This window comes from Rattus rattus, chromosome 8 (assembly GCF_011064425.1).
Source record: "Rattus rattus isolate New Zealand chromosome 8, Rrattus_CSIRO_v1, whole genome shotgun sequence".
In the NCBI taxonomy this organism is placed as follows: domain Eukaryota; kingdom Metazoa; phylum Chordata; class Mammalia; order Rodentia; family Muridae; genus Rattus; species Rattus rattus.
The window spans coordinates 98964875-99105066 of record NC_046161.1 but is presented as its reverse complement, the minus strand read 5'-3'; the positions used below and the strand labels follow the sequence as shown (position 1 = coordinate 99105066).

General features: G+C 49.5%; 5 protein-coding genes across 9 annotated transcripts in view; all 5 read left to right on the top strand.

Moving 5' to 3' along the window:
* The window catches only part of Rbm6 (RNA binding motif protein 6), a 97533-nt gene extending 87747 nt beyond the window's left edge, over positions 1-9786 (top strand). For both annotated transcript variants that reach the window (XM_032910572.1, XM_032910570.1), the window contains 4 exons: positions 2681-2755; positions 4587-4684; positions 8365-8494; positions 9546-9786. In XM_032910572.1, coding sequence (XP_032766463.1) covers positions 2681-2755; positions 4587-4684; positions 8365-8494; positions 9546-9668 — 426 coding nt within the window. In that variant the 3' untranslated portion in view covers positions 9669-9786. The remainder of the gene's footprint in view (positions 1-2680; positions 2756-4586; positions 4685-8364; positions 8495-9545) is intronic.
* A 3137-nt stretch (positions 9787-12923) lies between these two features.
* Positions 12924-41771, top strand: Rbm5 (RNA binding motif protein 5). Of its 4 annotated transcripts, none has more exons than XM_032910564.1 (25): positions 12924-13381; positions 14331-14401; positions 15781-15946; positions 17416-17571; positions 21220-21289; positions 21774-21847; positions 24540-24623; positions 25396-25456; positions 26837-26902; positions 27260-27420; positions 29050-29147; positions 29886-29973; positions 30129-30206; positions 30289-30361; positions 31598-31683; positions 32031-32115; positions 32318-32409; positions 35558-35719; positions 36790-36939; positions 37019-37090; positions 37658-37837; positions 38108-38182; positions 39343-39440; positions 39519-39648; positions 41166-41771. In XM_032910564.1, the coding sequence occupies exons 2-25, from the start codon at positions 14385-14387 to the stop codon at positions 41289-41291; spliced, it is 2448 nt and encodes an 815-aa protein (XP_032766455.1). In that variant the 5' UTR covers positions 12924-13381; positions 14331-14384; the 3' UTR covers positions 41292-41771. The 4 variants fall into 4 exon arrangements, with proteins under 4 accessions (XP_032766455.1, XP_032766456.1, XP_032766457.1 ...); XM_032910565.1 differs by having other exon boundaries at positions 12940-13518; XM_032910566.1 differs by having other exon boundaries at positions 12943-13019.
* A 33705-nt stretch (positions 41772-75476) lies between these two features.
* Sema3f (semaphorin 3F) lies at positions 75477-102984 on the top strand. Its single transcript, XM_032910563.1, has 20 exons — positions 75477-75680; positions 77908-78074; positions 78719-78879; positions 91407-91567; positions 91672-91734; positions 91836-91955; positions 92695-92787; positions 94358-94451; positions 95769-95888; positions 96091-96230; positions 96331-96445; positions 96616-96685; positions 96829-96973; positions 98483-98705; positions 99258-99346; positions 99743-99784; positions 99953-100110; positions 100298-100365; positions 100653-100786; positions 101652-102984. Coding segments are annotated over exons 2-20 (2409 nt in total). The 5' UTR covers positions 75477-75680; positions 77908-78072; the 3' UTR covers positions 102063-102984.
* A 1914-nt stretch (positions 102985-104898) lies between these two features.
* Gnat1 (G protein subunit alpha transducin 1) lies at positions 104899-109561 on the top strand. The gene is made up of 9 exons (XM_032909575.1): positions 104899-105058; positions 106275-106317; positions 106432-106573; positions 106666-106823; positions 106928-107056; positions 107421-107550; positions 107715-107868; positions 107986-108177; positions 108497-109561. The coding sequence occupies exons 1-8, from the start codon at positions 104953-104955 to the stop codon at positions 108174-108176; spliced, it is 1053 nt and encodes a 350-aa protein (XP_032765466.1). The 5' UTR covers positions 104899-104952; the 3' UTR covers position 108177; positions 108497-109561.
* A 10296-nt stretch (positions 109562-119857) lies between these two features.
* On the top strand, positions 119858-136214 carry Slc38a3 (solute carrier family 38 member 3). The gene is made up of 16 exons (XM_032910558.1): positions 119858-119941; positions 127431-127582; positions 127683-127761; positions 127932-128047; positions 128596-128669; positions 128756-128848; positions 128947-129028; positions 131147-131229; positions 131311-131369; positions 131558-131725; positions 131810-131889; positions 132142-132242; positions 132445-132569; positions 132655-132799; positions 135155-135258; positions 135349-136214. Exons 2-16 carry the CDS (start codon positions 127482-127484, stop codon positions 135451-135453), a joined length of 1515 nt encoding a protein of 504 aa, XP_032766449.1. The 5' UTR covers positions 119858-119941; positions 127431-127481; the 3' UTR covers positions 135454-136214.
* The last annotated feature ends 3978 nt before the right edge of the window (positions 136215-140192 follow it).

Sequence of the window (140192 nt, the reverse complement as noted above, 5' to 3'; positions counted from 1 at the left end):
GCCGTCTTGCTGGTTCACATTTTTTCTTGTTTGTTTGTTTTGTTTTATCTTGTTTTTCATTTATTCTCTCATATATTGCATCCCAACTTCAGTTTCCCCTCTCTCTGCTCCTCCCATTATCTCCCACCATATACCTCCTCTTTCTTCCAGATCTACCCTCCACCTTTTCACCTCCCCTCAGAAAAGAGCAGGCCTTCCAGGGACATCAACCCAGTACAGCATAACGAACTAGGCATATGTTCTCATAATGCTGTAAGAGGCAACCGAGTAGGAGGAAAAGGGTCAGAGACAGCCTCCAGTCCTCCCACTCTTCTGATTTTTAGTTCATAAATTGCTGTGAATTAAGAGGTTTTGCCTACCTTAGAGAACAGAGCAGTTAAGAGTACTTTCTCGGGGTTGGGGATTTAGCTCAGTGGTAGAGCACTTGCCTAGCAAGCGCAAGGCCCTGGGTTCGGTCCCCAGCTCCGAAAAAAAGAAAAAAAAAAAAAGTACTTTCTCCTCTTTCAGAGGACCTGAGTTCAATTACCAGTACCTACATGGTGACCACACAAGACTATTAAGTCTAGTTCCAATGCCCTCTTCTAGCCTCCTCTCTCTTTTGGACTCTCTAAGTACTATATGCACATGGTGTACATATATACATATAGGCAAAACATTCATACGTATCATTAATTTTTAAAAAACTTTACCTGTTCCCATTTTAGAACTTCAGTATTCAGACCCAACTGAAGCAACATGGCTATCAAACCAGATACACAAGATGTGTAGGGAGAAAAGGATAGATAACTTGCCATTAACTAACAGCTGAGACTCAGATAAGCTCCCAGTCTTCTAAAATACTTGTTAGTGTCACCTGGTTCTGTCCAGCTATAACGTGTTGTCACTCTATAAGTATGCCAGGATTCTGTCTCTTCTCGCAGTGGTTGTTGCTTTAAGTTATGAACACAGCTATTTGGGGGCATTATTTGACATATGTTGATTCTCCCCTGTAGTCTTACCAGCAAGCCGAATTATAAAGAAATAAGTAAACCCAGGCTGGAGAGATGGCTCAGCGGTTAAGAGCTCCTACTGCTCTTCCAGAGGTCCTGAGTTCAATTCCCAACAACCACATGGTGCCTCACAACCATCTGTAATGAGATCTGATGCCCTTTTCTGGTGTGTCTGAAGACAGCTAGCTACACTGTTCTTGTATACATAAAATAAATAAATATTTTTTTAAAAAAAGAAATAAGTAAACCTCTAGATGGGCTCATGTTCTTAGTATAATTTCTTTCATATTTCTTAGCAGATGTTACAACATAAGGTTTAAAGAGACTAGTTTGAATTTCTCAATACAGAACTAAAAATCTTTCTTTGCCAAAACTTGAGAAACCCCATTTTTTTTCGTGAATACATTGTTTGTCCGGCTACCACTTTGGAGGTTTTGTGAAACTTCTAGGAATCTGGGAAATTCCTGCTAATGATCCTTGGAATAGACTCATACGTGTCTATGATCTGTTGGAATTGCCGGGCTATACAGGAACTATTTTGGACTCCTGGTGTTTCATATTTCTTTGGGACTGTGAAAGAGTGTCTAGGGATTGGGGATGATGGATGGGTAAGTGGTAGGCAGAGTGCAGCTTGTGAATTTTTCTTCTTTGGCTTGCCCAGACCCCTTTCCTATTATTTTTACCTTAAATCAGAAGATAAACTGTGGGCTGGACAGATTGTGGTTGTCTTAGTGTTCTGTTGCGGTAAAGAGACACCATAACCAAAGCAACTCTTTTATTTATTTATTTATTTATTTTGGTTAGCTAGACATCGTGTGACACAATTTTCTTTTAAATAATACTTTATGTATATGAATACACTGTCAATGTCTTCAGACACACCAAAAGAGGGCATTGGGTCCCATTACAGATGGTTATGAGCCACCATGTGGTTGCTGGTATTGAACTCAGGACCTCTGGAAGAGTAGCCAGTTCTCTTAGGTGCTGAACCATCTCTCCAGCCCAATGGCAACTCTTAAAAAGGAAAATATTTATTGGAGCTGGCTTACAATTTCAGAGGTTTAGTTCATAATCATCATGGACGGAAGCATGGCAGCATTCAGGCAGACATGCTGCTAGAGAGGTAGCTAGAGTTCTGCATCTGGATTGTAGGCAGCAGGAAGAGAGTGAAAATACCAGGCTTAAGCTATTGAAACCCCAAAACCCAACCCAAGTGACATATTTCCTCCAACAAGGCCACACCTCCTAATCGTTGTCAAGTAACACCACTTCCTAATGACCATACATTTAAATATATAAGCTATGGGGGAGTCATAAGAGTACTAGAGCCTCTTGTAGATGTCCCCACGTTTCCTACCAGCACCCACATGGAGGATCAAAAACATCTGGAACTTCAATCCTGGATGGTTCATACTCATACAATTAAAAAGAGAGAAATTAGAGTGAAATTCTCTTATATGATTTACCATGTAATTAATTTTTGTGTCAATTATTATTTAGCTTCCTTATTGATGAAACTAAGGCAGAGCTAGTTAGGGGTTGCTTGTTGTAGGGTATGTTAATCATTTAAGAGACTCGGTCAGAACAAAAGTTACAGCCCTACGTGTTTGGGGAAGGCCTAGAAGCATTTCTAGGCAGGTTTTGTTGTTGTTTTCCTAGACCTATACTCACAAATTTTCTTGTATTCTCAGCAAAACCTGGAAATTCATCGGAAAATAAAACAATCAGAGCAAGAGCTAGCCTATCTGGAGAGGAGAGAACGGGAGGTAAGCTGGGTGAACAGTTACTCACTTTGCTCCAGATCTTTCTGCTCCATGGTATATACTTTGTACATTGTGCTGATTCCCATTTACAGAAACACAGAGAAGAAAAGGGGTCCCTAACCATGATATATGGTGGGGAGGGACTGAGTAAAGAGTAGGAAGGTGAAACTTCAGTCCAAGTATAATGTGTGAGAGGATAATTAATTATCTAAAAGTAAATAAGGTAAAACCACAATGTAAACTAAAAAAACGTATGATATATATGTTCGTCAGAACTCTGATTCTGTATTTAAAATGAAATGTTTATGGTTTATAAATTATACCTTAGTAGATTATTGAGTTTTTTTAAAGATTGTTCTCTGTTTAGTTTCTTTTTTTTAAATATAGTTCTAAAGAATTATTTATTTATTATATGTATATGAGTTCTCTAACTACATGTATACTTGCATGCCACAAGAGGGCATCAGATCCCAGTGTGGGTGATTGTGATCTGCCATGTGGGTGCTGGGAATTGTACTCAGGACCTGGAAAAGCAGACAGTGCTCTTCACCTGAGTCATCTTTCCAGCCCCCTATTTAGTTTTTAAATACTTGAGAAAGTGAAGGATTGTTAGGTAGGGCTACTGAAAATAACATCTTTCACTATTTTAAAAGCTAAGTTGGAAGTAGCTTAGTGTAAAACCAAATGGACTAGCCATCCAACCTGCACCTAGGCAGATTCACCGCTCCAGTTGCAGAGTTCACTACTAGCCCACTGCTAACCTCAGGCATGTCTCTGTCTGTCTGTCTGTCTGTCTGTCTCTCTCTCTCGTGTGTGTGTTATTTTGGTCTTACCTTTTTTTGGGGGGTGGGGTGTCTTTTGAGGCAGGATTTCTCTGTGCAACAATCTTGGCTGTCCTAGAACTAGCTTTATAAACCAGGCTGTGCTATAATTCACAGAGATCCTCCTGCCCATGCCTCCCAAATGCTGGGGTTAAAGTCTTGCTTCACCACATCCAGCACCTTAGACAAATCCTATGTGATAAGAATATATTTACAGGGCTAGAGAGATAACTCCATGGGTAAGAGAACTCAGTGCTATTACAGAGGTCCTAAGTTCAGTCCCCAGGATCTGTAACTCCAACCTCAGGGGGACCTAAACCTCTGCCTTCCCCAGGCACTTTTACTCACAAACATATACCCAAACACAAACACACATGTAATTAAAAATAAATAAATTACTGTGGGTGAGTCATACCTTTAATCTGAGCAGTAGGGAGAACAGAGGCAGGACTTCTCTGAGTTCAAAGCCTGGTCTACATAGAGTTGGTTCTAGGCTAACCAGGGCTACAGTGAGACCCTGTCTCAGTTTTTCTTTTTCTTTTTCTCTTCTCAAGACAGGGTCTTATTATGTAGCCTGGGGTGTCCTGGAACATACTATGTAGACCAGGCTGGCCTTGAACCCAGAGAAATTAGTCTTCTCTGCCTCTGCAGTGCTGAGATTAAAGGTGTGCATCACTAGCATTCAATTTTTTAATTTAACTTTAAAAAAAATACCTGGGAATGGTGGCCTTCACCTCTACGTCCAGTGCTTTGAGGCTAAGGCAAGAAAAATTCCATAAGATCAAGGTCAACCTAAGCTACAAGGCAAGATTCTGGCTCAGGCAAAACAAAATAATAATAAAGCCTGTGCATAGGTAGCTTTTGGAAGGCTGAAATGCAAGGATCACATGATCTCTGCCTGTGAACACAACAAGATTCTATCTTCCTAACCTCAACCCCTCCCCCCAAGTTAGCACTTCCCCTCCCAATGCTCATAAGTAGAAGTCTCAGATCTGCTCTTCTGTTCCCCACAGGGAAGGTTTAAAGAAAAAGGAAATGACCGAAGGGAAAAACTACAGTCTTTTGATTCTCCAGAAAGGAAACGGATTAAATACTCCAGGGAAACAGACAGGTAAGGACATTCTTCATCCAGCCACTTCCTACAGACCTAATAATAGAACTGTCTTGTGCAAATGATTTGCTACTTTGTCTGAGAGGGATGAAGTTACTAGAAGCTAGTTTTGTCTGAACTCCCGTAAGACCACCATGGCTATTTGACCACTTTTTTTTTTATTTATTTATTTATATGTGAGTACAGTGTAGCTGTCTTCAGACACACCAGAAGAGGGAAGGCATCAGATCTCATTGCAGATGGTTGTGAGCCACCATGTGGTTGCTGAGATTTGAACTCAGGACCTCTGGAAGAGCAGTCAGTGCTCTTAACCACTGAGCCATCTCTCCAGCCCTATTTGACCACTTTTTTTTTTTTTTTTTCCTGGAGCTGAGGACCGAACCCAGGGCCATGTGCTTGCTAGGCAAGCACTCTACCGCTGAGCTAAATCCCCAACCCCTTTGACCACTTTTTTACATGAATATATGCATGTTTTCTAGGAAGACTGGCTGGCTGCATTGCTTCTGCTACTGAAACCAGGGCTGCAGTGGCTATCTATATCAATAATACTATTTCTCTATGGAATCTCCATTCTCCAATTGCATACTAACTGATTGATTGGCTGCTGCTGGAGATATGACTTTTTATCTTCCTCTACTTGTTTCCAGTCAAGCACTTTCCAATCTCAGAACAAGTCTGAGATCCATCAAGTCTGCTGGTAATCAGTGACGTATTGCCTCTGTACTAAGTACAAGGAACATTCAAGTAGACAAGGCATACATTATCCTTGGTTCTGTGTACACAGACTAGAGAAGGCTTAAGTGATAGTGTGGCTCACAGGAAAATCAGAAAGGAAGGGAACAGCAGAAGGTTTCAATTAGAAGAAACTATGTACAACAGGATTTATTTGGGTTTTTTTTGTTGTTTTTTTTTTTCAAGACAGGTTTCTTTGTATAACTTTGGCTGTCCTAGGACTCACTCTGTAGTCCAGGCTGGCCTCAAAATCTGCTTGTTTCAAGATCTGCTTGTCTCTGCTGATCAAGCACTGATATTAAAGGCACATGCCACCACCATGCTTTTTTTTTTTTTTTTAAAGAATATGGTGCATTTGACAAGTGATCTGACAGAGCTAAACAGTTGGAGTGTGTTGTTGAGTGGCAGAAAATTCAGCTGCCCAACAGATTAGAGGCCATTTCACTTTAAACACATTTTTAAAGTGGCAGGAAATCAGTTAAAGTGGGATATTAATCTATTTTAAGAATTACTATGCATACAGAAGATAGACTTAAACAGAGACTAATGATGATGCTTACATTGTGGGTCTATTGAGAGATGATTGCTAAAGGCAGGCTATGATTGGATTAAAGAAAAATGTCAAGTCCACCTTGCTTTGTGAGTAGTGGGATTGAAGAGTCACTGATAATTGTTGAGATCCTATTGGCTGTTTATAACAAGAAAGGGTATTTGAGGCCTTGAAAGGAAAGTAGGAAAAATACTGACAAAAAAGGTTCCTAAGCAGAAGGGAAGGAGGCAGACAGGACGGCTTCAAACCAGAAGAAAACAGCCTGCCCCCCCACCCACCCCTTTCCCAAGTATCTGAGTTAAAGGCAAATGTTACCATGCCTGCTTCCGCTTCCTCTTCAGGAATATTCCAGATATTTTCTAAGGTCTTGCTCATTGTACTCTTTGATTCTAACTCCTCTGCTTTTTGTTTGGTGTCTCTAGGGTACTCAGGGCCTTAGCCAACCCAATAACCTCAACTATTTCTTCTCTGGTTCCTCATGCCTTTAATCTCGGCACTGTAAATGCACAAGTAAAAGGATCTTTGAGTTTAAGATTAGCCTGGTCTACATAGTAAATTCCAGGCCAGCCAAGTCTTAGTAAGACCCTATGCCAGAAAATAAAACAAAACTGTTTCCAGTTATATCTTGGTTATTTCTTTTTGTGCTCATCTGAGGCTCCACATTGCACCCAGTTTAATAAACCTTCAGATTCACTTCCTTCATAGCCTTCTGTTTACCCTGTCTTACTGAGTCTGTCTTCTTTATACTATAAAGTATATAAGTAGAATGGAAGTTTATTAAGATAATTTTTAAGACATGTATTTGAGAGTTAAAAAGATGGCTTAATGGTTGCCAGTACTTATTGCTTTTGTAGAGGATTCAGATTAATTTTCCAGTACCCACTTGTCCTCGCAACTGTCCATAACCCCACTTCAGGGAATCTGCCGCCTCCTCCTCACCTGCAGGGCATCAGGCACACACAGGTACATAAACATGCAGCTAACACATTCACACACATATGATAAATCTACAGAGATATGTATTCATTTATACATATTATAAAATGTGTGGTAAGGAGGTTGTCTGTGTGTACACCATGCAGAAGCCCATGGATGCCAGAAGACCGAGTGTTGAATTCCCTGAAACAGAGAGTTAAAAGGACTTGTGAGCCAAACACTTGTGGGTGCTGGAAACTGAATCTGGGTCAAGTGTTCTTATGTGCTGGGTATCTCTCCTGACCCTATTGAAGATTTTTAATATATTTTTTTAGCAAAGGGTTTAAGAGACAGAGGGGTGTTCAGATAAGAGGCAGCTTTAAAAGGGGATGGTTGTTTCTCCTGTTCTTCAATCCGTTTTCTATTACCAGAAATGTTTTGGTTTTTTTTTTTTTTTTTTTTTTTTTTTTTTGGTTCTTTTTTTTTTGAGCTGGGGATCGAACCCAGGGCCTTGCGCCTTCCCTAGGCAAGCGCCTACCACTGAGCTAAATCCCCAACCCCAGAAATGTTTTGAATACAGAAACTTGACCTTTGTAATCTTGGGGATAGACTAACACAGAGTACTTGCCTAGCATGCCTGAGCCCCTAGATTCGATCTCTAGTACCACAACAAGCAAACAGTTTCTTATTATTTTATGTACATTGATGTTTTGCCTACATGTATGTCTGTACCACACACATGGAGTGCCCATGAAGGCCAGAAGAAGATGAAAAGATCTGTCCTTTTTGTGAACTGAGAGTATAGAGGGCTTACCTAACATACCCTTGGTTTGAATCCCAGGATAGCAAAGAAACAAAACACTACTACCTATTTTGTACATATACATGTTACCTAGAAGGGGTGCCTAAAGTATCAAGTGTGATGTGATGTTCAAGGCCTCTCTCTCCTTTTTTTTTTTTTTTAAGCAATCTGACCTCAAAAAGGCATATCTTTATCAGTTTCTGCTACTCCTCTACTCGACAAATCACCCTACTTGGCTGCTACACATTTCCTAGTTCATAAGCCCCTCATTTGCCCAGATCCAGTTCAGTTGTGTCTTCTTGCTTAAAACCTTTCACTCTTGAAACTGTTCAAATTTGTGTTCCCTTCATTGTATTTCCATGGTACACATCCATGATTGATGTCCTTGGTGTCCTATCAGCATCTACTGACAAAATCTTCATGTTCTTCATGTTCTTTCCCATGATCAAGGCCCAATCTTAGTCACCTCTACACCCTCAGGACAAGCCTAGCTACATGGATATCGGGTTGTGCTTAATACAGTTATTAGGAAACAGATCTCAGAAAGAGATTAGCAGCTCACCTTGAAAATGGTGTTAGAGGGGGTTGGGGATTTAGCTCAGTGGTAGAACGCTTGGGTTCGGTCCCAGCTCCGGGAAAAAAAAAAAAATGGTGTTAGAAGTGTATCTGTTTCTCTTACAGTGATCGAAACCCTGTTGATAAAGAAGACACTGACACTAGTAGCAAAGGAGGCTGCGCCCAGCAGGCCACTGGCTGGAGGAAAGGGGCAGGCCTGGGATATAGCCATCCTGGATTGGGTTCATCAGAGGAGGTAAGATGAATTCTGTCTTCCTAGGAGTTATATGAACCTTGAATATACTTAACTTTTTCTGTCTTGCCTCAGAGCACATACCCAAAATAGAAATCAGAGGACAGTTTCTTGAACTCAGTACTCTTTCTACCTTGTAAGAATCAAACTCAGGTCATCCAGTTTAATGGCAAGTACCCTTATCCACTAAGCCAACTCACCAGTCCCTCCCGCCCAGATCCTGTGTTATAACATGTTGTGCTGGGCCCGTGATGATTTCCCTAACAGAAGAAGGCAGGGAAGTTAAATAGAGTTCTTCATACTCTTATATAAGGAACAAGCAGTGAGGGCAGTGTAGGAGCCAAGTCCTTGGAGACTAAAGGTTCATTTTGATTAAAAAACCAGTCAGGAAAGCTGGACTGTGACTTGGAGGAGGTAGGACACTCACTTCTCAGTCTGAGGCTCTAGTACTGATACCAAAAAAGGGGGTGCGGGGTCGGGGCTTTGAGGGAATACAGGGACTAAAAGAGCCAGGGAACCAGTAATCAAAGATTAGAGACCCTGTCTATGAGAGGGATTGTCAGCACAGATCTTTGATAGATAAGATATAGGGACCATGGGGGCTGGAGAGATAGCTCAGCGGTTAAGAGCACCGACTGCTCTTCCAGAGGTCATGAGTTCAATTCCCAGCAACCACATGGTGGCTCACAACCATCTGTAAAGAGATTTGATGCCCTCTTCTGGTGTATCTGAAGACAGCTACAGTGTACTTATAAATAATAAATAAATAAATCTTTAAAAAAAAAAAAAAAAAGATACAGGGACCATGAAATTAGTCTTGGTTCCCTGGAAGGATATAGCTCCTCTTATTTTCAGGGAGAACCCATAGAAAAGGTGATCAAAGGAAATATTGCCCTTTCGGGTAGAGTTGGGCCTCTGCAATTGCTGACCTTCAAAGGCTTACCCATTTCATTTCTGTTAAAACTCATGCGTCTAATATTGAAACCTTTATTTTGAAATCACAGCATTGTGATCTTCCTTATTCAAAGCTCTCACTTGACTCTTTGTTCTGCAGATTGAAGGGCGGATGAGAGGGTCTGGGGGTGCCCCAGGAAGAACCAGCAAGAGACAGTCTAATGAGACTTACAGAGATGCTGTTCGAAGAGTTATGTTTGCTCGATACAAAGAACTCGATTAAGAGTGGAAACACCCCACAGGATACAATTTCCTCTTTGTTTTGTTTGTCCATCTCTCCTTTTGTTTTGTTACTGTTCTTGCTGCTAGAACTTTTTTAAATAAACTTTTTTCAATGTGAATAAATTTTGTTAACATTTTTTTTTTCCCACAATGGATAGAGAATAGAGCTTGATGTTATGAAGAAAAAAATGGTTTGGCATTTAAGAGCACTGACTGCTCTTCCAAAGGTCCTGAGTTCAAATTCCATCTACCATATGGTGGCTCACAACCATCTGTAATGGGATCTGATGCCCTTTTCTGGTGTGTCTGGAGAAAGCAAAAGTGTACTCATATATAAATAAATCCTTAAAATCAAAACAAAACAAAAGAAAAAATGCTGCCATAGAAAATGTGGGCATATCTGATTAATGCTGAAATGGTCAACTAGTGCTACAGTAAGCAGGGAACAGTGCTGATCTGTTAGAGTACGGGAGTAACATACTTAATGATCCTGATCTCATCAGTGAGAAAAGCCTCTGTAGTTTTAGTAACTGCTGAGGTATAACACATTTCCATATGTAGGTTTACCAATTAAACATTTAGAAGCTCTTTGACCACCCCAAGGCTGTAGGGCAAAACAGTGTCCTACAACTGTCTTCAAAGGAAAAACATCTTTCACTTCATTTTTTGGAGCAGTAGTTCCAATACTGGGACAAAGCAGTTTCATTTTTTATTTTTTGCCAGGTAATCAGAGAAGTCATTGGTTTGTTGGTTGCTTGGTTGCGTGCTTGGTTTTAACAGACACATGAAGGTTATTTCACTGGATCAGGGGATCTTTTGAAAGAATTTTACTCTGTAACTCAGCCTAGCCCCAAGTTCTTCATCTTCCTTCTATCTCCTCTTTTCTGGGAGCTGAGATTACAGGCATTTACCAAATTCCCTGACTACTTTTATTTTGTTTTAATATTCATCTTATGTATATTTGTGTTGTGGGGGAACCATACTTGAACCAGTGTATGTAGAAGTCAGAGGACAACTTGTAGTCAGATTAGAAACCCAGATTATCAAACCAGATGGTCATGGCACATGGTTTTAACCCAGTACTCAGGAAGCAGAAGCAGGCAGATCTCTGAGTTTGAGGCCAGTCAACAGAATGAGTTCTGGGATAGCCATGAATATATAGAAATCCTCTTTTGGGGAAAAATAAAAAGGAAGAAAAGTCTCAGATTATCAAGATTGGTGACAAGTACTTTTTAACCAAATGAACCATTTCACTGGTCCAAACTTTTTTCTTTCTGATTAGTAAGATTTACTACTTTTATTTGTCTCTGTGTGTAGGTGGATGCATTTAGGGCCAGAAGAAGATGTGGGATCCTTGGAGCTGGTGTTAAAGGCTTGTGCTCCCTGATAATGAGTGCTGGAAACCAAATTAGGATTCTCTGCTAGAACAGCAAGCACTCTAAACTGCTAAGCCATCTCTAGCTCTCTGAACCAACTTTTAAATTTTTTAAAATGGAAGACAAAAAGACTATTTTATTAAAACTTTGTTCAACAATACATTTGCTTATTTTATTTGTGTTGCTTAATTTAAAACAAAACAATTTCCATTGTCTTTGGTACATCAACTACCAGATAGCCTGGGGGATATAATTGTTCTGCTCATCACAATGACTCAAACCAGAGACACAGACTATTGAGAGGATGGCATTCATCCCTGGATGGAATCTGTCTCCGGTTAGGAGAGTAGCTTTTGAGTTTAAATTGAATTGGCAGCTGAGCATGGTGGCTTACTTTTAATCCCAGCAACCAGTGAGCTCTGAATGTCACCCTGGCTTTCCTGGAACTCACTTTGTAGACCAGGCTGGTCTTGAACTCAGAGATCCATCTGCCTTGGGATTAAAGGCATGGGTCATCACACCCAGCTACAAGAGCTTTCTACGATCTGCAGACAAATGTATGTTTTTGGAAGTTAAATGTGTTACATATATACTTGACCAGAATTGGGCATATATCTTTACATGTATACAATACATAAAGTAAGAATACAAAGATATGAGAGAAAGATGTTGGGTATGTGTTCTTGAAAGAAACAGTCATGTTTTCAGGCATTTCCAGCCAGTTTCAGTCACCCTAATTCCAGCACACCTTTAATCCCATGACACATTCCTTCCTAATCCCAGCTTGCCTGAGGTGAAGGCTAGAGGATAAGCAACAGTCCCACATTAAGATGTTGGTCTGGTCTACATTGTGAGCTCCAGGCTAGCCAGTACTATAGAGACCCCTTTTAAAGAAAATAAAAGGGAGGGGAGGGAAGGAAAATAAAAACAAAATGTGAAAAGAACAGCTCCCTAATTATTACATATGCAGAGGGCAAGTTATGGTAACTGGATAAGAATATCTCCACAAAGAAAACAGTGAAAAAATAAACCCCTAGGATTTTTTATGTTTTGCTGGATTTTTTTTTAATGGATGAAGGGCTGGTGATTTGGCTTGAATTTGGGTTTTACATTTAATTTTTGGTATATGTGAAAACACACGTCCATGTTTCCCACATCAGACTACTCTCATGAGTGGTTCTCTCCATCATCTGGACTGCAGGGATGGAATTCAGGTTCTTAGGCTTGACAGTAAGCCTTACCTGATGAGCCATCTCAGGGACTCGCGGCTTGGTTTTTGTTGTTTTGTTCTGCTTGTGGCAGGGTCTCACAACAAAATATCCCTATTGTTCTGGAGTTCACATTCTAGCTGCTGTCATGGCTTCTGAAAACAACCTAGTTCAGTTTCCAGTTTACCAAATTATTAGCTCTGTATGTTTGTAAAACTAGACATTAATGACTTGCCCTAGGAGAGAGAATAAAGTTGTCCAAAATGGCTTCAAAACCATGGCAATCCTTCTGCTTCGTTATCTGGAATGCAGGTGTACATCCCCATGGTGATTTAAAGGATATTTGTGAAGACCCCCTACACGAAGTCTAACCTAGCCTCTGGGAAGGTAATCAGTAGTATGCCTTCTCTACAAACTGGATTATACACTTTACACTGTCAAGCGCTAGTAGAGTTCACATCCGGGTTCTCAGAGGCTGAATGGCAGCTTTGTCATGGAGCAGATGAAACACGCAAAAAAATTAACGCAGGGTCCAGTGACAGGCTGCCTGGGCGACCACATTTCCCGGCAGCCCTCGCGCAGACGGGCACTTTCGCTGATTGGATGCCTCTGGAGAGGCGGGTGGGGTGGGGGTGGGGAGAGTCGACGCGCGAGGTACTGTGGGTAGGAGAAGACGGTCGGTGGAGACGCCATTTTGTGGAGCGGCCGAACCTTGTTCGAGGTTCTGAGACGCAGAGCCGCTACTCCTGCTTTGTTCCCTCTGTGGGGGTGAGTGCGGCGGCCGTCCATTACGCCCAAGTGATTTTGCCATTGGTGCTGTCCCTTGAGTCTGCCTGTCAGCCGCCAGAGGTGACTGCTCAGCCGCGTCTTTGAAGGGACTAAAACTAAGCTAGCGTTTGAGGGCCGCGCCCCTCCTCGCCTCTGGTTCTGCCGGCTTTCATAGGTCGCCCTCTAACCCAGTCCTCGGCCCGCCTCTTTCGAGTTGTTTGTCTCTTGCTGGGACGTTGTCCCGAATCCCCTGTCCTGCGGAGCTGTGGCGATCCAGTCCTTCGGACACCCCTCGGAAGCGCCTGGCAATCTCTTAAGCCATCATCGCCCAGCGTCTGCAACTGAATCTCGCTCTGCGAAAGGTGGTTAGGAATAGTAGCTTGAGGACTGGGAACCTCCTCAGAGGTTGGGAGGGATGTATGTAATATAGGAAAGATGGACTGAATGCTGGAATGCACTGGTCTTAGCGCCGCCATCTCGGCTGCGATACCCCGCAGAGGTGGGCACGGGCACCTCCCGCGGAGGTGGGTATGGGCATCTCTGGCGAAACAAGGGAGAGCAGTAGCGGTTCGACCCCGGAGCTTGAATCACTAGATATCTCTTATTTTTTAAATCAACGAATTGTTTGTTGAGTGCGTGCTTTAAAGACCAGATTTTAGAAATGGCAGCAACTATAGTTTCTGGGCCATCACAGGCATCTAAAAGTATAGCTGTGTGATGTTTTATTACGGCCCATCGACTGGGGAAAAGCTGTTGGCCACTCGGTAGCCTGTGTCGATCAGAGCTGGTCCAAGATATAGGTGTTATTGATACACAGTTATTAAGCCGAGTTAAGGTTTGGTCTTGTCTTACTGAAATAGATTGAGATCAGGCGTTGCGTTATATATGTAAATTTCAGTCAGATCAGCATTTCAGCTTCTAAGTTCTTGTCAAAAATTTGAAATTGTTTTACGACTTCAGTGTTGAATTTTATGTTAATGAAGATACTTGGATGAATGAATGTTTTAACCATCCTCCATCTCAGTAGAGTTGATTTGGTTATGAAATTAAGGAGCTTTTTGCTTTGTAATCATAATAGAAGTATCCAAAGTGTCTAAAGCCTTCACCCTTCTTGAGTTTCTTATTGAATATATAATCTTAGTATGTTAAAGTGTCCTTCATCTTCCTGGTTCTTATCAAAATTATAGCACAACTTAGTGTTGACAGGCCTCCTTTTCCTTCCTCATTTTAGTCATTGTTAAGAATTAGTCAGTTTCTATCCCAGTTTGTAGTGATATCTGAAATTTGCAATTTTTCTCTCCCCACCCCCAGGGGGAAAAAAAAATTAAACCTTTTGAAGCAGTGTGCTAGATCTTCGGTGAGACAATGGGTTCAGACAAAAGGTGAGTTTTAATACATTCCATGTCTTTGATCTCAGCAACTTAGTAGGGACTGAAATATTTGCTTAAAATTGTTTATTCAGCTCTGTGTGGTGGTGACAGCTTACAATTTTAATCCCAGCAGAGGCAGGCAAATCTCTTGAGTTCAAGGCCAGCCAGGACTACATAGTGAAGGCCTGTCTCAAAAAAGAAAAAAAAAGGACAATAACAATAATAAATTGTTTATTTAGCAAGCAAATATTTAAATGTATATTGTGTTTCAAGTGTTCCAAACGACCACTTTCATGATTCTGTTCTCACAAACTTCAGTCCAGTAAGAGAGTTAAAAGTTATGATAAAAATTTAAAGTACTGTCTTGGACACACGAGAAGCATAGGAAAGCTTCTGGAGAAAGCATTCTCTGAGGTGAAATCCGAAGGCCAAGAATTAGGTTAAGGGAAGCAGTGTGGAGTAGGCCGTGGAAAGTTCCACCTGTGGGCAGGAGCTATTCAAAGCCTGCCTGACAAGCGGTGAGTGAGTGCCAGGCCTTGTTATTCCCTTGTGATAGATACAGTGGCTGAGAGCTGAGCAGCCTGGGCTCTGTGTTACATCAAGACAAAGGGAAAGCTAGAGAATTAGGATGGAACATATTAGGACTAGGGATATAGCTAGCTCCGCGGTCTGTGAGGCGTGAGTATCAGTCTCCAGTGGAACCAGATAAACTAAACAGAGATGAGAACTATTGGCTGTTTCAGCCACTGTGGATATGGAGATCTCTCTCTAATCATTTGACTTAGCATAGCCTCCCACATTACTACTGAGAGGCCAGTTGTTGAGTGATGAAACTCACATCCTAAAAAGACTTGTTTATGTCAGGTGATATCATGTAATCCTGTGACAGCAATCTATTGTTCAAATAACATGTGTAATTAAAATGTACCCTTTTGCTACCCATAGTAAAATATGAAATGTTTTCTGAGCCTGCTTAGGGAAATGATCCACATGTGTGTGTGTTGATGATTACTTGGTTAGAAGGTTGATTGCTCGGGGTTGGAGAGAAGACCAATATAATTTCCAACTTTGTGTCGATTGTGAGTGTGTGTGTATGTGTGTTTTCTTTTTCTTGAGACAGTTCACCACATAGACCTGGCTGGTCTAGAACTCTATATAGAGATACCCTCCTGCCTCTGCCCCCTGTAATTAAAGGCATGGATCACCACAGCTTGGCTATGTATGTTCTCTCACTAGATACCTTTGTAAACCAAACACTGGTGGTTTTAAGGAATGCATTAAACTATTTGGGTATACCTTATAAACTGATATGTGGGGTGATTTTTTTTCCTGAATGTATGAAATGATATAATTAATTGATATACTTAAATGAACATTATTTTTCCTTGCAGAGTGAGTAGAACAGAGCGTAGTGGAAGATATGGTTCCATCATAGACAGGGATGACCGTGACGAGCGTGAATCTAGAAGCAGGCGGAGGGACTCAGATTACAAAAGATCAAGTGATGATCGGAGAGGCGATAGATATGATGACTATCGAGACTATGATAGTCCGGAGGTGAGTGATAGCAATTGTCAATTATAATTAATTAAAGTTATATGGATAATATTCTTGTAAAGTAAGGAAATATGGCAACTTGAAAATCACACTGATCACTGAAGCATATTCAAGTTGAATGTAAAGTGAGCCTTTAAAAGTACCCATAGCCAAAGTAAGGCTTACCATGGATTCCTTGAGTACATGGACTTCATGAACTTCTTTGCATAGCAACCTTATAAAATAGGTTATAAGGAGGGCTGGCCCCCATTCCACCACAGTCTCACTATGTAACTGCTGTCCTGGAACTTAGTATGTAGAGCTGGACTGACTTCAGACTCTCAGATCCTCCTGTCTCTGCCTGCCCAGTTCTCCGATTAAAGGTGTGGGCCACTGTGTCATGTGATGTGTTGTTCACATTTTAGAGATGAGGTGGTAGAAGGTGGGACGTAGCTTAGGCATAGAACATTCGCGTAGCATGTGCAAGGCCATAGGTTTGGTCCTCAGTATTTGTAGGGTTTTAGCTTTGATTTAGTTTGATTTTGGTTTTTTTGTTTTGTTTTGTTTTGTTTGGGTTTTTTTGTTTGTTTGTTTTTTTGTTTTTTTGTTTTGGTTTGGTTTGGGTTTTTTGGGGTTTTTTTTTTGAGACATTTTCTCTGTGTGGCCTTGGCTGTCCTAAAAGTCCCTGTACAGACCAGGCTGACCTCAAACTCAGAGATTTGCCTGCCTCTGCCTCTTGAGTGCTAAGATTAAAGGCATGGGGTTGGGGATTTAGCTCAGCGTTATAGTACTTGCCTAGCAAGCGTAAGGCCCTGGGTTTGGTCCCCAGCTCAAAAAAAAAAAAAGATTAAAGGCATGGACCACCATCACCCAGCACTTTTTTTTTTAAATATTACAAACTCGTTCGTATCTGTGTTTGGAAATATACAGCCTATATAACTTTATACCTTTCCCCCTTTTTCTATATATATAATGTTTCTAAGATTTATTTATATTTATCAGTATTTATGTTGATGATCTGACTACATGGATGTCTGTATGAGGGTACAGATCCTCTGGAACTGGAGTTACAGCGAGTTGTGAGCTGTTTATGCAGTTGCTGGGAATTGAACCTAGGTCCCCTGGAGTAGCACTTAACTGTCGTTGAGCCATTTCTCCAGCCCTCTAATAATTGTATAACAGAACACTATTTTTGTGTTACTATTTTATAGTGAATTATTAAATCATTCTTTGCAACTAAGAGAATTCATTTTAAGACATTGCATTGAGAACGAGAGAGGCTCAGCAGCTAATATTAGCTGTTCTTGCAGAGGCTCCAGGTTTGGTTCTAGTACCCACATGTGGTTTATAACTATCTTTAATTCTAGTTCCAAGCTGTCTGGCATCCTCTTCTGGACTCTGCGGGTACCAGGCTTGCATATAGTATACATAGGATCTAGATTGATGGGTAAAGGGTGACTTTAATTATAATTTTGTTTTCTTTGGGCCAGAGAGAGCGTGAAAGAAGGAACAGTGACCGGTCTGAGGATGGCTACCATTCAGATGGTGACTATGGAGAACATGACTATAGACATGACATCAGTGACGAGAGAGAGAGCAAGACCATCATGCTCCGTGGCCTTCCTATCACCATCACCGAGAGCGATGTAAGAGAAGCCACAGGTCTAACATTCTAATAGGGACAGCAAACTTCTCATTGTCTCATGGTGTTATCTGATGTCGTTTAGTGGAATAGATTTCTTTCTTTGGTGGTGGACTGAGGGAAAGTACTATTTATGTCTAACCTTTGAATGTAATATGGAATTTCCTAAAGTTTCTGACTGTAATAAGCCTGGTTTGTTCATTAGCTATTAGATGGTATAGCTGATTCGTGTTTTTAAAGGTTTTAAAGCTGAGCATGATACATCATACCTGTAATCTTAGCACTTAAGAGGTAGAAACAAGAGATCTCCCTGAGAATCCATTGTGATCTTTATAGTAAGTTCTAGACTGGCTAGCACTACATAGTCATATCCTGCCTCAAAAAAAAAAAAAAAAAAATGTTTTTGAGGATTAGTCTTTCCCAAGCTCAGTAGTCCACTGCCACCTTCAAGTACCTCCCCGTACCCCCATTAATATACTGCCTCTAAGGGGCTAGAAAGGTGATTCAGCAGCTGAGAACAGTGACTGCTCTTCCAGAGGACCCAGGTTCAGTTCCCAATATTCAGATGATAGCTCACAACTCTTTGTAACTCCGGTTCCAGGTGCCTTTTTCTGACCTCCAGGAGCATGAGGCCCAAATATGGTATATAGCCATATGTATGGCAAAATACCTATGTGTAAGATTTTTGAAAACTTTTGAAGAAAAACTAATTTTTAGTGCCCAGCCTGATGCTGTATTCTTGTAAGTATTCAGAAGGCTGAGGCAGAAAGATTGGTAATTTCAGGCCAGTCCAGGATATATAACAAGACCCTTAAAGAACCCAAAGACTGGGCTCTAACACCACCAAAAAGAAAACCAGAAAGTTACAGGCTGTCTTTTTATTCTGAACAAAATTACATTTTCTATTTGAAATCTCAGGACAACATGTTCAAAATGATACTTTATTCCTTGGCGTTTCTTAACTTTTTTTCTTTTTAAGACTTACTTACTTTTTTTAATGTGCATTGGTGTTCTGCGTGCATGTGTGTCCAAAGGTGCCAACTGGAACTGGAGTTAGAGATGGTTGTGAGCTGCCATGTGGGTGCTGAGAATTGAACCTGGGTCCTCTAGAAGAGCAGTCAGTGCTCTTAACCGCTGAAGCATCTCTCCAGCCTGACATTTCTCAATTTCTAATAGTATTTCAAGTCTTAACTCTTTTTTTCTAGCCACATGTACTTGCTTTTTTATTTATTATTCCTCTTTGGACAAATTCATTCCCCCTCAGAGTCCCTTATATATCATGATTCATGATCTAAACAGGTGGAATAGAACTCTTTCTTTCCCCTACGTTCTTAGTATTTTCAGTGTGCGTTTCTTTACATAGTATTGCGTTTCTAAAAATAAGATTCTGTCTAAAACAGTTGTCCATTGTTCTAATCCTGGAGGCAGTATGCTGAAAGGAATGTGGGGTTAAACATATTTTTTGTTCTGTTGGGAGTGTTGGGGGACAGGAGGACAAGTCAGATGCATTCAAGACAGGGTTTCCAGGCTGTCCTGGAAGTCCCTCTGTAGACCAGGCTCAAAGATCTGCCTGTGTCTGTCTCCTGAGTGCTGGGATTAAAAGCTTATGTTTTTACCACTACTGCCACGAAATTTGTTTTGTTTTGTTTTGTTTTGTTTTTTAAGATCTATTTACTTATGTATATATATCAACACTCTACTTACATGTATGCCTATATGACAAGAGGGCATCAGATCCCATTACAAATCTTTGTGATGATCCTCCGTGTGGTTGCTGGAAAGTGAACTCAGGACCTTTGGAATAGCAGTTAGTGCTCTTAACCGCTGAGCTATCTCTCCAACTCCCCAAAATATGTTTTTAAAAGATATAAATGCCAGAGTCTGTTGTCTAGGAGCAAAGTAATAAATGTATAATACTTAGTAAAAACTTGAACAAATCTAACGATACAGATTTTTAAAGTGGAAGTAACTATTATAGGAAACGTGAGATAGGCTGTTTACAGTTAATAATATGTTGTTATTTCATTGTTACCATGGTGCAAAGCCACCTACTGTTCCTTGAAAAAAACAAGGATAAATAGCCAAGTCAGCATATAATAGTTGTAGCCTACAGTGACAAGTTGGCATTGCTAGATGTGATAGCCTATAATCCCAGCTGCTCGGGGGGCTGTGGTGTCTTGTAAGACAGTCTTACTAAAAAGCACAGGAACTTTCTTCAGGGGAATTTTTTACTAGTAAAAGATGAGGAAAGAACTCCATGGAGGTCAATATTAGTTGACCTCATTTTTGAGAGATAGAAATGCTTTGGTTGGGTAGAAAACTGGGGAAAGGGTATAGTGGATGGAATTATGAGCTGATATAAAGTATAGAAACATACCGAACCTAGATAAGACCTTACACAGACAGCTTGATTTGGTGATGGTCAGATGCTACTGGCAGGAGAAAGGTAAGAATAATAGAGGCTTTGAAAACCCAGCCAGCTATAGTTCTGCCATTCCCAATTGGTTGAGTATCCCTAGATAATGTGCTTGTAAGGATCCCAACAGTCTCTGACATATATGGTATCAGTCAGTTTTATTTTTGGCTATACATTTATTGTTTAGGGGAACACACATGTGAAGGTCAGAAATAGCTGCAGGAGTCAGTCCCTTGGTTTCAGTGTGAGTCTTGGAGATAGACCTTTGTCCACTAAACCATCTTTTTTTTTTTTTAAGATTTATTTATTTTATTATATATGAGTGCACTGCCACTGTCTTCAGACACTCTAGAAGAGGGCATTGGATTCCATTACAGATGGTTGCGAAACACTGTATGGTTGCTGAGAATTGAACTCAGGACCTCTGGAAGAGCAGTCAGTGCTCTTAACCACTGAGCCATCTCTCCAGCCCCCACTGAACCATCTTAACCACAATTTTTTTTCTCCCCCCCCCCCAATAAATGATAGAGAAAATCTCAGTTTCATTTGTTTTTTAACAAGCTAATATCAACCACACCAAACTTAACAACCAAGTCTAGGTTAAAAAGTGAATCTGTATGTTACCTTATTGGCCAACCCAACAGTCCAGGAAAGGATGAAATTAGAAGCATTAGAGGTGTGAGAGTAGGCATAGAACACAGGAATTTTGATTTACAGTGTTTCATTATCTATCTTATCCGTCCCTCCTCTCCTCTTTTGTTGCTCTGCTATGTACCTCTGGGTATCCTGGAACTCCTTGTCTTCTGGCTGGCTTCAAACTCAGAGCTCTACTTGCCTCTGCCTCCCAAGTATGCCTTAAGCTTTTGATCCTCTGTTTCAGTCTCCTGATTGGGATTTCAGGCCTGAACTTGGCTGACTCTTTTATTCTTGGTCAGATATGGTTTTGAGGACAGTGACATATTCTGTGTTCTTTAGAATAAAAGGCCATGAGATTAAGGATTTAATCATGTCATAATCAGGACTGTAGAATAATGTAATAACTGGACTAGAGGAAAGTATCTAGGTAGCACATAGCAAGAGCGTTAGCTTTATTTTCATGAAAAATAGTCTCTGACCTTTAAGATAAATGTATTTTGGTGGTATAAGTGAAAAACTTGATTAACTAAACAGCTGATAAATCCACTTCTTAACCTTTTTAATGGTTGTAACTTAAACTAACTGTAAAACCCTATACAGATTCGAGAAATGATGGAGTCCTTTGAAGGCCCTCAGCCTGCAGATGTGAGGCTGATGAAGAGGAAAACAGGTGAGAGCTTGCTTGGTTCCTGCCTGTTATAGTTCTCTTCCCCATTCCCACCTCAGTCCCTAAAAAACATCCTGATAAACCCCAGCCTTCAAACACATGAATTCAGAATGAAAGGTTTGCCATGGCTAAGGAATATGAATGACTTTGAAAACGATACTAGCATCTGAGGAACTTTTTAAAAACTTTGCTTTTAGGGGTTTTCTTTTCCTTCGGTAAGTAGTGATTTATAAACTCCTTGTTTGACTGTTCATAGTCGGTTGCATGGTTACTTTAAGTGTGGAATCAAATCAAGTGGCATTTAATTCAGGTGGCTGTTCCTTGCCATGGCAAAGTATCAAGAAGATCCCCAAGTCAAGTCACATTTGTAAAGCTGCTTCCCAATTGGCTTTGTCACGCAGTGTTGAAGCAGTGGGAGAGAGATTCACCTGTTATAAAGGAACTGACTAACACGAGTATCCCGTCTATATCTGAATGCTGTCTCTAGGTGTAAGCCGTGGTTTCGCCTTCGTGGAGTTTTATCACTTGCAAGATGCTACCAGCTGGATGGAAGCCAATCAGGTTGCTTCACTCACCAAGTCTAGATATTCATGAAAATGGAACAAGTCTGTACAATTTAAAAAAAAAAAAAAAAGGTTGAAGGAGTGGTTTGTTCCAAAGGAGTGACTTGACTTTAATATTTTTAACAACAAAAAAGCTTTGTGTATATTAAAATTGACATTACTAAAGTAAATATAGTTCCATGAACACTGTTTCAGAATTTGTTCTGATTTTTAAACATGGCCACCTAACAGAACTTTACCTTCTGAAAATCTGTGTGGTAGTCAACAATATAACTTCTTCCCAACTGATTACATTCCTGCTCGTTGTATCCATTGAGAGCATCTAAACTAAACTCTATTCAACAATGAAGAAAACGTAATGGAAGTCTGTAGCAGGCACTTTTACGCATAATTCCTTCTTTTTGCATGAAGACCATATGCCAGCTAGAGGCATAACTTCTCAGATGAATCTTCTGAGACTGTTAAGGACCAAGTAGAGTTTTCAAACAGTAAGGCTTGACAAGATTGGTATGGAATCCGTGTGTTCTTGCTGTCTAATCTAGGCATCATGGCATTAAGTCTCTAACCTCCCTAAGAATGCCTCTTAAAGTCTTCTCAATAAGTCATCGGTTGAAGCCTTATCTGGAGTCTTCTGTACTATGTCAAGATAACATTAAATGTTTGTCACTTAAAGATTTTTTTTAACAACATTTTATGATTTGAGTCACCCAAGAGGTTATATAATTGGCCAATATAATCATTTATAGCAAGACTTAATGTAAGATAAGGGAATTTCTTTGACCAATTTGTATCGAAGATTCTTAATTTCTTCTCAGGCCTTGTAGCATAAGACTATAATCTTAATGCATTATCTCAAAAAAATTAATAAATAAAACATATGCTTAGTTTCTTAACCCAGAAATTAGAACCTGTCAAATATGGTGACTCACTCTTGTAATCTCAGACACAGGAGAGTGAATTAGGAAGACAGTCATGATTTCAAGGCCAGCCTGGGCTACAGAGTAAGACTTATCTTTAAAATAAAAACATCAAGCCAGGCAATGGTGATATACACCTTTAATCGCATCACTCAAGGCTCTTGAGTTTGAGGACAGTCTGGTCTACAGTGTGAATTCCAGGACAGTGAGCACTAACAATGAGACCCTGTCTCTTGTAAAGTAGAACTTCATTTGTTTCTTACCATGGAAACCATTCTAGTAAATCTAGAATGTGCACAATAAAGCTTCCTGTGTAAACCCATTTTTGATACAGTAGATGTGTCAGAATGAATAACCTAAAAATTAAAACATTTTAAAGTTTTTGCAATTTTAATGTATACAAAGCTTTATTAATATATAAATTTTTTATAATTCAAATTCACTCCAGAAATAAAAGGCTAATAAGATTAGGAACCCAGTGATAGATTGGAGTCTCTCCCAACACACATCCCTCCTAGTGGGATATGTAGACATCTTATATCTGCTTCTGTTTATCATAGTGCATAGATGGCCTCTCTATTCTTTCCAACTGGGCCAGACATGCAATTTTGCCTTTAGATGCTACAAAGACAAAATTCATAGCATGAGTTCTGAGAACCAAATTGCCCAATGGTATTTATTTGTAAAGGGGTTAGACTCCTTTTAAAAATCTGAGCTGGGTATGTTGGCTCATGCCTTAAATCCCAGAACTCCAGAGGCAGAGACAGGCAGATTTCAGAAACACATAGTGAGACCCTGTCTCAAAAAATGTAAAATAAAATCTGGATATCCTATTTAAGTCTGTTCAATAGTGTTAGACAGCTATTACATCCACCATTCCCCTTCCTGAGAAAAGAACAGAGAAGACACTCCTATTAATGAAGGCTCTTTGGGGGCAGGTGTCAGGGATGCTCTTGGCTTGATTGATTCAGCTCAGAGTTTTGACCTTTCAAAGTCAAGTCCCTTTTACTTACTTGGTTTGCTTAGTGATAAGGTATTATATACTTTATGAACTTTCCTAACCCCTGAAGAAACTTCATTGGCCTCCTGGTTACTCATCCTGCAGAGAGTACAACCCATTTCAGAGAAAAAGCACACCAATCACCTAGGACATGACATGATCACATTTGCCAAGAAAACCTTTTAGCTGTTTTAGAGTTGGTAGCATTGAGAGTAGTCCTTACTCAGGAGATATGATCACGTTCCCTTTTAAAATGAGTTCCCCCTCCCTGTATCCCTCCAAAGAACACATCCTGAAGCAAGAATTTGGGGGAAGAGAAAATACAAAGGCTTTTACATTATATAAGGATGGGGGACTGGGAAAAGGTGACGCCAAGCCCAAGGACACCATGCTAAGGGCTAATAAAGGAGACAGTCTCAGAACTGGAAGAGGCCTGTCTTCTGTTTGAAATACACTGTCACTCTCAGGCATCCTGTCAATGCTAAATAGTAGGACTTCTGTCTCTGCGGGAGACAGCCTGGTGCATGTCAGCGTTTAGTGTTTGGCAGCTTTCTCAGCACTCCCTGACTCCGATTACCTTTACTCCGCATCCCATTCTCTTACTGCCTATCTGAAGCACTGGATGGGCAGAGTATAGGTGGCGGTGGTTGGTCTTCCCCGTATGTTGTCCATTTAATTCCAGAGCACTGATTTTTCCGAAGTGTGCTCTGCCCTGGGAAAATGGACACATATTTCTCACAATAGGAATAACTAATTGCTTCTTTTTTTTACAGAAAAAATTGGTGATTCAAGGAAAGCACATTGCAATGCATTATAGCAATCCCAGACCTAAGTTTGAAGATTGGCTTTGTAACAAGGTAAGCATATATTCTTCCCAAATTAAATATACTAAGTTTTCTCTTTGTCCATTTGTTTGATATTGTAACAAGGAAATCAGAGCGATGACTGGCTTATATCAGAAGTCAATTTTTATGTGCTTCCTGACTTTTCTTTGGTCTTCCTATGCTAACATTAGAGGGCAGGATCCTTGGACTCCCACAGAGTTTTTGTTTTATGGAGATCCAAGATTCTAGCCTAGAGTTTCAAATAAGTTTTTTAGATGTGTTTCACTTTGTTGCTTATGGAATTTTCAAGGTCTCAGCTTTTGACATACCCTCTTGTATTAACAAACATCCCTTAGGACTTTAATGTACAGTAGTATTGCTCCTGTCACCAGTGCCGAATTTTGAACTTGGTTATAAGTCTTACTATTTTGAGAGTACTAAGATTACTCACTGAGCATAAGTCTGATATGGGAAAGCCCCTGTTCACATTATACTATGTATATATGACAGTCCATGTAATGCTCTCAATAGAAGAAAGCTTTTGTCAGTGGCTGCTTCCAAAAACCTCATCTCGATGAAAGTGGAGTCCTACTTCAAAAGACAGTATTTTTCTTGGAAGAATTCACAGGGTGTAACATGCTAAAATTTTAGGTGCATGCCCTTTGTCTAGGATACATAATAGCAGTTTTTGCTTTTATATTTAGTTATTGAGTTACCCATGGCCTCACTGCTCTAACCCACATGATGACTAGAAAGCCTGGACTAATGTAAGAAATAATTACAGATAAAACTTTTTTTTTTCCAGTGCTGCCTTAACAATTTCAGGAAAAGACTAAAATGCTTCCGATGTGGAGCAGACAAGTTTGGTAAGCGTGGATTCAGCTGTTTGGAAAATGCAATTAAACCTGACTTACTGCCCGTAAACCTGAGGAAAATAGACTTCTAGGATATGTGACCTAGGAACTTACATAATAATGTAACTCTTTTACCTTGGGCTAAGTAGACGCTGATGCCGATTAGGAAAGAACAGAAAATTCTTTTCCAAAATTAAGGTGCTGTTCGCCTGGTTTGCATGCTACATCTGTTTTGTTTATTATGTAGTGGTGCTATCTCCCACTGGTGCAGTATTTGCATTCCGTATTAGCTGTCAGAAGTATGAGGTTAAAGTATAGCAACAGATTTCTTAACAGGCTGGAAAGGTGGATCAGAGGGTAAGAGCACTGACTGCTCTTCAGAGGTCCTGAGTTCAGATCCCAGCAACCACAACCATCTGTAGATCTGATGCCCTTTCTGGTGTGTCTGAAGAGAGCAAAAAGACTTTTTAAAAAAGAGAGAAGAAAATAGCGTGGTGTCTGACACTTCTGCTGAATTAAAATAAAAATTTCAAAGCCAGCATGCATGGGCTATAGAGTAGGTTTCAAGGAGACCTAAATTACACAGGAAGATTATCAAAAAATGGTAGCAGGCAGAGAGTGGAAGATGGTTTAGTAGCTAAAGTATTTTCTACACAAGCTTGAGGACCTGCGTTCACATCCTAGACACCCATATAATTAAAAAAATAAAAAAAAGTAGGCAGGGCATGGTGGCATAATTATAATTGTAGTGCTAGAGAGGCATGGCAGGGCAATCCCTGGTACTCTGGGCAACTTGCAATGAGTCAGCGCATGAAAAACCTTGTCAAAAATAAGATAAGCAGCAGAGTCCCCAGACATGGACTTCTCCGTGCAACTTACACACGTGAATGAGACCATACAGAGACCACCACCAACAACTTAAAAAAATATATATCTGCTAGATATGCTCAAAATAAAAATGGTTGGCCCTCGGGAGATGAAAGCAGGATGATCTAGAGTCCAGGTTATCCTCAACTGTATAGCAAGTTTGTTGCCAGCCTTGGCTACATGAAACTGTCTCATACATAAGTACTTTAGAAGTTATAATGTATTTTTTGGTTAAAAATATTTTGAGGTGGGAATGGTGGTTCAGTCTCTAATCATCACGATTCTCAGGAAACTGAGATTACCAAGGATAGGATTACCAAGAGTTGAAGACTTGTCTGGCACATATACTAAGACCAGGTTAAGATATTGGAAACAAAAAGGAAATGCTTTGGGGAGGTGAAGAAGAATATTTCTCTGGTAGAGCTTTTGCCAAGCTTGCACACCATTGCCCCAAGGCCATGCAGAGAAAGCAGTGGGCTTGTTGGGTTGGTTGCTGGTCGTCACCTGCCTCTCCTTTACTCCTAGACTCTGAACAGGAAGTGCCCCCTGGAACCACAGAGTCTGTGCAGTCTGTGGACTACTACTGTGACAGTGAGTTCAAACATGATCCTTTGACCTTTATGTTAAAAGTTGACCTCTCGGGTTGGGGATTTAGCTCAGTGGTAGAGCGCTTGCCTAGGAAGCGCAAGGCCCTGGGTTCGGTCCCCAGCTCCGAAAAAAAGAACCAAAAAAAAAAAAAAGTTGACCTCTCAGCAAGCTCAGGTCCCTCACATTTTTAAAACGAGCATCCACAGCTTTAGTTTGCCCTGTGAAAGATTGATCTTTGAAATTCTTGTAGCCTATCAGGGTGAAAAACCAGAACCTACAAAAAAGTATATTTTTGCCTAAACCTGCCTTTAAAACGGATGGTAAGGAAGCTTAATTGTTATTTTTCTCATTTACCCACAGCAATCATCCTTCGGAACATAGCTCCGCATACTGTGGTGGACTCCATCATGACAGCACTGTCTCCCTATGCTTCCTTAGCTGTCAATAACATTCGCCTCATAAAAGACAAACAGACACAACAGAACAGAGGCTTTGCCTTTGTGCAGCTATCTTCTGCGATGGTGAGGTTCTCCATTGGTCTTTCAGAGTCTGTCCCCTTTACCCTCTTTTTCTTTTTTGAAAAAATATCCTATTTAGTGTGTGTTAAGAAGGCAGTAATAGTCTGGGCAGTTAAATATAGCCCGTAGCCAAATCTCTGCTTTTTAAACAAAAATCTGCAGGCTGGAATAATAGCTCAGTCACTGAGTGTTATTTGCTCTTCCCAGGACCTAAGCTCAGTGGCTTACAACCACCTTTAACTCCATCTAGCCTCTTCTAGCCTTCGTAGACACCCATGTGCACACATACATATTAAGTGAAAATCTTTTCTATGTTCTTTTTGATGCTGACTTGTTTAGTGGCAAAGTGTACAAGGCTCAGGGTTTAATACAAAAAACTGGAGGGTTGGGGATTTTGGCTCAGTGGTAGAGCGCTTGCATAGGAAGCGCAAGGCCCTGGGTTCGGTCCCCAGCTCCGAAAAAAAGAACCAAAAAAAAAAAAACAAAAACTGGAGAGATGGCTCAGAGGTTGAGAGCACCAACTGTGCTTCCAGAGGTCCTGAGTTCAATTCCCAATAACCACATGGTTGCTTTCAACCATCTGTAATGAGATCTCATACCTTCTTCTGGTGTGTCCGAAGACAGTGACATCATACTAAAATAAATATTTTTTTTTTTTTAAGATTTATTTATTTATTATATATAAGCACACTGTAGCTGTCTTCAGACACACCAGAAGAAGGCATCAGATCTCATTACAGATGGTTGTGAGCCACCATGTGGTTGCTGGGAATTGAACTCAGGGCCCGTGGAAGAGCAGTCGGTGCTCTTAACCACTGAGCCATCTCTCCAGCCCCAAATAAATATTTTTTAAGATTTATTTATTATGTATGGTATTATTCTTGCATGTATGCGTACACACTAGTAGAGGACACTATGAACTATGTATGGTTTTTAGGCCACAGTGACTTCTTAGTAGTCGTGAGGTAGACAGTGACAAAGAACTTGAGCAAAGTAGGCAACTTTCCCTGTCTGAGGGGAAAGTTAATTTCATTTCCTGGGCAACATGTGCGTATTTGGGTCTCCTGCAGCTGAAGTTGTGGATGGTTGTGAGCTGCCGTAGGTGGTGGGAATAGAACCCAGGTACTCTGGAAGAGCAGCCAGTTCTTTTAGCTGCTATGACATCTCTCAAACCTTAAAAGACAGGTAACAGCCTGGCTCAGTGGCACATGCTTCTCTGGAGGCAGAGACAGGTGGATCTCTGGATGTTGGAGGCCAGCCTGGTCTACATATTAAGTTCTAGGCCATAATTCATAGCTATAAAGAATCGACAGAGCTTAAGTTTGTACCCTTAGATTGATTTAGTATTTGTTTCTATAACAAATAATTTCATGATAATTTCATGTCTAATTTCTCAATTTTTTTATGTCCAGAAGCAGGTTACGAAATTACTGCCAGGGTTGGGTGGGGGACTAATTCCTCTAAAAGAACAAAGGAAAAGAAAGGGGGAGGGTGGGGGGGAATTACTGCCTCTTTCCTGTTTTATTTTTTTCTTCTTCTTCTTAATGGAAAGCTTTATTTTCTTACAAGGAGTGGGTGGTAGGGCGATATTTAAAATATATCTTTAATTCTTCTTCTCACTTTCTCCTTCAGGATGCCTCTCAGCTGCTTCAGATATTGCAGAGTCTCCATCCGCCATTGAAAATTGATGGGAAAACTATTGGAGTTGACTTTGCAAAAAGTGCCAGAAAGTGAGTGGTGTGATTGTCCTTATTTCAAACTCTTTAATAGCTACATATTACATATATAAGGATGTTTGCCAATGTACCTCAGCTCCATGCTGTCAACACGATTTTCCTGGGTAGACCAAGAGGAAGGAGATTCTCTTTTCCAGTTCTCTATCACCAGTTAATATTGGTTACCAGAAGTGGTTTCAGCATATGGATTGAAAACACATTCTATTCAAACTCAAGCAGAATAATGCAAACCTGTCTGGAAATAAACCTTAGCTTGCAGGACAGCATGCTAATGGAGCACATTTGTCTAATGCTGTAAATATCCCTTACAGTACCTGCCATTACTGTAACCTTGTTGCTAAGGTGGAGACAAGGAGATCCTGGTAGGCTCTGTCTCAAAAATAAGGTAGAGAAGAAGAGGAGGAAACCACATGTCAGCCTCTAGTCTCCACACCCAGTGAACACACCGTCACACCTTCACATGTACAGTACACGTGTACAGTACAGTACAGTACAAGAAAATCTTCCTTTTCTAGTATCATAAATCATCTAACACACACCTATTGGATCACTTATAAAGTAGATCAGTGACATTCACTGAGGTTTGCAAAGTCCGCTCTCCTTAGGAAATTCAACCTTACTAGCATTTGAGACACATGCCTTTTCCCCAACCCCAAAGGCTGGAATGAAGTTGCCACAGTGGAAACACAAACTTTTGACAAATCACATGATACTACATCTTTGTAATTTCAGAGATTTGGTCCTTCCAGATGGTAACCGTGTCAGTGCCTTCTCTGTAGCTAGTACAGCCATCGCTGCTGCTCAGTGGTCATCCACTCAGGTAAGAGTAATAAGGGTCTTTTTCCTTAAGATGGCTTTTCTTGTCATGTTTAACATAAGCTCGTTTGCTGAAATGTTTTTAGGGATTGCTTTCTGACTTCTTTATTTATTGTCTACTAATTTTATCTTTGGTCTCTTTCTTTTGATATTCTGTAGTCTCAAAGTGGTGAAGGAGGCAATGTTGACTACAGTTACATGCAGCCAGGCCAGGATGGCTATACACAGTACACTCAAGTAGGTGAACTTCGCTAGCATTCCATTTCCAATCTGCAGACTGCGTCCAAAATAGCAGCTCTAATGGTGGACTTTCCTTCAGTACTCACAGGATTACCAGCAGTTTTATCAACAACAGACTGGAGGACTGGAGTCTGATGCATCAGCTACATCAGGTAATAAGCATCATCTCTTACTGCTTTTGTTTAAATAACTGTGGTAAAGGAAATATAAACTAGACCCAAAGCTACAAGTCCATATTCTTGCAAGAATTGAGAGGGCATGCTGAAGACTGTCATTATTAGCCAAAAAGCCTAGTAAAATGTTACTGTGTACACTGACTCAATATAACTTCTTAGAGACAATGCCCTGATGGACTCTGTTCTTGGAATTTAGCCGTATTCCCCACCCCCATGTTCAGTCTTGAGTAACTCAGAAATTTAGCTGAACAGAGAGTGTGTAGCCCAGAGAGTGTTGGTAGTTGGGGTGGTGATTCAGCACTCTGAGGTCTGGCAGAGGCCAGCCTGACCTAAAGAGAGAGTTCTAGGACTACACAGATGGATGTTGTCTCCAAAATGGGGTTGGGATAGGGGGGCTTTGGCAGTTAGATGTGGTAGTTGTGTGACTGGGCGTGGTGGACCACAAATTCTAGAGTCAGAGACTAGTGGTTCTCTATTTGACCTTCATAGTCAAACTTGGAGAGAGGGAGTGGTCACTTTGTAAAGTGTTGTGGGCATACATGAAGCCTGGACTAAATCCCCAGCACTGCATAAGCCTGGGAATTGCTGTTCATGCCTTTAATGTCCGTACACAGAGGGTAGAGATGGGACGACCAAAAGTTCAAGGTCATCCTTAGAGTCATAGCAAGTTCCAAATTAGCCTGTGCTACATGAGGCTGTCATAGAAAAAAAAGAGTTTGCTTTTGCTTTTCTTCCACGGCTATAAAATATAAAGTCTTAAGAGTCAAATCTTTTCTTAGCCCAGATTTTTGCTTCTCTTCCTTTCTTAGCCATAATACGGAATGTAAAAGTTTTAGTTTTTTTTTTTTTTGGTTCTTTTTTTCAGAGCTGGGGACCGAACCCAGGGCCTTGTGCTTCCTAGGCAAGCGCTCTACCACTGAGCTAAATCCCCAACCCCAAGTTTTAGGTTTTTGAGACAAGGTTTCTCTGTGTAGCCCTGGCTGTCCTGGAACTCACTCTAGAGACCAGGCTGGCTTCAAGCTTACATCCCAGGCAGAATATTCATGAGTTTGAGGCCACTATTTAATAAAACTCTACCTCCTCCTCCCTTCCTCCCCCCACCCCCAAAAAAAGGAGAGAGAGACAGAAACAGCTTACAAAGTGAAGGCTAAGATCAGCATTTGTACTGGAGTTGATGTTATAGCTCTACCTAACCCTTATGTTTATCACCAGGTACCACGGTGACTACCACCTCAGCAGCTGTAGTATCCCAGAGTCCTCAACTCTATAATCAGACCTCCAATCCACCTGGCTCTCCGGTAATCTTTAGCTCTTAAATACAGAATTAATAGCTTTGTTGCTGTGTTGCTGTTACCCTTTCCTGATATATGAGCCAGGACTGACTAATTACATTCATTTTACCTAATTTCTTTATTAGGATTTTTAAAACTCTTACATGTATGTGCATGTGTTTTAAATATAAAGTACCAAGCAGGTCATATTTATACGTTGTAAATGCTTCCACTTGACCTATAGAAAGTTGTCAGCATGTCTCTTGCTGCAGAGTATCTGTCAGGGGAGTCCTTCCTCCTACATGACTGCAGTGACTTAGTTCTCTTAAGAGGCTTTACAGTTGAAATTACATTGAAGCTAATGTTCTTTCCAGACTGAGGAAGCACAGCCTAGCACTAGCACAAGTACACAGGCCCCAGCTGCTTCCCCTACTGGTGTAGTTCCTGGTACCAAGTATGGTAAGCCAACCTCCTGGGACTCTTGACAGTTGGAAGGTCATAATTCTTGCCTTTGTTGTTAAGTCCCTCTCCCTTTGAAACGGGTGTCAGAGGGACAACTGGGAATGTGAAGAAGAGTATTGAGGCCTGCTGTAGCTCACTGGCTTAGAGAGTAACATCAAGTTTGTTACCTAGAATGACTGGCTGGGTTTTGTTTCTGCAGCGGTACCTGACACGTCTACTTATCAATATGATGAATCTTCAGGATATTATTATGATCCTACAACAGGGCTCTACTATGACCCTAACTCACAGGTAAGTGCTATTTTAGGGAAAAAACTTGTTTCATTTAATACTTTTACAGGGCATGAGATGAAGTATTCCCTAAAGAGATTGTGTGACCCAGATAAATTGTAAGATTTTTCTTTCATTAATTTCATTCATGGCTACCAATGAATAATTTTCATTTCAGGATTTAGGGTTAAAAAATGTTTACATACCCAATGAGATGCCTCAGTGGGCAAAAGTGTTCGCCATGCAAGCCTAACAACCTGAATTTGATCCCTAGAACCAAGAGTGGCAGACGAACGCCAACTCCCCCAGTTGCCCTTTGACCGGCATATACATCATGCCTCACTCACGTTTTATGTGTGCACAATTCACACAGTACTGATGAAATGATGCACAGTTCACACAGTACTGATGAAATGATTTGAGGTGAGCAAGGGAATAGCTCAGTGGTTTACATTACCTGCTACCCTTGCACAAACCTTTTCAAATCCCAGCACCAACATGGCAGCTGACACTGCCCATCCTTCTAGTTCTGGGGTATTTGATGCCCTCTTGTGGCATCCATGGGCACCACACACAAACATGGAGCATGTGTATAATTCAGGCAAAACACTCGTACATATATAATAGGGGTTTCTGGGTTTTTTCCAATGTTTTGAGGTATATTGTATATGCATAAAAGTGTGTGAGTTGTGAATGTGAGTTCTTGTATTTTTTTTTCATGTGTTTGTTTATGTTTATATCTGTTCACTCTGTGTGTACAGTGTCCATTGAGGCGATGGATCCCCTGGGACTGGAGTTATAATAGATGGTTGTTAACCACCGTATGGGTGCTGGGAATTGCATCTTAATGTTTACATAGATGCATGTAATACACACACACACACACACACACACACACACACACACACACACACACACACAACTAAGAACATTCCCAACATGTTTGCACAGTCCTCATGCCTGGCTGTCCTAGAACTCACTGTAGACCAGGATGCAGGACGGCTTTCCTGGCTCTTCTTTTTTTTTTTTTTTTTTAATGTTTTTTTATATTATTATATATTAGTTTACTGTAGCTTTCTTCAGATATTACCAGAAGAGGGCATCGGATCTCTTTACAGGTGGTTGTGAGCCACCAAGTGGTTGCTGGGAATTGAACTCAGGACCTCTGGAAGAGCAATCTGTGCTCTTTTTTTTTTTTTTTTTTTTTTGTCTTTTTTCGGAGCTGGGAACCGAACCCAGGGCCTTGCGCTTGCGCTTCCTAGGCAAGCGCTCTACCACTGAGCTAAATCCCCAACCCCGCAGTCAGTGCTCTTAACTGTGCCCACAAATAGACATTTTTGTCTTTGAATTTACCTGTTATAAATGTACTCAGAACTGTGCTCTTCTGTGTTTAGCTTCTTTCCTTAGCATGCCTGTGTGTTCTTGAGAATGGGGTGTAGCTTGTCAGGGAGTATTTTATTTTTGTTAGTGTCTATAACTTAGGGATGGGAAGCAATTTTAACACTCCATAAATAAGAATCTATTTATAACTAGGAACTGTGTCTATAGCATAGCAAACAAGTACATTTAGCAGGAAGTTGATGTTGAGTACCTGTGGTTTCTGAGTGAGAAGTGTGAAGAAACAATATGCTGCCTGCCTGTGTGCCTAGCTTCTTCCTTATTAGTTCACTTCCGTCATTTGTTCCATCTGATATCTCCATGGCAGTTCTCCCTCATGCAGCCATATATGTGACAATCTCACAGTTCCTTTCTCTGTAAGAGACATCATAGAAGACCCAGCTAGTAGAATGGGAAAAGGCTCTTGCTGCCAAACCTGATAACCCAGAAACTAGATGTTAGAAGAAACCAGCTCCAAGTTGTCTGTGACCTCTGAGCCCAGTATAAGCAATCAAACAGACATGACTAACCATGATTTTATAAGGAAGAAAAGGGGGTATGTGTGATAGCACATATCCTAGACAGAAGTTGGTGGGTCTCATAGTGAGTTCTAGGACAGCCAAGACCTGTCTCAGAAACAACTACATATATTAGGTGTGGTACACGCCTGTCATCCCAGGTTTCTGAGGTCAAAGCAGGAGGATGAGGAGTTCAAGGTAGCCTCTTCTACACATTAAATATGAGCACAGCTACATGAGATCCTGTTTTAACTTTTAAATTTATATTTTATTATGGGTATTTTGCCTGCATGTGTACCATTTGAGTGCCTAGTTGTCAGTGCCTAAAGAAGCTAGAAAAGAGATTGGATCTCCTGGAACTGGAGTTAAAGATGGTTGTAAGCTACCATGTTGTTGCTGTGAATCAAAACCCAGATCCCCTGGAAAATTAGCTCCTGTTTCTAACCACTGAACTACCTCTCCAGCCTCAAGATCCTGTTGTTTTGTTTTTAAATAAGACAAACCAAAAAAACCCCTCTATTCTTGAGAAGAAATAATCTACTTTTTCTAGAAGTTTCATGGTTTACTAGCTAGTGCATCCTCATGCATACCAAGGTGTTCTATATCACTAGTCCTAGGTATATTTTGTTTTTGTTTTGGGGATTGGTTTGTTTTGGTTTTGTTTTCGCCAGTTGTGTTGAAATGCATCTGGCTTAAGACTCGCTTTGTAGGGCTGGAGAGATGGCTTAGCGGTTAAGAGCACCCGACTGCTCTTCCAGAGGTCCTGAGTTCAATTCCCAGCAACCACATGGTGGCTCACAACCATCTGTAAAAGAGATCTGATGCCCTCTTCTGGTGTATCTGAAGACAGCTACAGTGTACTCATATATAATAAATGAATAAATCTTTTAAAAAAAAAAAAAAGACTCCCTTTGTAACTGAGAATGAAATCCTGATCCTTCTGCTTCCACCTCCCAAATGCTAGGTTTACAGACGGGTGTCCAGACCAGACTTACTTGGATTTCTGTTTGGTTTTTCAGATAAGTTTTCAACTCTATAGCCTAAACTGACTTTACAATTGCAGTCATCCTGCCCAAGGCTCCGGAGTGCTAGGGTTTACAGAGGTGCATTACTATTGACCTAATATTTAAGTTAACATAACAGGACTTGAGGTATAGCCAGTGATAGAGCAGCTGCTTATATGGCATATTATGGCCTTTGGACCAATCTCCTCCACACAAAACCTTCATCAACAAATCTGCAGTCACTGCATATTCTTTTTTTCCCTCTTACAGTACTACTATAATTCCTTAACACAGCAGTACTTGTACTGGGATGGAGAGAAGGAGACCTACGTGCCAGCTGCAGAGTCTAGCTCTAACCAACAAACTGGCCTACCTTCCACAAAAGAGGGAAAGGAGAAGAAAGAAAAGCCCAAGAGCAAAACTGCTCAACAGGTATGACCTGTCCAAGGACACCATGGTTCCTCAGAGACTTAAATCCACTTAATTCTTCATTTTTTGGCTTGTAACACTTAATTAAGTCAGCTTTATTTGGATTCTTAAAAACTGGGCTACTGGTCCTGTTGGTCCAAGCCTATAGTGAAGCAACCTAAGATGCTACGGCAGAAACACACTTTCCCTTATTTCCTTCCTTCCTCCCTTCCTCCCTTCCTTCTTTCCTTCCTTTCTACCTTTTCTCTCATCAGCACCTTAATAAAACCCTGTTTCAAAGTAAATATGCCACTGGTAAGATAGAGTACTTGCCTAGCATTTTCAGTTGCCTGACATCTAATCCATAAAAATAAAAAACTGGGTTGGACAAGGAATGTAGCCCAAGGTAGAGTGCTTGTCTAGCATTTCAAGTGCTGGGCCTGATCTCCTGAAAGAAAACAAGAAAACTCTGCAAGGCTGTAGTGAGTTAGAACTACATGAATCCCTGTCTAAAAAATGATGAGACAGGAGGCTAGGAAGACAGTTCTGTCAGTAAAGAGCTCTGTGCACAAGCATGAGCACGGTCCTCACCCCACATTTAGAAATCCAGGGTCAGGGAGACAGTTAAGCTGCATATAGGGCACACAGACAGCCTGAGTTGGAATCCCGGCACTTATGTTTGGCATCTTCCATCTGTAACTCTGGCTCCAGGGAATATGACAGGCTTTCCTGGCCTCACAGATCCATACACATATGTATAATTTAACATATTACATAAATCTTTATGTATTTGTCTGCTTGTGTGTGGAGTAGAGGTCAGAGACAAAGGAGGTTGGTTCTCTCCTCTTGTACCATGGTTTCCAGGAACCAAACTCAGATTACTACTGAGTTATCTTGTGAGTTTCACAATGTAAGATTCTTTTTTTTTTTTTTTCGGAGCTGGGGACTTAACCCAGGGCCTTGCGTTTGCTAGGCAAGCGCTCTCCCACTGAGCTAAATCCCCAACCCCACAATGTAAGATTCTTGTTGGCTTATTTATTGTTAGATCACAGAGAGGTAAATGCTTTTTGATGGTGTTTGTTGTTTGATAATAGATTGCCAAAGACATGGAACGCTGGGCTAAGAGTTTAAATAAGCAGAAAGAAAATTTTAAAAACAGCTTTCAACCTGTCAATTCATTGAGAGAAGAAGAAAGGAGAGAATCTGCTGCAGCAGATGCTGGCTTTGCCCTTTTTGAGAAGAAGGTATGGTAACGGGAGGAGCCATCCTTCGTAATGGCTGTTTCTGTAACCGTTGTGGCTTATGGCATGTTCTGTTTTCCAGGGAGCCTTAGCTGAAAGGCAGCAACTCATCCCTGAATTGGTGCGAAATGGAGATGAGGAAAATCCCCTCAAAGTAAGGAAGTACCACCTGTGGTCTAACCAGCTGTGTGGTTTATGTCCCACTTTGAATTTCTGCTACATCTTGGCTAATGCAATTCCCTCTTAAAATGGGATGCTTTTCTCTGTCAGTGGGTATTTGGAACAGCTTTGGCATATAGAATCCACATTGAGGGCTTTGTTTTCGTGCCTGAGAACAGGTGAGATGGACCGATGAATGAAGCCTGAATCCCTAAGCTAAGTAAATTGGCTTCTGAGGCATTTGTAAATAGAATTTTTAATGGTCTGGAAAGGAAATTAGGACAAAGTGAAAACTTACTTTCTTGATAGATACTGGGCTAGCTGGGCGGTTGCTCTGATCTGTTGTTGTGTTTGGAGTTTTTATGCATGGTCAGTGGTTTGAAAACAGTCATCTAAGAAACCATTTCTTGGGCTTCATGGGATTGCTTCCAGAAGGCTGTTCCATGCAGTTGATGAAGAAGTGTTGTTTACTGAAAGACAACACAGAGCAGTAGAGATTCTCTCACCTTTTGGCTGTTTTATCTGTGGAATTTCCAGTGACCCATTGTCATTTTGTCTCCAGAGAGGTCTGGTTGCAGCTTACAGTGGTGACAGTGACAATGAGGAGGAGCTGGTAGAGAGACTTGAAAGTGAGGAAGAGAAACTAGCTGACTGGAAGAAGATGGCCTGCCTGCTGTGCCGACGGCAGTTCCCAAACAGAGATGCCCTGGTCAGACACCAGCAGCTCTCTGATTTACACAAGGTGGCCTTACTTCTCTTGCTATTGGGGAAGGGAGGGAATTCAGTGGTGGAAGTGATGGCCCTGGTGAAGGTTCAGTAAATAACCATCTGTTGCATAGGTACCTGGTGTTATAGGAGGTAAGAGAATCATTTTCACACACTCCAGGATTTGGTTTGGATGCTAATCATGTATTGAGATTTGGCCAGAATATAATACAAAGTACTAATGTTAGGACATTTCATATTAAAGTGGTCTGAATTCTAAATGTGTCTGTAAACTCTCTTGTAACAGCAAAATATGGACATCTACCGAAGATCCAGGCTGAGCGAGCAGGAGTTGGAAGCCCTGGAGCTGAGAGAGAGAGAGGTGAGTACTTGGACACTGTGTTTGGATGAGAATCTTAGCATACCTGCCTTGTTTTTGTTTTTTGTTTCAGTACTTTGTGTTTTGTTTCTGTAGATGGAGTCTTGCTATGTTCACAGGTTGGCCCTGACCTCTTAGGCTCACACTTTCCAAGTAGTTGCCACTATAGGCCTATATGACCACACCATTTTGCTTTTATGGGTAGCATTTAATTCCAAGTTCCTAAGCAAAATGGAAGGGTATATCAAAAACACTTTGTCATCCAGCCATTGTACCTCATGTAACTGGACTAGCGTGTGTTTTGTGAGCCCAGCAGTGGATTTAATTAAGGAAAACATGTGTTTCCTTGTTTGTCCTGCTAACATAAGCGTTCCTGAATGGTGAGGAAGGCTTCAAATCAGGCACTGAAGACAGGAAAGCATGTGATGGTTTCCCAGTCATGTAGAAGGGAGGAGTGGGCTGTACATGGTAAATGGGGCGGAGAACAAAGATTTATTAGTCTGTAATGCCTGTGGGATTACTGGTTGATGAGATAGGGCCAGATAGAATTGTAAATGCACATAGAGACCTATACATTAAAAATCATTTAGAAGTTTCCCGCCCCGGGATCAATCTGAGGTGTCTGATCCCCATTGAGTATAGTGCCAGCTCTCCGAGTTTTTTGGTTTTTTTGGGTTTTTTTTTTGTTTTGTTTTGTTTTTTTAAAGATGTATTCATTTATTATATATAAGTACACTGTAGCTGTCTTCAGACACACCAGAAGAGGGCACCGGATCTCTTTACAGATGGTTGTGAGCCACCGTGTGGTTGCTGGGAATTGAACGCAGGACCTCTGGAAGAGCAGTCAGTACTCTTAACCGCTGAGCCATCTCTCCGGCCCTCTCTGGGGTTTTCCGGGTGGGTTTCAGGAGCCTGTGTTTCTGGAAGTAGACCTGTCCAAATGCTACCTGGAAGTGGGAAGTTCTGGCTGCCTCATCTTTGGGGCAGTAACAAGCAATGAGACCAAAAATGGTAAAGGAGACAAAGGAATTTTGTATTTAAGTACACACTAATAGTTAGGCTCCAGGTTAAAGGCTACTACAGGTTAACATCTGAATATACAATGCTATTGAAAGTTGAAATGAGGATCCTCCTCCCTTTTCCTTTTGTTATTCTCTATATAGATGAAATACCGAGATCGAGCAGCAGAAAGACGAGAGAAATATGGAATTCCAGAGCCCCCAGAGCCCAAGCGCAAGAAACAGTTCGATGCTGGCACTGTGTATGTGATGTGCACCATTTTCCAGTTCACTAGCTAGGGCTCTGGCTGTTTAAGTAACTGTGTGTTTGCCACTGGCAGGAATTACGAGCAGCCCACCAAAGATGGCATTGACCACAGTAACATTGGCAACAAGATGCTGCAGGCTATGGGCTGGCGGGAAGGCTCAGGCTTAGGAAGAAAGTGTCAAGGCATCACGGCTCCCATTGAGGTAAGTATGGGCTCTGATATTCATAGGTGCTGGGTGTTAAGTAGGCAGAGGCACACTTCCCCTGAAACCCCTTCTTCATCTCCTTCATTGTGTCCTTTTGTTTTTAAGAGGGAGTTGTTTTGTTTTGAGATCAAGTGCCCCGTGTAGCCATGATTTTCCTGGAACTCACTATGTAGACAAGACTGGAATCGGACTCAGAGGTGTATATGGCCCTGCCTAGAGAGTGCTAAAACTAAAGACATGTGCCATAGGCCTAGTGCCCTTGCTTGAAAATGAACATTTAGAAAGATAGTTTGTCATTTGAGAGTGCTTTCTGCTCTTGCGGCCTCCACAGGCACTGCATACATGTGGTGCACAGACACACATGCAGGCAAAATAATCATAGACATAGAAATGAGTGAGTAATTAAAATATTCCAGGACCTGGGCTGGAGAGATGGCTCAGTGGTTAAGAGCACCCGACTGCTCTTCCAGAGGTCCTGAGTTCAATTCCCAGCAACCACATGGTGGCTCACAACCATCTGTAAAGAGATCCGGTGCCCTCTTCTTGTGTGTCTGAAGACAGCTACAGTGTACTTATATATAATAAATGAATAAATCTTTAAAAAAAAAAAAATCCAGGACCAACAGGATGGCTCAACAGGGAAGCCTAGCAACTTAAGTTAGGTCCCCAGAACATACATAAAACTAGAAGAGAACCATCTTTACAAAGCTGTCCTCTGACATTTGTGCACCATGCCATACATCCCCACTCCCCCACCCCACCCCCCTGGACAATTTTTTTTTTTAATTTTTAAAGAAAATTTAAGGCAGATACAGTGGTACAGGCCTGTTTTTGGTAAACTGAGACAAGAGGCCTAACTGGCCAACTCAGTGAGACCCTGTCTTGAACTTCCCACCCCAACTTGCCCATCTAAAATTTAAATTTAGAAGAAGAAATTACTCAATTTGTCAGAGCCTAAATTGAGGCAGTCCTGGGCTCAGAGGCTCAGAGCCATTGGCCAAGGCAAGAACTGTAGCAGAGTAGCAGAGACTGCCCTGGGGCACAACCATTGTCCACCTTTTTTTTTTTTTTTTTTTTTTTTTTTTTTTTTTCTTTCTTCAGAGCTGGGGACCGAACCCAGGGCCTTGTGCTTGCTAGGCAAGCGCTCTACCACTGAGCTAAATCCCCAACCCCCATTGTCAACCTTTCTTGTTTTTTTTTTATGCAAGCATGTTTCCTGGTGCATGGGAGTTTTATTGGCATTATCCATCCTGTTTGAATTTGTGCCTATAATTACCTTACCCAGGCCTCAGCTTTAGAGGCCTTACCAGCCACCAATGTTCACTGAGTAGGCATTCAAGAGTATGAGTGGGTTCATTTCCTTAACCACTTCTATTGCCTCAGTCCTTAAAATTGTCTCCAGGTCCAGTGTTAGCCCTTGCCTTCTTTTTATGTGTAGTTTTGTTCAGTGGTATGGGTGGGACAGAAGTGGGTGCCTTGCTTATCAGCCACTAACAGTCTCTTTGTTTCCCCAGGCTCAAGTCCGGCTAAAAGGAGCTGGCTTAGGAGCCAAAGGCAGTGCATATGGGTTGTCAGGTGCCGATTCCTACAAAGATGCTGTTCGGAAAGCCATGTTTGCCCGGTTCACTGAGATGGAGTGAGACTGGCGAAGCAATGCTGAGCACAGGGAGCAAGCCATCTCCTCAGTTGCTCTTACTGCCTGTCTCTAAGGGCATGCCTTGTGCTATTAATAGTTTTAGGATGAACCACTTCATTCTGAGGGGTTCTCCTACCTTAAATGAGCTCCCTTATGTGGGTTACCTGGTAAACAACCTTTCTTCCCACCTAAGGATTTGTGAACAGAGGGGACAATGGGCTTTTTATACTAAGGTGTATATAGTGTAAATATAATGTGTTTTACATGTTGTCGCCTGTGTTGTGTCCCTGCTTCTTGGGGGCTTGAGAAGCTCGGAGTGGTTGTCAACACCAAAGCCACCACTGTCATTTATTGTTGTTATGTCCTTTCCTGGCAATAGCCTTGTGAATATTTGTATATTATACATTTGTACAGAATTTTGGAAGATTTTCAGTCTAGCTGCCATGTCTGGCTCCTTTACAAAAGAAATACCTTCAAAAATGGGTTTCCTGTGTCTTTATTGAGAGAATGGGTGGTAAAGGCTGTTGAGACAGTTGGATCTGTGATGGTTTTTCTTTGCATTTGGTTTTTTTTGAGATGAATTATAAAACCTAGGCTAGCCCAGGCTGGTTTGGTACTTGTAATCTTTTGGCTCTCTCTACTTCCAGTTCCTAAGCATGGATAGGACTGCTTTTATCTCAGTATTCAGGTTCTAGACCTGCCAGGGCAGAGATTACATGACTAGATTACTGCTCATCCAAATAGAACCTCCCTTTGGTTTTGTTCTTTAATTTTTTTTTTTTTTGGATCTTTTTTTTTTCGGAGCTGGGGACCGAACCCAGGGCCTTGCGCTTCCTAGGCAAGCGCTCTACCACTGAGCTAAATCCCCAACCCCTCTTGTTCTTTAATTTTTAAAAAACAATTTTAGATCTATGTGTATTCAAGTAATGTCTGTGCATATGTGCATGCTGGCACCCACAGAAGCCACAAGAGGGTGTTGAAACTGAAGTTATGAACTGCCTTGTGGGTGTTGGGAGTCAAGTGTGGGTCCTCTGAGGAGAACAAGTGCTCTAAACCACTGAGCCTTCTCCAGTCCCTGTTTTTTCTGTCTCACTGTATAACCCAGGCTAGCCTTGAACTTGGGATCTTCCTGCCTCAGCCTCCAGAGTGCTGCAGTTATGGGCGTGATCCTCCCTGCCTTGACAGGGGTTCAGATAAAACTACTTTTTTTCTCCTCCTGGAATGGAGGTGCCAACACTCACCTGTAGGGAAGGGTGCTGTGGTGCATTTATGGGGTTTCTATCCTTAACACTAGGGCAAGAAGCATTTTGTCCAAAAAAGACTTAAATGTGATGGTAATGATCTTAGGGCCCAGAGCATAAGAAATGCCATTCTTATGTCTACGTATCTGTACCTATGTATCAGAAGTAATGGCAGATCTCCTGGGAGCCCTCATGTGGGTATTGGGAATCAAATTCAGGTTTTCCTAAGAGCAACCAGTACTTAACTGTAGATCTGTCCCTCCAGGTTGTTACTTGATTTGATTTGACTAGGGAGGAGGGGGGCAGTTTATATTGCCCTGGCTTTCCTGGAAATCCTTATGTAGAATAGGCAGGACTTGAACTCACAAAGATCCTCTTGCCTTTGTCTTCAAGTGCAGGAACTATGATTGTACCACTACAGCTGAGCAGAAAGTGTGAGGGTGTCAGGCTCAGATGGGTGTTCCAACAGCCAATGTGGATTTGTCAGGGAAGGTAGTCTGTGTTCAGGCAGACATGGTCCTTATACAGTTGGGATGTCAATAGGAAGGACTTTAGATGGGCCGGTCCCAGCCAGCTTAGTAGCTCCCTGGAGAGGTATGTTGCAGCTTTGCTAGGCAAAGTGAGACCAAATGCAAAACTCCCAAGTGTGGGCATACATGGCAACCACTCAGAGATGAGGCCACACATTCCCTATGCTTGGGCACTGGATGTGTCAGCTGGACAAGTGTCTGCCCTGGGGACGATTAGCCAGTCTTCCTACCTACAGAAGCCTCTAGGGAGAGGGTAGTGACTTTACCACCTGAGCAGCAGTCATAAGCAGTCTAATTAGCTGCGACAGCATGGATGGCTCTCAGGCGAGTACAGGTGGCATGGCTCTGGAAGCTCCTAATTACCTTCAGTGGAGTCGCAAAAGCTTGGATGGCAGTGTCTGCCCTGTAGAAGAGAGGAGATCCCTCCCTCAACCATCTCACGCCTTAAGTTGACTCTCTGCATGCTAACGGGAACACTTGAACCCTTCTTACACTACTTGTCAGACTTTTCATATTGTTCTTCAGCCACTCCTGCTACCATGCATCTGAGCCCAGTCCTTTTTTAATTTTACAACCAGTTTCAAAATTTCCTCTAACCTGCCTATGGGGTGCCTTCCCTCCTGACCATCTTTGATTGGGTTTGAGGGGGTGTGTGCTGCTGAGGTAATGCAAATTCCCCATCAGCCTAGGCTGACCTGCAGAAAGCCTCCAGGGTTTCTGAGTCCAGACTGCCCTTGGCTGGGACAGCTGCTACAATGTACAGGGCTTTGAGGACCATCCAGGAGCAGCTGTCATGGCTGTGCATCAAACAAGTTTCAAAGCCCAGATGAGTGGCCAGGCCTGAGCTAAGCTCTCCAGGCATGCAAAGTCTGGCTGGGGGATCTCAAGGGTGCCGAAGTCTAGCTACCCCTATCCGGAGGGGTGAATGCCCTTAGGGACAGGTGGAGTGGTTAAGGGGGAGACTGCTCTCAGGAGACCCAGATCCTGAGAACACAGTGCTATATGTGGCCACGAGGTGGCAGCACTCCATCATCTTTGCCCAGGCCAGTAAGCCAGAGGCCTGAGACAGGAAACGAACAAGCTTTCTTCCTAAACTGAAGATCTGGAAATACTGCTAAACTCAGACCACAAAGAACATTGTTGCCAAGACTGTAAGCTCCTCAGGGGTCCTCTCCTCCAAGCTCCACTAGCTGAGAAGATGCTTTCAGTATAGTGTATAATCCTAGCACTCGGGAGCCAGAAACGGTAGGATTGTTACAGAGCTTAGGTCAGCCTAAGCTCTGTAGTGAGGCCTTGGGCCTTGATTTAAAAAGGGAGAGGGTGCTGGAGAGATGGCCCAGCAGATAGAGTGCGCTGCTCCTGTGCGGCACCTACTTTGGGCTGTTGTTGACAGCATCCTCTTAACTCCAGGGATCTGACCCCTCTGATCTCCATGGACATCTTCGGTCACCCACACAGATTCAAACACAAACACATAATTAAAAACCTTTTTATAAAATTGTCACCTGGCAAGGCGCCAGGCGGCTTTAATCCCAGCATTTAGGAGGCAGAGGTTGGTGGATTTCTATAAGTTCCAGATCAGCCCAAGGCCAAGCCAAGGCTATATAATGAGGCCCTTTCTCTAAAAACTAGAAGAAAAGTTCCACAACACCTAACTGTGGAGCTGTAGAGCAAGAACCAGGCTGGCCCTGTGTAGTGTGAGGGCTCCAGTCTCCGAGCAATCCTTTCCTCTCCTGGTAAAGAGGTTCTGTTGATAAGATGCATTTCTACCTCATGCTCCCTTCCGCCATCTACATAATGCTACATAGTAGTTCACGTCAGACCTGAAGCTTGTAGTTCCACCTTCCATGGGGAATCACCTAGAGCTCTCAAATAGAAGCTAAAGATGCCCACAGGCCTTTACCCTTTGTGTTCTGTAAAGTGGCAGGAAGGGTAGCTCTATAAGCCTCTGGAAGGGTTAGAACAAACCGGAGAGTTAGCCACACCTAGACAGAAAGCCAGTTCCAGCAGAAAGTACAGGGCCCTCAGATCTGGCTCAGTCCAGGCTCCGTTTTCATTCAGTTTAGAGAGAATACTGCTGTTCAAATAATTGGAGCTTACTGCTGGGGAATGCTGAAGCCGCATTCCAACCTGGGTACCTTGTCAAACCTCAAGATCTGAGGCCATCAACTCGGGTTCAAGGTTACCTGCTGGGTAAGATGGTGACAGGATCGGCTGAAGAACAAACTGAAAGCTAGAGACTCCCAAGACCCCTTGTGTTCACGGTCTGTTGAAACTGTCAGGCCCCAGCACCATACTCTACGATTCTGGAGTGATCTGAGCCTTCAGATGTACCCCCAATGCCCCAGGGAGAGAGAGAAGAAAGACAAAAGACAAAGAGCAAGACCTAGAGGATGCTGGGAAGAGAAGCTGGAAAGATCTGCAGCTGCTGCAAGGGGGTGGGAGGCTGAGGGGGCAAGATAAGGGGAGGAGCAGCCAGCCAGAGGGTCTGGGGGAGTCTTCCATTCTGTTCTGAGGCTGCCGAGATAAGGCAACAGTGCAGTGGGTGAATTTAGCATGCTAACGAGACTGAGCTGTGGGAAGGGGGGAGCTAGGACTCCTCCTCCTCCTCAGAGGCCAGGAAGACCCCTGAGCCCAGGGGTGGTTCCCAGGCTCCCAAGTCCCAGGTAAGCATCAACACCCAGTGTGAGGCTGGACAGATGCGATTTGAGAATGGTTCATGAGTGCAATTAAAGCCTTCCTCCACCCTTTCTTGACGTGACGCCAGAGCCAGACTGGGTGCAGGTGCAGAAGCCCACCGTCGCCTGCCCTGCAGATGGTGCCCTACCTACTGGGCCTGGAACATGGCAAAGCTGAGTCCATTCTTGAGGGGAACCACAACTGGGGCTTCCTTCCCTTCCACCTCCCCACCATTGGCTACATTCAGGTGGTGTGTGCACAGAAGTCGTCATCCAGCAGTAGAAGCCAGTATGGATATTTTCCCAGAAGCCTAGAAATATGCAAGGCCACTACATCAAACACCTGCACTCTAATGTGTAAAACACGTACATCATGTATACCTCTGTCCTAACCACCAGCATGTAGGGCAGGCAGTCATCAAAGTCCCCCTTGTGTGTCAAGTACAGTCTGGAAGGAATCAGATATGCTCACCCCCGAAGGAAGGAGACCTCCTCTGGCAGCTGGTTGGGAACCAAGATAAAAATGTTGACTCCCAGGGTCATAGCACCAGATGACAGCAGTGCAAATCACTGCCCAGTATATGCTCTCGAGCACATACTCATTCTGCAGGTCCCCCTAGTTTGATGACTTTTTTGGTTTTTGGCGGGGAGCAGGCAGGGGGAGTTCAAGACAGGGTGGTTCTGTGTAATCCTGGGTGTCCTGGGACTCGATCTGTAGACCAGGCTGGCCTAAAGTCAGATACCCACCTCCTTCTGCCTTCCAAGTGCTGGAATTAAAGGCATGTGCCACTGTGCCTTGCAAGATTCATGCATGCCCAGTGCCACTGGGAACCAAAAGGGGGCAGCAGATCCCCTGCAACCGGAGTTATAGATGGTTGCTAGCTACCAGATGAGTGCTAGGATTGGAATCTGGGTCTCCGGTAAAAGCAGCAATGCTCTTAGCTGCTGAGCTGTCTCTTCCAGCATCCGCCCCCCTTTTCCAGGGAGTGGTTCTTGACAACCCCTGAGCTCCTGAATGGATCAAAAGGGGTCAACCACTGCTCAGCTTCAGAGCTGACTCAAAACTGCAGGAAGCCTGGACTGAGGGATGGGCTCAATGTCTCTAGGTCTAAGAATACAGCAGCCGCACCACCCCCAGAAGAGAAGGAGAGAGAGAGCCCACAGACTGGGTAAAATTAGGCCTCAGCACACCCAGGCTCAGCAGCTCATACATATGCAGGGCTCTTACCCCTGACTCTGGGCTGCAGAGGTTGTCTGACCTCAAAGACTAGACTCTGCCATCCCTTGACAATGATCCTCACAGCCAGGTTTCACACACACACACACACACACACACACACACACACAATTCCCCAGGAAAGACTCTCCACAGTAAGCTGCGCTCTTCTCCCCACAAGAATCTCTTTTTAAACATTTTTAAATTTTATTTCTTTTATATAAGTACACTGTAGCTGTCTTCAGACACACCAGAAGAGGGCATCAGATCTCATTACAGATGGCTGTGAGCCCACCATGTGGTTGCTGGGATTTGAACTCGGGACCTCTGGAAGAGCAGTCAGTGCTCTTAACCGCTGAGCCATCTCTCCAGCCCTCCCCACAAGAATCTCAGGTTGGATGTTCTCTACCTTTCCCTGGCATCTAAACCCTGGCACGGAGCTCACTTCTGAGCCCCGCAATGCTGCCCTCTACCAGACTCACACTGTGAACGCGGTAACCACACACCCTGAGCATCACACGCCCCACCCCTCCCCACACACACGGATTTTTCTGGTTCTTATTAATGTAAATGAAATCTGCTCGGAGCTAGCGTCCTTAATGGAAAGCGGTCCTGGAATTTGTGCACACATGGGGCAGGGGGCGGGGATGGGGACTGAGATTAACTCTTGTGCAGCCAGACTCAATCGAATCAGGTTGCAGTGACCCTGGAGCAGCCATGGAACTTGGTGAAGACCAGGAAAATTGCTCAGCTCCTCTCCGAATTATGGCTTTGATGGCAAGCATGTCAGATTTTCACGTGAGACCTATCCCTTGTCCTGGAACCAGCCCGACAGGTGCAGAGATTTCTTACTCAAAGAAGGTGGCCTGAATGGAAAAGGGAAATCCTTGATCAAGATATAGCCCAAACCTGGCTGAGACCTGGAAGAAAGGGTGACTAGCTAACAGGCTGCGTGTCTTGTCCTCCCTCAACTATATACCGATATTCGGAACCCAGACATCCTGCACAAAGACCCACCTTTGAAATTCTCTCCCTCTCTCCTCCATTCCATAGATCTTCTGGGACCATCCGTGTGACTAGAGTGGGGACAGTGGAGAGAGGGAGTTTGGAACCCCAGATTGGACGCCCAAGGCCAGTTGGCATGAGGGGACCAGGACAGAAAAGCTTTGGCTAGGAGCCTGCAACATGCCCTGCTTGGCTTCCTTCCTCTAATCTGAATGCTGGTTCTGGCACGGCCCACAGCCTGGCCCCAGCGGAGCAGTTTTACTGCTTTTCGTGGCCGGACAGGGATGTCTGCTCCTTTAGCGGGGGTAGGGGAAGAGTCTAAGATTTCAATTTCTCCCAGGTGTGGCTCAGTCTGGAGGATGCCTTAGGGAGGCTGGCTGAGCCACCCCACCCCGCCCCCCACATCTATGGTTGGTGTGTTAGAGTACCCGAGAAGCTCCGACCAGTGGGGGCAGGAAGTGGGGGGGGGGAGCTCAGGAGGACTCCCTGGGAGGAGGTAGTGGCCCTTTGAAGGACAGTGTCAGGAGATGGAGGTAGAGGGACAGGCGGCTTAAATGGAGTTGGGGGACAGGAGCAAAAAAGATGAGGAAGGAAAAACTGGGAGGGGGTTGGGGAGCTGGTGAACAACGGCTGAAGACTTGGTGGGCAGGGGCTAAGGAAAAGGGGGGGAGTCGAAGGGCAGGGGCTCAGAACAGAACCGACTTCCAAGAGGGACAATAGGCTGAGACGCCTCCTCCCCACCCACACCTGTCAGGCAGCTGGGGGAGGAGGACTGACCCACTTAGCTGCCTCTCCCCGTAGGCTTCCACTAATGAGCGCTCTGGGCTTTGGGAGGGAGCCTTCCCCCCCAGGCTGTGCCTGAGGCTATCCCTTCCCCCTGTCCCCTCATTATCTACTGGGGTGTTCATTGGCTCTGGCTGTCCTCCTTATCTTTAGGAGCGTTTGAGAAGGAAACCCTGGGCCCCAAAATATGCCCACTCTACCCTTAGTCCCCCTCTTCCCCAGGCTGGGGAGTCTTTGTCTCCCCGATTCCGGCTGTGCGGCTCAGCTCTGTGCTGCGGAGAGCTTTGATTCCACCTGTGGGTCTCACCAGCATGCCAATGAGGAAGAGGCCGCGGCAGGGTGCCGGGGACTCGAAGGAGAGCTAGGCTGAGGATCTGACAAGACCCCCTCCCCCAGGTGGCCAGCCTGCGCGTGGTTCACCTAGGTTTGCAATGCCTGTGGCTAAAGAGAAAAGAAGAGAAAGGAGGAGCACGGATCCGGGAGATGGGGAGCAGGGTGCTCAAGAAGGGGGAAAGGCCTGGAGCGCTCTGGGAGGTGGGTGGGGGGCAGGAGAGAAGGTGGGGAAAGGTAAGAGGCTTGCACCAGGCACAGTTCCTTCCACAGTAGGGGCAGTAAGCTCTGTAGAGGCTTGGATCTAGAAAAAGCATTGCTCAGGAGGAGCACCACGGCTGAGAGTCTGTGGTGCGGAAGTACCACTCTCAGGACATTTGAGCACCTAGGACTGTGTGGGGAATGAGGTCACACCGGGAGGGCAATGAAAAGAGCCAACTGTGTGTGAGGAGCACAGCTCTCAAACGCTCCACTCCTGATGGGAAGACGGTCTAAGACCACTGCAATGTCTCAAGTAGCCTTGCTTCTTTGGCCTCCTCCCCCATTTTCCTGGGGACACGAGGTCGGCCTGCTGGATTATAACCAGGCTCTCCCTTACTGTGTCCCGCTGTCCATCTGTCTTCTCCCTCCAGAGGATCCCAGGGTGACATTCTCCCCTCCCAGCACCCTCATTAGGAAGGGCTTTGAGAACCCTCCTCCTACAGCCTCTGCCCCCCTGCTCCCCACCCCTCTCCCAGCCAGCTGCAGGCTCTAGGCCCTGGAGCCTGATAAATATTTATGCAGAGATAAGCAGAATCCGCCAGGTCCTGGCCCAAACCTTTGTCCTGAAAGCAAATCAGGAGAGCGAAGCAGCCTCAAAACCGCAAGCCTTTAGCTTCTGGGGGCAGCCTCATCTAAGTAGTCGTAGGACTTCTTACTAGGGACGGGTGAGTCAGGCTCAGAGAAGGCCCATTGGCATAGGACACGACTCAGGAGCAGAGGGTGGTAAAAGAGCCACTTCTAAGACGCCACACTAGCCAGAGCCCATCGCCCCTCATCCTGACCCCCTAGGCCACACAATTTGTCTCCACTTCCAGACTGAGTCTGCCTAGGGGGAAGACACGCTCACCACCATCCACCGAGATGCTACCTACCACTCCGGCCTAAGTAACCCTCTAAGCCAAGTCACCCACTGGGGGCTGGAGGGATGTCAGTAACAGAGCGAGCGCGTGCTGAGTAGCGGTCGGCTGTGGGCACTGCCCCTGCTTCATGAGCATGTCTCAGGACACAGCTAAGCTCCGTGCTCAGGGAGCCGTCCACATGCTGCCAGGAAACAAAACAACTGGAGTTTGGGGTAAACACTGTTCCGAGCTCATGAGCAAATACTGCGTTGGAGAGAAGTAGACTTCTCCCAGGCAGGGGGGTGGGGGGGCCCATAAAATGTGGGTAAATATTGGTGATTTCCAGACATAAATATTGTCTTGTGTTCGTGGGCGTACATATGGCACACGCTGAGCTGAAAGAAAATGTTACAGGCACAGGGCGGGGGCAGCACGCTGGAGGTGGTAAATCGGACCTCGTGTGGAGTGAGGGCTGGGGGCAGGGTGGGAAATGTACTTTAGCTCCTGTGTGGACAACACGGGGTGACAGTTCTTAGCTAAGGAATTCAAAGCCGTCCTTACTTAGCTGGACACGGAGCCCATCCCTGTAATCCCGGCACCCTGGGGCGGATGCGGGAGCTCGAGGCTAGCCTGGACAATATCATAAGTTAAACTACAGCTTGAGTCTTGAAACTGAGTCGTTAGTAGTAGAAATGTTCCATAGAAAGCCAGGCACTGCTGTGCTAGGGCCTGAGGCCCAGGTGACCTATGGGGTCATCCATGGTTTCCTGATCTGTTGTCACATACACTTCCTATAAGGCTTTCAGGCCAGGCCTGCCCAAGTTAGGTTCATGCATTTGGGGAGGTGAGGGCAGACCAAGTGAACCCAGGGTGAACCCACACACACACCCCTAGGAGCCTTCCATTCCCTGGCTCCTGCTCTCTCTCTGGCCCCAGACCCTCTTCCTCCTGTTCATGGAGAGCTTGGAAACCGCACAGCAGAAGAACCAAGGTGCATTCTGTGCAGCCTGGTGCCTGGCATCTCCAATGGTTATATCTGCAGGGCACAGGCAGAGCAGAAAGGAATACCGTCCGTGGGACAATGACTGAGGCCCACAAGGCCCGGCCCACTCCAGGTTGAGTAGAGATGAAGATGGGCCGAGAACAGCTAAAAAGTGTCTCTCTGGAGAGGGGTCTCCACCATCTTAGGACAAATATGTCTATGCAGTCAGTCTCTATGTGTGTCCACACATGCCCAGTCCTATCAGGGGTCCAGATCGGGGTCTCCTCCCTGCCGGCCATGATGTTTTTATGACAAGGGACTCGGATGGTGAAGGTTCCGGCATACTCTTATTGGTCTCTGCCTCCTCCTTTCTGGTAAAAACAGAACAAAGCCATGCAGGGCGTTCTCTGTGCTTCACAGAAGAGCCGCTGGGGCCTTTTAAGACGGCTGAAGCAGGTAGAGGATTTGCTGTCAAGCTCCATGCTAAATTCAGTCTCCAAGACTCACACCACGATAGGATAGGAGAGAAGAAACTCCTGCAAGCTGTCCTAAGCGTGCACACACGAATATACAAATAAACACACAAACACACACACGAACAAATGCAATCAAAAATGTAAAAAGCATGGGCTGGAGAGATAGCTCAGTGGTTAAGAGCACTGGCTGCTCTTCCAGAGGTCCTGAGTTCAAATCCCAGCAACCACGTGGTGGCTCACAACCATCTGTAATGAGATCTGATGCCCTCTTCTGGGGTATCTGAACACAGCTACAGTGTACTTATAATAAATAAATAAATCTGTTTTAAAAAAAATGTAAAAAGCAAAACAAGGAAACAGAGCAAGTGCTGCCACCGTTGGTTAGTGCCTCCAAAGTGACTAATCTAGGGTGACTGGAACCGGAGGGTAGGATCCCGAAGGGGTATCCCTGAGCCCCCACCTTTGGTCCCGTCCCCATACCTGTGACAAATGCTCTGGGCCTAAGAGCTGAGACACTGACTAGTCACTGGACTCGGGGAACGGAACCTTCGCCTCCCTCTTCCCCAGGAGCACCAGCTTCCTGGAACGGCAGCCACACAGAGTCTGGAAGCAGAGCTAGCAGCTTTAGCTGCCAGGGGCTTCTTCATCTTTCCAAACCCCCACCGAGATTCATTCCTCTCACTGCACCAGGTTTACACAGCTTTCTTAGGCCTGCCAGGTACCCCTGTGTCTTCTCAGAATCCCGGTGACCAGGCCAAGCCCTCAATTCAAGGGAACTCTGGGCACAAATCCAAGAATCTAGACTGGAACAAGCCCACTTAAAACTGGCCTGGTGAGCAGTCTGGGAAGGTCAGCACCTCGAGTCCCCACCTCCTTTTCTGACTTGGTCATGAGACTTCCACTCTCCCCCCCACCCCCCCAGAGCCAGGTCTCCAAGGCCACAGGCAGCCCATAGAGTCTCTGAAGCTCGGCTTCGCTAATGCATTACTGGAAAAGCCTGAGACCCCGGGAGCCACGGTGCTCCCAGGTGTGTCTACCAAGAACCGTGTGGTGTCACTGGGTAACCCAGGGGACTCACTCTGTAGCAGACTGTCAGACTATGGGACCAGCTGGCCTGAATGTCCAGTCCTTAGCACAGAGCCTGTGTGTGAAAGGGCAGAAGTACAGTAATGGCGACGAGTCAGGGCTGAGCCTGCACCAGCCCCTCCTCAGTTCACCTGTGGCTCTAGCTGCCAGGTTGGTCCCAAAGTCTCTGAGAGTTGTCTTCAGGGATAACAAAGGACCCTTTCCACTTCAGTCTGGACCATTACACCGAATTAGAGTCTGGTGTCTCTGAAGAGCAAGTCTGTAGATAAGATAACTGTTTCCTGTAGAGCCATCCTCTGGACAGGTGACAGCCGTCGTGCAGTTATGTGCAGAAGCCCTCCAGGTGTGCGGCACAGCTCCAGCACACCGCAAAGCTGTCTTCTAGGTCCCTGCCACCATGTGCCACTTTCTCAGTACCTGAGACCAGACATGACGACTCTCCAGAGTGTACCTTTCTGAAATCTGCCAAGCCGGACAGTTTCTAAGACCTCGGTTCTGCCCAGCTAGGAACCCAACGTTCCATCCACTTCAGTCTCCCAGGCTGGAGATGATATGAGATGAGGGTGGGTGGTGGGAGCCAGGGGATTACTCCTCAAAATTCCTTTCCTTCTGACCCGTGCAGCCAGGAAGAAAAGATTCAGCCTGGCCTTCTGGTCCCCTGAAAAGATAGGGGTGAATAATTCTAGGCCCTATAGTCCTCCCACCCCCAACTGCTCTAGCCCAAGCCCGCCTCCTCTGCCCACCCCCTCCGGCCATATCCCAAATCCCCAATCCCAGCAGCAGACCTCGGTGTTTGCCTGTTGCCATGGTGATGGGATGCACCTTTCTGTTACTATGGCAACCAGCCAGGGGTTTTTAAAATTCAGTTGAGGTAATTTCCACCCCTCAATCCTCATCCTCAGATACCTTGTTTCTTCTCCTTTCTTCTCTGACTGTTAGAATGTTGGGGGTGGGTGCCCATAGCCACCAGCTAGGAGTGGAAGGCTAAAGGACCCGAGGCAAGGCTCGTCCAGTGAGGATCCAGGCTAGATCCTGGAGAAAAGGATGGCTCTCTCCCCACTCCTCCTCAGGCCCAGGTCGGGATAAGGGTCTCACATGGCTTGGCAGGTAAAGGGGGCCAGCATACCTGGGGCCTGAGTGAGGAAGCAGCCCATGTGGATATGTGGCGATAGAGAGGGACAGGAACATGGAAAGTCCACTGGGACCCTTGTCAGGCCTCCCACCCTGTCCCCAGGGATCATCCTAGGATCTCAAGATATCAGGGCTCAGACCCCGGGCCAAGGGACAGATGTTGTTTGTGCTCTGTCCTAGTGCTAAGGAGCTTAGCATAGCAGAACCCTAGGCTGACCCGATTTGGGCAAAGGGTATCTCAGGAGGGAGGGCACTGACAATATCGTCCAGCAACTTCCTGTCCCCCCCCCCCATCCTGAGACATCATTAAGTGTACTCATTGCAAATTCATGACGGCCAACATCCCCTCCCTTTTCTTGGGTGAAGAAGAGATACTGGTAGCCCGGGACAGACAGACAGATGTCCTCGACTCCAGCCAAGCAGAGTAGTCTGGGTCCGGGAGATAATGGGGTCACTGGCAGCACACACACAGTAGCCGAGGCTGCCTTATGTGCTTGTCTTTCACACCTTGGCCTGTCTCTGGAGCAGGCAGACAGAAGAGGTTTGAAGGGGAGGAAGTTCCTGCTAGTCTTGCAGCAGACATGTGAGGGCCCCTCCCCCAGCTTTGCTCTGAGCCTATTCCTCACCCTTCAGTCCCTTGGGCTAGGGGCTGGTGGCTTTTTCCTCAGATTGCCTGTGGCTTATCAAAGTAACTCCAGCCCCCCACCCCGGGAGGTGGGGGGGAGGTTTCCAAATCTAGGGACTGCAATGAGTCAGATGGGTGTCAGAAACAAAGGGAAACTACCCGCAGCTTCCCTGTCCCCTAGGCATTGCCTTCCTCCGGAGCGACCAGATGGCTGAGCCAACTTTGGGATGTTACAGGTAAATCGAGGGCCCTGCCTGAGGCCAGGCCCCCTTTCCCAATCAAGGAAGCCCTAGAGACCAGAGTGTTTAGGGGTAAGCTTTGCCCTCCCTTGGCTCCAACCCCAGATTCTATTTCACCTGGGGTAGAGAGTAATAGGAAGAAATTGAGAGCGAGGGGTGGGGGCGTACGCTTGGCGGGCTGGTGCCAGGGTGTGTGCCCCTGAGAAGCCTCTCTATGCAACGGATCTAGTGTGAGAGGCTTATTGGGGGAGAGGAGGGCAAAAGGCCGTCTTGGAGTGAGGACATAAGGCTAAGGCTAGAGAGGGAGACAGACATGAATACAGAGAGGGAATAAGACAAACACACACACACACACACACACACACACACACAAGCACACAGGGAGAGAGAGAGAGAGAGAGAGAGAGAGAGAGAGAGAGAGAGAGAGAGAGAGAGAGAGACACTGACTGGGGTGGCTGGGGGCCATTTTATGTGCAGCACCTAGTAACCCTGGTGGTGGTGGCAGGTGATATAAGCTGCTGCTAGGTCCCTGAGACCAGGCCAGTGAGAGTGCCTGGTTACTACTGTCCTTTCCACCAAGCCCCAAGGCCCTATAGGGGCCACAAGAGCCTGAACACCTGGGTCTGTTGTCCTCTGCGTGCAGGATAATAAAGTCTGTGTTTGACACTTTTCGTGAGTTATTATCCCTACCAGCCTTGTAGGCCCCACTGGCCCAGACAAAGCCACACAATTTTCAATGGCAGGCATCATTAATTCTTCTGTCCTTCTGCCAGCTGGTGTGATGGGTGGAGGAGGAGGGGTTAAAGCAGGAGGACCTCAGACAAAGAGGTGGAGAGGCAGAGAGGGAACAAGCTTGGATGGAGGAGCGCTACCTCCTTTTTCTAGACTCCTAGGCTGGAGAAGCCCCAGGCTAGGCTGGGAAGGAGGAGCCCAGGTAAGGAAACTCTGGTCCCAATCCTCTCCTGTGCATATCCACTCAGCTGGTAGACTCCTGGGGACTTCTGGAGGCCCAGGCCCCAGCACTCACCTTTCTCTAACCAATGGTAGTCTCCTGAAGCTGTGCAAGCCAGGAGCAACTAGACCCCCACCCCCTCACCTCCTCAGCAAACTCACGATTCCCAGAATCACCAAAGAGCTCCCTGGATTCAGGAAGCTGGTGTTGAACCACAGGGCAGGTCTGCTGGGGCCTCCATACGTGAGACCCCATGGCTAAAGTTCCGAGGGTAAACTCAGCAGAGTTTAGACAGTGTGACTTCCTCAAGCTTCTCATGGGGCCCAAAAAGGTCCCTGACCTTGGAAGGCTTCCGGAGCGCCCATCCAGAGTCAAATGAGTGCTCCTAGTTGAAAGGCTATGGGGGCCTGCACCTTGCCCCTCCCCATTATGTGCTAATTCTCTGGGCAGCCACCAGAAGGCCAGGGGTGTGCACTTCTAATTTGTGAGATCACCAAGACTCAGAGTGGCTTAGCTAAACCCCACAGTATTATGCACCACCGGGCTCAACCCCCACCTTCATCTCCTGGTGTTTTCCCTAGCCTACCTAGCACCATTCTTTCTGGCCTTCTGTGGTATAACAGCTCTCTCCTAAACTCCAGCTCTGTCTTTCTGGAAAGATCCTGAGTCCCCTGAAGGCAGAAGACACACACGTCTAACTGAGGTCTACAGCCTGCCTGTGTGTTACCTATCTATCACCTCCCCTTTCCAAGGGCTGGGAAGGAGAATGCACAGGCTGGGGAAGAAGTTTGCTAAGTAAACCTTTGAAAGACGCTTGTGTCTTATGATCTTTTTGGTTGGATGGCTGAACTGACTCAGTGTCCCCAAGGCTGACATCTGACCAGTTTGAACTTGCTATACTCTTCACCTCTTTTGCTAGCCCTGGACCAAGAGTGGCCAAGGTCTTCAACCTACCAGAGGGCACAGGGGGAGGAGAGAGGACAGATAAAGCCATTTGCTCTGTGACAGGGACTGCAGGAGATGTGAACTACTGAGGAAGATGGATGAGGGACACTCTCTTGAGGAGGAACCTTTGACACGAACTAGCCAGACCTAGGAGTCTCTGATGTATAACCTTCCTCACAACTAGAAAGGAATGGCATAGAAGGTCGGAAGAGAGGTGTTGGGGACAAGGACCTCTCTTTGTTCATAACTGGTAGCCTGGGGTTGTTACGCCAGAACAAGGCAGGACAGGGCTTGGGTCATTTCCCATCCATGACCTGAAGGACAAGCCAGTTTAGATCTTTCAGCAGCTGTTCTGCTGGTCCACCTGGAGATTAAAACCAACCAGGAAGTCATTAGGGAACATCCCAGAGCAGCAACATTCTGGGATCAGCATGGGGGGTCCCTTCTGATCCCAGTCTTATCAGGACTCAGCTGTGTCCTTTCCCAGGCTCTGCCAAGGCAAACCCAGATGCACTAGGGAGGTGGGTACCCTCCTAGGAAGTGAGGGTCAGTTCGCCCACATCTGGACAGGTGAAGCCCGTTTTTCAGCAGCCGTCAGAACGGAGCCAGCCTCCTTTCTGGGAAAGTGACTGCTCAGCTCAGGTTGCCTGAAATGGGCACCAGCGTTGTGAACAAAGCAAACCTGGGTGGCAGGTGGGGCTGAGGCCTCAACAGTGTGTTTGTCACAGTGGCTGCAATGTGACAGCCTGCCAGCCCCAAGCTCACAGAACTCCTACAGTTGTTCATGAACCTCGACCCAAAAGCCTGTGCCAAGCCACTTTTTCCATGATCAGCTATACTGAAGTTTTCTCAGGGTTTCCCAAACAACATGAGTCCTCTTCCTGGTACGCAAATGGCCAAATGACTTTTACTTCCCTTTTGGAAGACTTCTTTCTGTATGGTCCTTCCTTCCTTCCTCTCTCTCTCTCTCCCTCTCTCTCTGTCTCTGTCTCTCTCTGTCTCTCTGTCTCTCTGTCTGTCTCTCTCTTTCTTTGAAGCCTCTTTACACAGACCTGGCTGTCCTAGAACTCACTATGTAGATCAGGCTGGCCTCAAACTCACAGAGATTTACCTGTCTCTGCCTTCCCAGTGCTGGGATTAAAGGTGTGAGCTACCATGCTCAACTGGTCCTTCATTTCTTGAAATCACATTAAAGGAGAACAGCTGCCCTTCCCAGAATCCCAGGGCTGACGACATGTTGGCAAAGACAGAGCTAACTATGTGTGTCTCTAGTCACAACTCTAAGGTGACATGTGACTAATTCTAACAGGCTCGACTCCTCCCTGTTCCTTTAAGGCCATGGTTTACTCTGGACAGGGAACTAAGCCCACGGTGCCAGGAGGCTCGATTGTCCTTACCCTCCTCCCTGGGAAGGAAGGAACTGATCTGACTCACCTTCCTCTCTCCTCACTTGTGGAATTAGCCTTGGGGTAACCCTATGACCCAAAGAGGTAGGCAGCTGGTCTGGGCTCAGAGCACTCATCTGGGAAATGGGGATGACTGTCCTCACGGAGGGATGAAGACCCTAGGGTCTCAGCTTCTGGACAGAGGGGTTAGCCTTGACACCTTTCCCCTTGTTCAATTCAGAGCTTTCTATGACTTCTGTATTCAGAGCAGACTTTGAACTTGTCTCTTACTTTAGCCATTGTCCCAAGTAGAAAGAAGTGCAGGCCTGAGTCACTAGTCCTAGCGTGTGTGTGTGTGTGTGTGTGTGTGTGTGTGTGTGTGTGTGTGTGTGTGTGTGTGTCCCACACTTTCAGACAGTGTTTTGGCTATGGGCTATATAGTCCTGAATGCTTTCAGAGCTGTGTAAAGGATTCCAGAGGACCCCAGGTCACACAGGATATAGTCTGACTCTGTCCTTGCTGTGAGACCTTGGACCATTGGCAAGAGGGAGAAGTGCCAACCCCTCCCACTGGGTACTCCACAGAAGCAGCGACTGCACCCTTCAGAGTTCACTTCCCATTTCCTGTTGATTGCGTCTCTACCAGACAGGCATCCTCTCTCACCTCCCGATCACCATTTCCTCCTCCTGCCCCTCCCCCTCCCCACCTAATGAGGACCTGTTCCTACCCCCACCGCGTGGCTTCCTCTTACTGCTTCTCCATCCTACTACAGTTAGGAGGGGCCGTAATCTTCTGACTTTGTCTTACTTCTGGCAAGTCGTTCTCTCTCCTCTGTCTTAAGAAAGCCCCGTCCCATCCTGAAATACCCCACCCTGCTAGATCCTCCTTCCCTAACTGAGGTTCAGGGACCGGACCCCCACCCCCAACAAACTTGGCCCCTTTCAGCTCCCCTCCCTTGCGGGCAGAGGCAGGGCGTTCAAGTCCATTTAATCTTGGCAGAATGCAATTTCCTGCTTCAGGGAGCTGGCGGGTTTAGGAGGCTTAATGAGGGGGGAGGGGGGAGGCAGGGAAGAAGAGAAGCTGAGACCGGGCTGAGAGATGGAGACAGAGAGTCCCTAAGAAGGGTGGTCCAGGAAGCCTAGGGGGTGTGTCTGGGGTTGCCCCGGGGTGGGGGATCTTGGAGATCACACAAGGGTCAGCTACCGGCCTTCAATCTCCCACTGATAGGTCAGGGACCCCCACTTGCAATGCTCTCTATGCCCAGCTATGAGGGTCAAAAGAAGGGGCATTGTCAACAAAATGTGGAGGGTCAGGGATAAGGACAATGTGTACGGTCAAGGGAGTAGTCGGGGCTCCAATGTGGGGGGCGGAATTTAGCGAAACCGAGCAGAGCAGCTAGCTCGGAGAACCGTAGGTGGAATGTACGTGTTGGGTGGGTCCCGGGAGAGTGTGCAGCTGGCAGGTCCCAGACCCCCAGGGGGTGGAGTAGCTGCCAGGTTGGAATTTCAGCCCAGAAAGGGATGCTTATCTGTAGCTGCCACCAAAGAGGCTGAGAAGATAAGGGACAAAGGGGCCTCTGAGGTGCCGGAAGCCTCACACCTGGTGCAGGGAGCGTAGCCTAGAGCCAGCCTGACACCTGGAACACAGACAGCCCCTCCGGAGAGACTGAGGCCGGGTGTCCTCCTGTGCTCCCTGCACTGAATCCCTCCGTAGCCCCCCATCTCCAGTGCTACCCTTAAGTGGTCTCCCTAACCTGACTCAGGAGTGCTTAGTGGAGCCACAGCTCCCGCAAAGGAGTCCCCCAGGATGTTGAGATAAGTAGTCCGGAGCTAAGCAGAGGATTTTCCAACCCAGGAGAGGCCGATGAAAGGCAGAATGGAGGGGATGATGAGGATGGGGAAACTGCTGACTGACGCTGGGCTGCTGGAGAGGGAAGCAGGCTCAGAGAGGCCAGACAGACGCAGCGGCCATGTAGCCTGCAGCCAGAGCCCCACTCTTCCTGCTGTGGATGGCCTTGCCAGAACCTGAGAAGACGCTGATGTAAGGGGTGGAGTTCTCCGTCCCTTGTTGCTTTAGGCAAGGCCCTCTCTCTGGGCCTCAGTTTCACCATTTATGACCAAGGGTCATAACCGTTTACCAAACGGGAGCCTTTTAAGCAGGGGTCCTGCCTCAGCCCAGCAAGGGTCACCCGTGGATGCGACTGAATAGCACCCAGGTTTGAGAAGAAACAGAAAGGTAGGCAGAGAAAAAGCTAACTGGGACACTGTGGTCTTGGGTCCTCCCAGAAACCTTGAGATCCCCCAGCTTGTTAGCATTTGTGAAAGCAATGTGTCCCACAGAGGTGGTGTGTTGTCACTCTGGAGAGAGCTGTCAGTCAACCAATAGAAGGAGCAAAGGTTCCATAGGTTGAGGGCTCCACAGGAGGGCTCAGGCCCTGCATGAGCATTTGTCTCCTTGTCTCTGAGCTTCTTCACTTGTGCCCCCAGGTCAGAAGAGCTCCCTGCTGACCCCTAGAACCTCATCTTGCTGACTCCTGTAACTCCTGGCACATCACGGTTTGGAGGAACAACACTACGCTGGACATGAAGGATGGAGACTGTGCCTGTTTCAGGATGGGGGCGGTATGGGACCCAGGAGTGCCAGGCAGTCTGCTTTGCTAACACTGTGTTCCCATGACAGCCTGCAAACAGGTTCTCTCCCAGGGGGACAAGGAGGCTGCCTTCCCTAAGGAGGTTCCAGCGAATGTGAGAGTCGTACCTACTGCTGCAGGGCCTGAACACCTCACTGAGGGGCAGGGGCAGAGGCAGCGGCAGGGGGGCTCACAACACTGCAACCGCAACCTAAGTGTATCCCTGTGTCAGATGAGAAAACAGACACCTGCTCCTTCTTTTCTGGGGCTCCAGCAGGACAATTGCGGGCAATGTCCCTGTGTCCCTGGTATTGACATTCTGGTCTCCCTGTCACTAGTGGGGAGGGCCAGTAAGTTGTAACTTGGGGACAGTGTGCTGTATGTAATAAATAATGGCTTCTCTCAGAAATCTATTCAGGGAGGTTAATTCGAATCTCCCACAACTGATGACGAATGGATGTGTTCCCACTTTATGGTTGAGGACTGGTGGGGGGGGCAAATAAATCGCCCCCTGCAGTTAGGCCCTGCCAGAGCCTTTCTACAAAGCTGTGCGTAGATACTCTCTGGTCCCAACTTGTGCAGGATGGGGGAGTGAAGACACCAGTGAAGTCAAAGGTCCCCAGGGCTGCCTGGCCAGCTAGGCGGGGGCTCTTCCTGCATCTGACCGAGATCCAACTTCCACAGAAGCTCTAGAACTCACAAAACAGCTACTATCAGAGCTGTGCCTGCTTTTCCTGGGTTCTGGCTTCACTAAACACCAGCCTCCCTCTCGGTTGGGCTCTCCTGCCCATGGGAACGCTGACTACAGTTAGAGTTAATGGTTCTGGGCCACCAAGGTTTTCCCTTCCTTAGGTGGCTCCTAGCCCTTAGCCCTTTTACCTCAGAGCCTGACCCTACTACTCTTTAGACATGGTTTCATCGAAATAACCAAACTAGAATGGAGCAGTCACCCTGCGTAGCTCAGGAGTAAAGGGTGATAGATAGATAGATAGTTAGATAGATAGATAGATAGATAGATAGACAGACAGACAGACATAGATAGATAGATTATATATACATACACATATACATACATATATACATATATATACATACATATATATATATATACATACATATATATATGTATATATGTATATATATAATGTGTGTGTAGGGTGTGGTTCGGGATCTCCTTAGGATAGCAGTTCTGGTTCCCAACCTTCCTAACACTGCAACCATTTATACACTTCCTCGTGTTGCAGTGACCACCCCCCACCCTGACCATAAAATTATTTTCGTTGCTACTTCATAACTGTAATTTTGATACTGTTATAAATCGTAATGCAAATATCTGTGTTTTCTGATGGTCTTAGGCGACCCCTGTAAAAGGGCCATTTGACCCTCCAAGGTTTACAACTCACAGGTTGAGAACCACTGTCTTGGGAGCTAACAGGACACAGGCTGACTGGATAAGCAAAAGGTGGCTTTTAGGAAGAGTATTTGAACCAGGTCAGAAGGACCATGGATATTAAGAGACCGGGAAGGATACCGCTCATGTCTTGGGCTCCTAGCCTTGCCTAGTCCTCACCTCCTCACCTGAAAGACCCAGGATGGGCTACATTACATCTCTAAGGTCCTAGACCCTGAACAAGATTATGACCCAGAGCTGGCGTCTCTGTGGTTCTTGGAGAATGCTACCCTAAAGACTAACCCAGCCCACGCTGGCGAATGCCATTCCCTGAAGCTCTGTGCCTACATGGAGTCTACCCTCTGTCCTGTCTAAATGAGGTTAAGGTTTCTCTCGGAGGGGCTGGATATGTGGCTCAGGTGTGGAGTGCATGTTGAAAGCCCTGGATTCCGGTCCAGCCCTGAGTAAACTGAAAGCAATGGTGGATCCTTGTAGTCCCAGCGCTCAGAAGGCAGAGGCTGGAGGATCAGGAATTCAAGGAATTCGTGAACTGCATACAGAGTTCTTGAAGCCTTGGCTACATAAGACCCGGTCTCAATCTATTGATCAATTAAAAAATGTCGTTAGGCTGGACGTGGTGGTACATGCCTTTAATCTTAGTAGAATGCAGAGGTGGGGTAGATCCCTGGGAGTTTGAGGGTAACCTGGTCTACAAAGTGAGTTCTAGACAGCCAGGTTTATGTAGAGAAAACCTTTCCTTGAACTATAAAACACACGGTTTTTTTAGATTTATTTTATGTGTATGAATATATATGTATGTGTATGTTTGTATATGCATATGCATATGTGTATGAACATGTATATGTATATGTATATGTATATGTATATGTATATGTATATGTATTTGAATGTATGTGAGTACCTGGGAGTTGCAGATGGTTGTGAGTCCCTATGTGGGTGCTGGGAATTTAAAACCAGGTCCTCTGTAAGACCCACAAGTGCTTTTAACTGCCGAGATCTCTCTACAGGCCCAATAAATACTCGTGTTAGCAGGCCTGTCTTTAGCTGGCATCCTGTGTTGCTGGAGGTGCTGAAACTTTGGTGCATGAGCTTGACCACGGACAGGTAATGCTAAGGACAGCTCCTTCCTAGAAAGGGAAACTGAGGCTTAGGGATTGACTGAGAGATTACCTCCATAGTCAGGTTCCGTGTGACAGGCTGCCCCACCATAGCTGTCCTGAGACTGGAGAAAGCTCAGAGAGAAGGGCTGGGGTTTCCTGGTTCTAGCCATGAGGCAGTCATGTGTCTTCCCTTACTCAGGCAGGACTGGTGTCTGGAGAGAGGGATTGGTGGTGGCCCCATGGTTGGGGCAGGGACTAGAGGACTGAGACATCATGGGTTAGGGGACAGTGAGGAAAAATGTTGCTTTCTAAGAAAAAGCTGATGTAGAGCTGTATAATCCCAACACGTGAAGGACCGCACAGGATGATCTAGGGTTCTTGCTCTATGTACATCACAACCCTGTATTGAGGGCTGCAGAATTAGCCCAGTGGTTAAGAGCACTTGCTGAGCTCTCCAAGAACCCAGAACAGGCAACTCACAACCACCTGTAACTCCAGGTCCCAGGGGTTCAACACCCTCTTCTGCCTTCTGAGAGCACTAACATGTATGTGTGCACACATACACATGAAAACACATGTGTCATATAAATTAAAAAATTGAAAAAGACTCAAGGTCAACTTCCTTTCTGGGGAAAAAAAAAGTTTGTTGAGTTGGTTCATGAGTTTGGGAAGATGGCTCAGTGGTAGAAGTGCTTACTGCACAAGCAAAAGGACCTGGGTTCAGATCCCAAGAACCCACGTAAGCACTAGGTGAGTGAGGTAGCCCTCCTGTAAGTTTAGAATCTCCGTAAAACTAGCCATAGCTCTAAGGTCTGGGTTTAACTGAGAAACCCAGCTTCAAAGGATAAAGTGCAACTGATACAGTAGGGTCCGCTTGACACGAGCTTCAGCCATCACACGCAGGTAGACAACTCTGCCTATGCACCTGTGTGTCCCTTTCTTTTAGTCTATGTGTGTGAGTGCTTTACCCACATGTATGTGCAGAGTGTGTGTGTGTGTGTGTGTGTGTGTGTGTGTGTGTGTGTGTGTATTCCTTATGAAAGTCAGAAGAAGGTATCAGATTCTGTAGAACTGGAGTTATGTAAGCCATCATGTGGCTACTGGGAACTGAACTCAGGTCTTCTTTACCGCTGAGCCATCTCTCCAGCCCCTGCCCATGTGATCACACACACACACACACACACACACACACACACTTAAAAGAAAGAAAGACGGGCTGGGGATTTAGCTCAGTGGTAGAGCTTGCCTAGCAAGTGCAAGGCCCTGGGTTCGGGTCCCCAGCTCCTAAAAAAAAAAAAGAAAAAAAAAAAAAAAAAGAAAGAAAGACAATGTATAGGTACCTATGGGCTTCCTGCAGCTCTCAGTTTCTCCTTAGGGACTTTGAAGAACCCAACCTTCAATGAAGTGCAGACGCTTCTCCTTCCTGGGTAGTAATGCCCCTCTACTTGTGCACTGGGCAGTAAGTTGCCCAGGACTGATTAAAAGTGCTGCTGCTGCTTCTTCTTCTTCTTCTTCTTCTTCTTCTTCTTCTTCTTCTTCTTCTTCTTCTTCTTCTTCTTCTTCTTCTTCTTCTTCTTCTTCTTCTTCTTCTTCTTCTTCTTCTTCGAAGTATTTATTATACTTTATGTATATGAGTACACTGTAGCCATCTTCAGACACACCAGAAGAGGGCATCAGATCCCATCACAGATGGTTGTGAGCCACCATGTGGTTGCTGGGATTTGAACTCAGGACCTCGGGAAGAACAGTCAGTGCTCTTAACCGCTGAGCCATCTCTCCAGCCCCTTAAGAGTGCTTCTTAAGACCCAGAGAGCCTCCTTGCTGTGAGCTATGACCACTGGGGTTGGTGGACAACAGGAGTGGTGGTACCCAGTAGGTAGGTTGAGGAGGTATGAATACATTTCACTGGCTGGCAGGAACAATGCCTGTAAGCTATTCTGAGGGTTCCCAAGCCAGGAGGGAGGAGTATCAGATCTGTTCTGCTGTCTCAACTAAATCATGCTCCCCCTTATCCCTCCATCTAGACTTGTCCCTGCTCCTCTGACAGCAAGCTAAGGCTCTGTACAAACTTGTCCTCGGATTAAAGTCTAAATCACTCTTGAAGGAGAGGAGGGGAGGGAGGACTGCCATGCTAGAAGGATAGAAGGGCCAGGTAGGTGGCCTCTTTCTCCAGCTCAAACACAGGTCAGACCCATTGGGTTAGAATTCAGAAGGAAGCAGAGTGATTCCTGGTTTTCTCTGAAAAAAACAAAACAAAACAAAACAAAACAAAAAACAAAAAACAATCTAGCAACATCCCAATGTTCCAGCCAAATTTGGAGTCAATCCTCTGGGTAGCCACAATGTACTCTCTAGGTCCACATTAGCCAGGGGAAATATTTTAAAATCTGAGTCAGGGTTAGGGGTGTAGCTCAGTTGATACTTATCTAGTATGTATGAGGCCCAGGGATTTGATCCAAGTACAGCAAAAATAAAATAAAATTAAAAAAAATCAGACTTGGTAGCCACATGCCTGTAACCCTAGCATTTGAAGAAGCATTGAACAGAAGTTTAATATCATCCTCATCTGCATAGAGAGCTGGAGACCAACCTATGATATTACAGCAAAGTAAGTAAATTTGGGCTGGGGAGATGGCTCAGCAGTTAAGAGCACTGACTGCTCTTCCAGAGGTCCTGAGTTCAAATCCCAGCAACTACCAACCACATGGTGGCTCACAACCATCTGTAATGAGATCCGATGCCCTCTTCTGCTGTGTCTAAAGACAGTGACAGTGTACACATATACATAAAATAAATCTTTTTTTTTCTTTTCTTTTTTTTGGAGCTGGGGACCGAACCCAGGGCCTTGTGCTTGCTAGGCAAGCGCTCTACCACTGAGCTAAATCCCCAACCCCAAATCTTTTTTTTTTTTTTAAGTAGATTTAATTAAATCAAAATCAGAACATGTTGTACCTCGTCACCCTCAAGGAAGCCCTAGTCGTTTCTCTTTCAGAGGCTGCACCCCAATTCAAGGGGTCCAGGTCTGGAATTCACAGACAAAAGCAGATAGGTTCTTCTTCCTCAAGATGGCCACTCAATGGATATGTAATGAGGTACAGCCAACGTGAGTTCAAGGCCTGGCCCTAGGACTCCACAGATCTCCAATAGTCCAATGGAGGCTTGCTCCCTCAGCCTCGGATGAAGGGTTGGAGACCACAAATGGCGTGGGTCCCTACTCATCATAATCACATCTGAACATCAAGCCCTTCCAGGACAGAAAGGATGCTTGGCTGGGCAACTACATCGAGCATGGAAAGGCAAAATGACCCAGGATTGAGTTAGCTCCCTGCACTCATGCCTGGCACTGGACCTGGTGCCCTGCTACCCTCCAAAGCACAAAGGCTATGCTCTGCAAAGGGGAGGTTTCTCTAGAAGCAGTGTTCCTGGTTGGCCCATCCCATGGCTGCTGTACCTCAGAGGCCTTGTGGTGGAAGCCTCGCAAGTCCCTTGATCAAGGAAGGCTAGGGATCTGATTGGGATGCGTTGGCCTCAGCTCTCCGGAGGGAGAGCAAGGAGGGTGACCTTAAATTGCAATCCCTCTTCTAGGACGACCTGTAGCCAGGCCTTTCGAGGAAGGCCTAATGGCCTGGTGCCCAGTGTCTGTGCACTCGCCCTTCCCCCCTCTTATGGGGGGCTGCCTTCATCTGGGCCCCACTCCCCTGCTGGGAGAGAGGGACTGGGGGGGGGCACCACAGCCGCCACCACTGTCACGGAAGGGACATTCCCCAGTCATTTGGAACTAAGTAAGTCCAGATTCCAGCTTGCAAGCCTGGCTGCGGAACCCTCTTTGGGCCCCCCTCCCCCAGGACGGGGCCACACAGACACATGGAGGGAGTGTGCACAGCAGATGCGGTCCTGGGAGGCAGCCAGAAACCTCACAAGACCAGAGGCTGCCATGGTCTGCTTTGTCAGTGAGCCGCTGGGGTCTCTCCTAGTCCCGAGGTCCACCTCCGCCACGGTGTCTGCCCCTAGAAAGCTCACCAGCTCACCGTACCAATTTCTTTGCTAAGACTCTGCTTCTCTGCTTTGTAGAGATGGAGCAGAGTCTACCTCAAGCCCTTGAGGCTGCTGCTGCTGTTGCTTTCAAGAGTGTTTCTCCCGAGGCCGAGGCCAGTTCTTATGGGAGAAGCATTGAACATGTACCCTTCTTTGCCCATCCCCAGCCCCAGTGCAAGCAGAGGCCCCAAGGTGGGGAAAGCCACTCCCCTGCCCATGGTCAGATGGTGGAACACGGTCTACCCAGCTGGGTCTTTCCCTTACTATCCGGAGAAGCAACTTACAAAACAGATCTGCCTGCCTGTCCTCTTGGGGCAGGCTGACCACTGACCATGAAAACAGAGATGTTGGGAGGAGAAGAGGAAGGAGGAGGAAAGGAAGATGGCTGGGAGCATCTTGGTCAGAATGGACCACGGAGGAGGCAGGAGCTGGGCACAAGTCAGTGAAGGTGAGGGGGCGGGTGCACGCGGGTGTCTGTGGGAAGAATGTGCAGGAATAGTTACTGTGAAGGTCCCAAGGCTGGGAGGGCCCAGGTATGGAAGGAGAAGTTTGTAGCCAGGAGGACAAGAGTTGGAGAGGTAAGGACAGGCTGAGACAGAGATAACCATCTTAAGACGGCTTTCAAGGACAACCAGAGGGAGACTGTTCTTTGACTGTTCGCTTCTACCATGTGGATTCTGGGGATTCTCTCTCTCTCTCTCTCTCTCTCTCTCTCTCTCTCTCTCTCTCTCTCTCCTCCCTCCCTCCCTCCCTCTCTGGCTCCGTCTCTCTCTGTCTCTCTGTCTCTCTGTCCTTTTTGAATCAGGGCACTATGGCCAGGCTGGCTTTGAACTCCTCCCTCAGTCTCCTTCCTGAGTCTAGGATTATAGATGTGTGCTACTAAGCCCAACTTGGATTTGACTTTTTAACAAAGTAGGAGCCATGGAGATCTTTGGGTAAACAGAGAAACCAATGTGACCTTGCACCCACCTTACCCTGAAATCTTGCTGAAGCTGTAGGAGGAAGGAACGGTAGCAGGGACAATGAGGGAAGAGGCTTTCACATAGTCGGATAAGAGGTGAACCAGCCTTGGAGGTGGTAGCTGTGGCTGCTAAGCAAACCGGTGGTAGGGGGAGGTAACCTATGCTCAACTGGTGGTAGGGGGAGGTAACCTGTGCTCACCTGGTGGTGGAAGAGGTAACCTGTGTTCGCCTAGCACTTTATTATTTTTTTCCACGTGGAGAGGTTTGATGAGAGAAGAGTAGAAGAAGAGAGGAAAGGTGGCCGGCCATGGGCACATGGAGGGGGGAAGGGGGCAAGAATAGAGAAGAACAAAGAGCAAGGGTGAGAGAGTAAGAGAGGGTAGGAGGGAATAAGAGACTATTTTTTTTTAAAGATTTATTTATCTATTTATTTATTTCATGTATGTGAGTACAGAAGAGGGCGTCAGATCTCTTTACAGATGGCTGTGAGCCACCATGTGGGTGCTGGGAATTGAACTCAGGACCTCTGGAAGAGCAGTCAGTGCTCTTAACCGCTGAGCTGTCTCTCCAGCCCATATTCCACACTTAAAAGGTGAAGCTCAAAGTATTTGCTAATGTGAGACTCCAGACTGGTTTAGGCTTTGGGCCTGAGCTGCTGAGAGGAAGACCTGCCCACAGTCAGGCAAGGCCAGGCCTACTAGTGCAGCCGGTGTCCTCCGCAAATTCACTGCCTTGCTTGTCTGTCAACCATCACTGACCAGGTTCTCGGAGGAAATGTCTATGCTATGGAAGCAGAGGAACACTGAGTTCGCACCCCAGCTCTTGTTGGGGGTGTGGTTCTGCAGAGCTAGGTAAGGATGGAGTTCTAGGCCTGGCTCTTGGCTCCCCATGAAGGCTGGTCAGGCTAGATGGGTTGCAGGAGGGCTTTATGGCCCCTGTCTAAACAGGATATGCTCAGGATGGCCTTCAGTCATGGGTCACTTCAAAGCCGGCGAGCTTAGGTCCTCTCAGCTCCACTTTCCTTACCAACACACGTGTGCACGCATACACACACACACACACACACACACACACACACACACACAAGCTCTAACATACACACAAATGAAAGTGTAACACGCAAGGATCTTAGCCCAGCGTGTGTCTGTCTCTGTATTACTCACACTGAACTCACATGGGCAGCAGTTGCTGATAGTTCTCTGGCCTAAAGAATGTGCAGAGTTTAGGATTTCCTCGTATTTGGATGACGGACCACAGGAAATTCTGATTCAGCCATCGTAAGGACTGGCTTTCTGGGTGATGGGCCTCTGCCCAGGGACCTGAAGGATCTAGAAGGAGACTGGAAAGGCATTCTGGATGTAAAGGAACTACATGTGGGAAGGCTCCAAAACGAGAGTCCAGGGGTTCTAGAAGAGGCTATGGATGCCTGAGAGGTCCAAAAGCAGAATGAGAGGAGGGGGAGGCGGACAGCCTTGAGGAGGGAGCCTGAGACCCATGTTAATGGGTGAAAGAGATGATCCAGGCTCAGTACTGGAGGAAGTGCAGGACTCCAACTGGCATAGATGTCCGGTAAGAGCATTCCTAGTGAAGGGAACAGGAGTAGAAAGGCTGGTGAACAGCCAGGGAGGTGGGTCACTCCAGCTTTTGATCGGCTCCTTGCCAGCCTCTGGGGCAGGCTGGGCAGGAGGAGGGTGAACCAAACCTCATCCTGGCCCTGGGCCAGGGGTGACTCCTCACTGCCTCCCCCTCTTGGTGCTGCCCAACCGGCTGCCCCACTCCCCCTTCAGGCCCCTTCCCAATTCTCCCCCTCACTGGTTCCAGTTCCGGGGGTGGGGGCTGGGCGAGAGAGCAGGCAGTGGCGCCTGGGGCAGGGGAGATGAGAAAACCAGAAAGTAAGGAAATCTGAGCCAGCAATGCGGGGCGGGCCAGGGCCTGCTCTGCCTGCTAGGCCCGGGAAACAGGTTCCCTGGAGACTGGTGCAGGGGAGGGAGTGTAGACACCACCTTCGTCCAAGGGGCGTGGCAGGTCTCTGAGGTCTTCCAAGTCCAGCCTTCCTAAGCAGAGGGCAGAGGACAGGGTCCCTCTCAGGTTAGCTGGGGCAATGCATCTTCAGGCTTCTGTCTCTAGCCTGCGGTGGGCCTGGCAGCCAGATAGAGGATGTATAGGCAGCAGGAGGCCAAGAGGCTGCAATGCAGTTCCCACAGAACAGCCTGGAAGAGCTAGAGAAAGAGAAACAGATACAAAAGCTGCCAAAAAAACAGTCGGATCAGGTTGAAGGGCTGGAGGACCTGAGGAAGGAGCTTTTCTCTTGCTTTCTGGGAGCGCCATCACCCAGGGTGGGGACTAAGCCAGTTCCTGCCCACCTGGAATCCCTAGAAGCTAAGTCACAAATGCTCTCCCCTGACCCTGTCCTGTGACTGGAGTGGGAACTACAGAAGATGCAGGTCATGTCTGGAGCCTTGGGTCTCTCAGAGGAGGCAGAGAGGGCTTTTTGTTCACCCCTAGGACATCCTTTCAGGGGGAACATTAACAGCTAATGGGTATGGGGGGGTGACAAGAAGGCTCTGGGTGTCAGGGTGCATAGGGTGAAGACAGCCAGTCCATTGAGCTAGGTAGGATGTCAGCTCTCTCAGTTCTGTCTGAGCCTCTTTGGCTCATGTTATCCTTTGAATGGATCTGGTGCTACTACTCGGGCTTGCTCTCACGGTCACTCATTAATGATTGAGTTCAATCAAAATATTGAACTCTGTAAGTGAGGCTTGGGGCTCCAGCTCTGCCAGACCCAGACCACCTGTCTGTTGCATGCCTTTGGTTCCGGTAGGCACCATGAGCCTGGCCTTCTGTTCCGGGGCTTTCTCTCAACTCCTGAAGATGCCTGGTTCTCTTCAGCCTGGTGGTCACATGTCTTGCCCACTTCTCTCTTCCATTCTATGACCAGGACAATAGGGCCACTTCCTTCGCAATGTTGAAGATCACCCAGAGTAAGGAGCTGGAATCCTTGCTGGAGTAGGAGTTCTCCCAAAACGTGGTTGCTTTTCCTTCGTTTGTTTGTTTGTTTAGCTTTCTGAGATAGAATCTCACTATGTAGCCCTGCCTGGCTTGGATGTTAGAATATAGAACAGGCTGGCCACAAATCCACATAAATCAGCCTGCCTTTGCTTCCCAAATGCTGGAATTAAACCAGAGTTGGTTTTAAAGGTTCTTTGAATCTCTAAAATTGAAGACAAAGTTGCAGAAAACGATCTACTATTTCGTCAGATAGTATTATATAATAACACTATAGGCTGGCAACGTCGCTTGGTTGACACATGCTGAACAGGCATGCGCAAACCCCTGGTTTGACCCTCAGTACCACGTGCTGCTACAGGACTGCAACCCCTGCATGGTGGAGGTGGAGGTAAAAGGAAGTTCCGTTTGAGTCATCCTAGGCTACTAGTAAGTTTGAGGCTAGCCCAAGATACATGAGACTCTACCTCACTAAGATCTGCTAGCCTAGGCTTCCTGAGTGCTGGGATTAAAGGCCTATGCCACACCCCCACCCATACATCCCCTATTTCACTATGTAGCCCCTACCTCAGACTCACTCGGAAGTGTTGGGATTATAGGATAGGCATGTGCTTCTGTGACCAGCTTAGTACTTGGGTATTGGGGGCTTTTCCCCCTCTTCCTCCTTTTCTTTAGGATTTTTTAAAAAAAGATTTACTATATATAAGTGCACTGTAGCTGTCTTCAGACACACCAGAAGAAGGCATCAGATCTCATTACAGATGGTTGCTGGGAATTGGACTCAGGACCTCTGGAAGAGCACTCAGTGCTCTTAACCACTGAGCCATCTCTCCAGCCCTCCTTTAGGGTTTTTGAAAGCTCAGGTTATCTTCCAACTTGCTATGTAGCTGAGGATGACCACAAATTCCCGATTATCCTGCCTACACCTCCCATGTGCCACCATGTTTATCAACACTCAGTTTTTTGGTTTTTTTTTTTGTTTTGGTTCTTTTTTTCGGAGCTGGGGACCGAACCCAGGCCCTTGCGCTTCCTAGGCAAGTGCTCTACCACTGAGCTAAATCCCCAGCCCCAACACTAAGTTTTAAAGATAGTTTTTATTCACTCCTCTTGACCCATTCAGGGGGGACCTGGCCTTCCACTCTGCCCATAGTCAGGTTCAGGTCTCGTTCCTGGCTCCCTCCCCATCCTCCCATCACCTGAGGCCTTTCTGTGATAGACTGTTCAGTGGCTGAGCCATTCTTCACACTAACAGGTTAGTTAAGCGACAGGGGTTTCAAGGAGCCAGCTGGAGACAGTGCAGTAATGGAGGAGATGGTCCTAGAAGCCGCAGGGATGTCTATAACCACTTATGTATCTTATGTGTGAGTTCTCCGTCTGCACATACGCCTGCACAACAGAAGAGGGCATCAGATCTCATGGGTGGTTGTAGTGGCTGGGAATTGAACTCAGGACCTCTGGAAGAGCAGCAGTGCTCTTTCTTAACCACTGAGCCTCTGTCTCCCCAGCCGCTGGGATAGCCTCGTAATCACAGCAAGGAGTCAGGATAGGCCTAAGCTGCCCATGGTGGTGGTGGTGTTGCCGTGGTGGTGACCACAAAGATGGCCCTGGTGATATCAGTGAGGATGAGGGAGGTGATCGGCTATGATTTACTTGACTCTGGCGCTACAGACAGAATACAAGCGTTGTGCGTGCTAAGTCTATCCTCTACCACTGAGCAACACCCCTTGGCACGTCAGTATGTGCACATGTTTTGTTAGTCCGAGCAGGATTTGACTCTATAGGCCTGGTTGGTCTAGAATTTGCCATGCAGACCACACTGGCCTGGAACACAGAGACATGCCTAGATAAAAAGCTAAAGGCACATGCCAGCTCACTTAGCCTCTTGTCAGTGTTCTGAATGATCGTGACATTAGGGAGAAAATAGGTGCTGTCCCTCACTACAGTCACCACAAACAGCAGGTAGACGTTTGTTTCCTCAACTTGAACACCCGGTCCTTCTTGGAAGCATAGGTGGTACCCTGCTTGTGAGTCAGGTGATCCTCAGCAGTACCTCAATACCCCTCTGATACCCACAGTCAGCCAGTCAGAGGAAGAATGGCTCTTCTGGGGGTTGGAGCCAGGAAGGGGAGGATGGAGAAAGAAGAAAAGAGAAATAGAAAAGGAGACAGGGGGAGAGAAGGGGGGGAGGAAGAGGACAAATGGAAGCAGGCGTAAGAAGAGTGGAAGGCAGAGAGAATGAAAGGGGAAGAAAGGAAGACAGAAGAGAAAGGAGAGGAGGGAATAGGAGATGGAGGACCGGGAGGAAGCAGAGGACAAAGAGGGCCAAAGCCTCCTGGGACAGCAGCAAGAGTGTGTGGGGAAGGGCTGAGAAGTGGTTCTGGCTGATGAGGCCATGACCTTGGGGGATGGGCTGCTCAGAGGGACCCTTCCTGGGGTCACAGGAGGCTCTTGCTCAATTGTTGAGGAAATTTGAAAGCAAGTGTGCTTTTCATAGCGGGGAGGTCTCGAGTCATCTGGGTTGCCTAGAATATGGCACTGTAAAGGGAAAGTCTGTGAGGGCCGCTGGCTTGAAAGAGACTTACTGGTGTTTGAGGTGGTCACTTGGAGCATTTGGGTAACTGGACAGAGCTAGTGGCTGGGCTGCACCGACTTGACCTACTCTGGAGGTAGCCATCTGTCGGAAGGTCCAGAAGTGCCAACCGTCCCAAGGGCTGCATCGCCACCTGCTGAGAGGCCTGGGCGGTCCCAGGTCCTTCGCTGCGGGGCCGTGGCTGGCAGCAAGTAGGAAGGAGGAACGCGGAAGGGGGCGCGCAGGTGAGTGCAGGTTGGTTGCTCCCCTGCGCTCCAGCCCTTCTCACCAGGGAGCTGAATGCCCGGGTAAACACCAGGCGCGATGTGCGCGGTGTATCCACGGAGAGACAAAGCCAGGGCGGGGCGGGGGCGCCGCCCGCGATGCCAGGGCGGGGGTGCAGGGCGCAGAGCAGCCTCCCCTGGCGCGGGTTGCCCACCGCCTGGGAACCCTGAGCCCAGCCCGCGGACAGGTGGAGCGGGGGCGGGGCGGTGGCCGGGAGGGTCCCGCCCCGGGGGTGGGGCCGGGCGGGCCCGGCGGGGCGGGGCCGTGCTATGCAAATGTCGCCCACGGGCGGCCAATTGCCTGCGCTCCGCGCGCGGCTGAGAGCGTCCTGTCCCGCCAGCGGCCTCGAGACCCGAGCAGCTAGGGAACAAACCGCAGCGGTCCAGGGAGCCCCGAGCGCAGCGTAGAGCCAGGGTACGCTTCGAGGACCCGCGCAGCCCCGCTGGGTCTCCGGGCCCTAGTCAGGCAAGCGCAGCACCACCCGGCCGAGCCCAGCGCAGCGCTCCGTAGCCTAGCGCGCGCCGCCGCCCGCGCCCCGCACCGGGGGAATGCGCCCTCGGGCGCGCAGGCCAGGGGCGCCCGCAGCCCGCCCGGGGGAGGCGGCCCCGAGCGCCCCTGAGCCTTTCCATGGCCCGGGCTGGGGCCGGGGCCTCGGCTGCTGACGTGCACGAAGCCAGGGGAACCAGTGAAGCCGAGACCGCGGTGCGGATCCCGGCTCAGGCTCAGAGACAAGAGGGCGCGGACAGGGCCGTGGCCCCGGGGGGCAGCTAAAGCGGACCGGCCCGACGCGAACCTCTTCGCTGCTGCGGCGACCACCGCTGCCCGGGCGCCCAGGCCCCGTCACCGTGGACGAGGTGAGTACGGAGGGAACGCGACCTCCCGACCCCACTAGGACCCGCCGCACTGCAACTCCTTAGAAGTGCGCGAGGTCTGGCGAACCGTGCCACACTGTCTGAGGGCACTAGGCGACAGGACTAGGATGTGCTTCATACCTGTCTCGGCGTCCTGGACCCCTCCACTCCCGGGCTGTGTAAAGATGTGTGACTAGGTGATGTGGCCTGCGGGGTCACCGGTGTGTGAATCAACTTTTTCCATCCCTCTAAGGTTTTGGGTGGGTACTCTCACCCTCGCGGAGTGGGAGTTCGGATCCTTCTGTTTTAGTCCTCTGCTGACGCCTGCAGCAGCACTCTTTCCCAAACGGCGCGTTTGCACTGCCTCGGTGTCTCTAGTCTGAAGACCAGGGTAGCCCCAAGGGAAGGTCTAAATTGGAAGCCCCCACGTGGAGGGTCGCCCGGAACAGCAAGACAAGGGGATCTTTTTCGAAATGGGCTTTTCTTCCAGCCATTTGCCGATCTCCTGGTCCCCAGCTGTATCTTGGTCCTGTTTGGGTTCAGGGGTCTCCGTGTTAGGTGAGGTGTTGTTAAGTTGGAAGAGCCTGGAGTCAAGCTCCAATTTGAACCACGGTCCCTAGAGGTGAAGTGGGCAAGGGTCCATGGGGTTAGCGGGTTTTTTAGAGCAGGTGAGGAAAGGAAAGTGTCAAGATGAAGAGTCCTTTGGAACTATGACTGGGGTCCCAGCCGGACCGATGGTAACTCCTTATTCTTGAAATAGGTGCATTTTGCCACCAGTCCGTTAACATCTGGGGAGAGGACAAACTGAAGCCTTCCTGTGTCCAACGTGGAGCTGGGCCAGGTAGAAGGACTCCGAATTTACTCTGTTTCTCCAGTATCCACTACCCTAGTTACAGATATAGGAAAATTGTGCCCAGGGGTGAGATGGAGCCGGGGCTGCTTCTCCGGCTGCTGGGGGGGTGTGCCTAGACCCAGTGGACTATCTTGTCTGGGCCAGGCAAGAATGCAGTCGTATCTACCCTCGCTGTTTTCCCCCCCTTAGTTCCAAAGGAGCCAGGCCCGGAAGTAGGAAGGTGGGGGTTGGAGAGGCCAGGAGCCCAGCCTCAGCCCCCGCTACTCTGCGTACCTTGGGGGTGGGGATGGAGCCTGGCCCAGGTGACCTTGACTGGGAAACCCTGGCCACAAAAGGGGGTTTCGGTCCCAGCCCGTCTGCTTCCTGGTCTATGAGGTGTTGGGGGAGGGGGAAGCTGAGGATCCAGGAAGGAGTCTTGGGGTGTGTGTGTGGGGGGGGTTAGCTGATGAGCTGATGGGGTGCTGTTAGTAATTTCCTCCGTGTTCCTCCACAGCCCTGTTCTTGCTTTGCCTGCTTTCAATAGAGGCAGTCCTCAGCTAGAGGAGCCAGCCTTCCTTTGCTAAGACAGGCTCCCCCTGACACACACATACACACACATAGACACACACACTGTGAGCTTGGGAGGTCTGGATCAGGCTGGACAATTTGACCACCTGGCCCCCCGTCCCGCCCCCAGGTGCCTCTGGACCCCTTCCTCCGTCCGCCCCTTCTCTGCACCCCTTGCCAACCCCAGCTCCTCGTTTCTTTGTTCAGGCGTCTCTCCTCCGTCCCTCCCTCTCTCCTCCCTCTCTCCTCCTCCCGCCTGCTGCCTCCCTCCCTTGTTCCCTCCCGCCAGCTTTCTTCTCCTCCTTTTTCGGTTTTTCTCCTGGTGGGCTCCCAGGTGGCGGTGACTGTTCCTCCCCTGTCCACCTACTCGAGCTTGTTCAGACTTGGGGGCTTTAAGAGGGCTGGGGCTGAATGGAAGGTATCCAGGGGGTAGCCGAAGGGAAAGGACTGTAGCCGCCCCCTCCCCCTCCCCTCTCTGTCCCTCCTTTCCTCTTCATCCTTCTCTTTCCTCTGTCCTCACCCCTGGGTTCCCAAAGAGCGGCCCTGGATTTGGTCTTGAGGCTCTAGCAGACTTCATCACACACGCACACACACACACACACACACACACACACACACACACACCATAGACTCCTTCAAGGGCCAAAGAATTGTGGGAGCTCCCTGTAGGAGCCTCATGGGAAAGGTCCCCTACTTTCTTGGACACCTTGAGTGAGTCCAACACTGGTTTTGGTGACCCTGACCATGTCATTGTGGAAATGGATACGAGGAAAAATGAGGTCACGGGGGTGGGGGGGAGGCTGTTGACTTGAACCCCCTGATCAAAGACCTCAGGGACTCAGACTACATCTTGTCCTTCTAGCTTCCTTGAGCCGCACCCCACTAGCAGGTCAAGTTCTTGAGCAAACTCATGCTTGTGAGGACGTGCGTGGGCATGCAGGTGTGGATGTGTGGATGTATATACAGGACTGCTCATGGGGGCCTCCTGGTGCACCCTTAGGGTGATGGAAACTGCTTAGCCCTTTCCCCCTCCCGCCTCCGTGCCGGAGCCTGTCTTGAATTCTGTCAGCACTAGCTTTGTGCCCCCAGCCGATGGGGGAGGGGCTGGGCCTGTTTCTCCCCTCCCCCAGTCAGCCAGCCTCCCCGAGAGAGAGCATCTGGGTTGGGGAGATCTTGGGGAAAGGAGAGGTGTGCCAGGCACTCGGAGAGCACCGCTGGAGGAGTCAGCTGAAGCTGCACTTCCTGTCTGAGGAACCACCAAGTGGTTTTCCTTGGCAGGAGAGGCAGGGCTCCAGGGCTGGGGGGCTGGGTCTGAGGAGGGCATTGGAGTCTAGGAGTCCACAGTGGAGTCTAGGCCTTGTCTCAGCCCCACAGGCCCGGCTGGGGGAGTAACGAGTCACATCCTAATACACATACCCTGGTGTCCTGGAAATGGGTCTGTCATATTGCTTCCCATGGGGAGAGACAGGGCAGATCTGGGGGATGAGGCTGTTATTCCTAATGCCCTCGCCCCCAGTGCTTTCTGGTTGGGGGTGGGAGTTGGCGCAAACTTGTATCGGGAGGGAGCAATATGTTACAACAACTGGTGCTGGGCTGCGTTTACCCAACAGCCAGCCTGCCTGGGGAGACAATATTTGAAAAACATGGTATTAAAATTTGGACTTGCCAGGGATATGGGTGACTTTGAAGGGAGCAGTGCATCTGGAGTCCACCCTATCACAGATCTGCCGGCCATTCTAGCATCCTTTCTGACCCCTGAGCTGGTACTTTTTCATGGAGGAAGTCCTTCTGCCTGTCTAACCTGAGTGCTTCCTGCTTCCTGCTCTTTTAGTAAATGTGAGTCCTGTTATTATCTGTCTGTGCTTTTTTGACTGATGCCATCCCTCCTGCGTTGGGCCATCTGTGTGTCTCTTTCCTGCTCCCCATCTTCCCATAATTACCTTCCACTCAGATATTAGGTGCAGACTCTCCTGCTCTGGGAGGAGAGCATTTGCTCGAGCAGATCTAGACATGGGAGAGAGCAGCCATTCTATAGGTTGTGAGCAAAGCTTGGAAACTTGCTGTGAGCCACAGAGGGTTCTGCCATCTGCTTGTGTTCCAGCATGGAAGTGAGGGGACAGTAGGGGGCAAGGCTTGGCCCTCCAGCTACTCCCCTTAGTTCTACCACTCCCTGGTGGCCCGGTAAAGTGGGCTTAGTGACACTTCCTCAGACAAAGGTAGGCAGAAGAAAGAGCAAGCTTTGTCCTGAGCTGAGGGTTGTGAGCATGGAGACTCCAACATTCTGCTCAGGAAGGGAAACTGAGTTACAAGGGAAGGTAGGTAGGGTGCTGCACTCCCACAGTCTTGGCCCTTAGGAGGCAAAGGCTGGAGGATCTTCGTAAGTTCAAGGCCAGAGGGTTATATAGTGAGGAGAACCTGTCTCAAAATAAAAGGCGGCCTATGGAAATGGCTCACACATTCTAACCTTGCTTTCTTTCCAGGTGTCCACAGAGCTGGAGCCTGCTTCCTGGGCCCCAGGCCCCTCCCACAATGCTTGTCACTGGCTTCATCCTCTGGGCTTCCCTGCTGACTGGGGCCTGGCCAGCTGCCCCCATCCAGGACCAGCTTCCAGCCACACCCAGAGTCCGACTGTCTTTCAAAGGTAAGGGACTTCTTTGCTCCTCTCTCAAACCATCTTTTCTTACAGTGCTATTCTCCTGCAGAGGGAAGAGGAGCGGTCAGGGCACAAGGACTGACGACAGTCTCTTGGGGTTTCCTAGGGCAAGCATGAAGAGAGACGCAGAGCTTGCTGGGAAAGGCTGAGACCCAGAGGCCTGAGATATTCTGGGAGAGGGTCCTGAGCTGCATACTGAATTCTTTGAACTCTGGGAGATAACTTGGGGGATTTGCTGGTGTCAAGCCAGTCTGTGTCCCAGTAGCTTCCAGGGTGGAGGGTCAGATGATAAGGTAGATTCAGTCAGCTGGAGGAGCCGGAACATTCCGCTGGGTATGTTGTGGTACAGGGCGAGTGTTCCACGGTCCCCGAGGAAGGGCACAGTGTTGTGCCTAGAGGATTGTGGGGGAATAGAATCCTTGGCGGGCTTAGGGAGGGCATCTATGTCGTGAAAGGCATTAACGCCCCAAGTCCCCAGTGAGTTCTTTAATCCGTTGTCTTTGTGGCTAGCACACCTGGCAGGTGAACACAGAGAACAGAGAATCCAGCACCTGTGACTTATTTGCTAGACACTTCCTCAAGGGACGTGTGTGTGTGTGTGTGTGTGTGTGTGTGTGTGTGTGTGTGTGTCTGTGTGTGTCTGTGTGTCTGTGTGTATCTGTGTGGTGTGTTTCTCTGTGTGTGTGTGTGTGTTGTGTGTGTGGTGTGTATCTGTGTGGTGTGTGTCTGGTGTGTATCTGTGTGGTGTGTGTCTGTGTATCTGTGTGGTGTTTATCTCTTTGTGTGTGTGTGTGTGTGTGTGTGTGTGGTGTCTCTGTGTGTGGTGTGTCTTTGTGTGTGTAGAATGCACCATAGGACTGAAGTGAAGAACAGTGGCTATGCTGGGGTTAGGGGATTTAGAGTTACTGCTGAGTTCTGTCTTGGCTATCCTCTGGCTAGAAGCAACGTTGGCTAGCCTCCTGCCCTGGGTGGGGCCAGTTCAGCCCAGACTAGCCAGATTTCCCAGCAGCCATATTGGGTGAAAGGCTGGGCTGACCTTTCCTTCCTCAGGCTTGGCTGAAGCCCAGCCCCTATCTCAGTACCATGGCCCCCTGGCAGGGCCCCTGGCCTCATCCCACCCCACCCCCACAACTTGATTGGAGGAGGGGGAAGGACCCGGTTAACTTTCCCAGTCCTGATGGGCAGACAAGAGTTAATGGGTTCTGGTTCTTAAGGGCCTCCTTTCCCAGGCTGGGGAAGGTGAGATATTTATTCGGCTGATACTTCCACCCTTCCCTGGTGGAATTCCTCAAAGCAGATTAATAAATCTTGAAGGGGCCATTTTCTCCTCTCACCTCCCTGCCTAGGGCCATTAAGTGTCCCCTCCCCCAACAAGAAAAGGGAGGGGGCTTGAACAGCACACCTCAGGACCCTGCTGTGTCTACAGCTTTGGATATTGTTATTAACATTCATTCCAGAAAGCAAGCAAGCATAGGGCCGTCTTCTGTGCTCCTTTTAAACTTACTGGACCTGTAGGGGCACAGGCTTCATTCCCGATCCCAGAGAGAGAAACTGAGGCTCAGGCAAGAGCAGGGCCAAGGTCAGGCAAGAGGCAGAGAGGAGGCCAGAAATAGAACCCTGGAGTCCTGGGCTTGCTGGCGCCCACATCGAGTTGGGTCGATTCCCTCTCAATTAGCTCTGAAGCCGACACCCACAGTGACTAAAAGCCCAGCTTCCTGGCAGCCAGCCTACGGTGTTGTTTGCTGTGCCTCTGCCTGCCTAAGGTAGGGCTAGAGGATGCTTGGGGCCACCCCATCCTGGAGCCTAGCACCTTCCCCAGGAAGGGACATCAGCCAGGGTGACCTCTCTGTTCTCACCTGACCTTATGCCATGGTGCTTAGGTGTGAGCTCAGTTCAGCAGTTACTTGAGCACCTACTGTGCGCTGTACTCTGCCGGAACACTGAAGTAAACATGATGGAGGGCACATGAGACTAACTGTGAAAACTCTTATTAGGTGACCCCACTGTGGAGCCCAGGCCCTGTGTGCCCTCTCCCCTTTAGCTCCTCAGGCCCACAAGAAGTGGCTGTCAGTGAGGAAAAATGTTTGTGGGATTCGAGTGGAGACTGACTTAGAGATGGGGGGCAGGTCTCACAGCTGGCTTAGGGGCTGGAAGGAAGTGGGGGTCTTCCCTTCCAGTGTCCACATTCAGGGTTCATAGAGAGTTGCTCTCAGGAGGAAGCACTGCTGGGCTCCATGACTCTCTTTCTTCTTCATGCTTAGATGGACACAACAGCCGGAAGCCAAGTTTGAGAGAAAAAAACCTGCCTTGGGTGTTACAGTGAAGGTGTCACCTCATGCTGGGTTTAGCTAAACTCTCCCAAGCAGAGGTGCTGGTGTGAGGGCCCGCATTTCTCGGGAAGATAAAAGAACAAAGACAGGAATCAGACCAGATTCCAGCGTGCAGCCCACCCATCCGCCCAGGCACCCCAGATTTAGAGCCAGGAGGGCCTGAAAGCAAAGGGCTCATTCAGACGGAGAGGTTTCTGTGGTCCATCTCCTGGGCTTCCATTAGCAGCACAGAGAATGCCAGACACAAACAAGCAGCCAAGTAGGACCAACTTCCAGGGCACCAGATGTGTCTTTTCCTCCTGCTCTGTAAGCCACCCCCCTCCTGATGGTGCCTGGGGTCCCTTTGCCCAGAATAGCAGGCCGAGTTGGGATGAAAAGCTTTTCCATCCCTGCCCTGGGCCACTCTAAGTCCTGGACGCCACCTCCCTCACAGCAGCAGGGAGGTGCCAGGCTCTGCCAGGGCCTTTGTTCAGTGCAAGGAATGTTTACTTTTTGTCAGGAAGCCCCCCACCCCCACCCCCATGCCACTGCCGTCTGGACTAGCTTAGGCCAGGATTTAGGGCTGAGAAATGTTTGGTGGGAGAGAGGGACCTTGTGGTGACGTGACACAGCTGGGCTGTTAGGGAAACTGAGGTGTAGGGAGCCAAGTGGTCACTGTGAGAAGGGAGATCCGGAAGGAGACAAAGAACAGAAAGGAAAGTGGATGCCTTTGCCGAGGTGAGAGCCAGGCAGGGCCCTAGAACCTCTGTGGAGCTGGGCCCTGACCTCAGGTGCACCTAGCTTCTCAGTGGGGAAGAGTGCCGTACCCTTGGAGGGGCAGAGCTGATGTCTGCCCACACACTTCATTTGCATGTGACATCACCGGTGGACCGGGTTGCCGCATCTCCTGTTGGGATTGATGAAGTTGGAGGTCAGGCGTGCTCACAAGTCATCGGCTTCACCTGGGGGCGGTGAATATAGGTTGAGGTGTAAGGGTTTGAAGCAAGCCTTGACAGAGCCTTGGCCCAGGCTTAACTGGGGGGTAAGGGTGGGGCCCTGAGGGTTCACTGAGTCTCCAAACTTTGAGGAGCTTCTAATTGTAGAGAAATAAGAAGGAGGAAGGGGTCCAGGACTGAGGCCATGGTGGCATCAAGAAGCTGGACAGGGGGTCAGGTGGCTTTGACAGCTACCGTGGGTTCGGAGCTCTTAAACTAGGGAGGGGCGGATGTTCCAGGATGAGCCGGGATGACAGTTGGCTTTGGAGGAAATGGAGGCCTGCTTTGTGTGACTGCAGGAGGCCCAGCTTGAGGCAGTCAAGCCAGGAGCCTTGGCCTTTAACCCAGACCCTTCCCAAGCTTCGGACGGGACGCACTGGTTGGGCCTTCCGAAGCCCAGGCCTTGTCTCAGGCTCTGGCATGCTGCCCACCCCGCCCTGCTGGCTCCGGCTTCCCTTGGCACCAAGTGGGGAGCTGGTGCATGCTCGAGGAGTAAATCATGTTCCCTGGCAGCCCTCACGGCTTCGTAATCGTAAAGAATTTAAAGAGAAACTGCCAAGATACAGATCTCACCCGGGGCCCCTAAAGGCATCTTTTACCCTGTGGCTTGGGAGGCAGCAAACCCCAAAGAAAGGTTCTTGGCTGCTTAACCTGTATGTGTGTACACACCTCTCACCCTTCCCATTCTCCAGAGGTGAGAGCTCAGAAGATGGCTTCCTGGTCCCTGATTACTAGGGGTCCCGAGTGACCCCTTCCCTTAGAGAGTATTAATACGTATGTGGTCAAACTCCAAACCTACCCCTGTTGGCTCTGTGAATTCCATGAAGTGGCTTAGGCTTCCTGAGCTCTGCTTTCCCCTCTGTAAGGTGGAAATGGTAGTAGCACCCTGAAAACAGCATCAACAGTAGACCAAGCAGCCCTTGGATTTGAGATCCTCTTGCCTCAGCCTCTGGGGTGGCTGGGATTAGAGGCCTGTGCTGCCAGGCCTATCCTGAGGGCTGCCTCGTTTGCATCGTGGTTATCACTACACCTTGAACAGTGAACCTGCCTGTTCCCACTGCCTTCTGGAAAGTGGGGCCGGGAATAGTTCTGAGTTCATTGTGGTGTTGAGCAGATTTAATTATGTGGATACTGTCCCCGGCAGAGAAGAGAGAAAGAAGCTCAGTGACCAGGATGGTGGCTGACAGGTGAGGGTTGATGGGGCATGCCCCAAGGTCTCCTCACCTTTCCAGAATTCTGACATTTGGTTAGGGAGGCGGTGCCTGGGAAGGACCTGCTGGGGTAGAGGGGTCAAGAGAGAGAGCAATTCCTACCATGGGTGGGTGGAAGGCAGGCAGGCTTCATGGTGGAGGTGGTGCTTCAAACAGGAAAAGAGAGATGGAGAAGAAAGAGATGGGGCAGAGGCAGGGTTCATACCACCCAGCATCCTTTAGTTCTGTTCCTTGTAGCAGAGTCCTAAATATATAAGTGGCGAGGAAACTTCATGAAGCAATGGCCTCCCAACGACAGAGGCATCCCGAGCTTGGCTTGAACAGTGGATCCTCTGCAGTGACATCCACCCATCCACCCACCCATCCACCCATCCATACCGACACCACGGAATGGGTGCTGCTCTGGCTTTTGCAGCTTGTCTTAGGGTGGCCAGTCCCAGGCTGCTCAAAGGGGCAGAGAGGAGGTTTGTTGGCCTGGCCCAGTGCTATCCTGGGAATCTGAGCCCTGCCTCAAGGGAGCCCTCGGAGAAGCAGAGAGAATTCCTGCCGCATTTTTCTTAGAAATAGCAAGAGGGCCTTTGCCAGAGACTTGGATGCCAGAAGGCTACAGCCTGAATCCGAAGCCCAGCTCACGCTAGCGCCTGAGCTTGGCAGGCCCGTAGCTCCCACCCAGGCTGCTCAGGCCCCAGGAGAGAATAGATGCTTTCTGGGCTCCAGACCCTGACCTATGGTTCTGACCTAGCAAAGAACAGACCTTGGGCAGTAGCTACTGGTCTGGGATCCAGGGGACCCGTCTGGGGTTGGGCTCAGCTTGGCCCACTGAGGTACTCGCTGCTCTGCTTACCAGCGCCAGCTGTCTAGGGCTGCCTCTACCCAGGCAGGGACAGACACGGCATCAGTGGCTCTCCAGGGACCAGGAATGCTGGGAGTCTGGAGAGTTGAGCTCTAGGAGCTCCAGCTCCATTCTTCTCCCCTGTCCCCCTCCACCTTCCCTCTTTCCTAACTGCCACCTTGCTGTGACTGTCTAGCTTGACTCCCATCTTTCCTCTGAAGTCTCCATAGTCAAGAACCCAATTTCTTCTCACTTGGGGGCTTGGTGCTGCACCCTCGGTTCCCTCTTTGGGCCAAGTCTTAAGGATTGTGCACAACAGGCAGCTAGAATCTGGGGATTTGTGGGTTCCGGAAGCAGTCAGAAGACTAGGTGGGTGGCTCTCTTAGGGGGGCCTGCAACGGAGCCGCTGTGATTTTTAACCCTTTCCCAACCTGGCACCACGGTGACTCCTAAGCCTGACCCTGGAGCGTCTTCGACTTCTGTTCTCTGCTCGGTTTCCCCATAATATTGTGACGGGGTGGGGGATCAGGTTGGGGCACACGGTAAGGGTGATGGGAAGGAGCTGCAAGGACTCTGGAGATCTGAGGAGGACAGCAGAGAAGGCTAGGGCCAGGGCAGGGGGGAGGGTCTCGACGCCCACCAGCCTGTTGTCCCATCCTGGCCTGTCTGTCTGGGTGATTTATAGCAGTAAATGAGCCGTGGGGAGTTTGTTGTCTTTTGCAGTCATGGGGAGGGGGGGGGGGGGAGGGGAGGAGGAGGAGGAGGAGGAGGAGGAGGAGGAGGAGGAGGAGAAGGAGGAAGGAAGGAGAGAGGTTTCGGGCCAGGTCTGGAATGTGGGAGGAGGGTGAGTCCCTGGGGCCTTTGGAACTGAGACCTCTGAAGACTGGCTCACTCCTTCTACCTGAGGAAAGGAAGAGCGGCCCCCCTTTGTTACTCCTCTCACATTTCTTGAGGCACATTCTGAAAATCCACCACTGACTAGCCCTAGTTGCCCTACCCTGGTCACCTTCTCTGGGCATCTCTGAACTCTTCTGCATCTTCCAGCCGAGTCAGGGCCCTGGCTTCTGCCTACTTGGCCCACACGTGTTTTCCCATGGCACCTGTGCATGGTAAGGGTCCTGGTAGGACCTCCTGGCCAGTCCCAACAGACCAACAGTCCAGTCATTAGATATCGTGGGGCCACGGGAAAGACAGAGGCAACGAGAGAGGGCATCTGGGACCCTCTTCTCCTGGGATGGAGGGAGGGTCAGCAGTGACTGGACATCCTAGTACACCATGTGGCCCTCTGCTCTGTGCTTTGTGGGTGTCGTGACCTTGCTGTGCCTTCCCTCCGGCTCTTCCCGGATTCAGGATGAGCTGGTTCCTGGTCTCTGGTCTGCCCTCTCCTGGGCGGAGCAGGTGGGCAGTGGGGCAGAACGGCCGTGGGAAGAGCACGCCTGGGCCTGCTGGCCCCAGCCCCCAACCCTGGCCCCTGAAATGGGAAGGAAGAGTGGAGGAGCTTCGTCCGTCTGGGTGGCTCATACTCGGCGTGGGTGTGGTGTTTACTGAACGCTGGGATGTTTACAGTAGCCCTTAAGGAGAGCCCCCTTGTTCTAGAGGATTTCCCATCCGGAGAGTCCCACCAGGGGCTCTTCCTACCTTTCTACCTCCCTGCTCCTCTGGGATAGAAGTGAAGTGATGCTCACCCCCTCCCCTCCCCTCCCCTCGAGTCGGTTTCCTGGAAGTGGCAGCTGTAGGTGGTGAAATACGGTAACTGGGTTCCCAGTTCAGACATTTAAATTAAATTCAATCAGAGTGGTTATTGAATATAAACACGCGGAGTCATTTACATGTTAATTATGTTGAACGGACTATGAGGCCATAATTAGTTGCTAATTGGGTGAGAGCGGTTGTAATTGGTTTTGTTGGCACCGACCTGGCTCACCTGCCTGGTGGGGGGGCGGTGCCTGAGACTCCTGGGAAGGCTCTGGGCTCCAGTCTCAATGCCTGGTCAGGTTTGGGATGGTCTACTCCCCAAGGACTTGCACCTCATCACCAGGTCAGAGGAGATCAGCAGTGAGACCTCCCTGTGCCCAGCCCAAGTGATTCTATCCTGAGCACCCACGGGAGGGCCCATGACGGCAACAGCAGACAGCACTGCTGCTGCTGGGCCCAGAGTTGACCTGGTCAGTAGGTGAAGTCTTGACTTTGGGTATGGGTGCAGTAAATATGTTGAGCTTGGGGGCAGAACATACTAAGGCCTCTGGGACGCCCTGCCCCCAGCGCAGCCTGGCTGGGGCTCTCAGGGCTGTGGAGCTGTGGCCAGGGGCTGAGGCCTTCCGGCTGGCCGCTCATTAAAAGAGGATTAGGCCGGGAGCCAGGGGGCCAGGCCAGCCCCTGGGCCTTCCTCTGAGGCCCCTCGTAGCTTTGGAGGAGGGAAAGATGCTAAGGGCGACCCTTCCCTAGAGTCCATGGGAGTGTTGGGTGGGGATTGCCTGGGCTCCGCCATGCACATCACTGCCACTGTTAATATATGTATGTAGATATATAACTTAATATAACATATAAGTATACATGTGATGTGTGTATATATACATACATATATATACACATATATACATATAAATATACATGCATATATGCGATCTCCTTGTCTACTTGAGCTTCCGTCCTCGGGTCAGGAGGCCTGTCTTGGATAATGTACGGACAAAGATCTAGACTGGCAGCCCCTTCACACCCACTCCCATTTCTCTTCAGCTCAGGGATTAGGGCTGCCACTCGCCCACAGGAGGTCAGAGGTCAGAGCTAGGGTACAAGGACCTGTCTATCACTCCCTCATCCCCAGCCCTTTTAGGGGAGGTCACGCTGTCAGTCAGAACCTACTGCTTTGTGGAGCTGTAACCAAGGGGGCGGGTCACCCACCTCTGCTCCAAGATTCCTCCTTTTGCCACAGCCCTGCCTCACTGGTAGCAGGCCTGGTGTCCTAGAGACAGACAGCAGGGGGTGAGGCCCGCCCATTTGGGGGTCTCTGGCGAGGGCTGTGATACGCCTACTGACTCCTTTAAAGTAAGGCATCAGTATTGCTTCCCACAGATGAGGAAGCAGAGACCCCCCAGGATCAAGCCCCAAAGGCAGTGGGGATTGTTCCTGCCCCTGGGACCTTGGCCAGGACAGTGTCTAACAGTCATGGGAGAGGTCTGGAAGCTGGGAACCACTGCGGATGCCAGAAAAGGCTCTTCCTTCCCATGACGGGAAAATCCTTCCCGGATGCCACCCCACCCAACCTGTGCCCAGCTTGGGTGGAAGCAGGGGTGTGGGGCTCTCCCCAGGAAGCAGCACCCAGGCCCCCACCCTCCCCTGACAAGCTCAAAAAACGTATTCAGGCTTGAGCCTGGCTGTCACACACTGAGCAGAAGTCAACCCTGGTCTGATGGCATGACCAAGCTGGGTCTGAATCAGTAGTACCCACGTGCCACACAGGCTCCTGGAACTTTTGGGCCCAAGTGTCTTGAAGGCAGTAGTTCTCAACCTTCCTAGTGCTGCCACCCCTTAGTATATATGGCTCCCCATGTCGGGGTGACCCTCAGCCATAACGTTATCTTTGTTGCTACTTCATAACTAATTTTGCTATGGTTATAAATCATAACTTAAATGTCCAACATTCTGATGGTCTTAGGCGACTCCTGTGAAAGGGTCATTCAGCCCCTAAAGGGGTCACAACCCACCAGTTGAGAACCAAGGCTTTTAGAGTACTGGGCCCAGGAGGACCTGATGTAGTAGGATCTGCTGAACTGCAGGTGCTCTCTAAGGATACCTGCTTGAGCCCCCCTCCGCTTCTTCCGGGATGGACAAAAGCCCCAGGATTCTTTGTCCTGTGGTACACAGGTTAGGGCAGCTAACTCTACTTCCTAATCTTGAGCACAGCTGTCTTCCCGTGTGCAGCTCGGGATGTGAGACAGTCGTGGGCTTCTCAGGACATCTAGCAAGAGTGGCATTAGCACTCCAGCTGCGAGTTAGCAAGGCTAGACCCTGACTTGTGAGTCTCTCCACCCTAGAGAATTACCCAGCTCTGCCTTTCGCTTCTGTAGGCTGCCTGACGAACTGAGTTAGGCCTGCTTCTGGCGGGGGTGCCGTAGGATGGGGGTGCTGAGGGAATATGCTGGCGATACGACTCGGAGGTTGGACTGAGTCAACAGGAAGCCTCTTCCTTCCCTGTAGCCCTCTCTGCCTGTCTCCCCAGCATTAGGAAACGGGGCGGCAGGGATGTCTGTGACTGGATGTCCTTCGGGTGATGCTGACATCTGGAAGGAAGCCTGCTTCCTCAGGAAAAAGATCTGGGAGCCCCAACCCATTCTCTGGTCCCCCTCAAGACAGGGTAGACCAGAGGCTCTACCAGGGTCACCTCGATGTCAGATCCAGGAGGTCCATGAAATGCTCTGATCTGTAAAATGAGGTTCAGAGAGCCAGGGTGCTTCAACAGGGGGGTTAATGCAGCCCACAATGGAAATGGAACCGTAGCCAAGGGTTCCTGACCTTCCCTCCCACCTCTTCTCCAGCCTGCCTTGCCTCCTGGGGGCTCCCCTCCTCCTCACTATTTCCACAGCAACTAAAGCATCACGTCCTGTGACACCAGAGTGTCCCATAATACCAGAACCATTGACGCCATATCCCGAGGCCATTTAGAGGAGTCCCTGGGGTTCTGAATCAAGTGTCTGGATGATGGAAGACGTCACCTTCTGGCTCTCCATCTCCTGGTAGGCAGTCCCTATCACAAGGACTGGCTTCCACGGCTTCCCCATCTTTCAGCCGTCAATCTTCATGCAGTCTGCCTGTCGCTTCCCGTCCCTGTACCCCAGCTTCCTCACCTGTAAACTGGGTGTGAGCACAAAGAACTCTCTGAGGAGAGTGGGTACGAGGCTGAGAGGCACCCTCTACCGAGGGACAGACTGGAGGAGATAGAGGCTCTGTCTGTTGGGTCAAGGAGAGTCTCCTGTCCCTTTTCTAGAACTTTCTTTCCTTCTCTGCTCCATGATGTCTCGTCTTTCTCACGGGGAGCTGGGGCCCTGGGAGTTTATTGCTGGTTTGGACTTGGATCTTGGGTCCTGGCAGTCATGGCACAGCATGGAGCGGGGTCTAGACTGTGGGGTCAAGAGTGAGTAGGGATATGTGAGCACAAGGCTTTGGGATTATGGCTATGTGTCTGGGGGCTAGCTCTCTGAATCTTCCCCTGCCCACCTAGGTGCTATGTTAGAAGGAGTCCATCTTCTGCCCTCCTCTTCCATTGTCCCTGAGGTGCCCCCCAGTGTGGCAGAGTGAATAAGGGCACAACCAAGGCCATGCCCCCAGCCAGGGTATAAATAACCCTTGGCAGGCTATCCCAGCCTGGGGGGGGCTCCACTGGCAGCCCCACTTCCTCTCTGGCCACTTCCCAGGCCTGGGGGTGGGGGAATGTTTACTTTCCTGTTGTCACTATGACTGGGTGGCCAGGCAGGAGACTCCAAGTGACCCAACAACAGGTGCAGGACAGGTGCCCAGGCTGCCCTGCCCAGGACTTCAGAGGCACCGCCGGACAGGCGGGCGAGGCCGAAGCCAGGCAGGGATTGGCCCTTTGATCTTTTGGCGTCCCTGCGTCCCTGTGTCCCAGTGGCTGGCCAAGGTCATCACCTATATTCCCTTGTTGCTACATAATCAGGTCTGAGCAGGGTAAGGCTTCTCTTTGCTCTGCAGCTCTACACACAAACGTCCTGAACCAGACACTAGGGCGACCATCAGATCATCTGCTGGCATAGCCCGCTCAACCCGTCTCCCCACCACCACCTTGTTTTTTGGCTTTTCAAGACAAGATTTCTCTTGTGTAGTCTGGACTGTTCTGGAACTGACTCTGTAGACCAGGCTGGCCTCTAACTCAGAGATCTAGCCTCCTCTGCCTCCCAAGTACTGGCATTAAGGGTGTGTAGCACCACCAGCCTGCTGGCCTCAGACAAATTGCCTCTAGCTTATCCTAGGGTCTCTACACAGCAGTTGGAATCAGAGCCAGGCCAATCAGGGACAGCCACTTGCTGGTGCCGCCTTCCCGCTAAGTTCAGAGCTTCGGATCTCAGCTGTTCTCTCCCCAGGTGCCTAGTCTGCCCCTCCATTGTCCCATCTGTGAAGTTGGGTGCCAGCTGTGGGATCAGGCAGAGGATATAACATGCTCCAGTGGAACCTCATCTGTTGTAGGACACATTTGCATACCTACTACACGTATGTGTATGATGCCACCAAAGCCCCCTGTGCTGGTGAATATTTGATCACAGTTTTCTCTCTCCTGAGCTAAAAATAGCTGGGGGGCAGAGGGGTAAGGGACAGACTTGTCAGGTGAACCGTTCAGCTCCTCCAAAGACAGGTTCACAGCTTCCAGGCGTCCTGTGTGTCACTGGCCTGTTGTTGGCTGAGCTACCTATCGTTCACCCCAAGAAACTTCCTCAATGTCCTGAGGGAGCCAGGGCTGCTGCGGGCAAGCCCAGAGAAAACAGAAGGCCCAGTTGTACGTCTTCAGCCCCTGCTACAGTGCTCCTAGAGCGCTGCTGGGAGGAACCCCCTTGCCCTCCATGGTTCCTCCTAGGTAGTTCAGAATGGGCTGAATGCTACCATTAGCAGCCTTGTAGGGTATTAGGGTTCTGTGGGATATTAGGGCTCCTTCAGGGCTTTTTGGTATCTGGCTAGCCTGTTTCAGGTCAGGTAGGGATACCGGCTGTGTCCCCTGCATGGTGGTCAACTAGGGTGAGAGCAGGGTATCCGGCCTCTATGGCCTCTGTGCCAGCGTCTGTAGCATCTCTTATCCAGTACTGATCCCACCTGCTCGTTAACCCTTCCAGCCCCATATGGCAAGTTGGCCCCACCCTGAGTGGAAGCATCTGCCCCCACCTAGCAGACTCTTTGATGCCATCACACACCCTGGCTTGCACCCATGGCCCTTTCATTGGGATTAGCTTGGGCTGCCTGTGAATCAGGGTTGAGCTTTGGGTGTGGCCCCTTCTCTGTCCTGCTTACATGTCCCACTTTCTCCTCCATGACTGGCAGCAAATGGACAGGGAGCAAGCAGGCCCTGGGAAAGGGATGGGACGTTTAAGACAGCTGTGGCCTCAGTTTCTCTCTCAGAGGGAATGTGTCCCTCTCCTCTCACTGGTGTCCTGCCTTTCATTCACAGAACTTAAGGCCACAGGTACCGCCCACTTCTTCAACTTTCTGCTCAACACTACAGACTACAGAATCCTGTTCAAGGACGAGGACCATGACCGCATGTACGTGGGCAGCAAGGACTACGTGCTGTCCCTGGACCTGCATGACATCAACCGAGAGCCCCTTATTGTAAGGGCTGGCCTGGAAGTGGGACGAGGCAGGGTGCAGGGCGTGGAGCCCAGGGTCAGGGACCGGGCCAGCAGGCTGCCTTCTCTAACCTCCATCTTTGGCAGATCCACTGGGCAGCCTCCCCACAGCGCATTGAGGAGTGCATATTGTCAGGCAAGGATGGCAACGTGAGTGCAACGGGGTCCACGGAGGGCGAGGCAGTGGCCTCCGAGAGGGACGGACATGGGCGGGTGTTGGGACATCTACACAGCTTTCTATCCGGCCACAGGGAGAGTGTGGGAACTTCGTCAGACTCATCCAGCCCTGGAACCGGACACACCTGTACGTGTGCGGGACCGGTGCCTACAACCCCATGTGCACCTATGTGAACCGTGGCCGGCGCGCACAGGTAAGCGCCTGCCAACCCTGGCCCTGTGCTGTCCCCTCTGGTGACTGCACACCAAGGTCCTGATGGGAGGATGGGCTTGAGCCCCATCCTTACCACTTTCAAGCCCCGTGGCCTTGGGTGAGTAAGTCATTGAGCTCTCTGAGCCTCGATTCCCTCACCCGGAAGTCGGGTTCACGGTTCCTTTCGAACAGGTCGGTGTGAGGAAGAGGCAGTGAATTTAGTGCTCTCCAGCTAACACTGTGCCTGGCCCATAGTAAGCATTTGCCCTGCATGGGACCACAGTCCTCTTGGCTGTGTCTGTGAAGCTGCCAAGTCAGAGGGTCCGGTGGCATCTTTGGTGTTCCAGAAGGCTGGAGGCCTGAGCCAGCTTCCACCCTGGGGCCTGGGGGGGAAGAGCTGCCTTCCTCCCCTGGTCCAGGGGTTGGGGGAAGCTGCTTTTTCCCCAGCTCCGCTCCACCCCGCCTGCTTCTGCCCTTTCATTTCCATGTGGGCATGTATGTGAGTTGATGTGACCTCGTAGGGCATGTGTGAGAGTGACCGGACATAAGTGGCACATGGTGTGCAGGCGTGTGCCAATCCTGTGTGTGTGCGTGCGTGTGTACACATGCATATACGTTCTCTGGGGGCCCATGTGTTCATGTGTGTTCCTGGCCTGTGTGGTATGAGAGGCTGGCAGCCCAGGCCCGCTCCCCCAGCCCCTGCCACCCCCAGCTCTAACGTCTATCGCTCATCTTCCCAGGCCCCACCGTGGACCCAGATGCAGGTGGTCAGAGGCCGAGGCAGCAGGGCCACAGATGGTGCCGACCGCCCGACGCCCACAGCCCCACGCCAGGTGGGCCTCATCCTTCTAGTCTTTCGCCAAGCTAAACGACCTCTGAGCTCAGTTTACCCTGGGCCTGGCCCCAGGGCCAGCCTCCCCAGTGTCTCCCTATACCCTCATGCCCCCACCCCATCCCCACCCTTCCCCTGCAGTGCCCTCAGGTTCTGAAAGCAGTTCCAGCTGGACTCTTGTCAGCCTCAGTGGGACCCCCAGCAGGCAAGAAATCCTGAAGCCACCAGGTGGGGAAGACAGGAGTCCTGGGGACAGTCATGCCTCAGCCCTGAGAATATGTGTGGAGACACACTTGAGCACGTGGCGACTCATGCCTGGGCACGTTTATTGTCCACAGTGGGTCTGGCACATGACTCCTACGTGTCTGTTCCCATGCCTTCCGTGGGTCATGTATAGATACAGGTGTCCTGCACACTCACGTATGTGGGATCTTGAGATAGTGTGTCTGTCCATTAGTCAGGCCTTGGGTAGGGGGATCTGGGCCGGGTAAGGTAAGGTGGGGCTGGGCAGGGGCGGGCAGGGGGGCAGAGGCTGCCGGTGAATGACAGCATGTGAGTATGCGTGAGAATATGTGTTTGTGCGTGACTGTGTATATGTGTGTGTCGTCTGTCTGTCTGATGGGGAGTGCTGAACATCTCAGGCTATCTAGGTTCTGTGTGTGTGTGCACTTGGGTGAGCAGTGGGCTAGGTGCGCTGGTTGTGTTTGCCGGATCTGTGTGCAGCCCACGTGTGTACAGGAAGTTATGTGAGCAGAGTGTAACTGAAAGCAGACCTGCGTGCACCTTCCCGTCACCATCCTGCCACCTGCTGCCACTTCCTCTGTGCGTCTCTCCTCTTCCCTTTCCCTCCCTCTTCCTCGCCTTTGCCCCCAGGCCTGTGAGCTCATCCTGGTCCCAGGGACTTCGCAGGCCTTCCTTCTAGCATCTTCCAGGGTGAAATGGGCAGTGTGGGGTTGGATTAGCTTTGTGAATTCCATGTGGTCTCAGCTGGATTCCCCCAACTTGGCTGTCTGGGGAGACGTGGAGGGGTAGGAAACCCATGACCTTTTGGTCCATCCTGAGGTCCACAGGTAGAGCAAAAACCTGGAGACATAACCTTGGAGCTCCCTGATTGGACCTGATACTAGGACAGGACCCCGGGCCCTTGAACTATGCCCCCTGCCCTACCCAGGTCTGCAGCCCCCCCACCCCACGCCCAAGGTAAACAGCTGTAGCTCAGAGTATCCAGCCTCTGTAGCCCAAGGGGTTTGCTCACACCTTCCAGACTAGTTGGCCCAGAAGTAGTTTAACCTCTATAAGCCCACCTCTGGTCCCCAAGACCTGGACCTCTGAGGGTTGATTCTTGGGTCTTGCCTGAGGCATAGGATCGGAGTGTAACCCCTTGGAAATGCCATGGACTTCCCCAGGAGACCTGGCTGGCCAGAATTCAAACCGGAGGACCCTGCGAGAGGGGTAGGGGGCGGACTCAGGGTGGCCCTTAAGGCTCGTTCCTGCCCTTGGAACCTTATGAAACGTGTCCTTCTTGTCTGTGGGACAGGCCTGGATGTGCTGAGCCCCTCTCTACCCTGCAGGATTACATCTTCTACCTGGAGCCTGAGAAACTTGAGTCAGGGAAAGGCAAATGCCCATACGACCCCAAGCTGGACACGGCCTCAGCCCTCATCAGTGAGTGACCCCACTCCACCCCGGTTCTATGGTCCCAGTACGTAGCCCTTACTGCTAGAACGAGGGGGGTCACCCATACTCCAGGTCAGAGACCACGACCATGTCTCATTAGCCCCCAGTGGGGACGTGCCCAGTACAGTCCCTGGGATGTGCTGAGAAGTAGAGACGGTGTAGTCCTCTACTCAGCCCTTTATGGATGGGACACTAAGCAGCCAGGTTTTCCCCTGGGATACCAGGTGTGGTCTTTGCAAACCCTAGAGCCCTCAGAGCCAAGGAGAGAAAGTAAGCTGGTTCATACTAAGAGTGGTTGGTATAAAGGGTTTCATAGCTCCTTCTTGTGCCAAGGAGACTGGGAGAGGTTCACATAGAACCAGAGAACACCCTTTCAAGCAGGTGTCTGGGTGACTTGGGGGCTCTTCTCAAGGAAGTGTCCTATTTGAGGCCCAAGAGCAGCTGCTGCACCTGTCCAAGGGTTGGGAAACTTGCCCCTGGTCTAGCACTATGCCTGCTTTCTGACTGTCCATCCCCAGGGTCTCATCAAGAAGCTGCGAGGTGCTGTGCCACCTGCCACCATGGTTAGGCCCAGGGTTGCGGGGCTGTGGGGAGCCGGTGTTTTTCTCCTTTGGTGAATGAGAAGGTTCTGGCCTGATGACAGAGTTCAGACCAGGGGGTATAACTGGGAGAAGGTCAGGCTCACTACCCTGCAGATTCTCGGAGGGAGGGAGTGATGTACTGGAGCCAGCTCAGTGGTTAAATTCTCGGGAATTTAGTGATTCAGTTGTTAAACACAGCCATTATTGAAAATTCAATTATAAAGGCTCATAACCAAATAAATTGTATTAAGCCAGAAGTGCCGGCAACAAAATATAATAAACGCTCAAAATGTATTACTTCCTAATCGTTTGACTACATTGCTACATAGTAACCTGTGCTTTTGAGGCTATTTAGGCCTGTTGTGGGGTACACATCCTGGGGGGCGGCATTGGCATATCTCCCCAGCTCTGTGTAAAGTGACCTCGGGCTATCAACTGGAGTTAAGCAGGGATGGAAGGATCGTAGGAGTCGGCCATTGCCACCAACAGTCTCCTCCCAGTATAGGTTGCAAGCACTTACTGAGAGATAGGATAGGATAGCATCAGATTGGATCGTGCCCTATGCCCCGGGACATCTTGGAGGGAGAGGGTCACAAGGTGGGGGAGGGGGTATGTGGTGGGGGGGTGTGGTGGGGGAGGGGTAGTGGAGTGGTGTGGGGGGGTGAGGGACATGGCAAACTTCACCCAAGTAGTCCCCCTGACTGACCCACCAATGCTCCTACAGATGAGGAGCTCTACGCAGGAGTGTACATCGATTTTATGGGCACTGATGCCGCCATTTTCCGCACGCTTGGAAAGCAGACAGCCATGCGCACAGATCAGTACAACTCCCGGTGGCTCAATGGTGAGCACTGCCCTGCAAGACCTTAGTGGGAAGTGTGGCCGGATGTGCAGAGACATCTGTCGGAACATGCCTGGGGGAGAGTTTAAGCCCGTGACTAGTCCGGGGCAGGGCTGGTTTTCTCTCGGGGATTCTGGTGGGGGGGGGGGAAGAAGCCTCGATAGGGTTCTTGCTGCTGACCCCCTAGCCACCTGTCTACCCACAGATCCTTCATTCATACATGCTGAGCTCATCCCTGACAGCGCAGAGCGCAACGACGATAAACTCTACTTCTTCTTCCGAGAGCGCTCTGCAGAGGCTCCGCAGAACCCTGCGGTGTACGCCCGCATCGGGCGCATCTGCCTCGTAAGTGTCTATAAGGCTCGGCTGCCACTCCCCCGACCTGCCCCAGCTGGTCCTGGGGTGATTGATCTAATGTGTCAACCCGCCCCACCCCCGCCCCCAGAACGATGACGGTGGCCATTGCTGCCTGGTCAACAAGTGGAGCACATTCCTGAAGGCACGGCTCGTCTGCTCTGTGCCAGGCGAGGATGGCATTGAGACCCACTTCGATGAACTCCGTGAGTGCTCAGCGAGCAAGCAGGGTCCTGTGGCTGTGGCAGGAGGGATGGAGGCTGGATCAGAGGTCAGGGTGCCTTTAGGGGTCAGGGTGCCTCCCGAGGGCGGGAGTGGATGAGTTCATGGGCCTCATCCTGAGGCAGTGTCCCCAACACCTTCGCCTCTTTTTCAGAGGACGTGTTTGTCCAGCAGACCCAGGACGTCAGGAACCCAGTCATTTATGCTGTCTTCACCTCTTCAGGGTAAGGCTGGGGTTAGGATAAATAGCAGAAGGATTTGGGGGTTATGGTTTATGGAGACCCTGGCCTGGTTCTGAGCTATGAGCTGGGGAGGACTGTGGGTCCAGGCTCTGCCCCAGCCATAGCCGTAACCTCTTTGCACACAGCTCTGTGTTCCGAGGATCTGCAGTGTGTGTCTACTCTATGGCTGACATCCGCATGGTCTTCAATGGGCCTTTTGCTCACAAGGAGGGCCCCAACTACCAGTGGATGCCTTTCTCAGGAAAGATGCCGTATCCCCGGCCTGGCACAGTATGTACCCCTTTCTCCCTCTTCCTTCCTCTCTTTCTTCCTCTTTCGTTCTTCTCCTCTTCCTCTTCTTCATCCTCCTCCTTCTGTTTTGTATCTTGAGACGAGGTCTCACTGTATCCCTGGCTGTCCTAGAAGTCCCTATGTAGATCAGGCTGGGCTCCAATTCCAGAGGTCTGTGTGCTGGGCTCCAATTCCAGAGGTCTGTGTGCTTCTGCCTCTCGGGTGCTGGGATTAAAGGCTGGGATTATCCTCTGTTTTTGTTGTTGTTCAGTTTGGTTCGGTTTGGTTGGTTTGTTTGTTTGGTGTGCGTGTGGGTGTTTGGCATGTATAGACACATGCATGGGTGTTTGGCATGTATAGACACATGCATGCTTAGAGCCTGCAGAGGTCACAGAGAACATGCCCTGGAGTTACAGAGGTTGTGAACCTCTGTGTGTGCTGCCGGGGACTAAGGAGCCAGTACTCTTACCTGCTGAGCCATCTCTCCAGCCTCTCAGCCTCTCTCCTTTGTGTTTAAGAGGCCCACTCAGGGCTGACCTCTGCAGACAGGGACTCCACTGTAATGAACCTCTAGCCCATAAGGGCAGGGAAACACAAGATACTTAGAAACTACTCCAAAAAGAAGAAGAAGAAGAAGAAGAAGAAGAAGAAGAAGAAGAAGAAGAAGAAGAAGAAGAAGAAGAAGAAGAAGAAGAAGAAGAAGAAGAAGAAGAAGAAGAAGAAGAAGAAGAAGAAGAAGAAGAAGAAGAAGAAGAAGAAGAAGAAGAAGAAGAAGAAAGAAAACTGTTATTTACACAACACGTGCCAGATTGTAAAGAGAGCAGTATCCCGGGATAGAGACAGATAGGGGCCAGGTGTAGTGCGCTACTCCATGGAGGGTTCTTGGCAGCTTTCGGGGAGGGGAAGGTTGAGGTAGGCTGAAGTCAGATTGCCTGGCTAATGGCAGGAAAGGAGATGAGAAGTGGGCAGGTCCAAGCTGTGCTCACTCTATCGTCTTGGGTGCCCGTTCACTTGACCCGAGTAATGGCCTGGACCTGCCACAGGAGCCTGAGTGTGTGGGCTCAGACAGTGATCTGACCAATGCAGTGGCCCACGTGACTGTGCGTTCCATACCAGTCAGCAGCGGGAGGTTGGCCTCTGAGGGGATCTGGAAGGTTCCCTTCCAGCGTTGGAATTGGAAGGATGACAGGCTGAGCCCAGGGCGTAGGAACAGCATTGGGGAAAGGGGTGAACATGCCCCACTGCACAGGAAAGAGCAGTGAGACCAGAGGGACGAGAGGAAGGAGACAGCTGGGTGGGGATGAGAACATGGGAAGGGAGTGGTCAGCTCAGGCAAATGCTGCCACAGGTCATGATGCGTGACAGCATAGATCTGTGGAGGACAGAAAACAGGAAAGGGTTTGGAAAGAAGCAGGTGGGTGTTGTGTGGAAGCTTCTCCTCGGCGAATGGGTACACAATGCGCCCCACCTAGGCAGCCCAGGACTGACTCCCTCGCCATCTGCTTGCAGTGCCCTGGTGGAACCTTTACGCCATCGATGAAGTCCACCAAGGACTATCCTGATGAAGTGATCAACTTCATGCGTACTCATCCACTCATGTACCAGGCTGTCTACCCGCTGCAGCGGCGCCCCCTGGTGGTCCGTACAGGCGCTCCCTACCGCCTCACCACTGTCGCTGTGGACCAGGTGGATGCAGCTGATGGACGCTATGAGGTGCTTTTCCTGGGCACAGGTACCCACTGCTGCTCTCAGACCCTCCCACATTGGGCCCACCGGATGGGAGGAGCTGATCCTGGGGCCGGATCCTGCCCAGCTAGGGGTTGCTCCCCTTAGTCAGAATAGCCAAGACTAGGAATGGGAAAACTCCATCTCTCCTCCCATTTTGAGGGGTCCACCCAGGGACCCTTACAAGGACTTAAAAATAACTTGGGATGCAGGGATTTAACTGCTAGCCTGTGTACACACACATGCAAGCGTGCACACGCTTGCTTAAATACATCCGTCGGAATCGTAACAGTGTCCAACTCAGTTGCCCATTTCCTGTTCTCAGTAGGGCCCAAAATGAGAGTCTGGGTGCAGGGGCAGACCCTGGCCATGACCCCCTTTGTCCTGTTCTAGTCCCCCCCAAACTCTTCCCTTCATCCAAGGGAGGCCCTTGAACCTCAGCCTGGAAGCCCTGCTCCAATGCCCTAGAGGAGATGGGGCTTTGGTGGGGAAGGGGCTGAGGCTTTGCCCCTTCCCCAGCATCCTCAGCCCCACTGAGGTCCTGCCCGGCCCGTTCCAGACCGCGGGACAGTGCAGAAGGTCATCGTGCTGCCCAAGGATGACCAGGAGGTGGAAGAGCTCATGTTAGAGGAGGTGGAGGTCTTCAAGGTAGGTGGTGGAATGCCACCCAGGCCTGCCCGTGCCTCCTTGACCCTCTCTGGTCCCATCCTTTGACCTTGCACTTTTTTTTTTTTGAAAAATTATTAGATATATTTCTTTATTTACATTTCAAATGTTATTCCCTTTCCTGGTTTCCTGTCTGTAAGCTCCCCATTCTCTCCCCCTCCCCCATATGGGTATTCTCCTCCCCCCACATTCCCCTACACTGGGGGTCCAAACTTGGCAAGACCAAGGGCTTCCCCTTCCACTGGTGCCCCAACAAGACCATCCTCTGCTACATATGCAGCTGGAGCCCTGGGTCAGTTTTGACCTTAGACTTAAGCCGGGGCTGGGAGGGGTCCTGAGCTTCCCCAGGAGCCGATGCTGACCCCTGCTTTCTTCTAGGAACCAGCACCTGTTAAAACTATGACCATCTCTTCCAAGAGGGTGAGTCCTTGGCAGTGTGGGCTGGAGTGAGGTTGGAGCCTATGTCCCCTTGGGGTCATGCCCTTGGCATAAGGACTAGGAGACGGAGACAGAAAAGGAATCCAGCCCAGCTGGTTGCTGACAGGGCTGTCTGAGAAGGGAACTGACACTCCCTGCTCCTGCTCCCAGCAACAACTGTATGTGGCCTCCGCCGTGGGCGTCACACACCTGAGCCTGCACCGCTGTCAGGCCTACGGAGTTGCCTGTGCTGACTGCTGCCTCGCCCGAGATCCCTACTGTGCCTGGGATGGCCAGGCCTGCTCTCGCTACACAGCATCCTCCAAGAGGTATAGTTGGCCAGAGCCTTGGGAATTTCCCATAGCCCTGGGAGTCTGGAGGTAGACAATACCGAGGTGGGGGTGGGAGTGGGTTATGGATAAGACACGGCTCTCCTGGGGCCCAGGACCCTGTTCTAGAGTCTTAGGGGTGCAGGAGCCTCCCAAGAGCACTCCTTTAAGAGTTACCCTCTTCCAGGCGGAGTCGCCGACAAGATGTCCGCCACGGGAACCCCATCAGGCAGTGCCGTGGTTTCAATTCCAATGGTAAGTTAGCACATTGCTCCTCCTGTAGGCTGCTTCTCATGGTGTGGAGTCCTGTGCAGCCAATGCGCACAGGCACCCTCACAGTCCAGACTTACTTATGGTTCCCTAGGTGGCAGGATCACCTTAGCCCTGGGATTAAAAAGTCCCATGTCACCTCCTCAATGAATAGATACCCAGCGATGTTGCCCTGGTTTTGCGTGTGGGTGCCCCTTGATGCCTGCCTCCCCCTACTGGACAGACTGCCTTGCAGCAATGCTGCTTCCACTCAGGGTCCTCTTGATCCACAGCAAACAAGAATGCCATAGAGTCCGTGCAGTATGGCGTGGCCGGAAGTGCGGCTTTCCTTGAGTGCCAGCCTCGGTCACCTCAAGCCACTGTTAAGTGGCTTTTCCAGCGAGATCCCAGTGATCGGCGCCGTGAGGTGAGTTCCTGTGTCCCCCTAGGGGCGATGCCGCACCGTGGATATGGGGGTTCTTTTACAGCGGTGAGTCCATGAGAGAAATTAGATAGTATGGCCAGCCTGGGTCAGCCCTCGTTCTGTGAAGTTCTCTTTTAAACTCACCCTTAACACCAGAGTCGCTTGAGTCTCATAGAAACTGGGATAGGCTTCAATATGCGGAAACCATTTGTAGACGGGCTTCCTTTCAGACAAATTCCATACCAAGCCATGAGTGGTGGGGCATGCGTTTAATCCCAGCACTGGGGAGGCAAAGGCAGGCGGATCTCTGAGTTCGAGGCCAGTCTGGTCTACAGAGCAAGTTCCAGGACCACCCCGCCAGGGCTACACAGAGAAACCCTGTCTCAAAAACAAAACAAAAAAACCCAAAAGAACAAAAAATTCCATATATGTCCTCTGTCGGGGTAAACCTCCTTGTTTGGAACATCGTGTGGGTGAGCTCCAGTATATGGAAATTCTGTGGATATTTTCTGGAAAAGCCTTACAGGTGCTCCTCTTTACGTGGAAATGCTATGTGGGTGCCGCAATCGGGTTTTCTCATTAAATGAAAATTCTGTGTGTGCTCCAAAACTTTCTCATTCATTGTTCAGAAACCACTCCCACCCCACCCCCAGGGTTGTCGCTCCTCCTGAAAGTGGGAATGCTTGGGGGTAGCTTATTCATATCCCTCTCCTGTGCAAACAGCACGTGGGCTTTTTTCTTGGAGTATGGAAATACCATGTGGGTGTCTCTACTTGGAATGGTCACAAACGTGGTGGTCTCACCTGGAAGCTGGCTAGGGCCGTGGAGTGGTGACCCAGCCCCTGAGCCCCACCCCCTGCCCCTGCAGATTCGCGCAGAGGACCGCTTCCTGCGCACAGAGCAGGGGCTGTTGCTTCGCGCCCTGCAGCTTGGTGACCGCGGCCTCTACTCCTGCACGGCCACTGAGAACAACTTCAAGCACGTCGTCACGCGGGTACAGCTGCATGTACTGGGCCGGGACGCCGTCCATGCTGCCCTCTTCCCCCCACTGGCTGTGAGCGTCCCTCCACCTCCTGGCACAGGCCCTCCAACACCTCCTTACCAGGAGCTGGCCCAGCTCCTAGCCCAACCGGAAGTGGGCCTCATCCATCAGTACTGCCAGGGTTACTGGCGCCATGTGCCCCCCAACCCCAGGGAGGCTGCAGGAGCTCTCAGGCCTCCTGAACTCCAGGACCAGAAAAAGCCGAGGAACCGCCGCCACCATCCTCCGGACACATGAGGCCAGCTGCTGGAGGCCTACATAGGACCAGCCTAGCCCCTCATCCCTTTTAATATAAAAGATATATATATATATAAATATAAAATATCTATATTCTATACATACCCTGCCCCTGCAAAGACAGTATTTATTGGTGGGTTGTATATAGCCTGCCTCGGTGGCAGCATTATTCCAGAACTTAGACCCAGGTTGGTCAGCAACGGCACATGACTGAGCACGCCCATCCTGGCCTAGGGAGTTGCCAGGGCCACCCCAAGACCACACAGTCCCCAGACTCCGTGGAAATCTCCTTGCTGAACAGCTGCCAAGTTCTACAAAACACAGGGAGGGAGCGAGCCCTACTTGTCAGGGCATGGACCATAAACCTTTGGTGACGAGCATTGTCAGCTGTGCCTTGGCATAGACGAGGACACCGGGATTGCTCTGGAGTCTGGGGCAGGGGCTCAGGGCACTCAGAGGAGGGAGAAAGGGGCCATCACAGGATACAGGCCCCTGCCTGGGTCAGAGGTGCCCAGTCAAGGCCAATCTTTCCCAGGTATTTATTCTCTATTTATTGGGACAGAAGAGAAGTCTGTCTGGGTGAGGCAGAACCTTCTCTTCTCCCTTCCTTCCTTGCCTGTCCTGGAAGGTCCAGCCTACTCTACCTCCTTAGCTTTGCCTGTGCTGCCCCAACGCACGGGTGGGGCTGGGTGCAGGCATGGTTTAAAAGAACCCCCAGTCCTGAGGATAGATGGGCCATGGTGGAGGCCCAGGGCCTGTCTGACATCCCCAAGGCTCACTTCTGCCCACTGCCACAGGTGATGGGTGTAAATAGCTCTGGTGGCAGTGCGGTAGACGGTTGGGGGGCTCCTGCAGCCTCTGCTGCCCAGGCCGCAGTCTCTCGGGTTCCATCTTGCTAATAAACGCTGGCTCTGGGACTAGACTTTGGTTTCTCTCCTTGGTGGCTGGAGTGGGAATGGAGGCGGGTTAGGCCCACAACTGCTGAGAGATGCGAGCCAGGTGGAAACTTGAAGGCAATGGACCTGCTACCCTCGGGGAGCAGAGGCAGGCAGATCTCTTGAGTTTGAGGCCAGCCTGGTCTACAGAGTGTGTTCTAGGATAGCCAGGACTACAGAGGAACCCTACCTTGAAGACACAATCTGTGTAGAGGACAGGTTTGGTTGAATAACGAGGGCTCGGGCATTTCCTAAGCTACAGAGACCACTCAGGTCTCCATTTACACTGTGCCATTGAAGGTGGGTGGAGCCCAAGGGCTGAGTGACAGAGGGAACTTGCTTCTGAACAGAGCCCTCCTCACTCAGAATGAATGACAAAGATCGCCAGGGTAGGGTATCTACTTCCTACCACCCTTAGGGACAACTCGATGCTCAGTGCTTGGGACCCTAGCACCCACCCCCTTGTAGTCTGTCACAGAGTTGAGTCTGGTTTCAGGAAAGGGGGCTCTAGACCAGCAGAGGGAGCCCAAGATAAGGTTTCCAACTTTAGAGTCACAAACCGTCTCTAGCACCTAGCTGCTCAGCACAGCAGACTCCAGACTTCAACTGCTACCCCTGACCCCTGAGTAAAGGCTGTCAGGTTATAGTGGCACCCTATGCAGGCCCCACATTATGAGTGAGACCCCGCTCTTCCGTACTCTGGGATGCTCCAAGTCTGCAATAGACTTGTCAAAAATACACTGAATCTAGCCACCTCTATAGTGGTCTTTGTTGGACCTAAATGCACATGCACACCCAGTCATGTGCATGGGCTGGCACAGACAAGCATGTATGCACACATAGGGACACAGGTGCGCATCTAAGTACTTAGGCAAGTGCACTGTAGTGCGAATGCCATAGTTGCCTGTATTTGAGCGCTCAGGCACACGTGCACAGCTGTGAATCCACACAAAGCACAGCACAGTGAGCACACAAACACGGGTGCCTACACAGAGAAATGCTTAAGATGCTGGAGGTGCAGCCCGGCAGTGAAGCACATGTCCAGCACGCAGGAATCCCTAGATTTGACCTTCAGCGTGTACACACACAGGGCACCAGGTTACATGCACACATTGCATGCATAGCCATGCAAACAGGTGTGTAAGGGCATGTGCACTTAAAAAGCTACTAACAGGTACACATACATGCGGTATACAGACCCCAGTGTGTCTACTCATTACTTCGCTTGATCCTAGTAAGGAACGGAAAGACACACAGGCCTGTATGTGTAGCAGACTCACCCATCCGCCAGCAGAGGACATGTTAGAGGGGTCACATTTAACCCTGAGTGTGAGGCAATGGAAAGTCACCTATTCCCTCCTGGCTCCTGGGAGGCACAGAACCCTCTGATCTGGAGACACCCCACTCTTCTAAGCCGCTGCCAATTATGTGACCCTGTCAGCCGCTTCTAATCAGTAAAATGGGGCTGTGATTCGGGCACCACCTTCCTCCAAGTTCATGTAAGCCTACAGCATAAGGAGCGGTGACCTCAGCTGGGCAGGCAGGAGGTCCTCTGGGCCAGCTTCTCCAGTCTCCTGCCAGCCCTGCCCCCAGTCCCACCACTTCTGTGCTAAAGGGTCTGTTCCCTCAATTCCACCAAATAAATGCATATAGGACGGGGGAAGGACTCTCTAGGATCTCTTCTGGAGAACTGGAGGGGGGTAAAGGGGTGCCAAGTCAGCAGTTGATGGATTGGGGCCTTGCCAGACTGATTAAAAGGCTGGGAGACTGAGCTTCACCTGTCCTTGTCTCTGATTGGCCCTCAGGCAACCCTAACTCTCAAATCCCACTGAGCAATCCCACCAGGGCCTGTGCAGGTCTGTGGAAGAGTCAGTTGACTGCTGGCTTTGGGGCCAGAAGGTTGTCTGAGGAGGCCAGAGGCTGCCTACCCTGTCCCTTTGCCTGCTGCTGGGACCATGGGGGCTGGGGCCAGCGCTGAGGAGAAGCACTCCAGAGAGCTGGAAAAGAAGCTGAAAGAAGATGCTGAGAAGGACGCACGGACCGTGAAGCTGCTGCTTCTGGGTAGGGGTGCGGGCCAGTGTTAGAAGGGGACAGCTGTGGGTCAGCGGCCTGGGGCTGGACAAAGAGCCTTTCCTTAAGGCAGGGATTCCTTTGGGGAAGAATGACAGGGTGGTGGGGCAGAGAGCACAGAGCGAGCTATTCCCAGGCAAGGTCTGACAGGTGATGGATGTCCTAGTCCCCCAAGGCGAGGTACTTGGGGCAACTTCTTGAGGACACCCTGAAGTGTATACCAAACACACGGTTGTATAAATGTGTGTCTTCAGACACATTTTTGCCCTTGAGCTATAGCCTATGGTTTTCCAGGCCTGCTCAGCGAGGTCTTCTCAGCTCTTCTTTCTCCCTTGGGAATGAGGTCTGAGAATAATTCTTGGATCACCAGGTCCACAAAGGCACTGGGTGCCAGAGCGTGGTCATCGGTAGACCCGTGAAACAGCTTTAAAAAGTGGACCGATGCCAGGCAGTGGTGGTGCATGCCTTCAGTCCCACCACTGGGGCAGAAACAAGTGAATCTGTGAGTCTGAGGCTAGCTTGGAGTTCCAGAACAGCCATGCCTACACAAAAGAAAAAAAAGAACGTGGAAAAATAGTGAAGCCTACATGGGATAAATAAAGCTGATCCCATGATCCCATGGATACTGAGGGGAGATGGGGGGACTGCCATTGCTTAATTCAACAGAAAGTCGCTGTTTCAGAAGGACAGGCAGAGGTACTAAGCCAGAGCCCTAGGAGAAAGGCCACTAAGCCGGAAATCCCATTAATTGTACCCAACACCCTTAAGGAGTCGCAGGCTCAGGAAGGATGTCAGTTCTGTCCTCTCCCCCACCTAAGGATGCTAATTCCCTCTGAGCCTCTCAGAGACACCTCCCTAGTTTCGGGGAAAAGCAGAGGCTGCCGGTCCCATTCAGATAATCCTGTGCATGCAGTACTGACCAACTCCACAAGGTGGCACTAGAGGGTTCCTTATTTTGGTCTCACAACATAAGACTTTATACATCAGAGTCTTGGGAAACCTCCTTCTCTCTGGGCACAGTTAAGGTCACTCAACAGATGTAGGTCCCCTTTGTCACCTACAACCATTTTCTTCAGAGGTCTCAAAGACTTTACTTTGAATAGAGGTGAGGGCAAGTGTATCTAGAGGTCTAGTTGGCACCCCAAGGCTCTGATCCAAAAGAAGTGGTGGTTAGTGCGGCTCTGAAGCACCACCTCTTTCCTTTCAGGTGCCGGTGAATCCGGGAAAAGCACTATTGTCAAGCAGATGAAGTGAGTGTTCCCTGTCCATCCTAAGGCCCCTGGTGGTGGGCGGGTACACGCACATTAGAACCTGTCCTTTCCTACTGACCCTGGAGACTCTGACTTTGCTGGTCTTGGCTGTAGGATTATCCACCAGGACGGGTATTCGCTGGAAGAATGCCTCGAGTTCATCGCCATCATCTACGGCAACACTCTGCAGTCCATCCTGGCCATTGTGAGGGCTATGACCACGCTCAACATTCAGTACGGAGATTCGGCCCGGCAGGTGAGGCAGGAGGCAGGCTGACGTTAGGCTTCGAGGGCTCGTGGCACCTGGCTAGGCTCAGGTTCACAACCACTACCTTGCCCTACCCCCAGGACGATGCCCGGAAGCTGATGCACATGGCGGATACTATTGAGGAAGGCACAATGCCCAAGGAGATGTCAGACATCATTCAGCGCCTGTGGAAGGACTCCGGTATCCAAGCTTGCTTTGACCGAGCCTCAGAATACCAACTCAATGACTCTGCTGGCTAGTGAGTACACCAGTGGATGCCAGGGGGCAGAGGTGGGTGGGCAGGACCCCGCTGGTGTGAACACCCACGCCACTCACCCACTCATACCGGGTGGTCTTCCTCAGCTACCTTTCAGACCTAGAGCGTCTGGTGACTCCAGGATACGTGCCCACTGAGCAGGATGTGTTGCGTTCTCGTGTCAAAACCACTGGTATTATCGAGACTCAATTCTCCTTCAAGGACCTCAACTTCAGGTAAGACCCCTGCTCTAAGAGCTTAGCTGGGGGGGGGGATTTAGCTCAGTGGTAGAGCGCTTGCCTAGCAAGCGCAAGGCCCTGGTTCGGTCCCCAGCTCCGGAAAAAAAAAAAAAAAAAAACAAAAAACAAAAACAAAAAAAACAAAAAAACAAAAAAAAAAAAAAAAGGGCTTAGCTGGCCTGACTGGAACTTCACTGTCTTGAGTGAAGGTCCTACCTTTGCCAGGAGAAAGGCCGGCCATTTCAGATGCCAAGTGGTACGAGGGCTCTCCAGCCAGCTTAGGATGGCAAAAGGGTAACAGTGGGCATATCCAGGTGACCTGATACACCGGTCTAAATCTGGACCTGGCTCTGCCTGACAGAATGTTCGATGTGGGCGGGCAGCGTTCCGAGCGCAAAAAGTGGATCCACTGCTTTGAGGGTGTGACGTGCATCATTTTCATCGCTGCGCTGAGCGCTTACGACATGGTGCTGGTGGAGGACGACGAAGTGGTGAGTTGGGCCTGAGTGTTTGAGGAGGGAGGTGGAGCCTGGGGGAGCCAGTGAGACTCACGAAAACAGAAGTTGTCTGGGAGCGGTTGGTGTCGGGAGGCCAGGGACCAAGGGACAGCAGCGACCTGCGTAGCCTGGTGCCCAACAGCCGCTCCCCTCCCCAGAACCGAATGCACGAGAGCCTGCACCTGTTCAACAGCATCTGCAATCACCGCTACTTCGCCACGACGTCCATCGTGCTCTTCCTCAACAAGAAGGACGTTTTCTCCGAGAAGATAAAAAAGGCACACCTCAGCATCTGCTTTCCCGATTACGATGGTGAGATCCCTAGTCCCGGCCGCCAGGCGGTGCCACAACCCCACGATTCCCGCCGCGCTCTCCTTCCCGCGGGGAAAAAGCCTTCCCTCACAGAGAGAATGCTGCCCTCTGCCGCAGGACCTAACACTTACGACGATGCCGGCAACTACATCAAAGTGCAGTTCCTGGAGCTTAACATGCGACGTGATGTGAAGGAGATCTATTCCCACATGACCTGCGCTACCGACACACAGAACGTCAAGTTTGTCTTTGACGCCGTCACCGACATTATCATCAAGGAGAACCTCAAAGACTGCGGGCTCTTCTGAGGTGGGGTGCTAGCTAGCCAGACCTTCCACCATCCTTCGCCTTAATCTCAGGGCCCTAACCCTGCCCCTAGTTCCTCACTAAGTTCACTGCCTCAGACTGCCACGTTCCCTGTTGCCCACCCCTAAACCCCGCCCCACTGCTCTCAGGTTCCACCCACTACCAGAGGCCCCTCCCCCTACTCATTAGTTCCACATCCTTTTTATCCCTCCCCAACCTCCGGATGCACAAATGGGAGTGACCCACTCCCACCCCAATGCCTAATCCCATTTATTTTGCTGTTCAAGGGGGGCTGAGGTCCTATTTCCTGTTCTCTTCACAGATACCTGAATCCATGTCTGCCCCGTGCCCTGAGACTCTGTATCCCTACAGCCCTGTAGTCCCCTCAAATAACGTCTATTCCTCAAGCTGCTGCTCCCGTAGCCGCACACCCAAAGCTCTGAGGCTTGACGTGCAGACCCTCCCCCAAGTACCCAACTCTACCCTGCTTTTCACCGCCTGGCTGCACTGGCCTCTTGGACCTACGGCAGCCAGCCTCAGCTAGGACAGCACAGGACTTGGGACAGCTGGAGCTCACAGTGACTCAGCAGTGCCCTAGTGACCCGTCTCCAGCATCATCGGCCACCCCCAGCAGCAGCAGCTCACCAGCAGATCCCGGTTCACCAAACAGCCCTCCCTCCCCAGTTTCCACGAAGGGCTTGAGGTCTCCCTCCCTCAAGCAGTAGGCCGGTCCAGCCTGCTGCCTGCATATGACAAGTCCAACACCTGTCTACCCAGTGGTCAGTGGCTGTCCCTCCCAGTAGCCTGAGGAGTCCAAAGTCCAAGCTCTGGTCTTTGAAGCCTCGCACAGAGAAATTAGTGACTTTGACTTGGGTGCCAGGGAAAGACTCAAGCCAAACCCATTCCCAAATACTGGGCTCAGGGTTTCTCCTACTCCCTTCTCCCTCTGGGTCTCGCCCCTCTGTCCTTGGATACTTCCACACCACACCTTGTCCACCCACACACAATACGCAGGGCTTGCTGGTTAAGGTATGCTGTATCAAAGGACGGTGTTATTGACATAGGGATGACCAATAATGAAGCCACACTGAGGGGTGGCTCAGAGCAGAGTCCAGCCCCTATTGATCAACCATGGGCAAAGAATATCCCGTGTAAGGTTACAGGCAATTCCATGTGACCACGTCGTCCCTTCTGATTCAGGCCCCATAGCTTGGGAGGGAGGACTGAAAAACCATGCCTAAACCATTAGAGACAATGCCCCACATCTCCCAGCCACTTCTCCTACCACCTTTGCTTAAGCCTGCAGACCAGAGACAGTGTTGCTGGTAGAGGCAAGCTCTCCTTCCCTTAGCTAACTACAGACTCAGCAATAAACCTTTGCACCAGGTCTGCTGTCCTTCTTCGAGTCAGTGGGGGAGGTTTAGCCCTCATGCGTTCCTAATACTAGACATCAGTGATGTAGGGGTCTCAGTACTAGACATCAGTGATGTAGGGGTCTCAGTACTAGACATCAGTGATGTAGGGGTCTCAGTACTAGGCATCAGTGATGTAGGGGTCTCAGTACTAGACATCAGTGATGTAGGGGTCTCAGTACTAGACATCAGTGATGTAGGGGTCTCAGTACTAGACATCAGTGATGTAGGGGTCTCAGTACTAGACATCAGTGATGTAGGAAGAGGACCCCCTTCCAAGGTAAAGTGTCTGGCCTGACCCGGGCTGTGGGATCGCAGAGGGGATTAGTAGGTCCAACTCATGAAGTCAGACGGAGGCTGAGAGATACGGGAAACGTGATTGGGACAGGTTCAGATCAACAGGAAGGTTTTGTTTACTTGTTTTATGAGACAGGGCCTTACTGGGTAAACTAGGCTGGCTTTGAACTCACCATTTTCCTGCCTCTGAGTGCTGGGATTATTGGCATGCTTCTTTGATGACACCTAGTGACAGGGAGATGTGAGACAAAAGTTTGTCTGACAGACAGTAGACTGCACCGGCGCTGGCTGAGCACTTGGACCTGTGGGCACAGGAGCAGGAGCAGAGATGGTGGATGAGGGCGGGCAGGGCGAGATTCCAGGAGAAGGTAATGGATCTCAAAGTGTGGATGTGAATGTGGCCAGGACTAGGGTGAGGCAAAGGAGGTATCCTCTCCAGAGCAACGGTGACAGCCAAGGGCTGGTGCCTGGCTTTAAACCCAGCACACAGGAAGCAGAGGCAGGTCTCTGCGAGTGTGAGACTATCTCAATCTACAGGGCAAGATCCAGATCACACACACACACCCCACACGCACACACCCCACACACACCTTTTTAGGGGAGCTGGAGAGATGGCTTGGCGTAAAAGCACATGATGCTTTTACAGAGACCTGAGCTCAGTTCTCACAGCTGCTCACAACCGTGTAGCTCCAAGGCCAGAAGCTCTGATGCCTTCTTTTAGCTTTAGAAGGTGCCCGGACTCACACCCACATATCCCCACATACAGACACACACATAAAGATAAATAAATAACAAAACAAGTATTTAAAAAAAATCAGGGGGGGTTGGGGATTTAGCTCAGCGGTAGAGTGCTTGCCTAGCAAGCGCAAGGCCCTGGGTTCGGTCCCCAGCTCCAAAAAAAAGAAAAGAATAAATAAATAAATAAATAAATAAATAAAAATCAGGGAACTGGAGAGAAACGGCTCGGCATTTAAGAGGCTATGACTGGGGTTGGGATTTGGCTCAGTGGTAGAGCACTTGCCTAGCAAGCGCAAAGGCCCTGGGTTCAGTCCCCAGCTCCGAAAAAAAAAAAAAAAAAAAAAAAAAAAAAAGGCTATGACTGCTCTTCCAGAGGACCTGGGTTTGGTTCTCAATACCCACATGGTAACTCACAACTGCCTGTAACTCTCAGCTCAAGGGACCCAGTATCTTCTTCTGGCTTCTGTGAGCACGGCACACACATGGGACACAGACATCCATGACACCCATGCAGGCAAAACATCCATTGGCATAAAGTAAAATGATTGTTTTAAAGATTTATTTATTTCGTGTATGTGGGTACACTGTCACTGACTTCAGACACACCAGAAGAGGGCATCGGATCCCATTACAGATGGTTGTGAGCCCCCATGTGGTTGCTGGGATTTGAACTCAGGACCTCTGAAAGAGCAGTCAGTGCTTTTAACCGCTGAGACAGCTCTCCAGCCTATAAAATAATTTTTAACATTTTTAGTTGGGTGTGGCGACACACGTCTTTAATCCCAGCATTCTGAAGGCAAGGCAGGTGAATCTCTGAGTTTGAGGCCAGCCTGGTCTACATAGTGAGTTCTAAGACAACCAGAGCAACATAGTGAAATAATGTCTTAAAAAACAAAACAAAACAAAACCAAAAACCCCCCAAAATTTAATCTTAAAAAAAAATTGGGCAGGTAATGGTGGCATAAGCCATCTTTAATCCCAGAGAAGGGGATCTTTGTAAATTTGAGGCCAGCATGGTCTACAGAGCAAGTTCTAGCACAACCAGACTATTACAAAGAAACACTGTATCAAAAACAAAAACAAAAACAAAGTCACAGCTAAACAAAGGAATCAGGAGGACTGGAGAGATGGCTCAGCCATAGAGAACACTGACTATTCCTCTAGAGGTCCTGAGTTCAAATCCCAGCAACCTCATGGGGTGACTCACAACCATCTGTGATGGGATCCGATGCCCTCTTCTGGTGTGTCTGAAGACAGTTACAGTGCAGTCGAATACATAAAATAAATAAAATAATTTAAAAAATAAAATAATTAAAAAAGAAAAAGAAATCAGGAAGTGGCAAGGTGGTACAAGCCTTTGTGCAGGCTGATTTCCTTGAGTTTACGGTCACCCTCATCTGCACAGCAAGTTCCAGGCCAACCAGGACTACACAGAAAGACTCTGTCAATATATTTTTTTCTTTTTTACAAATCACCGTCTGGTGTGGTGGCTCACAGCTTTCAAATTGGAAATAGGACTAGCAAGATAGCTCGGTGAATCCATTTCCTGGGTAAGTCGAGTTCCATCCCCAGAACCCACATAAAGGTGGGGGAAGAGAACCGACTCAAAGTTGCCCTCTGACCTCCACATTTCACTGTGGTACGCAACATAACATGAAGACATCTGCTCCTAGATGTGTTTCCTCTCTCTTTTTCTTCTTCTTTTTTCCTTCTTATTTTTGGTAGGGGTGGTGAAATATATGGTGAAATACCATGGAATTTACATATTATTTATTTTTCGATTTGTTTTTGTGACAGGGTTTCAAAAAAAAAAAAAATCTGTGTAGCCCTGGCTGTCCTGGAACTCCGTGTAGACCAGGCTGGCCTCCAACTCAGAGATCCCCCTGCCTCTGCCTCCTGAGTGCTGGGATTAAAGGAATGTGCCACCACTGCCCAGCTAAGCATTACATTAAAAAAAAATTATTAGTGTGTATGAGAGACAGACAGACAGACAGACAGACAGAGGCAGACAGAGACAGAGAATGTGTGTGTGGGTGTTGGTGCACACATGCCATGGCCTGTATGAGAGGGTAGAGGTTAGTTTTGCCTTCCCACCTTGTTTTTGAGGCAGAGTCTCTCGTTTGCGGCAAGCCGAGTACTCCATGAGCTTCCCGGCCATTGTGCCTCCCTCCGAGGCTACAGATGTGAGCTGCTACATCTTCTCCCACAGGTCCCAGCTCAGGTCCTCAGGCGTGTGCAGCAAACGCTCTTATCCCTCTCCACAACTTCATCTTCACTGTTTTACTTATTTTGTTTTCTAAGACAGGGTCTCCCTGTGTAGCCCTGGCTGTCCCGGAACTCACTCTGTAGACCAGGCTGGCCTCGAACTCAGAGATCCGCCTGCTTCTGCCTCCTGAGTGCTGTAGCTGAAGGCCTGAGCCACCAATCACAGCCTGGCCTCTCTATTTAAATGTGCGTGTTGGTGACCCTGAATATGTTCAGAGTGTCGTTCAGACGTCATTACCATCTCTCACTAGAACCTTTCCCATCCTACACATCTGAACATTTTTATCTTTTAGACAGTAACTCCCCCCTCGAGGCCCTGGCAATCAGCAGTCTTGTCTCACACAAACAGGATCAGACAACATGTCTGTCTGTGTGTGAGATGCTTGCTTCACTGAGGTAAAACTGACGTTTAGCCATACAGTAGCCTGTGTCCGAGTTCCCCTCTTTCTTTTTCTTTTTCTTTGGAGCTGGGGACCGAACCCAGGGCCTTGCGCTCGCTAGGCAAGCGCTCTACCGCTGAGCTAGATCCCCAACCCCCTTGGTTTGGTTTCTTGAGCCACTGTTCTCTTAGCTCCGGCTTTCCTGGAGCTCACTATGTGGACCAGACTGGCCTCAAACTCCCAGAGATCCACCGCCTCTGCTCCTCAAGCGCTGGGATTAAAGGCATGCGCCACCACTGGCAGACCGTGTTCCTAATTTTTGATTACATTCATGTATTTATTTTGTGTGTGTGTGGAAGGGGAGGGGGACACACACACCTCAGTGCACATGTGGAGTCAGAGCCAACTGAGCGGGAACTGTTTCTCTCCCCTTTACCAAGCCATTGCCAAGCGATTAGGGCTTAGCATTAAACCCTTTACCCCTGAGCCATCTTGCCAGCCTAATCTTCAGGTTCTGCAGGCCTGTGCCACGGCACCTGATTTCTTTTGCTTTTCAGCCTTGTTGTACTGTGTAGCCTAGGCTGACTTAGAACTAGCAAACTCCACCTACTAAGTGCTAGGAACCCACAAACCACCATGCCTGGCTCCTCTTGCGTAACACCCCCATTTTGCTCTTGGCCTTGGGATTAGAGCCAGGATTTTGCCCATGCTAGAAAATTCTCAGCCACTATATCTGTGTGTGTGCACAGTAAAATAGCTTTTAAACTTTTAATATTGATGTCAGGGACAGGGGCTCACGTCACTTTAAAAGAAGAGGGTTGGGGGAGGGGTGGGGACTGGAGAGATGGCTCAGTGGTTAGGAGCACTGACTGCTCTTCCAGAGGTCGAGAGTTCAATTCCCAGCAACCGCACGGCGGCTCACGACCATCTGTAATGGGATCCGATGCCCCCTTCTGGTGTGTCTAAGGACAGTGACAGTGTCCCCGCATACATGAAATAAATAAATAAATCTTTTTTAAAAAAGGAGAGCCAAGAAGGTCAGCCAGCTCTACATAGTGAGTTCCAGGCCAGCCTGGATTACAGTTTGAGAATTTATTTCAAAAACAAAAACAAAAAATTCAATCAAATAAATGAAACTCAAAAAACTAGTCATCTACCAGTCATTTCTGTCAGGGGTCGGGATTGAACCTACTGCCTCACTACAAGACAATGTGTCCGTGCTCGCTGAGCTACAGCCACAGCCCAAATGTCACTGCTTTGTTTTGTTCCCCTCGCCTCAGTCATACCTGGCACACATGCTGGGCAAGTACTCTGTCTCTGTCTGCCCCCAACACACACACAGGCACGCACACACACGCACACGCACGCACACGCACACACGCACGCACGCACACTCATTCCTTGAATCTTAAGAATTTTATTTCTATGCAAAACATAATTTTATTTGCCCTGTTTTAGTGGCAAATAAAAAAAAAAGCAGTGATATCCATGAGATATAGTTCAGGAAAAGTCATTAAATTTTTTTAAATTCTGAATGTGATGGTACACATGGTTAATCCACGGTATGTTCGTGTAAGGTTCTGGATTAAGTCCCCGGGGAAACACGGGTGCTAGGCAGGTGTGTGTGCACACACTCACGTACTTAAAGAACAAACACACGTATTCTAGCAGGGTATATAGTAGTGCATGCCTGGGTATTCAGTGTTTGGGAGGATCAGGGTTCAGGACCACCTCAGATTCATAGGGAGCGTGAAGCATGTGAAACTCTGTCTTCACAAACAGATCAAAGCGTCAAGGATATCACAGGAAGACCTACAGGATCAATTTACCTGGGCCCACGCTCACAGAAATGAGCCACCAACCAAAGAGCATGCATGGGCTGGACCCAGGCTCCTGAACATGTATAAGAGATGTGTAGCTTGGTCTTCATGTGGGTCCCCTAACAACTGGAGCAGGGGCTATCTTGGACTCTGTTGCCTGTCTTTGGATCCCTTTGCCCTAGCTGGACTGACTGGTCAGGCCTCACGGGGAGAGAAAGGACTTAGTTCTGCTGTGCCAGGGTGGGTTGTTACCCATGAAGGGTGGGGTGGAGGAGGTGTAAGGGTGGGACTGGGAGGAAAGGAGGGATGGGGATAGGGTGTGATCAGGACATAAAGTGAGTAAATTAATTAAATTAATTCGTGAGAAAAAAAGATCTAAACAAGAACAAAGCAGTGATGGTTTAGAAAGCAACCTGGGTTTTCTACTAAGCGCAAGTGCAAACTCTTTTGAAGGAAACAGAGAAAGGCAGGTATGATGGTACAGAGAGATTTCTCTGAGTCAAAGGCCATCCTGGTCTATATACAGAGTTCTATACAGTGAGGCCCTGTTTCAAAAAGAGAGAGAAAGGGGTTGGGGATTTAGCTCAGTGGTAGAGCGCTTGCCTAGCAAGAGCAAGGCCTTTGGGTTCAGTCCCCAGCTCCAAAAAAAAAAAAAGAAAAGAAAAAAAGAGAGAGAGAAGAGAGAAAAAGAGAGAGAGAGGAGAGGGGGAGAAGAGAGAGAGAGAGAGAGAGAGAGAGAGAGAGAGAGAGAGAGAGAGAGAGAGAGAGAGAGGAAAGAGAAAGAGAGAAAAGGGACTGAGTGTGATTTTTTGTTTTTAGTAAACCAGGCTGACCTCAAACTCCTGAGTGCTGGGATTAAAGGTCTGTCTCACCACTGCCCAGCAAATGTACAAATGTAGTAAAAATTTTTAAGAAAATTAGAAAGATATATATATGTATATATATATATATGTATACACATATATATATCCTACCTTTAATCCAGGATTAGGGAGAGGCTGGAGGGTCTCTGTGAATTTGAAATCAACCTGGTCTACAGAGTGAGTTCCAGGACAGCCAGGGCTACACAGAGAAACTCTACCTCAAGCCAAAAAGGGAGGAGGGGCAGACTAATGGTATCTCCCTCATTAGCTGCCCTGTTTGCGGCGAGCTCTTGAGTAAGGAGGAAAGAAGAACTTCAAATCTATACGTGAGCTGGACTCCACCCACCAAGGGTGGTCTTGAAGTACAGTGTCTGGGACAGAAGAATAATATTTCTGAGTCTTCTGTGATGGTAACCATGCCTGGCCTTAAGCTGCACTGTGTGTGAGGGGAGTCTTCTAGGCAGAAATCCTTAGCCCCACTTACCACAGCAGTGTAAACACGCTGTAAGGAATCAGCTCAGTTAGTGCCTGGTGGCTGATATATAGTCCAGGGCAGAGGATTGGACAGAACACCACGGTCATATTTGTCATGTAGTGGAGGTATTTACTATGTGCCCTCCAGCCATCCTGTCTGTCCTACAACCTCAGAGTGTCCCTGAGGGCCCTCATGATCTTTCACTCTGGCTCTGACAGGTCTCGCCTGGCTCGGCCACTGACCAGAGATTAGACAAGTGGATGGTTAATGCCACTGACGTCAAGCCTGGCTGGATGACCACTGGGAACCCTCCCATGGGCAGCAGCACGGTCCATGTGACCTGGGCTCATTAAACTGCTTCAGTGGCCAGAGAAGCTAGGGGCCAGATCTCAGGGGAGAGAGAGGGCAGGCATACCAGACCTGCAGAAGCAGGCCTTGGCCGGGAAGCTACCAGCTCTAGGGGCCCAAGCTGGGGAAGACTAGATAAGGGGACTGCCTGTGGGTTACCTCCATTCTTGTGCATTCTGTGGTGTGACATTCAACTCTGATTATGCCCGGAGAGAGCCTCCTGAACACTGAACAACGAACGAATGTAGTCAGGAGCATAGCTCTGGGTCTTCCCCTCTGGAGTGTGAAGCGAGATTCCCCTCTTCTGTGAACCCTTTTAAGTCCCCAATTTGTTTCCTTAACAAGTATCTCACCCTTATACATAGCCTGGAACCCACGAGTGCCAATCATACCGTGTACAGGGCTCTCCCTGGAGAGCTCTTGTCCAGCCCCGACTTGTTGCTTCCATCCCCTCGGCTGAGTCTGGTCCTCAGGCTCCTCCTCCACTAGGATGTCATTCATTCGTGCACTGATTCCGAAAGACATTTGTCATCTACGTGTCCCACGCAGAGCGCATGAAGATGCTGACGCTGGGACTGAGTGCGTTGGGGGGGGGGTGTTGATTGGGCAGCCACTGCAAGGCCTAGAAGAGCTGGTTCTTTGGTGATTTGGGTACCTTTGAGTGCTAAAGGACAAATCGGAGGTTGCCAAGGACTTAGGACTGTGAGGATCTCAGGCCAGTGAAGCAAGGGCAGAGGCACAGAAGCATGACATTTGGCATGTTCTTAAAAACGGAAGGACCGAGTGTGGTCAGCCAGGCCGTGTCAGGAGTGGGCTGACCAGGAACAGGTTGGGGGGTGTGTGTAAGGGAGGAGCCTGCAGATGCCCCCGGAATGTGTGGATCCAAGAAGGCCTAGGTTAGAGGCGAAGATGGGGCATCAATGTTCCAGAGGGTCTGGAAGAACTGCGAAGCATGGTACGGTGAGAAGGGCCTGGCCTCATTGGAGGTTGGCCAGGTAAGGGCTAAGGAAGAGGCAAGGGGGCGGAGCTAATATGATCTAAGGAGACTCTGTAAGATCCTAGGATTCTAGGTTCTATCCCACATGGCTGGCCGTCTTTTAGGCTTGTGTCGGAAATGTGGAAACCAGGGAATACAGGCAAGGGCTGGCCTAATGCCACAGATAATAAAGCTTTGCCTTTCCTGAGAAAGTTACCCCAATATGGCGGTGGGATACAAGGACAGGCATTTTCTCAGAGCTCTGGAAGAAGGTGCCTGGCTGCTCTATCCCGGCTGTGCAGCTAACATAGGCTGGGCTGGGAGATTCCGCAGGTGGTGAGGAAGGCCTCAGAGCTCTGTTTACCCTGGCAGGGTTCCAGGCCTAGCAACAACAAACACTGGCCCTTCCCCCAGCTTAAACATGATTGGCCTTACCCAGGGACCCCCTCATCACATTAGTCTCCAGGCCTCCCACAGCAGCCCAGCCCAGCCAGTCTCTGCCTGTTCAGTTTGGACCAAGGACTCCAATGTGCACATGCTGAGTGACCTTGAGCATACTTAGGACCCTCAGGAACTGCCTGTGGGTGCCACTACCCCTTGATAAATATCTCCTTTGAGTATCCAAGGCGAATCTGTCTCAGCCATTTCTTCCTCCCCGCTCCCCTCCGAGGGGCTGGGATTGCAGGCATGTGCCACCCTACCTGCTTTCTCATGCTTCCCCCGAGGTTGGGAGTCTAATGGCCCTTCACAACTGGTAAGTAAGCTCTGGTCTGGCAATTATGTCAACCTCGGCTAAGGATGCAAATCTTTCCTTCCTGTCATCTAGCTACCGGAAAGGTAGGTTGGATGGCCTGAGTTCCTGGAGCTGTCGCCACCCCAGGGCCGTTTCCCGCAGTTCCCTCAGCTCCCTGGCCCTCCTAGGCAGCATCTAGTCTGTTCATGGCTTATAGCTTTCTCTTTACCCCGCTTCTCTCTGGCCAGAGGGCAAGTCAGATATTTCTTTCTGATACAGAGGGAAACTGAGGCACGCTTGGGCTTGGCTGTGGTGGTGCTATGAGTCAGCAGGAAGGGAATCCAGGACTTCTAGATTTGAGGAGTCCCGACTCCCAGCCCGAGGCAGGGAAGGGCTGAGACCTGGCCTCTGAAGGAGTACTTCACAGCATCCGGAAGTAGATATGACATCAGGAGGTAGATATGACAGAGAAGTCCAGCTTGGTGGAGAACAGCAGAGGCCATGGAATTCAACGGATCAGAGCCAGTGGCTGAGAAACAAGGGGCCCAGCTGTCCTGAGAGTCGTCCCCAGCCCCTATAGCCTGAAAGGTCAACACCTCCCCTACTTTCCTACCCGACCACCTGCCTCTGAGCACAGGAGCCCTAGGTGGGAAGCAGGTAGAGGTAGCACTACCTGCCTGCCAAGAATGAGCCCCCTCCTCCAAAAGCCTTTTCCTCACAAGTCCTGCCTCCCTCTCCCCATTTCTGATGAGCAGGCTGACGGCAGTCACTCACTCCTAGAGTGGAGGGCATAGGGTAGGGCTTGAAAAGAGGCGATGTGCTCTCCCCTTGTTTTTGCTGCCCCAGCCCATATCTGCTTCAGCCTCAAGGATACTATCTCGGGTGAAGAAAAAACTGATTCAGATAGCCCCTCTCCCGCCACTGACAAGCAAGGGCGGCCCAGGCAAGGTAGAAAAGGCGTAAGTCTGAAAACCATCCATTCCAAGCCCCTCGCTGAAGTTTTAAGCCTTTCGGTATTCCTATTCCTGTTGGTTGAAGATCTATCTCTTCGGGGAGGCGGCCGGGGGTTGGGGGGGGGGTTGTGTTAGAGAAATGTAGGCAGAGTGTTTCAGGGGTTCAGGGCAGCCGCAGTCCTCACAAAGATATCTGCTTTGACCATCCTTCAAGGCTCAAGCGACCCCAGTCAGGCTTTCATACTTATAGGCTCCGAGGGCACCGAGGGCACCAAGGGCACCGACTGCCCCTTTGAGACGAACCGGCCAGGGCCCCGCTCCTCCCCAGACCAGCCCCTCCTTCCTCGGGCAGCCTGGGATTGGCGGGTCGGGGGCGGGCCAGGGGCGGGGCCGGGAACCCTTCATCCCCTGCCGCTGCAGTTGCTGCTGCAGCCCTGCGCTCAGCCTGGAGCAGAGCAGATCTCACCCTCTGGAACGGAGTGCTGAACGTGCCCACCACGAGGCCAGGTACGGCCGGGGATATAGAGCCACTAGCCCAGGGGTGCTGGGCGGGCCGAACCCACTATATCTCCCCCAGTCCACAGTGGGCTCTGGGCAGCTTTCCTTGTACCCCGAGACCTGGGCAGGCGTCCCAGCGAGCTCCAGAGCATAGGTTTGTGAGCCTGCCGGTAGGCACCCAGCTCCAAGCTTGCGCCAGAGTGCCGGGAGGGGCACTTCGTTGATTCCGCTTCTTAGTAGAGCTAAGCAGGACAGAAGGGGACAGCAGCCCGGGGTTAGATCCACAGGACCCCTAGTTTGAGGCTCAGTGGACCGACTTCCCGAGTCAGGACCCGCGGGCACCAGCTAAAGAACGGCCGGGAGTAGACTCTGGAGCGCTGCCCCGACGGGCGCCTGAGAGGCAGATCTGCCGGCTGGCACGCCGGCAGTCCGGGTATATTTATCCCGCTCTCTGGGCAGTTTGAGGGCAGATCGGGCCGGGACGCCTGAGGGGCCGCGGGGTACATGCTGGCCCCAGAACCAGTGCCATTTGCAGTGGGGCCAGCGGGCACTGCTTGTGGCTCTTGTGGCTCTTTGGCCTGAGGGCGGGGTGCAATGGTCGCTCCTGTCCACCTGTGGACCTGGCTGGCCGAGGTGTGAGTACCAGCCAGGGCCCAGGATTCAGTTTTCACGAACCCGCCCCTGTTGGACTGGCCCCTTCTATTGGCTACAGCGAATGTGTGCCGTTTGTTTACACTAGAGAAGGGGGCCAAGGGTGGGCACGTGAGAATTGCGCCCCAAGCCCAGCTCCCCCTCACCACGTGGCCTGAGACCTGCATGAAGGTCTTCCTTCTCCTGTGTGCAGAGGGAGGGGGCCTACATCAAAGGCTCTTGCACCCTGAGGTTTGGAGGACATCTCCTTCCTTTAGTCCCCAAGTCCTGTTCTTACCCATTTTGCTTTCTCCATGTCCCGCCATTATTTTGTCCCCTAGAAGAGACCCCTGGCACACAGTCTGGGATGGGGGCTTATTTTCCTGAAGAGAAGCCAGGCCCTTAGAGCGCTCGTTGTGTGTTAGAAAGCTCGATAAATCCAAGGATAGTTCGATTTAGAAATAGCGAACATCTGCACAGCTGTGGAAACCTGGGAAGCCCCATCATGGGAGGGATCGGGAGTGCATAGGGCCATGCCTGGCACGTTTTGGAGAGGCTGGGATAGCTGAATCAGGAATGGTAATCTCTGATTTCTTGAGCTTGAGCACGGGACCGTGTCTCTAGGAAAGATGAGAACGGTACGTCTCAGAGCTTCGTTCTGCCTGAGTCTGGGGAGCCCACCTCCTCACTGACTCTCGAGCCATCCTGTTGAGTGTGGATTCTTACCCCAGGCTTGCTGTATCCCACAGCCCAAGGCTCCAGAAAGCCAGGCCGAAAGAGTTGCTTAGTCCTGTACTTGTATCATGGTCCTTGGAGCCCCCGGCAAATGGGGAAGCAGCCCCAACGAAAGCAGGTAGATCATGAACTCCAGACTGGACCAGGAAAAGATCTGTCTGAAGCACACCCTGGGTGTGAGTGGAAGCACAAAGAGTGAGGGCAAAGCGTGTTTGCATGGTAGTGCTTGCTAGGGACGAAATGCCGTGTAGGCATTTGTGTGCACAGCAGGCTGGAATGTGGTGTGTGTGTGTGTGTGTGTGTGTGTGTGTGTGTGTGTGTGTGTGTGTGCGCGCGCGCATGCGCGCACGCGCTGTTGTAGGAAGGGGCCCTGTGGGAAGAGTTCTATTGTAGACATCACCAGGGACCGGGTCTCACAGAGTAGGAAAGTTAAACTGAGAACTTATAGAGAGGGCTTTGAATCCATTCCATTCACGCAGTAATGTTTATTGAGTACCTACTATGTGCCTTACTCACAATGTGATGGGTGGATGGATGGGAGTTGGGCCTTTGACTTTGTGTGGGAAGACAGACAGACACAGGAGGATAGGGTGGGAGCTCTAAAGGACCAAGCAGCTTTTCTGGGGGCCAACGGGAAGGACCAGCTGCTGGGGCAGGAGGGGCTTTCCTGCCAGTGGCCCAGGGTTGCTTGGCTTTGAATTTCCGCTCTGCGGGCCACGTCCTGTACACAGCCTCTCAGCCAGCACGTCTGCACCTGTGTGTGACCACTGACAATAGGAGTCACTTCAGCTGACCACCGCTTCTGCTAGTCTTTTCCTTTGTTCAGGTAAATAAAGTCTCAGGAACCAGCCTTGAGGTCTCTGAGCTTTCTAGTAGATCCTGGCCTTGTGACCTTCCTGGACTTGGCTCCACTGGATGTGACATGGCATCTGGTTGGCGGGCTACAACTTGAACTTATGGAGACCTGAAGATGCAGTGGTGGCCTTATGGAGTCCTTCCTGGGTTCTGCCTAGGCACTCCATGATACCTACAGAGCCTGACACACCCGCCTCATACCCTACACATGGCCATGTTGACGCCCTCTCCTTTCTTACTCCTTCTAGGACTCTGTCTTTGTTGGAGCAGGGGTTGTTTGATTGTTTGCTTTGGTTTTGTGGAGGGGCTTTTTTGTTGTTGTTGTTTTTTGTTTTTTTGTTATTTCAAAACAGGGTTTCTCTGAATCCTGGCTGTCCTGGAACTTGCTTGGCAGACTAGGCTGGCCTTGAACTCACAGAGATCCACCTGCGTTTGTCTCCCAAGCGCTGGCATTAAAGGTGTGTGTCACCGCTGGCCCAGCTCTGTTTCTGTGGTTTTTTAAGACAGAGCTTTGGCTGCTCTGGAACTTGCTATATAGATCAGGCTGGCCCCTAACTCATAGATATCCCCCTGTCTCTGCCTCCCAAGGGCTAGGGTTTAAGGTTTGTGCCACTACCCTTGTGGGGCTCTGTCTTTTGCTGTCCATTTCTTGGCATACCGCCTTCTTAACTTCTCTCATTGTCTCTATCTCCCTGGCTGAATAGCAAACCATCTACTCATGTATGATTTTTGATTCTTTCTGTTTTCTTTTATCCGTGACCCTGTATATCCACCCATGTTTCTCTAGCTCCCTGGGCCCCTATCTGTCTGGCTGGTTGTCTGTCTAGATCAGTATGCATGGGCGCATGTGTGAAATGTGTGTTTTCTTTTGCATTCTCTCCCCTCAGATCTTTCCTCTATGCCTCAATCCTCCTGACCTTGGATGTCTCCCCTCCTCCAAGCTGACCTTACTTTAGCCCCCCATCAGGGTCTACAATGAGTCCCAAGCTGCCCCAGGCCTGTGTTCCAGTTTTCCTGGAGGCCAGAAGCCCGGCTGTCCAAATATTTGGCCACCTCCAGGGGATTCCGGGTCAGCCCGGAGGAAGACGGACTGGCTGGCGTGGGGTCTCCCCTGCCTCTTGGGGGCCACAGTCACGTGATGTTCTGTCCTTTGCCTCAGCAGGACCTCTGGCTACACATCCCTCTGAACAAGCTGGCAATGGGGTTGGGGGAGGGGGCTGCTGCTGGCTCTGGACAGCTTGGACTGAGAGGTGCTGGCAACAGTCTCCCTTAGAGACTGAGCTGCAAGAGTCCAGGTCTCGGTGGGAGATGAGGCCAAGGTGGCTTGTAGGCATCTGCCTTGTCTAGGAAATGTACCCTGTCACAGGAAAGTCTACCTTCCGGCCCCAGCTGGGCTTCTTAGATCCTCCTAGATGCTTCCGGATAGCCAGAACACAGGCACAAGCTACACAGATCCTGGGGCCAAGGAGCTGAGGCATGGAGTGGCTAGGGTGTCAGTGTTCCAGGCTGTCACCTTTTCCCTGGCTTTGCCTGCTCTTGCATACACACCTCTTCATGACAGCTGTGCCGGCCACACACTGGCCACGTGTCTCATCCTCCTGTTCTATTGTGTCAGCAATGAGGCAGTGGTTAAGTACAGGCTGGGGTCTTCTATCACCAAAGTATGAAGCTGCGGCCTGGGGGAGGAAGGAGGCATGACTGACTGCTCTATCTGTCTACCTACCCTGGAGCTCAGTCTCCTATAGCAGCGGCTCCCAGCAGTCCCTGTGGCGGTGTGCTAGGGACCTACAATTCAAACATGTCAGCCATGTACTAATCCCCCAGTAATGCACATTTACTCCCAAAATGGAGTCCCCTCTTTAAACCTGGAAAAGCAGGTCTCTAGAGATAGTCTGACATAATGGCTAAACTGGAATAGCAGTTTCCCTACCATGAAGCCCCTACTAGGAGGCTCTGTGACCTTTCACCCCAATCAACTTGCTTCTTACCAGGTCTTCCTTGGGCTAAGGTCAAGGCTACCAAGACGCAGGAAGGCTGAGCTGTAGAAGTGAAGTTCATATGACATCCACACCCCCATCAGAACATATGTTTGCAGGACTGGGAGAAGTACTGTCCACCCTGTAGCCAGCCCACACCTGCAAACCCACTTAGGTCCCTGAGAACTGAGGAGAAAAATGGAGCCTAGGGACTCGGATAGGAGAGAACGCTGTGGTTCCCATAGTGGCTGATGCAAGCAACCAGCCCATCCTGGCCTGGATTCCTGGGCCTAGAAGTCTTTAATTAGCCAAAGTCAACACCTGCCGAGGTGTGCCTGATAAATTCTCACTCTGTGATGCCTGCGTGGGCAGGCAGGCATTACTTGATGCACCGTCCTCCTGATGTTCCTCCCTCCCATCTCCCAGCAGAGCAAACAAGCCTCCAAGTGGTGTGCTGGACCAGGCCCTCAGCTCACTGCCCATACTGCTCTGACTGATACCATTCTGGTGGCCTGGCCGAGGGCTCAGTGATCTCCCTATCCTAAGGCTTGACCATTCTTTGGAGTCCTCTGACCAGCCCTTGGAGGTGAAGCCTCACAAGAGTTCCCTCATCCTGTCATTGGCTTTGGTCTAGCCTCCCAGGACCCTTAGATATCAGGGGGCAACAAGGTCCTGGCTGAGGGTCTCTGTGTTGTGAGGCTGATCCTGGCTGGGGGCTAGTGTGGGTTCTCACCACCATTGGAGACAGCAGGCTTAAGGTAGGAGCCGTGAGACGGGCTGGCAGCCTTAGGAAGTATCTGAGATCCCCCTCATAGGATAAAAGCCAATCTCCACTCTGCAGCTCTGGTCCTGAAACCTGCCTACGCTGAGGTACAGACCTTGACTTAGCCTCTATGGCTCTGGAAGGTTTGCCTATGCTTACAGACTCTTCCCTCTCCCCTCACCGCCTGCTGGTACCACACCTCAGAGCCTATGTGCTCTCTGCTTAAGCCTCTCTTCCTTGCTTCATACTTTGGAGCTTCTGAGTGCACTGCCTCTTCCAGGAAGCCTTTCTTGATACCTCTCTCCCCTAACTTTTTTTTTTTTTTAGGGATGGAACCTTTGGTCTTTTGCATGCCAAGGACTCTACCACTTAATTATATCCCTAACTCCCCTCTCTTTTTTAAAGCCCCAGAAGAATTGCCTCACATCCAGTTGCAGCAGGAGATGTAAAATGTTGGTGGTTGGGGTTGGCTGTAATGGAACATGGAAGGACATCACTTCTACCCGATTTGAGGTCATTTAAGGATAAAGATTTTGCATCCTTCCTGGGATCTCAGGGCAGCCTGAGGCCCGGCAATGACTGGTTATGAATAATAGCCATCAGGACTCAAAAGCTTTAGCCCACATCCTGAAAGGGGACAGGGAACCTAGAGCCAGAACCTTAGGCACCTCCCATAGTCATTCCACAGACTTAGTCTCCCTGGATGCAGTGCTAGGCTGCTCCGTATCCCGATGCCAGAATAGAATGAAGCCCTGCACACACCAGCCCAGGCAAGCCCTTGGGGGCCTCTGTCATTATGACAGAAACAGTTGCTTGGTCTAGACTGCTGACTCAGCACACACCGAGGGCTTGTCCCAGCTTGCCCAGGGTGGGGACCGAGCAAGGGCAACCTACTGAGTGTCAGGGGGCTTTGGAGACCTGGCAGTGGTACCTTACACCTAGGTGAGATCCTGGCAAGGTAGCAGAGAAGGGCAACATGAGGACAGCCTAGGGATGATGGGTGATCTAAAAGAGAGAGCCCTAGAGGACAAGTCCACATGGCCAGGGTCCTGGGTAGGTAGGCTGGGATGATAAAGGACTCAGAACTGACAACCAGGGAGACAGACGTAGGTAATGGTGCTGGGCGTGGAGTTCCCAGAGCTAAGGTATTCGAGGTCTGAGCTCTAGGCTAGGGCAGTGGGTGAGGGTGCTCTGGTGGGTGTTGGGAGAGATGTCTACATGGTGTGGGGACCTAAGGCTGAGCCTGGCTCCCTGTAGGATCGAGGATCAATCCTGGGTGTTTATTTTATCTCCGTGGAGCATTCACTTCATAGACGGTCCACTGGGAGCCAGAGTAGCTGCATTTGGGGTACCCCGTTTGCTTCGGGTGCAGCCTCTGGCGTTCCTGCCTTGCAGAGACAGCCCTTTCTGGTCTCCCCTCTGGCTCAGTGCCCCTCCTTGCCACTTTAGCCTTTTAGGATGTCCTGACAGAGCCTGGGTTCAGTTTGCCCAGACATCTGGGCACGGTAGGTAACCCCTGGCCCCAGGGATGGGAGAGGAGCCAGTGAGTTGTCTGGGCAGAGCTCGCTGCGGGGCAAGGAAGCTGGATCATCTGCAGTTCAGCCCGGCCAAGCCCAGAGAGAGAAGGGGCACCCAGCAGTGACATGGGCTTCTCCTCAGCCGGCCAAGCCCTGAGCAACTCCTGGTCCAGGGAAATGAGAACTCTGTTCAGAGAGAGGCTTGGATGGCAGGCCCCGCGGATTAGGGGCTCCCTGGCAAGAGAGGAGATGTTAGAAGGAAAGCAGGGCTGTGAGGAGCATGAAGAAGAGCAAGTGGCCCATGAACTGTGTGCCCTGGGGCATCCATTTCCTGGAAGGGCCCCTGAGGGCCTTTCACCACAGCCGGGCTGGATGAGCCCAGGTGTCCAGCCCCAGCACTGCCTCAGGCCTCCTGGCTCTGGAGGGGGCACCCTCTGCGCCTGCTGTCCACAGCGCCAGCACTCAGCCCACAGAGAGCCCTTTGTTCTGACTGCCAACAGAGCCCGCCGGGCAGCTGGGAACAGAGCCCACACCCCTCACCCTCTCCCAAGGCCTCCAGCCGTCGGGTAGTGCCATTCTAGGTTGGCCAGGAGGCCCCTGGCACACAGGACCAGTTCAGGAAACTGTGTCCCAGGACTACTGTGAGGAAGGGGATTCAGTCCAAGGCGCACATGCCAAGTGGGGTCAGAACCTAGGGCTTAGCGTTCAGGGCTTCTGGTGCCATTCAGGTATCGACTCAGATCAGCCAAATGACCCTCACTTCACAGGTAGAGAAACTGAGGCCCCTGCAGCTTGCTTGGACTAGTCGATGTAGGGGACTTATTGTCCCATCAGGATGTCCTAGGAGCTCAGGTGTTCAAGTTCTGCTCCACACCCCAAAGGCCTGGGGAAGTGGCAGGTCTCAGTGAGCTTTCATGCGCCCGTCAGTCCCAAGTGACCCTCTCAGAGATGTATTACAGCCATTGGCTTCATGTGGGAGACCATGACCCCAAGGATAACCAGAAGAACTGATTGATCCACAGATACCTGACGGTGTTTGTGTGAGAGCGGTGCTCTGGGGTGGTTTCAGAGCCATGGAGATACCCCGACAGACAGAGATGGTGGAGCTGGTGCCCAACGGCAAACACCTGGAGGGGCTTCTACCAGTGGGCATGCCCACGGCAGACACCCAGAGGTAAGCAGAAAAGGGAGCAGGTGGTGGCTCAGAGCATCCTGGGCAGAGGGACAAGACACAGGGCTGGGACTGAGTCCCACGCTCTGGCTTCCTCTTACAGGGCTGAAGACGCCCAACACTGTGGAGAGGGCAAGGGCTTCCTTCAGCAAAGCCCCAGCAAGGAGCCGCACTTCACCGATGTGAGCCGGGCAGCCTGAGGGAGTTGGGGGGCTGTGGGGAAACTGGCCTCTGGTGATGAGGTGCTCTGGGGAACGCCACGGTAGGCTGGGAGGCAACGAGGAAGAATACCACAGTGCACCCCGCTTCCGCTAACTCCCCACTTCTCTCCATCCCGCTTTGGTGCCTGCAGTTCGAGGGGAAGACATCGTTTGGGATGTCGGTGTTCAATCTCAGCAACGCCATCATGGGCAGTGGCATCCTGGGGCTCGCCTATGCCATGGCCAATACGGGCATCATCCTCTTCCTGTGAGTGCTTCTGAAAACAGCCCTAAATAGCTGCTGACCAGGACCTTCCAGGACCTTCCAGCTCACTTTCCAGTGGGTGGGCACTTCTTTCCCTGCACCCAGGCCACCGCTGCGAAAACACCCACAGCCAGGCAAAAATACCTCACTGTTCTTCAAACCCACAAGCCCGGGCTTACAGGCCTGACTCTGTTCTACTACGTTTACACTCGATGGCTGGACCCGTGCGGCCAGCCCTCGTGTGGCCACACGAGGCCTTGATTTGGTGGCTCTGCCCTGAAGCCTGACTGGAAAACATATTTGTCCCAAAGACTCAAGAAGAAGAGGTGCTTAGAGGACAGGCACAGGACACTCTTGACCCAGAGTGCCCCAACCCGGGTCGTACTGCACCCTGGGTCAAAGAGAGTAGCGTTCACAATGTCTCTTGACTTGCACCCTCTCCGTCGGGGGAGTTCAGACATGTATGTCACAGACTCCTCCCTCCTAACCTCCTCGAATCCATCACTCCTTGTTTGTCAACCCGGTGGCCTTTTTTCCTCCGTGTCCCCTAGGTTCCTGCTTACGGCGGTTGCCCTGTTGTCTAGCTACTCCATTCACCTGCTCCTCAAGTCTTCTGGGATTGTGGGTGAGCTGTTTGTAGGCTTGCAAAGGGGTGGGGCTGAGGTGACGAGGGCCAAGCCCCCCAGCTATCCTGACTTCCTGTGTCCACAGGCATCCGTGCCTATGAGCAGTTGGGCTACCGTGCCTTCGGGACCCCAGGAAAGCTGGCAGCAGCCTTGGCCATCACGCTTCAGAACATTGGAGGTGAGGCAGTGGCTGGGGCAGCAGTAGGCAGACTGGGCAGGTCTGAAGGTTGGCTGGTTCAGCTGACCTCAGCGGCTATCCTCCTGCCTCCTTCCCAGCCATGTCCAGCTATCTGTACATCATCAAGTCTGAACTGCCTCTTGTCATACAGACCTTCCTGAATCTGGAGAAGCCGACCCCGTGAGCATGGGAAATGGGGGGTGGAAGTAATGGCTACCCAGCTAGCTTGATAGAAACTACGGCTCGGGGAGAGCAGAGCGCTGCACAGAAAGCTGCATTCAGTTCCTGCTTGTGTGCAGAGCATCCAGGGAAAGCCCGGAGAGACGGAAAGCGGGCCCATGTGACCCAGGACCCTGCATATGAGCAGAAGGGCCTCAGGCTTAACTCTAAGCACCTGCTATTCCTGACCATGGGGTCACCCGCCCTAGCCGCCACTACCAAGAGATTAAACCCAGGGCCTGTGTGGGGGTGCCTGCTACTTAGCTAGCACGGGCTGAACATCAACCTTGTTTTGTATTTAGGGGAAGGGATCAGAGGCTTTCCCCTGCTGTGGACAACACAGTGCCCACAAGCAAAGGGGCTGTGCCTGAGAACAATGCTGAGAGGAAAGGACTGGGGATGTGCACCTAGGGTCCCATTGGCTTTTCCCTAGGAAGGGCCTTGAATTTGCCCGAGTCCTGCTCCTCTTACCCTTATCTATGCCCCGAGTTCATCTCCAGGAGAAAGAAGGGCCAGAATAATGCAAGATGCAGGTGCCAAGAGAGACCGCAGGGGCACACATTACTTGCAAGTTCCTGAGACCCTCCCCCCGCTAGAAAATGAAGACGCTCCCTGAGCCAGGTCCTTTCAGGAGACTGGACCCAGGCCTCTAAGACAACACTACCAGCAGCTGTAGTCACAGGGGACCTGCACGAGCTCTGTCCCAGGCCAGCTCACCCAACTCAGGAGTGTGACCGTGGGCCCATTTTAGATAAAGCTTAGGCAGATTTGGAGTTATGGTTAAATATTCATTCGGGCACACAATGTGGTGTCACTGGTGTGCAACTAGAGAAGCCGGTGGCCCCATGGCAGACTGAGGAGCTGCTTTCTGACCAGGGATTCTCTTGTGGTAAAAAATATAAAAAAATTAAATAACTATGGATGTCTCTTATCCTGCTAGGCCCAGCACCTCAGTGCCCCAAGATATCTGCTAGATATCACAACCCAACTCTACAGCGGCCCAGTATCTCCTGCTGCCACACACTTTCCTATACTCAAACCATCACATAAAAGAACACACAAAGGGGTTGGGGATTTAGCTCAGTGGTAGAGCGCTTGCCTAGGAAGCGCAAGGCCCTGGGTTCGGTCCCCAGCTCCGAAAAAAAGAACCAAAAAAAAAAAAAAAGAACACACAACACAAAAACCTTTGGCCCAATTGATAAGATATAATTGCCCCCCTAAACATACAAAGCCTGGTACCATCCATCCCTTAAGAACATTAACAACAACCTGTAAATACATAGAGCAGAATCTTTTTTTTTAAATATTTTTATTTATTTATTATATATGAGTACACTGTAGCTGTCTTCAGACATACCAGATGAGGGCATCAGATCTCATTACAGATGGTTGTGAGCCACCATGTGGTTGCTGGGATTTGAACTCAGGACCTCGGGAAGAACAGTCAGTGCTCTTAATCTCTGAGCCATCTCTCCAGCCCTTTTTTTTAAAAACATTTTTATTCTGAAGTGGAATGTGTGTACAGGCTCAGGAACTATATGCTGCACAGATCTAAGAAGAAATGGATGGAGTGATGCTGAAACAGTTTTGAGACAGGGTAGTCAGATGCTTCATTCATTTTAGAACAGTTTTTGTTTGTTTGTTTGTTTGTTTTACTCTTTTTTCTTTTTTTTTTTTTTTTTTTTTTTTTTTTTCGAGCTGGGGACCAAACCAGGGCCTTGCGCTTGCTAGGCAAGCGCTCTACCACTAAGCTAAATCTCCAACCCATAGAGCGGAATCTCAATGTCACCAGCCATGGCTTCTCGCCCTCTCACTCCAGTCTCTCTCCCTTTTCCAGTTTCCTCCTCTTTCTTCAAACTTCACTCCCACCCATCCTTCCTCTCACCCAATGACAGGCCTCCTTCTGTCCTGTACCTGCCCCTCACCTGTATTTTACAGATGCAATGGGGAGAAGGTTCTGGTGAAGTCACCTGAGTCCTGAGCGTGTGACTAGGCAGCAGTCCTTGGGGCAGTGGAATTAGCATCAAAACACAGATAACTCCAGGGCAAACCACAACTGGATTCCGTCTATTCCTACAGGGTGTGGTACATGGATGGCAACTACCTTGTGATCCTGGTATCCGTCATCATCATTCTGCCCCTGGCACTAATGCGACAGCTCGGTGAGTCAGCAGGGTCACACTCTAGGGGGACATCAAGGGACACCGGAGAGGCCTGAGTCTCACAGTTTCCCTCCTTTGCAGGCTACCTGGGTTACTCCAGTGGCTTCTCTCTCAGCTGCATGGTGTTCTTCTTGATCGCAGTGAGCCACCCTCCATGTTGGTCAGGAAAGAGCAGTGGCCCAAGGGAGTCCTCTGTCAGAGGGAGGGGGTCAGGCTCTCTTGGGAAGCTGGAGTGAGAAGACAGCTCTTCTAATCTTGAATATGGTTTCCCAGTCCCGTTGCTGGCGGCTCTGCCTGACTCTGCCGCTCTCGCGTTTCTCCACCCCAGGTCATCTACAAGAAGTTCCAAGTGCCTTGCCCACTGGCACACAACTTGGTCAATGCCACAGGTAACTTCAGCCACATGGTGGTGGAGGAGGAGAAGTCGCAGCTGCAGAGCAAGCCTGACACGGCTGAAGCCTTCTGCACCCCAAGCTACTTCACACTCAACTCACAGGTTCCAACAGGCCACACCGGGCCAGGGGAGCGGGGAGGGGCCGGGTGGGCAGGACTGCCTTGACATAATCCTATGTGTCTCCAGACGGCATACACCATCCCCATCATGGCCTTCGCCTTTGTCTGCCACCCTGAGGTGCTGCCCATATATACGGAGCTCAAGGAGTAGGTGTCTGCGGCTGGGGGAGGGGCAGCGGCTGGTCTGGAGAGGACAGATGTGCTCTTGGATGTCTGTCTGGAGGGAGATAAGCTGAGACTCGGGTCACCGGACCAGAGGTCTCCATGGTTGATAAGAGTGGGAATCAGAGTCAAGAAAGAGACTGGGGAGCAGGGCGGCGGGGGGGGGACCCTCCGGTATAAACGGGTATCACCATATGGCTCAGCATGCTACTAAGTCTTGTCTCTTACTGTCTGCAGCCCCTCCAAGAGGAAGATGCAGCACATCTCCAACCTGTCCATTGCTGTCATGTATGTCATGTACTTCCTGGCTGCCCTCTTCGGCTACCTCACCTTCTATGGTATGGCTGGATCGGCGCGGGTGGGATCAGGGGCCAGGCTGGGAGGCAAGGGCTAGTCGGTGGCCACAGTGACAATAGGCACTCGCTAGGTGTGCAATGCCTGACTGTCCTGCAGCTGTGGAGGTGAGTCTGAGTACCACTCCCCACAGTGTCAGGGTCCACCGCCCCCTGGCCTGCTGACCACCCTCCCTGCCTGCCACAGACGGGGTGGAGTCAGAGCTGCTGCACACCTACAGCAAGGTGGACCCATTTGATGTGCTGATCTTGTGTGTGCGCGTGGCCGTGCTGATAGCGGTCACACTTACAGTTCCGATCGTTCTGTTCCCGGTGAGCCAACGGGCAGGTGACTGGGCAGGCTGAAGGGAGGGTCTCACGCAGGCCACCAGACCGACGGTTCTTCCCCCTGCCCCAGGTACGACGGGCCATCCAGCAGATGCTGTTTCAGAACCAGGAGTTCAGCTGGTTGCGGCACGTGCTTATTGCCACCGGCCTGCTCACTTGCATCAACTTGCTGGTTATCTTCGCCCCCAACATCTTGGGCATATTTGGGATCATTGGTGAGAATCGGACCCTGCTGTGTGAGCTGGGTAGAGCTACATAGCGTTTCACTTCTACAGATCCTGGTAGACCCCTGAATTCACACCCTACATTTGTGAAAGCTGTCCCGCTGTGTACACGGTTTGGCCTCCTGCCTGAAATCTTGTCCTTACTATTGTAATCCATTTGGAAGGCTCAAAACCCCCGAGTTGGTACTTTTTTTTTTTTTTTTTTTTTTTTTTTTTTTTGTTCTTTTTTTCCGGAGCTGGGGACCGAACCCAGGGCCTTGCGCTTCCTAGGCAAGTGCTCTACCACTGAGCTAAATCCCCAACCCCGAGTTGGTACTTTTTAATAGATGATGGTGTGGATGCCCAGGCCAAAGTCTCCACAAAGGATCTCACTGGGTTGGGCATGGTACCATGTACCTGTAGTCTTAGCTTGAGAGGATACAGGAGACTCGCTTGAGCCTGTTTAAAACTACCACAGACAGCATAGCAAGACACTTCGGACAACCACAAAAGATCTCATAATGTCTTAGCCCATTTTACATATGGGGAGGCCAAAGTCCAGTGTAATAAGAGGGACATAAAAGCTACAGTTGATGAGTGGAGAGACCCAATTTAGCTCCAAGACTGTTAGACTCCAAGTTTGATGCTCTGTGACCCAAGTCATAGGACTGATTCCTTAACCCTACTCTTCAGTCTGCCTTACTGATCTGGGGGCTGAGAAATGTGATTCTCTTGGAAAGATTGGCTTCCACATGTTCAAGATTGGAGTCAAACTGAAGTCCACAGATTGAAACGCCTTGTTCAAGGGATGGAGAAGTCTTTCAGGAAACTGTTAGTCAGCTCTTTGTCGCTATAACAGAATACCCGAGGCAATTAACTTATAGAGAAAAAAAAAAAGTAAGGCTGATGAGGTGGCTTAAAAGTGCCTGCCACCAAGTCTGACAACTTGAGTTTAATCCCTAGAACTCACATGGTGGAAGAAGAGAACTGAGCCCTGAATGGTCGTCCTCTGATGGCCACATGTGCACAATGGCACAGTGCAGCTACACACACACACACACACATATACCTAGCAATAAATATAAAAACTGAAAAACGAGAGAGAGAGAGAGAGAGAGAAGGTTGAGGGACTGAGGACGTAGCTCAGTTAGACTGTTTGCCTGACTATGCATGCACGATGATCTGGTTAGACTTCAGCACATGTAAACAAGCGGTTGCAGCGATATTCCCAGCATTGGGAAGGTGGGGACAGGAAGAGCAGGGGTCCAAGGTCATTCCTGGCTATACAGTTTGAGCCTGTCCTGGGATACGTAAGACCTTGTTCCCAGACAAACAAAAAGGTTTATTTTGGCTCATGCTTTTATAGGTTTCAGCCATGATTGACTGGTACCAGTTGATTTGGGGACTGTTGTAGAGATAGCCCATCCTGACAGAAGTGCATGGCAGAACAAAACTCCTTACCCTGTGGCCAAGAGCTAAAAGGGAAAGAGGAGACAGGGCCTTACAGACAGTCCTTTTTTTTTTTTTTTGGTTCTTTTTTTCGGAGCTGGGGACCCGAACCCAGGGCCTTGCGCTTCCCTAGGTAAGCTCTACCACTGAGCTAAGTCCCCAGCCCCCACAGACAGTCCTCTTAAGGGGCTCATATGTGTGCCTAAGGATCTTCCTCAAGGCTCCGCCTCCTAAAGGCCCCACCCCCTTCCAAACAGCACCAACTTTAGAACCTAGAGAGGCCCCCAAGCACTTGGGCCTCTGAGAGCATTCAAGATCCAAATTATAAAAAGCTGTGTGAGGGGGTCGGGGATTTAGCTCAGTGGTAGAGCGCTTGCCTAGCAATCGCAGGGCCCTGGGTTCGATCCCCAGCTCCGAAAAATAGAAAAGGAAAAAAAAAAAAAAAGCTGTGTGAGGAAACCAGTATTCTTGCGTGTGTGTGTGTGTGTGTGTGTGTGTGTGTGTGTGTGTGTGTATGTATGTATGTATGTAAGTGTGTATGTGAGTGCTCTGCTGCATGTACATCCAAATGTCACAAGAGGGCATCAGATGCCCTTATAGATGGCTGTGAGACACCATGTGGTTGCTGGGAATTGAACTCGCGACCTCTGGAAACTGCTGAGCCAGCTCACCAGCCCCAGGAAAGGGCTTTATTCTGTCGTAACTTTCTTTTCTTCATTCATGTATGTTTTCTTTACCCACCAGCACCATCAGCCTTGTAGCTGGTGGAGAGAGAGCAAGAGGGAGAGGTTAGTGGGCTCCTCAGAGTCAGGCAGAGCTCTCCCCCAACAAAGAATATTTGACCTCCCTGGGAGTCCACTTCAGACCCTGGCCGATAGGCGAGCGTGAGCGGCTGTCGCTAAGTTCTGCTCTTTGCAGGTGCTACATCTGCTCCGTGCCTCATCTTCATCTTCCCTGCCATTTTCTACTTCCGAATCATGCCCACTGAGAAGGAGCCTGTGAGATCCACCCCCAAAATCCTGGTAGGAGGGGCCTTGAAGCCCAGGGGCTGGGGTAGAGCTAGGGGAAGTGTCCGTATCTTGGGCCTGACTCTCCTTTCTGATCCTCCACAGGCCCTTTGCTTTGCTGCGGTTGGCTTCTTGCTGATGACCATGAGTTTGAGTTTCATCATCACTGACTGGGTCTCTGGGACCAGCCAACATGGAGGAAACCATTAGGATGACCTCCATCTTGCTCTGTTTATTCCTCCTAGTACCCCCTGCCCTCTCGCTCTCCAGCCCCTGCTCCCAGCCAGGGGCTAAGGAAGGGGAGAAAGACAGGGGAGAAAGACTCTGTAAATACTACGGCATTTGGCTCCACCCATATCCTCTCCGTCGGAAGGTTTTTGTTGAAGAGCCAAGGCCCTTGGACCACCCCTGCTGGGTTCCAGAGCTGCAGGGGCTTCCTGCACTAGGAACAGGGTGGGGCTGTCGCCTTAGATCCCACCGAAACCCTCCATCCTCCTCCAGCAGCTGTGTACACTGAGGCCTAGCAGCCACCTCCTGAGGTCACACAGGCTGCAGGGGCACAAAGAGCCAGAACCCAGGTCTGAAGACATCCCCTAGTCCTGCTGGGAGCCCACATCCCCTGGTCTCCAGCTCCTTTTCCAACACTTGGGGCCCCAAGTCTTAGATACAGGGGCCCTTCCTCTTCCATCTCGTCCATAGGAGACCCTGTCCCAACCCATATCTGGGGTCAGCAGGTTCTGCTGAGGATGGGGCTGGTGTGTACCCCCAGAGATCCCTGCTGTTGGACCTTCACCAGTCCTGGGGAGGCTGGGACTCCCACACCTCAAGCCCGGGCCATGACTTACATTCCACTGCTGGGAGAAGAGAGGCGGGGCCCAGAGTATCCTGCCCTTGGGAGTCAAAGACCCTAGGAGCCAGGCTGGCACGGGGATGGGGAGGCTGGCCTTTTATAAATATTATATGCAGACCGATTGTGTTCTTTATTTTTGGTCTCCACAGTCGTCGGGTTTCTTGAAAATAGGGTAGGGATCAATAACGATGGTTGGGGGTGGAGGGACTGGAGGTTCTCCTGTTCGCTTGCCTGCGTGCGAGTGGGAACTGAACAAGACCCTCCACCCCCACCCCACCTCCCGCCTCTCAGACCAAGCAGTGGCGTGCTCAGACCCAGTTCTGGGCCTGGGCCAAGTTCAGCACAGACCTGCTTTCTCACGGGGTGAGGTGGGGAGGAATTAATGAGCTCCAGGAAGTGGGACAGAGAGAAGCCTGCGGAAGGACGCAACGTGAGGTGCATCCCCAGCAGCTCCACGGGGTCTGAGCTGGGAGTAGCCGAGCTGTGCCGAAGCCTCGGGATAGGGCCCACAATCTACCGGCTCTTGGGCTTCCTGTCAGCTCTCGGTCAATGCCTTCAGGCTGGAGCAGAAATCCAGGGATCCTTTCCCTTGCAGGACTGATTTTTTTTTTTTTTTTTTATTGATAATCAACACCTCTATGAATGAAGGTAGGCTAGCGAATCTCACTGGAGTTGGGATAGTCCTGAATGGCTAAGTCCGAGGCAAGGCAGGGACTTCGAGGAGGCGGGGTCAGATATCCTGGCCCAAGTGGGACTGGGAAGCTACCCACGGCAACTCGCAGGCCTGAATCAGCTACAACCCAAAGGGATAGAACTGCCCAGACCTTGGCACCAAACCCTCATTAGGAAAGACCCTGAGCTGGGATAGGCCACCAGCGAAAGGACAGCAAGAAAAATCCAGTTTGAACTTGAAAGGCAACTGCCAGCTTGGGAAAGCCCTGAAGAAAGAACTTCTTCAAGCTGGTGGCTGCTTGGCGCACTGCTGTGCCAGCTAGACAGAGGGGAGCTCCTGAGTCCTATTCCCATCGGTTCCAGGAGCCTGACTTCAACCACGAGCCCTGTGGCCACCAGAAACGTCTGGACGCTGACCTAGGGGTAGACTGTCAGAAGGGACTGTCCCCTGTGGGCCACCTGCTTCTTCTCCATTAGATGGGGCACATCACATCGTCTTGCCTGGAATGCCTGGTTAGCTCACTGGGGTGCTGGTAATCAAGGGAAGATGCTATCCTGTGGGCAGATCTTAGAGCCTTTTTATATCCCCTACTCAAAGAGGGATGCAGGACAACACAGCAACGGGACATCAGCCGAGCTGAAGGCTTCTCAGTCCAGATGTGAGGACAGTAGTCCCCACACAGAGCCAGGGTGGGAAGGAGGACCCACACCCTAGAGCTCCCCTCTGCACGCCCAGCCAGAGCAGGGGGGTAGGCTCCAGTAGGAACGGGGGCAAGTGATGTAGGCACTGTACTAGATTCTGGAGCCATGTATGTATCCCCATGACTGTAAAATGAGGATTCCTGTCGCTGGCCACCAAGTCTGGGGACAGGTTGATTGTGCCTCGGTGAGGATAGGTCCATGGTCCTTTGGGTCTCCTTAAGGATTGTATGTTTTTAATAACTTCCGAGGTTTTCCCCCCTCTTCTTTATGCTTTTGAGAGGGAAAAACGTTCTCTGCTTAGAAGCTTAGTGGTCGAGTATTTGTCTAGCATGGGAGAGGTGCACATAATCAGAGGCTCTGGAGAAAATTATTTTATTTGAAATATTGATGTTAGAGCACCCCCAAAAGCCTACGTCTATATTTCCTCTACTCTTTCTTTCCCTGTTGAGGGACAGAAGACGAGATCTCACTGGGTAACTCCGGACAGATCCAAGCTTCCAGTTCTCCTCCTGAGAGGTGAAACCAAAAAGATAATACAGACTAGGAAAATATATTGGTCCCTCGCTGTCCAGCAGCTGGCTTTACCCACATCTCCTCGCCGATGTGTACACTCCAGAAAAAGGACTTACCCATTCATTCTTTGCTTTGTTGTCAAGGTGTTGGGTATTGAACCCAGGGTCTCACATATGTCAGACAAGTTCTCAACAAAATAGCTATATCCCCGGGTCCATTTTTGGGGAGGGTGCTGGGATCAAACCCAGGGACTCACACACAGTAGGCACAGGGTCTCATACCAAGCTATATTACAGTCATCCCAAAGTTTTTTATGGAAACTTTTTCACATGCCAAACACTCTTAGATGACAGTGACCAAGGATGGAGGCACCTTTAGAAGAGAGGCATTAATCATGAACACAGTTACCTCACTTGTTAGAGGATACTTAGTATGAGCCTGGGGCATAGTGGCACACACTTCTAGTCCCAGCCTTCGGGAGGCAGAGGCAGGTGGATCTACAGGCTAGCCTGATCTACAGGGTAAGTTGCAGGACACAGAGAAACCCTGTCTTGACAAATCAAAACAACAACAAAGCAAACAAACAAACCCAAACAAACAAAAAAGCAAGTTCGTGGATTTCTGTAGTCGGCAGGACCAGCCAGTGGAACATACCTTAGCAGATGAGGGACGGCCAGGAGTTCACGGAGGCTGAAGCTGAGAGAAGCGGATAAAAGTAGACATGGCCAGTGGGCACTGGAGGGGGACATACTCTGGGCCCTGTCAACCACAGGATGTTTGGATTTTTTTTTTTCCAGCATGAGAACCAATGCCAGGCCCTGAAATGGAAGAGGAGAAAGGTCTGATTTACTGGACTCTAAGGGTTTTTCATTTTCTTTGTTTTGATTTTTGGTTTTTATTTTTGCTTGTTTGCTTGTTTTGCTTTGTGCTTTTGGTCATTTTTTTCAAAATAGATGTATATATTTTTTAAAGATATTTATTTATTTATTTTATGTATATGAGTACACTGTAGCTGTCTTCACACACAACAGCAGAGGGCATCAGATCCCATTACAGATGGTTGTGAGCCACCATGTGGTGCTGGGATTTGAACTCAGGACCTCTGGAAGAGCAGTCAGTGCTCTTAACTGCTGAGCCATCTCTCCAGTCCCCCGACAATATATATATATATATTTTTTTTCTTTTTTTCGGAGCTGGGGACCGAACCCAGGGCCTTGCGTTGGCTAGGCAAGTGCTCTACCACTGAGCTAAATCCCCAACCCCGACAATATATATTTTTAAGATTTATTTATGTATTCATTGAGTGCTCTATTTGCAAGTGTGCCTACACGGCACAAGAGAGCATCCCATACAAGAGGGCATCAGGGGCTGGAGAGGTGGCTCAGCGGTTAAGAGCACCGACTGCTCTTCCCGAGGTCCTGAGTTCAATTCCCAGCAACCACATGGTGGCTCACAACCATCTGTAATGGGGTTGGGTGTGTCTGAAGACAGCTACAGTGTACTGTCATACATTAAATAAATAAATAAATCTTAAAAAAAAAAAAAAAAAAGGGCATCAGATCTCATTACAGATGGTTGTGAGCCACCATGGTTGTTGGGATTTGAACTCAGGATCTGTGGAAGAGCAGTCAGTGCTCTTAACCACTGAACCATCTCTCTAGCCTCCCCTGTCCCCCAACCTTTTGAGACAAGATCTCTGATATGTAGCCTCAACTAGACTGGAACACCCTCTGTAGACCAGGCTGACCTTGAACTCATAGACGTCCACCTGCCTCTGCCTCTCCAGTGCTAGGATTAAAGATGTGCACATTTTTTTCCAGCTGGTAAATCTAGGTGTTATATAGATCGCTCTGGTTGCTGAGTTGAGAAATAGCCCAGAGGTTTGGAGTCTGTACTGCTCTTCCAGAGGACCCAAGTTTGAGCTCCAGCATCTACATCAGAAGGCTCACGACAGCCTCAAACTCTAGCCGCAGAGGGTTTTGAGCCTCTGCCCTTCATGGGTCTTGCGTGTATGTGTTTATACACATGTTTTAAAATTTAAATCATGGAATGGAAATGGAAGAAAGACAGAAACACAGACAGACTGATTGGAAATCACTGCTGAAAGGAGATAAGAGATGGGAGCTTGGCTCGGGGGTGGGCTGGAGCTAGGTAGAAGGAGGCTGGAGGAACCGAGCTAGAAGACAGCAGAGGAAGGGGGAACAGTGACAGC

What these genes read in the sequence shown, in the direction of transcription:
- Gnat1 (XM_032909575.1), top strand. Translation starts at nt 104,953, where the DNA reads ATGGGGGCTGGGGCCAGCGCTGAGGAGAAGCACTCCAGAGAGCTGGAA. An exon ending in TGGTGGAGGACGACGAAGTG is followed by an intron (nt 107,551 to 107,714) that starts GTGAGTTGGGCC and finishes TCCCCTCCCCAG; the next exon opens with AACCGAATGCACGAGAGCCT. An exon ending in CTGCTTTCCCGATTACGATG is followed by an intron (nt 107,869 to 107,985) that starts GTGAGATCCCTA and finishes CCTCTGCCGCAG; the next exon opens with GACCTAACACTTACGACGAT.
- Rbm5 (XM_032910564.1), top strand. An exon ending in GCTGGATGGAAGCCAATCAG is followed by an intron (nt 21,848 to 24,539) that starts GTTGCTTCACTC and finishes TTTTTTTTACAG; the next exon opens with AAAAAATTGGTGATTCAAGG. An exon ending in CCAATCCACCTGGCTCTCCG is followed by an intron (nt 31,684 to 32,030) that starts GTAATCTTTAGC and finishes TGTTCTTTCCAG; the next exon opens with ACTGAGGAAGCACAGCCTAG.
- Sema3f (XM_032910563.1), top strand. An exon ending in GACCCACTTCGATGAACTCC is followed by an intron (nt 96,446 to 96,615) that starts GTGAGTGCTCAG and finishes CCTCTTTTTCAG; the next exon opens with AGGACGTGTTTGTCCAGCAG. An exon ending in AGGAGGTGGAGGTCTTCAAG is followed by an intron (nt 99,347 to 99,742) that starts GTAGGTGGTGGA and finishes GCTTTCTTCTAG; the next exon opens with GAACCAGCACCTGTTAAAAC.
- Slc38a3 (XM_032910558.1), top strand. Translation starts at nt 127,482, where the DNA reads ATGGAGATACCCCGACAGACAGAGATGGTGGAGCTGGTGCCCAACGGC. An exon ending in ACGGGCATCATCCTCTTCCT is followed by an intron (nt 128,048 to 128,595) that starts GTGAGTGCTTCT and finishes CGTGTCCCCTAG; the next exon opens with GTTCCTGCTTACGGCGGTTG. An exon ending in CAAGTCTTCTGGGATTGTGG is followed by an intron (nt 128,670 to 128,755) that starts GTGAGCTGTTTG and finishes CTGTGTCCACAG; the next exon opens with GCATCCGTGCCTATGAGCAG.